At 41.1% G+C, this 144,179-nt stretch overlaps 7 protein-coding genes across 7 annotated transcripts; 5 read left to right on the plus strand and 2 right to left on the minus strand.

Annotated features, from left to right (window-relative positions):
* Positions 1-2,686: 2,686 nt before the first annotated feature.
* LOC139473220 (cysteine-rich venom protein-like) lies at positions 2,687-17,247 on the plus strand. Its single transcript, XM_071255746.1, has 12 exons — positions 2,687-2,807; positions 2,915-2,946; positions 3,506-3,670; positions 5,279-5,372; positions 7,293-7,447; positions 8,399-8,495; positions 9,186-9,281; positions 10,496-10,594; positions 11,602-11,706; positions 12,865-12,963; positions 14,089-14,160; positions 17,091-17,247. Exons 1-12 carry the CDS (start codon positions 2,687-2,689, stop codon positions 17,165-17,167), a joined length of 1,212 nt encoding a protein of 403 aa, XP_071111847.1. The 3' UTR covers positions 17,168-17,247.
* A 2,767-nt stretch (positions 17,248-20,014) lies between these two features.
* LOC139473271 (multiple epidermal growth factor-like domains protein 11) lies at positions 20,015-33,980 on the plus strand. The gene is made up of 10 exons (XM_071255808.1): positions 20,015-20,073; positions 22,078-22,173; positions 24,750-24,848; positions 25,894-25,986; positions 26,442-26,537; positions 28,585-28,680; positions 29,862-29,954; positions 30,632-30,709; positions 33,251-33,343; positions 33,910-33,980. Exons 2-10 carry the CDS (start codon positions 22,119-22,121, stop codon positions 33,978-33,980), a joined length of 774 nt encoding a protein of 257 aa, XP_071111909.1. The 5' UTR covers positions 20,015-20,073; positions 22,078-22,118.
* A 12,094-nt stretch (positions 33,981-46,074) lies between these two features.
* LOC139473230 (uncharacterized) lies at positions 46,075-58,854 on the plus strand. Its single transcript, XM_071255759.1, has 13 exons — positions 46,075-46,151; positions 47,199-47,221; positions 47,796-47,963; positions 48,920-49,019; positions 50,433-50,587; positions 51,344-51,441; positions 53,448-53,542; positions 53,817-53,915; positions 54,381-54,494; positions 55,084-55,182; positions 55,664-55,999; positions 56,603-57,055; positions 58,518-58,854. The coding sequence occupies exons 1-13, from the start codon at positions 46,076-46,078 to the stop codon at positions 58,814-58,816; spliced, it is 2,115 nt and encodes a 704-aa protein (XP_071111860.1). The 5' UTR covers position 46,075; the 3' UTR covers positions 58,817-58,854.
* Positions 58,855-59,512: 658 nt separating this feature from the next.
* LOC139473201 (arylsulfatase B-like) lies at positions 59,513-74,836 on the minus strand. The gene is made up of 14 exons (XM_071255724.1): positions 74,740-74,836; positions 74,055-74,166; positions 73,353-73,404; positions 72,077-72,180; positions 71,319-71,425; positions 69,948-70,012; positions 68,502-68,603; positions 68,060-68,123; positions 67,187-67,284; positions 66,610-66,746; positions 65,943-66,001; positions 63,858-63,981; positions 60,892-61,034; positions 59,513-59,937 (listed from the first exon to the last, which is right to left on the minus strand). Exons 1-14 carry the CDS (start codon positions 74,834-74,836, stop codon positions 59,759-59,761), a joined length of 1,443 nt encoding a protein of 480 aa, XP_071111825.1. The 3' UTR covers positions 59,513-59,758.
* A 5,448-nt stretch (positions 74,837-80,284) lies between these two features.
* Positions 80,285-91,409, minus strand: LOC139473211 (arylsulfatase B-like). Its single transcript, XM_071255733.1, has 14 exons — positions 91,313-91,409; positions 89,441-89,552; positions 89,155-89,206; positions 88,242-88,345; positions 87,561-87,667; positions 87,123-87,187; positions 86,485-86,586; positions 85,554-85,617; positions 84,573-84,670; positions 83,977-84,113; positions 82,821-82,879; positions 82,357-82,480; positions 81,473-81,615; positions 80,285-80,463 (listed from the first exon to the last, which is right to left on the minus strand). The coding sequence occupies exons 1-14, from the start codon at positions 91,407-91,409 to the stop codon at positions 80,285-80,287; spliced, it is 1,443 nt and encodes a 480-aa protein (XP_071111834.1).
* A 950-nt stretch (positions 91,410-92,359) lies between these two features.
* LOC139473212 (arylsulfatase B-like) lies at positions 92,360-104,341 on the plus strand. Its single transcript, XM_071255734.1, has 14 exons — positions 92,360-92,474; positions 94,327-94,438; positions 94,672-94,723; positions 96,121-96,224; positions 96,803-96,909; positions 97,283-97,347; positions 97,728-97,829; positions 99,346-99,409; positions 100,178-100,275; positions 100,762-100,898; positions 101,814-101,872; positions 102,213-102,336; positions 102,994-103,136; positions 104,163-104,341. The coding sequence occupies exons 1-14, from the start codon at positions 92,378-92,380 to the stop codon at positions 104,339-104,341; spliced, it is 1,443 nt and encodes a 480-aa protein (XP_071111835.1). The 5' UTR covers positions 92,360-92,377.
* An 18,786-nt stretch (positions 104,342-123,127) lies between these two features.
* Positions 123,128-134,844, plus strand: LOC139473204 (arylsulfatase B-like). Its single transcript, XM_071255727.1, has 14 exons — positions 123,128-123,224; positions 125,141-125,252; positions 125,482-125,533; positions 126,928-127,031; positions 127,615-127,721; positions 128,096-128,160; positions 128,748-128,849; positions 129,732-129,795; positions 130,710-130,807; positions 131,300-131,436; positions 132,062-132,120; positions 132,467-132,590; positions 133,256-133,398; positions 134,436-134,844. Exons 1-14 carry the CDS (start codon positions 123,128-123,130, stop codon positions 134,612-134,614), a joined length of 1,443 nt encoding a protein of 480 aa, XP_071111828.1. The 3' UTR covers positions 134,615-134,844.
* Positions 134,845-144,179: the final 9,335 nt, after the last annotated feature.

Below are 144,179 nucleotides of genomic sequence, written 5' to 3' on the forward strand. Positions count from 1 at the left end.
ATACCAAGCATTGTTTCTCAAGCAGGGACGCCAGCAGCAGCGGGATACGTGCACGGTGTCACGTACTACACGCAGGGACTACTTCACTCCGCCATCTATTCCCTCGACACCGTCATGTGTTTTCCGTCTCATAAACCATGCTTATCTAGTATACTAGAATTGTGTACTACGATTCTAGGGTAACGTGCCGAACGTGTTGCCGACTCAGCCTGCTTTGTGAGCTACCTATGAATGAATAGGTGATTTTGAAATCAGCAATAGATAATACAACTGATATCTTTGAAAAGTCTTCATTCAAAGTAGGTATTTTCAAACATGTTCCCACTTCGACACATGGGGTATTTCTTTTCAATTAGATATGGACGATTCAACCCTACTGGTGGTGAAATCAATGAAGACCGAGAGTACACATACACACAATCTGATACACTGATTACATCTTCAAAACATAGCACAGAGCACAGCGTCGTAATAGGGTGACAATCATATCAACTGCCTGGCAAAGGAAAACATACACCCATGTTTGATGGTGGCTAAACATGAAACAAATAAGGAATGGTTAGTCGATGGTGACACATTTGATACGGGTGTGTTTGGGGCCTTAAGTTTGTAATTATTTGGTCAAATCCAATTTCCACGTGTATACCCTTTTGTGCACAGTCATATACATAGGGCGACAGTTACATACAGTAGAGTGACGGGCAGACATATTGTACACACGCTCCCAAAGCAGATCATAAGATAAACCTGATCAGCGCGTGCTAGTGTTTGGGGCTGCTACTTTCTACATATATACAGTTACATATTGTCTCGTATCAGAATTTCAATGCTCTCTACATATATAAAGTTACATATTAACTCGTATCAGTATTTCAATGCTCTCTACATATATAAAGTTACATATTAACTCGTATCATTATTTCAATGCTCTCTACATATATAAAGTTACATATTAACTCGTATCATTATTTCAATGCTCTCTACATATATACAGTTACATATTAACTCGTATCATTATTTCAATGCTCTCTCAGATGTAAAATTACATATTAATTCGTATGAATAGTTCAATGCTCCCTACATATATGTGTTTTTATATCTGAATATGATTTCATGACGTATTTAGGTTTGACAACAAATTAGGGACACAAAGGTTATTAAGAAGATGAGATACAAACATGTGTCAGGTGTACAGCTGTGTCACCGCTGTGCGGGTTCCCTACAATGCATTGTCCGTGACGAGGAAGTATTTGTTCCTCTCGGCAAATATAAGCAAATCCATAACACCTGTAATCTGGATCTGTCAGTCGCAGGTGAAATGACGTATTGTGGATACTTGTGTGTCGACACAGTACTGATGTAGATGGCGGGTTGTACATCAGTTGCTGGTTACATGCACGGCTATCCATGCCGTTGGTACGTCAGCAAACATTTAACCAGGTCACACACTGTCATGTGCCATATGCAAAGGATTGTTTTCGTTTGTTTGTTGTTTAACGCCGCACTCAGCAATATTCCAGCTATATGACGGCTGTCTGTGGACCAGACAATCCAGTGATTGACATAATGAGCATCGATCCACGCAATGTGGGATTTCTAGACATGCATCAACAAAGTCAGCGAGCCTGACCACCCGATCCCGTTAGTCGCCTCTTACGACAAGCATATTCGCCTTTTACGGCAAACATGGGTTGCTGAAGACCTATTCTACCCCGGATCTTCACGGGTTGCAAAGGGTTGTACAACCCTATTAAGACGTATTAGATGACGTATAATTAGGGGACAGCCCTAAGTTGACTGGATGCTCGACTTTATTAAGAATGACTGTTCATGATAAAGTAATTCTGTCATCTGGACACTGGATATAATATCACGACAGTTATCCTAACAACCTTTGAACAAGAGACGCATGACGCCCGGACGTAAAACATTTGACATCGTAAAACGAAATAGATACTTAATACTCCTAATGCTTCAGACTCATGTGGCAGGTTCAGATTAAGATGTCTAGATATCTAAGTTCTTAATATCTGCTGCAAATGTTTGTGCAAATGATGAACAAATTCGATTGTTTTGTTGAGAAGTTTTGCTTAAAACGAAAACCCAATCCGAAAATCCAATGCCGGATCCCAGATTACCCCGATTATAATCTTTAGTTTGAAAACATCAACGTGCAAGTGCTCGTCATTTTAGCGTGCGTGGTAAACGTATACGACACTAACTGACCTGAAACTAAATTTTAATACCCCCCCCCCCCCCCCCCCCCCCCCAACTGTCTCGGATTAACGCGAGGCCCAGTTATATAAGGCCAGCCATCAAACGAGGATCCTGGGTTCAAATCCCAGATTCTCTTGATTTAGTTTCCTAGTTTCTCAGAACCATACCCAAAGGTTTCATCTGCATCGGACTTTGCTCCAACCTGAATCTGCAACTCATCGTGATATAACTGATGTACGGTTCAAAGAAGCGTTATACTAGCCCCCTCAATTTTGACATCACACAATGTCTATTCGAGAACGTTCAACTCAGTTTCAACTTATCAACCTCGAGCTTCCACCTGGATCATCTTCACCTTTTCCTGCAGCAGCTGATGGTGTTTGTCCTAGCGGCATATCTCGGTCATATTTTACCTCGGTGTCGTTAAACAAACACACGTGTATGACTTATCTGTGTATAAATACAGCAGATGCTCTCGTGTAGTTTTACAAAGACTAGGTCTACCTGCCGTACAAATACAGGAAAAATGCACCCAGTATTTGTATTTTGTGTCCTTAGTTTCATGTCATATGGATACGGATACACATTTGGTAAGATTCAATTCTTTTTCAGAATTTATATACATTTTTTCTAAAACATAATATTTCTGATTATTTTTATTAAAACATATGAATTGCATATATTTTTTCTTTTGTAGGCCAGAAGAACCATTACCGGTACAAAAGAGCGGTACGTTATTCATAATTGATCGTTGCAAATATGTTCATTTTTCAACAATTACATGTACTTATACATTATTTGTAGGTAAATATAAGCTATTTCCTTTCACCGACCTAAGGGTGATTTTGTAATGTAAATGAATATCTCAAAGCATAGTGTTGTACAAATGCATATACAGGTGCTTGGGTTTTGGTTTGTTTGTTGTTTAACGCCGCACTCAGCAATATTCCAGCTATATGACAGCGGTCTGTAAATAATCGAGTCTGGACCTGACAATCCAGTGATTGGCATCATGAGCATCGATCCACGCAAATGGGATACGATGACATGCATCAACCAATTCAGCGAACCTGACCACCCAATCCCGTTAGTCGCGTCTTACGACAAGCAGACATGTAGGAATCGCTCATTAACCAAGGATTGATATCCAAATGAAATGAGCATCATATTACCAAATATGCGCCTGATAGATAGATAGATAGATAGATAGATAGATAGATAGATAGATAGATAGATAGATAGATAGATAGATAGATAGATAGATAGATAGATATCACATTTAATCCAGACATGTGATCCCATCTACTCAACCATCACGCCCGACCACACTATGTGCCTGGACGACGCCCCGAACGCTACCCCCGCGCTGCTGACCGAGGAGGAACAACAGGACATGGTGGACCAGCACAACAACTTCAGGGCCCAGGAGGAGGCAGAGGGTATGATGAAAGTGGTAGGTCACTCTGAATGAACTTCCTTCTGTGTAATTCCTAGCTAGATGAACGTGGATGTGAACTATGTGAACTTCTTACTGTGTAACTCCTATGAACATACAATGCCATTTAGAAAGTGGTCAAATGTACCAAATGTTATATTTGGGATAACACTTTCTGAGTAAAGTACAGATTCTCGTACTTTTTTGGTTGAGTCCTATTTGGAATTGGACCCCACACTGCCAGAGTGAGGCAACTAATCGCCAGCACACAAAGTCAGCGATCTAACCCACTCAGCCACCGAGGCTTCCACAAAATGAAAGTTCGACAAATGGTAGTCTAGGTCACGTATTTTGTGTACCCCTCTGATAAATGTAAATTGGCACGGCTCCCATGACCGAAAGCTATGAACACACAATGCCATTTAGAAAGTGGTCAAATGTAACAAATGTGATATTTGGGATAATACTTTCTGAGTAAAGTAACATATTCTCCTACTCTGTAATTGCTGGTTAGATGAACGTGGATGGTCACACCATGTGAGCTTCCTACTGTGGAATTCCTGGTTAGATGAACGTGGATGGTCACACAATGTGAACATGTTACTGTATAATAATTACTGGTTAGATGAACGTGGATGGTCACACCATGTGAGCTTCCTACTGTGGAATTCCTGGTTAGATGAACGTGGATGGTCACACAATGTGAACATGTTAGTGTATAATTCCTGGTTAGATGAACGTGGGTGGTCACACCATGTGAGCTTCCTACTGTGGAATTCCTGGTTAGATGAACGTGGATGTCACACATTGTGAACATGTTAGTGTATAATTCCTGGTTAGATGAACGTGGATGGTCACACCATGTGAGCTTCCTACTGTGGAATTCCTGGTTAGATGAACGTGGATGGTCACTCCATGTGAACTTGTTACTGTATAATTCCTGGTTAGATGAACGTGGATGTCACACAATGTGAACATGTTACTGTATAATTCCTGGTTAGATGAACGTGGATGGTCACACCATGTGAACTTGTTACTGTATAATTCCTGGTTAGATGAACGTGGATGTCACACAATGTGAACATGTTACTGTGGAATTCCAGGTTAGATGAACGTGGATGGTCCTAACGCGTATAATACACGTTTCCCCTTTGCATCAAAATGTGTCAACTACAGACTACTGTATTCCATATATATAACACAAGATTTTACCTATAGAACACATTGTTCCACATACATGTATATGTCAATGTGTTTCATATAAATAACACAATGCTTCCCCTATACTACAAAATGCTTAACCTATAGATCAATGTGTTTCATATACTAGCATGTAACACAATGTTTTCCCTATAACACAAAATGTTTCATATATAGATCAATGTGTTTCGTGTATATAACACAATGCTCCCCTATACAACACCATGTTTCATTGTACAGTAAACTACGGTTATAACAAACTCAAAGGGACTAATAATTTTAGTTTGTTATAACCGTAGTTCGTTATAAGCATATATATAGCATAACTACAGCAAATAGTCGGGACCAAAAAAGTAAGTTCGTTATATCCGTCAGATCATTATAAGCGTGTTCGTTATAACCGTAGTTTACTGCGTTTTATTTCAGGTTTGGGATGAAAATATAGCTGTGGTGGCACAAAAGTGGGCTCAACAATGTTACGCGGGACACGAGGATGCATCTAAGAAGAGAGCAACACCTAGTATGTACATTGTACATGTCTAAAATTATAAATGTCATGTAGCTAAATAGGCTTTAACCAAATTTCAAAACAAACTAAGTACATGTTACAAATCATCGGAAATAGCAATGACTTTGACTCCTTTAGTGAACAACAACGACAGATAGAATATTTCTACTTTTAAATGAATATACTCTGTTGTAATGTTTTTTCCAGATTTCTATTATTTCTAGAATAAAACACTACAATGAACTGTTTTCTAGTAAAACATAAGATTGTGCATGTTGTGTCAATAGTCGACCAAGGTGGTATACACAAAAGAAACTTGGGAACATTTGAGATTGAACGAACGCTTCCTGCTAATGCTCATTTGACATATGGCAGACAGGGAAATCTCTAGTCGAACACTATCAAGACACTAGTAGCTATTTGTGCTTTGCTATATGTTAAATATTTATTACCAAATGAAGTATCAACACCCCACGTGTATCGTTATGCATTGGACACATGTTCTCTTGTCCAAGGAGTGTTAACGAGAATCCAGCTGTTAGCATGTCGACTGTAAGGTGGCGGGAAGTCATATGCAACCCCCTGGACGTTGTGACACGAGAACCACATGTATCCAAGACCACTGACCATTACTGACCAGCACCGTAGAGGTTGCTTCAGACAGAGTGACGCAGTGTTGACAAAGTAGAATCTAACTACTTACATGGAGACAATATTTTATCAATTAGACCAAAATCAATGATGTAAATAATTGTATTTACTAAATGTCTTGGTTTGTGACTCTAGGGAAACAACTTCTTTTTATATCAGGCTGTGTTAGGTCAGTAACACATGGCCAAGAATCGTCATGCACACAATGTCGTAAAACTGTCACTGGAAATACGTTTTTCGTCACACTTCACACCATCAAATAAAGATCGAAACCTAATATGACACTTTCCAATCCTATAATGAAGGTTTGTGGAAAAGTATTTTCATACAAAACTCCTTCTTGTGCCAACATTCTGTAACGGTGGATATTTCTTCTATTCGGGGCTCTATTGAATTTGAACAGATATTTTGCATCTAACCGGGTGGGATAATTTCGATTACGTATATTTACTCATAAGTTTCTTCCGGGAGTGATAATTAGGATTATGTACATTTACTCATACATTTCTGCCGGGTGTGATAATGAGGATTATGTATATTTACACATACGTTTCTGACGAGTGTGATAATAAGGATAATGTATATTTACACATAAGTTTCTGCCGGGTGTGATAATAAGGATTATGTATATTTACACATAAGTTTCTGCCGGGTGTGATAATGAGGATATTGTATATATATTTACACATAAGTTTCTGCCGGGTGTGATCATTAGGATTATGTATATTTACACATACGTTTCTTCCGGGTGTGATAATGAGGATTATGTATATTTACACATACGTTTCTGCCGGGTGTGATAATAAGGATCATGCATATTTACACATACGTTTCTGACGAGTGTGATAATAAGGATTATGTATATTACACATACGTTTCTGCCGGGTGTGATAATAAGGATTATGTATATTACACATACGTTTCTGCCGGGTGTGATAATAAGGATTATGTATATTTACACATACGTTTCTGCCGGATGTGATAATAAGGATTATGTATATTACACATACGTTTCTGCCGGGTGTGATAATAAGGATTATGTATATTTACACATACGTTTCTGCCGGGTGTTATCATTAGGATCATGTATATTTACACATACGTTTCTGCCGGGTGTGATCGTTAGGATTAAACATACATAAATCTCTGCTGGGTGTGGTTATGAAGATTATGCATATTTTCCAATAAAACTGTTCTTGGTATGTTGATTAGGATTACGTATAATTCCCCATATACATCTGCCGGGTGTGATAATATATTTATATATGTTTCTCCATCAAGCTCTGCCGGGTGTGATAATGGGCCAGAACGTGGCGAACTACTACGGAGCGAGCTACTCATACCTCAGTGCGACGACACTGTGGCATGGCGAGATCGTGGATTTTGAGTACAGCACTGGATCAAAGAATGGCGGTGTGATTGGCCACTACACGCAGGTACAGACTCTCTGACCAGTAGCAGCTTCGTGCTGCGGTAGCGATCACGTGACATGCAGGTGGCGTGTACTGCTCATTTAATAGTAGAGATCGAAATAATGCCAATAAGAAATAGTTTAACGCCAATTTACGTAAAAATGATATAGGATGTTTATGAGTCTGGTTTAGATACGTCACTCATGTAAACGTCTTTATATATTACATTGCTTTATTATAATCATGCGATTGGTTCGTTGGTTCGTTGGTTTATTGTTTAACGCCGCACTTAGCAATATTCCAGCTATATGACGTCCGTCTGTAAATAATCGAGTCTAGATCAGACAATCCAGTGACTAATATCATGAGCATCGATCCACGAAACTGGGATTGATGATGTGCATCAACCAAGTCAGCGAGCCTGACCATCCGATCCCGTTAGTCGACTCTTACGACAAGCATAGTCACCGTTTACGGCAAGCATGGGTTACTGAAGACCTATTCTATCCCGGATCGTCACAGGTCTCCAATCATACGAGGTCCAGAGGGGAGGCAGGGGTAGCCAACCATCCCTCCTTTTTGAAGCCACACTTTTTATTTACAGGTTCAGGTTATTATAGGCGATCAGATTTACAGAGTGTAAATGTATAACAACAACATAATTAATTCGTTTGTGATAAGTTTTCAACACTTAAAAACACCACCATACGAAAACTGCCGCTAGAATTGTTTGTATTCATCAATCGCTTACATCAAAAGCTTGATGCACCGACACACTCATTTTCTGATAACCTGTATTGGCGCTTGAGGATGCTTTCTGGCTGGTGATATTCTGAAAAGGACAAATTACATTTGTGGCTGTTCCGAGGAGAATGCACTACTAAAAAATCATCGGCCAATTAATGCTGGATGTAACATTACAAGATACATCAACGAACGACCATGGTGGTTTCATTGTTTTGTAATGATATTCAGGTTGTTCTGGAACGTGTGACACGCATAGGGTGTGGTCGGGCGAGATGTGTGGAGGGAGACGTAACAAAGGAGTACATTGTCTGCAACTACGCTGGAGGGGTGAGTCTATATATAACTGTGATGGGGTCGGGTAGAGGGATGAGGCTCAGTATGTGGCTTCAATATGATGGATGGAGTTTCTGCATGAAACATATGTTAATTGTAACAGTTTGCAGACATCAATCTGATAAATATTTTTAATACTTTGAATTTGATTTCTCGGCACTGTTGTTTATGCAATCTCTTCTTGTATCGACACAGACCGCCTCAGTGGTCTAGTGGTAGAGCGTGTGTCCGGAGAGCGGAAGGTTCGGGGTTTGATCCCGGCCGCGTCATACCAATAAGCGCTGAAAGATGGTACTTGTTGTTACCCTGCCTGGCGCTCTGCATTTAGGGACAAGGACTGGTCGGCTCGGAGTCAGTACACTGTGTCTGAGTGGGGCATTCATGTTCAACTACGGCATGGAATCTCAGATGGCCAGTACTATAAAATCGGCATCAGTCCGGACTAGTAGAATCAGACAAATATACCTCGCTATATAAGTGCAATAATCTTGGACGCCACGTGAAACCCCATTTCACCTCACCTCACCTTGCACGACACTCGACAATGCCATATGTGTCTCATTATCCTCAGCAATTCAAGTTATTGAGCTGAAGGGTTTTAGTAAAAATAAGTGTATTTTCAATTTCAATATCAGAGCAGGTGGCCATTTATATCGCTAAAATCTAAACAAAATGTTCTCCAGACAGACCTCGGACGACACGAAGACACCCTTTAAGCTGTGCACAACTTCCTCCTGTCAGACCCAGTGTGAGACTAGAGATGCAAGCGGTTTGTGCGGTAGGTACATGTATATCAGAGGTGAAACATTATTAAATACTGTAAATCGTGAAATTAACGCGAGCGTCAATTAAATGCGAAAATGTAAATAATGCGAAAAATAAGCGGTGCAATTTGGTGTGTGATTAGATTTATGTAAAGTTGGATTAAGGTGAGGTAAACCTGACAGAAGACATTTTATTTACATATATATCCACTGATGCTTGAGAGAAGTGGGGTGTCGCATTCATATTGAGTCGCATTTTTGGCTAGGGGCAAGTGGTCGCATTCTTTTGGAGACGCATTAATTTCACGATTTACAGTACTTTGTCTCTGGCTGGTGTGTTGTGTAGGAAATCAAAGCGATAAAATCATCTTAATAATCACGAGAGACCTCTGCTAAAAGCAGAATCCATTATTCAAATCCTACTATATCATAAGCATGTGTTTATGAATCACTATCAGATAGGGATAATAACAGGTGTTTGCGAAAAATGCGAGCGTATCCTGCTCCAGTGCACAAATACATACAACTGCTCGCCTGAAAAAAAGCATTGGTATGACGCGCTTTGAAATCTTCGAAGAAAGAACATGCTCGATTGTACCTCAGACGTAGTGAAAGGCTGGAGCTGCTGTAATATTGCTCGACACAAAAGGAAAGTGGACTATTGAAGCCATCCGTCTTGTCATCGTCTTGTGGAGAGGGTTTTTGTCACTCTGAATGTTTATGCATATATCTAAATATGAAAGCAATAAGGCGGTTTCACTGGTGTCTTTTATTTCTAGATCATGTGGGTAAATCTGTGGAAGGGAATTGACTATTTGACCATCATTTACGATAAAATAAACGTCTTGGCCAAATTCAGCTGTTGGATTTTGCCAATCCGTGCAGAACCTCCGATTCATGTGCATGAGGAAACAGCGAGGGGAGCACAATTGGTGCCCATGAGGACGCCAACTTCTTGCCCAAAGTCCTATCACCAAAGTTCACGAAGAAGTCATCAACGAGGAGTCCAGCATTTCACATACTGTTTTCCTAGTATATTTCTTCTGATGATATTTGCTTTTATTCAAGAATAATGCTACATTTAAAAGCCAACTGTTTGACAATTAACGATTCCTCGGTTTGCACGTAGATATGTCCGGATCCGAATTTGAGAACTGCGTGTGTTGGTTATAATTACAGCATGATGGCTTGCATGTTAGTTACAACATGGAATTTTGTATGACTTCAGATTGCGGAGGAAAGACGTGTTTAAACGGAGGGACGCTTGACAAGACAACCTGTACCTGCGACTGTCCTGTAATATTCACTGGAGATTCATGCGAAACACGTAACGTTTACATAGTTGTATATAACTCGATTTCATATGACGATATTCGTTATGCATTTCAACTAGGGTAATTGTAACAGATGTCGGTAAATGTTATGATATTCTGGCCAATTTAAGGGGGTGATGGTGCTGTAGTGTACTTGGAGTATTGATAAAAGATGTTGGTCTGTTCAAACAGATTCCACCTGGTAAAAACGCTGGTAAAAAATCATTGTTCGTAGGTTTAACCTCAGGAACTAGACCAGCATCAGTTGAGGCTTCGACCAGTGAAGATCGGGGAAGAGAATAGGTCTTCAGCAACCCATGCTTGCCATAAAAGGCGACTTTGCTTGTTGTAAAAGGCGACTAACGGGATCGGGTGGTCAGGCTCGCTGACTTGGTACATGTAGATGCATGTCATCGTATCCCAATTGCGTGGATCGATGCTCATGATATTAATCACTGGATTGTCTGGTCCAGACTCGATAATTTACAGACCGCCGTCATATAGCTGGAATATTGCTGAGTGCGGCGTTAAACAACAAACCAACCAACAGCCAACCTTGCTTGCTGTAAAAGGCGACTATGCTTGTCGTAAGAGGCGACTGACGGGATCGGGTGGTCAGGCTCGCTGACTTGGTTGATGAATGTTGATGATCGTGATCGTATCCCAATTGCTCATGATGTCACTTACTTGATTGTTTGTTCCAGACTCGATTATTTACAGACTGCCCTCATATAGCTGGAATATTGCTGGTTGCGGCGTTAAACAAACAAACAAACAAACAAACAAACAAACAAACAAACAAACAAACAAACAAGCAAACACTTGGAGCTGCCGCTCACGTTAAACTGATATGCTGGAATGTAACTGAAATGCTGTTCAAAGAGGCGTTCCCGACTATCAACTGTTCCTTTTACAGTCGGGAACCTAGATGTTTACAAATCCCATTGACATAATACATGCAGCAGCTCAGGGAAACGTCGATAATAATGTGATAATCAGTGCATTTATACTTGTCTTTCAGTGTCCTGCTCCACGCCTGACAAGACTTACTGTACAGACACCAATTACTGTAACTTTCAAAACCTAGTTATTGAATGTCCAACATTTTGCGGGATTTGTCCAAACCGTAAGTAGCTTAGCAAATGAATGCACAAATATAATTATTAATTTTAAATTTAATATCACATGCTCATGCACTGGGAGTTAGTGATGATACGTAAATGTCAACCAGAATGAGCTGGTCGTTGACCTACGTAAAGACAACGGGCAGTGCTTATGATATGGATTTTCTTTGTCCAAATGTTCTGAAACCTTGCGACCGCCTCCATGGTCTAGTGGTAGAGCGGAATACCAAAAGACGTTAAAACATGGTACTTGTTGTTACCCTGTCTGGCGCTCGGTATTAAGGGGCTAAAACAAGGACTGGTCGGCTCTGAGTAAGTATACTGTGTCTGAGTGGGGTATTCATGTTAAACTGCGGCATCAATCCGGACTAGAACAAGCAGACACACACACACACACGTGCATGTCTAAGAGTGAATATTATGAAGTGAATTTGAACCCATACCAGTGTGTTCAATCATATCCTATACTATACTCTATAGTCAGTGGTTGGAGAACCAGTAGTTATAGGTGATGTGATTGACCGCCGCCTTCTCTTGGCTATAGGGTTATCGCGTACGCGTGTATTTTACGGCCTCCTCACTCACTGCATATGATACATACGTACTTTAAAGTGACAGTGTTTTTATTGAAGCTATCTTCATACCCTGGATATAAAACACTTTTGTCCAAAACCTTCTCATCCTTAAGGTATATATTTCCAGGACAAGCGTCCTCTTTCTAAATTTAGGTTTATTTATATATATTGACGATTACAGACTGTATATGCCAAATCAATCCACAGTAATCATACCCAACCATCTTCAATCAAATGCAACATTATACAATCAATATATGGCGGTACTCGTAGTTATAGTTTCGTTAAGAGTCAATTGTCTTGAGGTCACTATTTAGATGTAAGTAGGACGTTCCTACCGATTGCTGAGGAGGGTCATCGCATCAGCGGCCAAACCTATTACAGGCAATGTGATGTTGCGATGAAATGCGCCAACAATGGGATGGAAAATGCGATGCTACTTTGGAAGATTCGCAGCATCGCTTGCTGGAGGGGATGATGATGAGGTGGCCCTCGTTGGCCATGATGGTTCAATCCATATTTTACCAAGCTGCAATAGAGAGCTTCCATTGTCTATTTATTATCCCTGTAATCTTTTGTGAATAGAATGTTCCAAGACGTGTGAGAACGGTGGAAGTCAGAACTCCATCCCCTGTCTGTGTAACTGTGCCCCTGGCTGGACGGGCGACCTCTGTGACACACCAGGTAAATCTGTAAAGTCAGAACTCCTTCCCAGGGACGGGCGACCTCTGTAACACACCAGGTAATCCATAAAATAAGAACTCCATCCCCTGCCTTTGTGGCTGTGCTTGGCTGGACGGACGACCTCTGTTACACACCAGGTAGTCCATATAATCAGAACTCCATCCCCTGTCTGTGTAACTGTGCCCCTGGCTGGACGGGCGACCTCTATTACACACCAGGTAATCTGTATAGTCAAAACTTCTTCCCAGGGACGGGCGACCTCTGTAACACACCAGGTAAATCTGTATAGTCAGGACTCCTTCCCAGGGACGGGCGACCTCTGTGACACACCAGGTAATCTGTGTAGTCAGAACTTCATCCCAGGGACGGGCGACCTCTGTGACACACCAGGTAATCTGTATAGTCAGAACTCCATCCCAGGACGGGCGGCCTCTGTTACACACCAGTAATCTGTATAGTCAGAACTCCATCCCAGGACGGGCGACCTCTGTTACACACCAGTAATCTGTATAGTCAGAACTCCATCCCAGGACGGGCGGCCTCTGTTACACACCAGAAATCTGTATAGTCAAAACTCCATCCCAGGACGGGCGGCCTCTGTTACACACCAGTAATCTGTATAGTCAAAACTCCATCCCAGGGACGGGCGACCTCTGTTACACACCAGTAATCTGTATGGACAGAACTCCATCCCAGGGACGGGCGACCTCTGTTACACACCAGGTAATCTGTATAGTCAAAACTCCAGCCCAGGGACGGGCGACCTCTGTTACACACTAGTAATCTGTATAGTCAGAACTCCATCCCCTGTCTGTGTAACTGTGCCTTTTAGCATTAACACACAGTGCAGTCATGTGCATAGCGATATCCGTTTTTCTATCGGACTTCTCTCTATGTGTCTGTCTTGCAACAAAACACTGTTTTACAGTCTGTTGTTGGCAGGGTATGTGCTGTGTAGCTTAAATTGTGTGTAGATATGCACCTTGTGTGAAGATCATTAACTACCTGTGGACAAAGAGACGCGGCAACACAGCTGCAGGTTCAGTTTATTTGTTCGCATCCACACCATAACATTCAGTGAACCTAATGTATCAAATTAATGAAGACACAATATGTTATTTACAGTCGGCCCATCGACGTGTGATCAGGTATGCGAACTTCCACTGATCCTGGACGAAGCCACCTGTCAGTGCAAAGGTATCAGTATGCTATACCACAACCACCACATACAGCCACAGGGATAAGTGTCAATATACTGTAGTAAAACCACCACATACAGTCACAGGGATAAGTGTCAATATACTGTAGTAGAACCACCATATACAGCCACAGAGATAAGTGTCAATATGCTGCAGTAGAACCACAACATACAGTCACAGGGATAAGTGTCAATATACTGTAGTAGAACCACAACATACAGTCACAGGGATAAGTGTCAATATACTGTAGTAGAACCACAACATAGAGTCACAGGGATAAGTGTCAATATACTGTAGTAGAACCACCACATACAGTCACAGGGATAAGTGTCAATATACTGCAGTAGAACCTCCATAAACAGTCACAGGGATAAGTGTCAATATACCGCAGTAGAACCACAACATACAGTCACAGGGATAAGTGTCAATATACTGTAGTAGAACCACCATACACAGCCGCAGGGATAAGTGTCAATATACTGCAGTAGAACCACCATAAACAGTCACAGGGATAAGTGTCAATATACCGCAGTAGAACCACCATAAACAGTCACAGGGATAAGTGTCAATATACCGCAGTAGAACCACAACATACCGTCACAGGGATAAGTGTCAATATACCGCAGTAGAACCACCATAAACAGTCACAGGGATAAGTGTCAATATACCGCAGTAGAACCACAACATACCGTCACAGGGATAAGTGTCAATATACCGCAGTAGAACCACCATAAACAGTCACAGGGATAAGTGTCAATATACTGTAGTAGAACCACAACATACAGTCACAGGGATACTTGTCAGTATACTGTAGTAGAACCACCATATACAGCCAAAGGGATAAGTGTCAATATACTGTAGTAGAACCACCATATACAGCCACAGGGATAAGTGTCAATATACTGTAGTAGAACCACCATACACAGCCACAGGGATAAGTATCCATTTACTGTAGTAGAACCACAACATACAGCCACAGGGATAAGTGTCAATATACTGTAGTAGAACCACCACATACAGCCAAAGGGATAAGTGTCAATATACTGCAGTAGAACCACCATAAACAGTCACAGGGATAAGTGTCAATATACCGCAGTAGAACCACAACATACAGTCACAGGGATAAGTGTCAATATACTGTAGTAGAACCACCATATACAGTCACAGGGATAAGTGTCAATATACTGTAGTAGAACCACCATACACAGCCACAGGGATAAGTATCCATTTACTGTAGTAGAACCACAACATACAGCCACAGGGATAAGTGTCAATATACTGTAGTAGAACCACCACATACAGCCAAAGGGATAAGTGTCAATATACTGCAGTAGAACCACCATAAACAGTCACAGGGATAAGTGTCAATATACCGCAGTAGAACCACCATACACAGCCGCAGGGATAAGTGTCAATATACCGCAGTAGAACCACAACATACAGTCACAGGGATAAGTGTCAATATACTGTAGTAGGACCACTATATACAGTCACAGGGATAAGTGTCAATATACTGCAGTAGAACCACTATATACAGTCACAGGGATAAGTGTCAATATACTGTAGTAGAACCACCATAAACAGTCACAGGGATAAGTGTCAATATACTGTAGTAGGACCACTATATACAGTCACAGGGATAAGTGTCAATATATTGCAGAAGAACCACTATATACAGTCACAGGGATAAGTGTCAATATACTGCAGTAGAACCACCATAAACAGTCACAGGGATAAGTGTCAATATACTGTAGTAGGACCACTATATACAGTCACAGGGATAAGTGTCAATATACTGTAGTAGAACCACTATATACAGTCACAGGGATAAGTGTCAATATACTGTAGTAGAACCACCATAAACAGTCACAGGGATAAGTGTCAATATACTGTAGTAGGACCACTATATACAGTCACAGGGATAAGTGTCAATATACTGTAGTAGGACCACTATATACAGTCACAGGGATAAGTGTCAATATATTGCAGAAGAACCACCATATACAGCCACAGGGATAAGTGTCAATATACTGCAGTAGAACCACCATACACAGCCGCAGGGATAAGTGTCAATATACTGTAGTAGAACCACCACATACAGTCACAGGGATAAGTGTCAATATACTGTAGTAGAACCTCCATAAACAGTCAAAGGGATAAGTGTCAATATACTGTAGTAGAACCACAACATACAGTCACAGGGATAAGTGTCAATATACTGCAGTAGAACTACTATATACAGTCACAGGGATAAGTGTCAATATACTGTAGTAGAACCACAACAAACAGCCACAGGGATAAGTGTCAATATACTGTAGTAGAACCAATATATACAGTCACAGGGATAAGTGTCAATATACTGCAGTAGAACCACCATATACAGCCACAGGGATAAGTGTCAATATACTGAAGTAGAACCACTATATACAGTCACAGGGAAAAGTGTCAATATACTGCAGTAGAACCAATATATACAGTCACAGGGATAAGTGTCAATATACTGCAGTAGAACCACCATAAACAGCCATAGTGTTAAGACTCAATATTCCCATCTTCCCGAGGCAAGAGAGGCAACTGACTATATTGGACTGGAAGTCAGTTAACTCTCTTGCCTCGGAAAGATGCAATATTCTGTGCAAGCACTTGGTATGACACTGCTGCAATGACGTTGTTATAACATCTCCTTGTCCAACTTTGTGTACCGTCAGCTGCTCTGTCGAAGATAGGGCACTTTACCGCAACCTCAGCAATTTAGGGTTTCATATTTACTCCGGAATGTCATTTGACGCTTTTGCGAAAGACATGACAAAGGAACAGGTCGTTGAAATATGTTAAGAACAACTGCATCAGGCAATGTGCGGAGGTTACAGTACGGAAGGTAACGTTATAAGTTCGCATTTGACAATACAATGTGTTATCAAATTTCAGAAAATCCAATTTGCACGTTCATAAGGAGCAACAACCTATGTGGTCTGGCGTACGGTCAGGCGTGCAAGTGTGCCTGACTCGGACACAGCTGGACCTGAGGAGTCTTGTTGATGTACATCTCGCTGTGAAGCAATAAATAACAACCACCTCCTCCAAACCTCGTTACTCTTTTGTGTGTGGTTTCATAAGTGAATGTGTACAGAGCTATTAGGTACTTCGTGGCTCCTGCCAGCGCGAACAGTAACAGAAGTTACCTCGTGACGCCTGTTAGTGTGTACAGTGACAGCAGTTACCTCGTGACTCCTGCTAGTGTGTACAGTGACAGAAGTTACCTCGTGACTCCTGCTATTGTGTACAGTGACAGCAGTTACCTCGTGACTCCTGCTAGTGTGTACATTGACAGTAGTTACCTCGTGACTCCTGCTAGTGTGTACATTGACAGAAGTTACCTCGTGACTCCTGCTAGTGTGTACAGTGACAGTAGTTTCCTCGTGAATCCTGCTAGTGTGTACATTGACAGTAGTTACCTCGTGACTCCTGCTAGTGTGTACATTGACAGTAGTTTCCTCGTGACTCCTGCTAGTGTGTACATTGACAGTAGTTACCTCGTGACTCCTGCTAGTGTGTACAGTGACAGTAGTTTCCTCGTGACTCCTGCTAGTGTGTACATTGACAGTAGTTACCTCGTGACTCCTGCTAGTGTGTACATTGACAGAAGTTACCTCGTGACTCCTGCTAGTGTGTACAGTGACAGTAGTTTCCTCGTGACTCCTGCTAGTGTGTACATTGACAGAAGTTACCTCGTGACTCCTGCTAGTGTGTACAGTGACAGTAGTTTCCTCGTGACTCCTGCTAGTGTGTACATTGACAGTAGTTACCTCGTGACTCCTGCTAGTGTGTACATTGACAGAAGTTACCTCGTGACTCCTGCCAGTGTGTACAGTGACAGAAGTTTCCTCGTGACTCCCGCTAGTGTGTACAGTGACAGAAGTTACCTCGTGACGCCTGCTAGTGTGTACTCATCTTATGGTCATTAAATGACTATAAAAATCAAGTTTCCACCTTTCCTAACTAGGCTGGTATTATGGATTTACATTTTGGTTGGACAAGTGGATAGTCCAATCAAAATCGAGTTACGAAATCGACATCCGGTTCGCAAACATCAGTGCAGATTTCGGACGATTGCCGAATTTGCACAGAATGTGTACCGTAAACTTGGCATTGACAGAAATTTTCAAAATCTTTTCATGTTTGTAATCAAGATGCGCAACTGGTGTGATACTTTTGACGAGGCAAGACCCGTTTTACTACAGTAAATACCATGATTATGACCGCCATTTTGTTTGAAGCAAACGCAAGTAATATGAGAGGTCGAAATTGATTTATAAGTAGGAGGGACATAGAAGGAATGTAACTCGTAATAGCCATTGGTGGCGCTTTGATCAAGTCGCGGAATTCCAGCCTAGCTCGGTAAGGGTGGAAACTGGACTTTTATATTCAGTTAACTCCCTTGCTTCGGGAAGATGGTAGTTACCTCGTGACGATTCAGTATTCACTCACTAACCATCTGGGACACCCCATCTCTGGTATACATGGCAGATTGGCCTCCTCCTCAAACCCTATACTTATACACGTTACCGAATTACTCGACAAATTTGGCGAAACATAGCCTGATATAACGGATTAGAATTTTATTTTAGGGACGATTCTAAAATCCTTAACAAGCCACCACGAAGTTTATAGATTAGGCTTGCTGTAGAATGTCGTATTGGAAGACTGAAGGTGAAGGTATGAAAAGGTTGCTGATGCAGGAAAGACCTATCCACGCAGCGGGGACCTGTCTGGGTTTGTTTGCCGGAGTCTATGTCCACGCAACTCGATCTTCCTGTTCAGAAACATGATGTACACGCAATTCACGTCTTGGCCTGTTTTGTAACCAGACATGTACGGTGGGGCGCGATGTAACGTGTTGATGCACGAACAAGCCCATTGCGTGTCCCCCAAGTGGGCAATGAGATTATGATGGTGATGGTGTCTTCCGACACATATACGGGGCTATGTAAAAAGTAAATGGGTGAGTGAGTTTTGATGCACAAACACAGCCCATGACATGTCATACTCAATGGGCAATGAGATTATAACGTTGACATGTGAAATTTACTTTCGACACATATACAGGCTTATGTAGTCCAAATGGGAGAGTGATCATGAGTGGTGATATAACATAGCTTTGAATGGTAATACAGTTGTTATGTTGCTTTGTCGTCCCGAGATCCGGGTTCAAATCGTGGATGCGTACTGAATTGACACTTAGCTGACACTCGTCATACTCAAAGAACCCCGGGGGAATACAGATGTAATTCTATGCTTTTTGATTGTTTGGTTGGTTGTTTGATTGTTTTACGCCGCCCTCAGAATTATTCCAGCTATATGACGGCGGTCTGTAAATAATCATGTCTTGACCAGACAAACCCTTGACGTGTGAACGCCCTAATGGGAAAATATCAGTATCGGCATGTGCCGTAATTAAATGAATATCATATACTTGTCATGAACTGATAACGCACATAGTAAATATGCATAGGTGATGGCAAACGTTAATAACCGCATCCAAATATTTGTCTTCGGCGGGAATCACGTCCAAATGTTGAAGACGTCACGCGCACCTGTACGATGCCTGGAGAGTATATTATTACACACAGTGTGTGTACACAATCGTACGTCTGTGATGAATGAGATGTAGAAATATAACTACACGTAACGTGATGAAAATATGAACTATGACTCCTCTGAATTTATATATGGTATTGGTAACGTAACGCATTATTTACAGAGTGCACTTCAAAGTGTCCAAGAGTGTCTTTAGCCTTTTTTGTAGTCTCTATTTTTTATTTCCTAAACTTTGAACAAAATGGGTTCACACTGTGAAAAGCAGCCATTTGCTTGCTGAAATCCAAACAGAAAAGCTTAGCACCATAAGCAGGTAAGGATACATCCTTGTCACGGCGTTAATCCTTGTAACAGTTGCACTGTATGAGCACGAGTGGCTCAACGTCTCAGGTGTCGCAATTCGCTGGGTTCGAATCCGATATTCGGCTCACACTGATCCTTACTTTTTCCTAGGTATACGTTCTGCGTCAGACAGACTTTCTTCCCGCTGACACTCCGTAATACAACCGATATACAGTGCATAACGCGGCGTTAAACCCATTTGTCCTCTTAAATGAAATGTTTTGACCAATGTTATAATTCAAATGGCTCATTAATGATCTTTTCATTTTACCTCGTGAATTACCAAGTGTTTTAGTCTAATCAAGGCATACAAATACACAGTTATATGCTTGTCCAAAACAAACCTAACCACTTTCAGTGGTGTAACAAATCATAAATAGCTGAAATATAAGTAATCACCTTTTGAAAATTGAGAAGATACTGAATTGTCCCTTCTGGTCACCTCCTGTGCATGGGGCAATGTAGCAGTCGACGTGAAAGACAGGCAACAGATCAGTTGAAAAGAAATTGTAAGCTTGACTTGCACCATATGTTTTCTGTTGTCATTAGTGTAATATTGTTATCTGTCATGTGCATTGATTCAACGGACTTCGTTTCTACCTACAACCCTGCCAATGTCAAATGCAGAGAGACGTGGGCTGACGAAGCGTGTCATTGGTGTTACACATGTACTAGGCAAACTATTCATTTATATGTTTTACATGACATTGTATATTTTTCAAAATGAGAATGATTTTGTAATTTAGGAGATTGTGTGTAATAAGAAGTGAAAATTTAAGTGGCATATATTTCTTGTCGTTTGAGTAACGGTTCTGGTCAATGGAATAACACTGATAGCATTAGTGTAACTCATACTAATTTATAAATTCTAATTTTCAGTGTGAGTGAGTTAAAACTTCGCGTCGGCATTATTCCAGCCATATAGCTAATGACTAATTTTCAGTATTGTCCTTTTTAAACACACCTGTACATAGCATGACATATTCAAGAATAATTATTATCAGAAAAATGAGTGTAAACGGTAGGGACTACATGAACTTTGGTTTTTGAAATAATGTATCGAGCAGAAACATCCTTTTTCTCAATTTTTTTTTATTTCACAAAAAACATTGCTGTTGTAGACAAGGCAAATTAATTAAATGACAATATCAAAAGTGTTACGCCACTGACGGCGTTTGGTAATATTTAAATATAAAAACTGTAGATTTCCAAAAATATTTTATTGATTTCCTGTTTGATTAATCTCTGCACGGGATACACAATGATATGACCTTATGTGTGAATTCTGTGAAATGGCGTCATATAAAACAGGACCCGTTTGAGAATGACCCATATAAGCCAACAAGCATGGATCATAATCACGGCGAACTCGGGCTTCATTGATAATAGCATCCTCCTATGACGCCTCACACGACTGATCCTTCCGTGCCCGCGCTACTCTTTAACACTACCGTATATGTTTGTATTTCAAATTTGATGAAGACATTCCATTAGGTACTTTATGTAATAAATGCTCTACATGTCGGTAGTCTTGTCATACAGATAGATAGATATGAGGGTTTTCAGATAAATATAATTATTGCATTTCTACATTACTGTATGGTGCCTTAAATTGCCAACGTGTATAATATAATTAATTCATAATCACATATAAAAACAGCAACATAGAGTTAACTTCATACGTTATCCGTCGTTCTGTCTTATAAAGAGTATTGGATATAAAACGACAGTCAGTGAGATCACATTATGAATAGAATATTTGTGTAAATTAATAAAAAAATAAATCGATATAAGACAAGTTATCCCTCTATTATTATGTTGACTAGCAACAGTAAACTTAACTACAACCATGCAGGTAGTGCCCATCCTTAAGTCACCTGTACACAGGGATGGACATGAAGCCATCTCCGGTATTTGTCCAACAGCTGACCATGTGGCCTAACACCTGTTTGTGTCTTCCTTCAACACTACATAGACTCGTCAAGCTAACGGGGCCTCATCCTTAGAACACAGAAGATGTGGCGATGCGGCCTACTCGTTGTCTTGGTCACCGCGGTTTCAGGCGCTGCAGGTGAGGGTAAGCCTATTCTCGACTTGGACCCTTTTTCGTTCAACGTGGAATAAATTTGAAAGTATGACAGTCATTGTTAATATTATGTTAATGCGTTTTTGTTTCTAAAAACATAATGCAAAGTGTTGCCGGCATCGTCGAGGGTCACTACTTTAATCATATGGTAGAGGGTACCTGTGTTATCATTAACATTATTGTTATCCGTGCGTAGAATCTGTTTCGGTGGATAATCGAGACTGGCTATTCTCTGGTGTAGACGTTTTACATTTACTGATTCTTTTTACCTTGACTCTTGGGAAGTTTTACCTTTGTAGTTGTGAAACTGGTAATGTATTCTATGTAAAACTGGAAATGTATTCTATGTAAATCTGGTAATATATTCTATGTAAAACTGGTAAGGTATTCTATGTAAAACTGGTCATGTATTCTATGTAAAACTGGTCATGTATTCTATGTGAAACTGGTAAGGTATTCTATGTAAAACTGGTCATGTATTCTATGTAAAACTGGTCATGTAATCTATTTAAAACTGGTCATGTATTCTATGTAAAACTGGTCATGTATTCCATGTAAAACTGGTCATGTATTCTATGTAAAACTGATAATATACTAGTATTCTATGTAAAACTGGTCATGTATTCTGTATAAAACTGGTAGTTTATTCCATGTAAAACTGGTAATATATTCTATGTAAAACTGGTAAGTTATTCTATGTAAAACTGGTCATGTACTAGTATTCTATGTAAATCTGGTAATATATTCTATGTAAAACTTGAAATGTATTCTATGTTAAACTGGAAATGTGTTCTATTTAAAACTGGAAATGTATTCTATTTAAACCTGGAAATGTATTGTATGTAAAACTGGTAGTTTATTCTATTAAAACTGGTGATTTTTTTTTTTAATCAATCGACTACAGAATGGCCAAATACTATTTTTGTACAATTTCCATTTTTGATTAGTTCGAACATTTTCTAAATTAAATGTCTGAACCAAGTACTGAAGAGGAAGCGTTTATGATTACTGCTATCGTTAACATTGTCATATTGTAATCTTTATAGCTTTGTCATTGCTTGAACACAGCTAAAGAAATATCCATTCACGTTTGCATTCTGGGTCACTGGATTTCGGGAAAATGCGATTTCACTTTTATGTTACCCATGTAACTTATGCATATCATATATATGCTAGTGATAACATGGGATGCTAGTTAAAATGATATCTTCGAGAGTTATGTTATAACTTGTAGTAGCCTGGTATACATACAGGTAAGCGTCAGGTTGAGGTTTAAACGTTCAAATCTATCCGACGTGATTCTATTTGAAGATACCTTTTAATGAATAATTCATTTGCATTAATTTAATTCCAACGCTGTGACGAAAATACCATCAAAATATCAAACTACCAGGTGATTAATGTTTGAGTAATTAAAGAAATGCCTTGTTCTATTTTCATAGCTCTGTGATGTGCTTTAACAGTTGCGATAAGGCAGGTGGCTCAATCGTATCGGCAGCAGTTGTTATGTCGCTTAGTCGTCCCGGGATCCGCTAATCCCGGGTTCAAATCGTGGATGCGTACTGTATTGACACTTACGTAGCTGACACTAATCATACTTAAAGAACCCCGGAGTATAGATGTAATTCTATTCTTTTTGATTGTGTGTTTGTTGTTTAACGCGGCACTATTCCAGCTATATGACGGCGGTCAGTAAATAATCGAGTCTGGATCAGACAATCCAGTGATTGATATCATGAGCATCGATCCACGCAATTTGGATCGATGACATGCTTGAGCCAAGTCAGCGAACCTGATCCCCGATCCCGGTAGTCGCCTCTTACGACAAGCATAGTCGCGTTTTACGGCAAGCATGGCTTGATGCATCTTCCCGAGGCAAAGGAGTTAACTGACTGTAAAAGTCCAGTTTTCACCCTTGCCGAACTAGGCTGGAATTCCTGGGCTCGATCGTAGCGCCACCAGTGGCTATTACCAGTTATGTCCCTTGTAAGCCTCTCCTATGGACCAACCAGATTCCACCTCTCGTATCACTTCACTTGCATTTGTTTCACACAAAATGGAGGCGCTAAGTCAAGACGATCTGATCGATAATCAAGATCTATACTGTGATAACACGGGCCTTACATCGCGAAGTGCATCAAATCACGTGAGCACCTCAATTAAAAACGTGAAATGACTTGGAAAATATCTGTTGACAACGAGTTGGCGGTGCTCATGCTTCGCAAATCCTGCAATCGACTGAAATCCATAATACCAGCGTAGTTCGGCAAGGGTGGAAACTGGACTTTTATAGTCAGTTAACTCCCTTGCCTTGGGAAGATGGTGTTGATGACGACCTATTCTAGCCCGGAATCTTCACGGGTCTTAATTTAATTTGAACACGTGGGGTCTCTGAATAAGTAGGTTCCTAAAAATCTCACGGGTCTAATTCTATGCAACCTCTTTGTCTCATGGCCAACAAGTATTATGACAAGTATAAGGATATCCAAGTCCTACTTCTACTGTTGAATGATTTCTGTCTTCATTTTATGCTTATTCTATATTTTTTTGTATGACGCCAGGTTGTGATAAGGTGTGTCAGAATGGCGGAACCCTTCGTGAAGACGTTTGTGAGTGTACGTGTCTTCGAGAAAACAAAGGAGAGTTGTGTGAAGAAACACGTAAGTTGGATCACATTTAAAAAATGTATTCATGGAGCAATGTAGATTAATGTACATTCGACACAGCTATGTTAAAATAGTTATTGTAAAATAAGTCAATCCAAATTAATATACACCCGTGCCTGATAGAAAACATGTTTGACAAATAAGGAATCTCAGCCACATGCACTTGTCATCGAGTGTTTTTTTGTTGCTGAACGCTAGACTCAGCAATATTCCAGCTATATGCTGTCTGTGGAGTCTTGACAGGATAATCCAGTAATTGACATCATGAGCATCGATTTAAGTAACTGAGATACGATGACATGCATCAATCAAGTAAGCAATCCGTTATCGCCCCTTACGACAAACATCATCTTCCCCAGGCAAGGGAGATGACTGTCGATAAAAGTCCAATTTCCACCCTTACCGAACGAGACAGGATTATCCAGGCTCGACCGTAGCGCCTGCAGTGGCTATTAAGAGTTATGCCCCTTCTATTGCCCTCCAACTGACCAATCAGATTCCACCTATGGTATCACTTGCATTTGCTACAAACAAAATGTCGACGCCCTGCTAAGACGATCTGATGGATGATGACAGGTCTTACCTCGCGAAGTGCATCAAATCACTTGAGCACCTTGATTAAAAACATGAAAATATTTGCAAAATATCTGTCGACACATTTGACGGTACACTTGCGTTACAAAAGCTGAAATCGACGGAAATCTCCACTTTGAAATCCATGTTGATTGCGAACCGGATATCTAGTTCGTCACTCGATTTGATTGGACTATACACAGACTCGTTAGTTCAGCCAAAATGTGACTCCAGAGTTCTAGCCCAGTCCTGCAAGGGTGGAAACTGGATTTTTATAGTCAGTTAACTCCCTTGCCTTGGGAGGATGGAAAATCATGGGTGTGTTGAAGACGGATACTTGGCATCATGACACAAGTAAAATACGACAAGACACTGTACACGTTGTATAATGTTCTCTTCAACATGTGTTTTGTCTATTAAATAATAAATATACCTCTTTGTCATGACCCCTATGCTGTGTTGCTAGTGTGTGGACCGCCCTGTGAGAATGGAGGAACGATGGACATGGTCACGTGCACCTGTTCCTGCCCTGACGGATGGCATGGGGCTCTCTGCGCAGGTAACTAAACTCACCTCGTTTGTCAATCCGATTAAAATCGAAGTTATTTGGGATCTAGGGCGGCAATTGTTTCCGAGTCGTTTCTGCTCTGTTTGGTCAGATTACGGGGGAGATGTGTTCACAGACGATGTATCATCGTAACCGAGGTTGTTAACACAATAACACGCCAGGGACACATTTCTTCTCATATTTAACACCAAAATAAAGTACTTAACAGTTTATATTTATACAGCGGAAACCCCCACTGTACAATTTCAGGAAAACTCTACTATTTTTGAAGCAATATATTAAATTCTCAATAGAAGAAATTATATTTGTACAATGAAAACTTAGTTTACTATTTTAGCAAACCTTTCATCAGCATAGTACATTGTATTTGTACAATGTTAACACCACTGATCTATACACGTCGCATTAACAGACCACCATCCTAACCAAAGCTTGATAACCTTCAGATGAATGTACGATCACCTGCGAGAACTTCGGCAGACGTAACGCAGCCTGTGGGTGCGACTGTCCCCCCGGCTTCACGGGGGATCGGTGCCAGACACGTGAGTAGGGCCTATCCTGGTCTCCCTAGATTTTCGTTAATATTGTAAGATGTACGTGAGTAGGATCAAGCCAAGGTCACCCTACAGTTACGTTAATATTGTAAAATACGTGAGTGGGGCTAGGCTAGGTCACCATACAGTTACCTTGATATTGTAAGATATACGTGAGTAGAACCTAGCCTAGGTCACCCTAGAGCTACATGTACGTAAATATTGTAAGATATACGTGAATCGGACTTAGCCTAAGTCACCCTACAGTTACGTTGATATTGTAAGATATACGTGAGTCGGACGAAGTCTAGGTCACAGTTACGTTAATATTGTAAGATATATTGTAAGATATACGTGAGTAGGACCACGCCTAGGTCACCCTAGATGTTAATATTGTGAAATATAGCCTAGGTCACCCTAGACGTTAATATTGTAAGTTAACGTGAGTAGGGCCTAGCTAGGTTATTGTAAGATATATGTATACAAACGTGTGGGTTTAATGTGTGTATCAGATACATGATATTCGTAAATCTAAACTTCAACGTGACCACCATCAGGAGGACATGTTTTCACATACTTGTGTTTACCACGATGATATGCACAGTCTCAACAGCAGCGACCAGTTCGTGCTATACTCACGGAGGATTATATATATATTATACAATTCCTAAAAGGCGATTCAGAGAATTTTTTAAAAATATTCCCAAATCCTCCAAGGGGACGAGGTTCGGACTAGCATTCCCAGCAAAGTCCTCATTAATTAGTCAGCTGCAAGTAAACTACGGTTATAACGAACTCAAAGGGACCACTAATTTCAGTTCGTTATAACCAAAACAAGGCTAAATCACAAAACCGTTGTGATCTTTTAAAACCTAAAGCTAAACCTAACGAGAGTGTTCTCCCTTTTGTTACAACCTTTAATCCCCAAAACCCGGAAATATTTGGAAGTATTCGGGGAACACTGTATTCCTTAAATAAGTGTAAAGAACTAAAACAAAAAAAAATCACAAAATAAGCTTATAAAAAGTAAAAGACACAGCCAAAATCTGAAACAGATTCTTACTTGGGCTTCTTTCTCAAATGGAAAACAAGAATGTAAAACAGTACAAAAGTGTAACAGACCAAATTGTGGTACTTGCCCTCATGTTTTACAATGTTGTTCTTTTACATTCAATGACGGAAAAACTTTCTATGTCCGTGAAAATATAGATTGTGCTTCAAAAAACTTGATTTATGTCATACAATGTGATGGATGCAAGGCCGAAATCATTGGACAGACAGGGGACACCCTAAGAGCGAGAGTGAGGGTCCACCGACAACAAATAAGGGACCCCTCTTGTCGGTGTAGCCCACTCAGTCAACACATTGATCAGTGTGCCGGGAATAAAACGCCGAATTTTGTAATATTCCCGTTTTACAAATGTGACAATGATGCACTGAGAAAGATAAAAGAAAGTTATTTTATTAATACTTTCAAACCAAAATTAAATGGCCTGAAAAAATTGAGTTAATTATTTTATACAATTACATGTACTAATTTATGTATGTTTCGTACGCCTGTCCTATCGTCTTACGCCTGTCTTATTGTGACGTCACAAAGTTAGATTGCACTATGACGTCGTACTATGTTAGAGTGCTCTGTGACGTCAAAACAGCGTAACGGTATAACTGTACTCTTGAAAATCACATGCGTGAAACCGGTTGGGTAAATTATACAGCTCATCTTTGGACTTTTATATATATAAGCGTGTTCGTTATAAACGTAGTTTACTGTACTTCCAATGTTATAATGTACATCAATGTAGTAGTTAATGAATGACTAACTTGCTGCAGCTATTCACACTGGTGTTAGCAGATGTCGAGTGGAAGGTTATCACGTTGAACTTATGTGAGAATGATAACAGTGGCTGCAGATATACACTTTGCTTATGCACACAATAAAACTTGGGATCGTTCAACCTCAGGTCCACAGACATTTACACAAGAAGGCTTCAACTGGTATTTCTATTATGCATACATGTATATGTTGATGATGTCAATGCCAAATGTACTCTAGCTCCGCCGTGCGGCATCCAGTGTGAGAACGGAGGGTTGAGGGTGGATGACAACTGTTCGTGTACCTGCCCCGACACCTGGACGGGTCATCAGTGTGGTAAGTGAGGTCACGCTAGACGGCTGTGGTACGCGGTTGATCTACTGCTGAACAAACTTTAGAAATATCGGTACATGTGTTCGATTTTTAAAATGTGAGTGAACTGAGTGAACCAAGGTTACCTACACTATGTCTGGCAATCAAGGTTGACTCAATTCAGCCTAAGTTAACCTGTGTTAGTACGACAGTATTCGACATATAACACATAAGATGAAACCTTAGATGACAGCAGCCATGAGTTTCTATAACAAAACTAGGAGAATGTAAAGCGTCTTTCTTTGCTCGGCAAGGCTATCATTGCACCATTTCTATTTAATGAATGTTAAACGTTCAAACAAAAGAACTTTCAAAATATGCATGAATCTAACCTCAGCACAATTGTAGTATTTCCCTGACAAATTAGTCCATGCTAACCGCATGACTATATCCAAGTTAATTATAAAGTCTTGTTTATATGTAAGTCTGTATTACAGTTATTCAATGGCCAGACTACTGGAATACACTGAAACGTTGTAATTATCACAGGATCTTACATTTGGGCTAACTAAATTAAAATAGTGTCAATAATATGGATACTATTATATAGATTTGTAGTACAAAATAGATGGCAACCAGAAGTCAGCGTGTTATTCGTCATTCATTCATCATCGTCATCCGTTATGGTTTGACGAAAGACGAATTATTTCGACATTTGTCATTCAACTAACACGATTACAATACATAGACTAACGAATGACAAATGACGAAGCAACTCTCCTTTCGATTTTATTTTAATATTGAAATTTGAATGACGAATGACGAAGCAACTCTACTTTCGATTTTATTTTAATATTGGAAGTTTAATGACAAATGGCGAAGAAACTCTCCTTTCGATTATATTTTGATATTGGAAGTTGAATGACGAATGACGAAGAAACTCTACTTTCGATTTTATTTTGATATTGGAAGTTGAATGACGAATGACGAATAATTGCGACTAAGAAATAGCATACCTAAACAGAACTGATTACAGAACATCAAAATGACATAGTTTTCGGGGTTTCAAAAAAATAATTCCGCAAATTAATGGAGTCATCCTGCTTAGTTTTGTGCCATGCTACACGTGAGGTTGATGCCACTATGCCAGGACTGACCATCTTCCATGTCTCCCCCACAGAGACCATGCAACATGTCTATTTCAGAGATCTGCAGCCGCCAGTGTGGGGCGAATGGTTTCCTGATTGACGCGCTCTGTCTCTGCAGCTGCAGGGACGGCTTCACTGGAGATTCCTGCGGTGAGCATCAGACCGATCTGCGTGATGACTGACCATTTAGTAGTTTTACTTTTATGGTTTTACCTTTATATATATTCCAGAATCCGCTGGAAAGTATAACCTAAGTCTGGAAGTGAATAGGTGTTGTTATTCACCCTGAAATGTTGTATTTGAAGGAGTAAAAAAGTTGTGTGTCGTATCACACACACTCATTTATTTCAAGGACATCCAGCAATTTCTGATTATAAAACTCAAGGGCCATGTGTATATACTTGTATGTGCGATCGTGCGTGCGATCGTGCGTGCGTGCGTGCGTACATGCGTGTATACATCCCCTCCCTCCCGCATATTAAAATACCTTAGTTTCATGTGACTTATTCACTGTAGGTTGTAATCCTATTGCTGTAGATACATCCATAAGCATTCATTCTCATATGAAAAGCTAACTTGTCATCACTATTTTGGTGGTTGTCTGTCAGACGTTTCGTACTTACTCAACGTTTATGTAACTATATTGTTTCTTCAGTTCAGGGTTTATCCGAAAATAATTGTCAAGCATGTTTTTGTTGACATTTATCCGACTTTGCTGATAAATGCCTTCAATGCTAGGTGATGGAACTACGTATCGGGGGAATATACGTGTGTAGTATTTATAAAGCCTTGGGGTAATCTATGTCTCCTGTGTGCTTTGAATTCAGAAATCCCGCCCCCTTGTGATCTGACCTGCACCTCCCCACAGACCCTGGACACGGCAACGTGCACCTGTACTTACCCAGGTAACAACACACATAGGGTTATTGCATGACCACTACATAACCACTACGTGACGACCACATGACACGACATGACCACTACATGACATGACCACTACATGACCACCACATGACACGACATGACCACTACATAACCACTACGTGACGACCACATGACACGACTTCGACATGACCACTACATAACCACTACGTGACCACCACGTGACACGACATGACCATTACATAACCACTACATAACCACTACGTGACGACCACATGACACGACATGACCACTACATGACATGACCACTACATGACCACCACATGACACGACATGACCACTACATAACCACTACGTGACGACCACATAACACGACGTCGACATGACCACTACGTGACCACCACGTGACACGACATGACCATTACATAACCACTACATAACCACTACGTGACGACCACGTGACACGACATGACCATTACATAACCACTACATAACCACTACGTGACGACCACATGACACGACATGACCATTACCTAACCAATACATGACCACCACGTGACACGACATGACCATTACATAACCACTTCATAACCACTACGTGACGACCACGTGACATGACATGACATGACCACCACATGACACGAAATGACCACAACATAACCGCGACGTGGCCACCACATAACACTACACGACCACAACATAACCACCACGTAACACTACATGACCACCACATAACACTACATAACCCCTACATGACCACAACATAAGCACTACATGGCAACCACATAACACTACATGGCCACCACATAACACTACAAGACCACTATATAAGACTACATAAGACTGCATAACTACTAGATGACCACCCCATAACACTACATGACAACTACATGATCACTGCAGACGACTACATTAGACTACATAGCACTACATGACCACTACATGACCACTACATGACCACTACATAACACTACATGACCACCGCAAAACACTAAACGACCACTACATGACCACCACATAACCACTACATGACCACTACATGACCACGACACGACCACTACATGACCACTACATAACTACTACATGACCACTACATGCCCACCACACGACCAATACATGATTACTACATAACACTACATGACCACTATATGGCCACTATATGACCATTATATGGCCACTATATGACCACTACATGACCACAACATAACCACTGCATGACCACTACATGGCACTACTTGACCATTACATAAGCACTACACGACCACTACATTACCACTACTCAACACTACCTGACCACTACATGGCACTACATGACCACTACATGACCACTAATTAACACTATATGACCACTACATGACACTACATGACATAACATCACCACTATATGACCACTAAATAACACTACATGACCACTACATGACCACTACATTACACTACATCACCACTACATGAAGCCAGCTCGTCATTTGAACGCGTTCTCGGCAGTCTCTATGATCAGGGACTCCTGTTCTTAAACGTAGATTTCCGACAACCGTGGCGCTCGTGTCGTTTTTTTAATGGGACCCTGTCAGCAGTGTATCATTTGAATATGACGCCATTCCGATGTTGGCGTTTTTTAGAATGTAGTTTTGCTTAATACATTGTTTACAGTCTTAACGCTTATTAAGAATTGATGTGCAAGAGAATAAAACGATGTTCTGAAATGTTCAAACCCATGCCAGTTGGCCGCTAAGTTTGTTTGTTTGTTTGTTTGTTTGTTTAACGCCGCACTCAGCAATATTCCAGCTATATGACGGCGGGCTGTATATAATCGAGTCTGGACTAGACAATCCAGTGATTGACATTATGAGCATCGATCCAAGCTATTGGGATACGATGACATGTTTTAACCAAGTCAGCTAGCCTGACCACCGACCCCGTTAGTCGCCTCTTACCACAAACACAGGAAAGAATCATTAGCAGGATATAAAGAGAGACGGGTTGGCAGCACCTTCATGTCTTGATAATGTCCTTCACGGGTTCTCTCCCTAAATATCACGTTTTGCATGAAACGTCTTTCACCGTAGCGTCTACAGCACATTTATCGGGATATACATGTACCCCAGAGGGCGATCTCTCATTAGCCAAATGCTTTCACTTTGAAAAGTGATATATAAAGAATCTCACCCGAGTGTCTTTTGATATAAAATATATCAACACGAGTTGCCGAGGATTTTTGCCACTTTTATCAATGAGTGTTGATATATTTGATATCAAAAGACACGAGGTTGGGATTTTATTTATCATCCAACATCATTCTTCCAATTTTTTCAATTTGTAGACAATAATTAGCAGTGTCTTCAGTGTAAAAAGTACTGCTAACAGCTTCAGTAGCAGAGCCATTAGTGATGTCATTTGATTGTGACGTCATGGTAACCAGTGACGTCACAATGGTCTGCAAAGCATTGTGATGTAATTTCATTGCATCGATATCTACAGTGTAGATATCGCTTGATCTCATCCAAGCGATATCTCCTGTGGGAGCCAGTTTTGGATGATAAAAAACGTTCTTCAACCTGTTTCAGAGCCGTGTGACAGGGTGTGTGAGAACGACGGCCTCCTGATGGAGTCTGTCTGTGCTTGCAGCTGCGCCTATGGCTTCACTGGGAAATCTTGCGGTATGTTGGGGCCGGAACTCCTGCTTTCTGGGGATGGGGGGTGGGGATGGGGGGTGGGGGGTTGGGGAGAGGGTGGTGGTGGTGGTGGGGAGGGGTCGTGGTATCACGTGAGGTTGATAATCCAGAGGCTACATCACAGGGAGCGGATCATTCCTTCACGTCGACTTGTTTCTGAAAAGTATCCTCCGATCGATATCTCTATCGTATCTACACCTTTGCTTACAACGAATGCTTTTTTAAGACATACAGGTGGTCTATGCTACCCATAATTAATGACGCCATTCATTAAAAGCTGCATCATTGCGCGAGTCAATGTCTTCTGTTTATATTAATTCATCTATTAAAGCGATGGAAGTTCACGAATGTCATTGTGTGTGAATGATGTCATTCATTATAGGATTCATTACAGCCTGAAGCAATGTCATCTATTACAGATGAGAACATTCGCGAATGTCATTGTGAATAAATTGTCTCCCATACATTATGTAATGTTTGAAAGTTCAATTTCATAGATGAACCTTCAAATGGTTCATACATTTTCATATACATATACTTTGAATTTACAGAGATATGTGACGTGACGTGTACCCTCCCGCAAATAATGATTGAAGGCAAATGTGAATGTACAGGTATGTAAACGTAAATTTGAAGGTATGTACATGCAAAGTTATAATTAATAAAACTAAATGTGAAAACATGTAAATGTAAACGCCAAAGTATGTACACGTGAAGATAACCATATGTAAATGTGATGCTAATTTCTGTAAAAGTAAAATTGAACTTATGAATGTATGTAAAATAATGTAAATGTGAATGTTTGTGTAAGAATGTTATTTTACTTATCCATACTCTCTTACTTTTGTTTACGAGACCAACTAGTGCATAATTCAACTGAAAGAATATTTTACTTTCTTTGTCGCATTACGATATGGAATTTGAATGACCGAGTGATGTGGTTTAACGCAATATATAACTGTATATCAGTTATATCACGTTATGTCTACTTGACGTGGGAGGAAAGCCCGAAGTGATGCCACTTTGGTGAAAGCCACGAACACGGACGTAGAAACATAATCAGGGAGAACCGGGATTCTTTCTCACGATCATAAGTGTCTGTCACGTCCAAGGGACGCAACTCTGCACGGGGCCACATGTGGCTAATGACCTTGAAGTGTGTGCACTCTCTTGTAGGTTTCACATGACGTATACATCCACATACATGTTTATGAATTTTTACTGCTCTTTGACCCTCATTGTTTTAGAGAACCCAATCTGTGCTTTAATCAGAAAGGAAAAGATGTGTAGTTTCCTGATCTATGGAAAGGTGTGCAAATGTGCTTAAGATGAATAGCGTAAGTGTGCAATTTATCATTTCAGATCTAAATAGCATATGCTAGCTCAGCTCCAGAAGCTACTGATTGATAATGTTACGTGCCGATTCCCAATTTGGATATTTTAATCCAGAAAATCACTTATTGTGAAACCAACAAACAAACAACAAGTGGTATACAATCAACAAATGCATAAATATTTTTACTAAGTTTACAAATCAATACAAATTACTGTACAGTAATTTCAATGACAGTACACAATAGAGTGGTAGTACAATATTCAATGGCAGTGTATAATTTGATGGCAGTGGTCAGTATCAAATACAAAACAACATGGTTGATAGCAGAAGTCAGTGATAATAATATATATTCACCCAGAAAGTTCACCTGCCTTGATCTCTGTTGTATTGTTAAATGTGACGTTGAGTTATTCTGTGTTTATGTTTCCAGTACCTGCATCCAATGAAGAACAGAGGCGTATTTAGCGTTCGTAGCAAATAAAGTATCACTGTCGCCTTTGTTTCTGTTTCTTTCATTTCTATACCAACGTTAACCCAGAATGTTAATAACTGTTTAAAAAAAGTTGTCATGATCAAATTCACAATGATGCACGCAGAGATGAGTAATTAGAGCTATGACATTTTCAATAGTCCGATCAGAATTTTATACTTCCCAAAAGAGACCCATGAAGATCCGGGGTAGAATAGGTCTTCAGCAACCCATGCTTGCTGTAAAAGGCGACTATGCTTGTCGTAAGAGGCGACTAACGGGATCGGGTGGTCAGGCTCGCTGACTTGGTTGATGCATGTCTAGAAATCCCAAATTGCGTGGATCAATGCTCACGATGTCAGTCACTGGAGTATCTGGTCCAGACTCTATTATTTACAGACCGCCGTCATATAGCTGGAATATTGCTGAGTGCGGCGTTAAACAACAAACCAAAACCAAACCAAACCAAAAGACGTTTAAGAACAACGTATTCCTTCCTATTACTATAGTAACTCTGTCATGCCAGGGCACACTATATGATTAGCATATAACGAACAATACTATGGACAATGTGCAACGTCATAATCTCACGTGAACTGAGCTCCATCAACTCTGACTTGAAAAGAGATGTGACTTCATTTGATTTAAGGAAGTTTTCAAGGTGAAAATACTATTTCAATTAAAACCGCATACTAATGTGTATATGCAGACTTACTTCATACACAATTAAAGATGACGTATGGAGTGCGTGCGTGCGTGCATGCGTGTAAATGAATGTGTTCACGTGACGTCGCTTGGAATTGTACGTCAGCTTCGCGTCAGGGAAATGGTTGGGTCTTTGACGTTTTTGGCACTGAACTCTACGAGCATATGACAGAACAAGTATATCGTCATCAGTCCTATCGTTTAAGAAATAAACGACTCCTGGTCGTTTTTTTCTCATATGAGATATCAACATTATGAACGGCCTCTTTAACGGTGATGATAACATGTACACGCTTCAAAAATGTTTACCCGTATTGTAATAGTGATGACTCCCTCCATAGAATCCGACCTTAGCAGCGTCGGACAAGTCCATTTTATGCACAGGTGGGTATTTCCCGCATATTCTCACAATCCTTACGTCGATTACCTGTACTTTTTCTCCCAATACATATCGCCAAATCTCTCGCTCTTTTGGAAGCGATCGTTCGGCCATTGCGTATATCTACGCTGCCCAGCTACATCTTCGGTGAACAACTCACTGGACACCTCCCTCTAAAAAATAAAGTCGTCCAATTCAAGACGTCATCAAGTTGCGAGCGCTTGTTCGAATATCCTGAAATGACGTCATGATAGAACTATGTTTTATCGAGAAATAAACCACGCTTCGTTCTTCATTGTTCTTTCCGATTTATCGCGTAGTTATCTTATACAATGTTATATTAGTTAACATATGCATCAAACTGATATAGCAATAATATGCAGAGTGTTTCAGTGATATAACGGCGTGTAAGTTTGATGCTGAAGTATTCAGTTATATCACAGTGTGTCAGCTTGATATGGGAGTATTTCAGTTATATCACAGTGTGTCAGCTTGATGTGGAAGTATTTCAGTTATATCACAGTGTGTCAGCTTGATATGGGAGTATTTCAGTTATATCACAGTGTGTCAGCTTGATATGGGAGTATTTCAGTTATATCACAGTGTGTCAGCTTGATGTGGAAGTATTTCAGTTATATCACAGTGTGTCAGCTTGATATGGGAGTATTTCAGTTATATCACAGTGTGTCAGCTTGATATGGGAGTATTTCAGTTATATCACAGTGTGTCAGCTTGATGTGGAAGTATTTCAGTTATATCACAGTGTGTCAGCTTGATATGGGAGTATTTCAGTTATATCACAGTGTGTCAGCTTGATATGGGAGTATTTCAGTTATATCACAGTGTGTCAGCTTGATGTGGAAGTATTTCAGTTATATCACAGTGTGTCAGCTTGATATGGGAGTATTTCAGTTATATCACAGTGTGTCAGCTTGATATGGGAGTATTTCAGTTATATCACAGTGTGTCAGCTTGATATGGGAGTATTTCAGTTATGTCACAGTGTGTCAGCTTGATGTGGAAGTATTTCAGTTATATCACAGTGTGTCAGCTTGATATGGGAGTATTTCAGTTATATCACAGTGTGTCAGCTTGATATGGGAGTATTTCAGTTATATCACAGTGTGTCAGCTTGATATGGGAGTATTTCAGTTATATCACAGTGTGTCAGCTTGATATGGGAGTATTTCAGTTATGTCACAGTGTGTCAGCTTGATGTGGAAGTATTTCAGTTATATCACAGTGTGTCAGCTTGATATGGGAGTATTTCAGTTATATCACAGTGTGTCAGCTTGATATGGGAGTATTTCAGTTATATCACAGTGTGTCAGCTTGATATGGGAGTATTTCAGTTATATCACAGTGTGTCAGCTTGATGTGGAAGTATTTCAGTTATATCACAGTGTGTCAGCTTGATATGGGAGTATTTCAGTTATATCACAGTGTGTCAGCTTGATATGGGAGTATTTCAGTTATATCACAGTGTGTCAGCTTGATATGGGAGTATTTCAGTTATATCACAGTGTGTCAGCTTGATATGGGAGTATTTCAGTTATATCACAGTGTGTCAGCTTGATATGGGAGTATTTCAGTTATGTCACAGTGTGTCAGCTTGATATGGGAGTGTTTCAGTTATATCACAGTGTGTCAGCTTGATATGGGAGTATTTCAGTTATGTCACAGTGTGTCAGCTTGATATGGGAGTGTTTCAGTTATATCACAGTGTGTCAGCTTGATATGGGAGTATTTCAGTTATGTCACATTGTGTCAGCTTGATATGAGAGTGTTTCAGTTATATCACAGTGTGTTTTGTGTGGATTGTGTTTGTACAAAAGAAACAACAGATTAACATTAAATTTACAACGTAAGACGTATCAGTCTAAAGATCACCAATAACCTGCAATCGACCTGAGAAGGAGTCCTCTGGCAGATGTCGAGCACAATGAGAATAGTCATAAGTAACTAAAGTGAATAAGTGAGATTGGTTTTACGCCACAATTGGCAATATTCCAACTATATTTCGGCGGGGAACACCAGATATGGGCTTCACACGTTTTACCCATGTGGAGAATCGAACCCATGCATTTGGTGTAGTGAGTCAAGGCTTTATCCACTTAACCACTATCCCTTCCCCTTTTAAGGAACTATGCACCTAATGTTAGACAATAACTCACTGTACGTCGCTGATTGTCTAATGTTAAATACAATTTAACGCATAATAATTTCAGAAGATGCTATTGATCTTATGTTAACTTTATTCATTTTTGATAATGATATTTCGCAATGTGCATATAACTATTTCAATTTAAAAATGGTCTGATAATGGCCCTTGAAAAAAAGGTTAAAAAGTCCAAGAATAGCACATTAAGTTTTATTGTGCAATAGCCTGATAATTGAGACAATGTTCCTTGTGGTATAGCCAAGCCAAGAGATTTTCATCTCATATAAAAGTTCACACAATGTACGAGGATTGTTACCAACAGGATTCTTTGGTAAACAAAAAGGCAACGTACATACATCATACTTATTACATGATCAAGTTTCAAAAATTACCAGTAAGGTACACAAATTCGAAAAAAATACAAATACAGGGAATGTATCACACATGTCCATGCGAACATGGCTGAACGAAATAGAATCTTGAAATCAAAGGAATATGGAATACCCTTACACACAATAAATCACAACTCATACACTTGCGGCTCCCAAGACGACGATACCAAGATGCCATATCAATAACAATTGTATTAAAATATTGTTCCAAATTGTGTTGTCATTGAATTAATTTTGATTTAGTTTTTGTGGTTATTTTCCAGACATACGATAAATGCAATTGTAATTATAACTGGAGTGTTTTCGCTGAATAAGTATACTTTGAGGGAGAATTTATTTTAATATATAACTCTTTACTATATTTTTAAAAAACAAAATGGGCATTATCTATAAGATCATTTGAACGTTCAAGTCTCGGATAATCATGTAAGTTTAAAGGAAACAATAAAAATATGAACAGGGTCAGAGTCAGATGTTAGAGTGGTGAGTGTGTGGAATATTTCAAAGAGCGTCATACGACTCACTTTGTGCGAGTGGGCCCTAGGCCACAAAGGTGTTTTTTCTCTACGACTAAGAAAGCATGAGAGTAAGGATCTTTAGAACCCGGGATATAGCCATAAGTAATTCCTTATATCATGTACAGCTAAGGTGCAGAGGTGCAGTTGGCATTTTCTGATGAGGATTTTGCTGGAAATCCATAGCAATAAATGGGATGGTTGAGAAACCTTTACACTAAAGGCATCTCATTAATATTTGTTTAAAAAACCAGAAGTTTTTTTCACAGCATTAAAGCTTGCAGGTACGATTCTTGCAGAAGCTGGTCATGGAAGTCAGGCGTCTTGTTAGTTTCGTATCCACTGCACTCTAATGAAAGGGTAGTCAACTAGAACTGATCTATATCTGTGTCGGTAAACATTCAGAAGATTTACCATCAATTGTATTGGAGTGGTTGACCACAGAAAAAGGAGTAAGCATATTCTCCTAAACGCTCTGTTCCTTATTCTAAGACGTTGACGTCCATAATTACTCTTCTTTATATATCTAATTATATTTAACAAATGGTAAGCAAGGAAAACAAACCTCTTTGTACGGGATAATTAATTCTTCTGACCAATGGTGGACAATGCAGTTGACCGTATAGTTTGTCAATAAATAAACTAGAACTAGAATAAGGCATCATCGTCTCCGCCGCTTGTTCTGTTGCACAGTGTCAGAATGTTTGTAGAAATATTGTGCGTATTATGAAAGGTAAATTGAAAAGAATTAGAATTGTCATTCAAGTTGTACTATACTAATGTGCTCCTTTACATCATTATTTATTGTGTCTCGCTGTACTTTTCTAAATGTTATTTGTTTGCATATATGGGAATGCTTTATTTTGTGGAACAATTATTCGTGTTAGAACGACACATTGTGTAAATTGTACTTCGAAATCAAACTTGATACAAAGTAAGCGTTGTTTGAGGGTTGTACAACAGGTCATATCAGGCCACTGTTTTCAGATGGATGGAGTCTGGCCACATGGCCGCAACTCGTGTATATGCGTGATGACAGAACAATGGAAACATTATATGGTGAGACGCGTCTGTTTTAATGTGACGTCATGAAGGAAAATATCTAAAGATAACGCTGGTTTTACTTTGTGTTTTTAATTCATGGCTTCATATTACATAGGTTAAACACGATCTGTTGGCGAAATACAGCTGTTCATATGAATTGACCATTGAATTGAATTTACTACTGTTCACAGATATTCATATGCTATGCCAAATGTATTTCAAATCATCTTCAAGTAATTAGTGAAATGGAATGCTACATGGATAAGTACGGTTGTTTGTGGTCTAGCAATCAAGACATTTCACATATTGACTGTTGGAACAAGGCAGTTAGATACTGAGTGAAACCAAGTGGAAATACTACCTGTATCACCTATCACGGCCAGAAGTAGTTCGGAATGTGCACAGAAAGATACGGTTGTTTACTTCATGTACTGAACAATTAGTCCGCTTTGCAAGAGGTAGTTCTCACGGAACAAAACCCAGAGTGATATTCTCTGTTCATGGAACCAAGAAGTCTCACATACAAAAAGCAATGTAAATCATCATTCATCAGCCTTTTCTCAAAATTGTCTCAATGAAATGTCAGACTCTCTCTCTCTCTCTCTCTCTCTCTCTCTCTCTGTGTCTCTCTGTCTCTCTCTTCCTCTCTCTGTGTGACTCCTCCCCTCTCTCTCTCTCCCCCCTCTCTCTCTCTCTCCCTCTCTCTCTCTCTCTCTCTCTCTCTCTCTCTGTCTCTCCCTCTCCCTCTCTGAAAGTGTTGAGTGATTAGACAATAAAAGTCTATTTCATGTGAAGCTGATAATCCCGCTGGCTCACCCATCCATTTCCATACCTGTTCACAGCATGTTTAGAACATTGCAAGTAATGTGTGTGCAGGGATGTTACTCTGAGTCGCTACGTGTAAAATATGTTTCACTAGAAAAGAATAGGTAGTATAAAGTACGATTTTCTTTAAGCGGACGTACAGATAAATACCATGCATTTTGATAGTAAGTCATCACCAAATCAATAAGCATTGGTTTGCTGTAGTACGATAACCATAAACGGTATACTTATGTGGCCAGATATATTCCTTGCACTGCCGCTGTGAATCAAGCCACACTTCAGTTCATGCGCAATCTTCCCCATACAGTGGATATACGTGTACGGAACAATTTGAAGTCGTTATGGCTACGTTTATAGAAGACAACAAAAAGTCTGCTCATTGTTACCTCGGCATGTGCTATCAACAAATGTCTATATGCAGATAGAAATATCCACATTGTATATGCTGATCGTGACAGAAGATAATGCCAAATTCTTAGGGACATCTGCGAGTAAAATTGTCATTTCAGTGACGTAGATGTCACTCTCTTGAATACACCGTATAAACTAGCGTCAGCAGTAATTGCAAGTAGAATTAAAGAAGTTTTAAGCATACATTTTAGTGAAGATCATAAAGGTTTTGTCCTTGGAAGATATATTGGGGAAGTTACAAGATTGATATATGACTTGATGGAATATACTGAATCATATCAAATACCTGGATTACTTATGCTGATTGACTTTGAAAAAGCTTTTGACTCTGTTGATAGACAATTTACCTTGAAATATATCTAAATTTTTCAACTTTGGTCCAAGCATAGTAAAATGGATATCAATATTTTTCAGCGATATTGAATCAAGTGTTTTAGTAAATGGGTTTGTTAGCCCTTTTTTAAGATAACAAAAGGCTGTCGTCAGGGGGATCCGGTATCGCCTAATATATTTATTATATGTGCAGAGATACTTGCAATAATGATCAGAAAAGCAAAAGTATGAGGAGAATAAAGACTGGCAGTATTGAACACTTACTTGCACAATTTGCAGATGATACAACTTTGATGTTAGATGGATCTGAAAAGGGCCTCTACAATGTGTTAACTTCAATACACTTAACGTTTTTGCTAGGTTTTCAGGATTAAAGTTAATACTGACAAAACCAAACTGATATGGATTGGTTCAAAAAGAGATCACGATATAAGCTCTGTAAAGAGTAGAATCTTGACTGGACTCCTATAACGTTTAAAGTATTGGGAATTAACTTTTCTATTGATTTGCAAGAAATTATTGACTTATACTATACAGATAAATTTGAAAAATTTTTTGAAAGGGAAATGAATGTATGGAAATCAAGATTATTGACTCCAATAGGTAGAAATACAGTTTTAAAATAACTTTTGTTATCAAAATTAAATCATCAATGTTTACATCTTTACCTAGCCCTAATGATGAAGTAATAGAGAACTTTAAAAAAAGGTTTTCTTTTGTGTGGAAAGGAAATCCAGACAAGGTTAAAAGAAATGTGATGACACAGCCATATCAGTTTGGGGGGATAAAAGTACCTTTTATTAAAGTAATGATAGATTCACAAAAAAATATTCTGGGCGAAAAAATACTTTGTAGTAACGCAAAATGAGTATTATTTTCATTGAATTCTATCCCAAACATAAACAGATAATGGATGGCAGATGCTAAATATGTCACTGATGATACTAGTCCTGCTGTAGACAACACACTTTTGGAAAGATGCATTACAAGCCTGGAACAGTTTCTAATCAAAGAGTAATGTCAGTGGTAGTATTGACATATTGGTTTTGTAAAAGATCTAGAGTTACATTTGTTGGCGATCTTTTGATGAAACAGGTGAAATATATTCCTATGAATCTTTTATTGATAGATATGGAATAACAACAAATTTCCTAACATATCAGGGCATAGTTCAATCAATAATGCAACTTGCCAGAAAAAGCAATGGTAACTTTAAGAGCTTGCCTAGAGTCTCTTTTCAACCAATTTTGCCATACAATGTTTCACTACTCACAAGGTGTAATAAAGGCAGTAAACTCTTCTCCAAAACACTCTTACAAGCAGCTTTTATAACATGTCAGGGAATGCTTAAGTGGGAAGAAACTTTACAGAAAGTATTTACCGATGAACTGTGAGTGGGATTTAATTTGATGGCAACAAGGTGTACCGAGAGCGTAGAACTGAGATGGTTTCAGTGTAGAATTATACACTACATATTACCTTTACATAAATATTTACATAGTATTGGTTATAAAGGTTCATCAAGTTGCAACTTCTGTGGTAAATATAGTGAATCGATTGTACATGCATTTTATGGTTGTGATCATGAATATGTTGCTCAGATGTGGGAGCTTGTTCTCAACTGGTTCACGGCATCTGTGGAAGGAAGAGTTGATTTCTGTAAAGAGAATATTTTATTTGGATTTAAGGGGAAGAATAACAACTCTCTCAATGTAGTTATATTACTTATCAACTTATTGTGTTTAAACAATCACGAACGGGTTTTCAGCTAAAGTTGAAATATATTCAACGTGAAGTTATAAGATACTACAATATGACCAAATTAATTGCATTCTCAAATTGCAAATATACAGCTTTCTTTCAGTTCTGGTCTTTCTTCCACCGACTTTTCAACCCTAGCAAAGAATAGTAGTATGATATATTTTATGATTGTCTATATCAGCAATATGTTTTGAAAGTAAGAGGGGTGGATTTTGAATAATGTATAACTGTTGAAATGTTACACATTGTATTTTATTGGAAATGAGAATAAAGTTTCAAAAAAGTAGAAGATATATTCCTTACACTGCCGCTGTGAATCAAGCCACACATCTGTTCATGCGCAATCTTCCCAATACAGTGGATACACGTGTACTGAACAAGTTGAAGTCGTTATGGCTAGAAGAAGACAACAAAAGATGCGTTATAAAAATCTGCTCATTATTATCTCGGCATGTGCTATCAACAAATGTCTATATGCAGATAGAAATATCCACATTGTATATACTGAGTGTGACAGAGGATAATGACAATTTCTTAGGGACATCTGTGAGTAAAATCGACAGTTGAGTGACATAGATGCCACATTGTTTTGTATGTATGCCAAGGCGTGAAACTCCACAGATAGCAATTCCATTGTCGTGGCACCCTCTTTGGACATGTGGACAAACCGTTCCACCGCGGGTCAGGGAGTCTTTGGTCTATACGTATTTCGGTCATTCGGCAATAACATTGAAAGGGCGAATCGTTGTAATCCCTGACAAATGTTCCAATTAACATGTTTGCGTTTACGTTCTAAACACATGAAAGCGATTAGGTCTAACTACACTACATCAATTTCCACAAAATCTGGAACATGTTTTTGAAAACATGAAAAAAGTGGTCAATGTATTTACAAGGGCCATTGCATATTTAATTCCCTTTAGGAAATGAACAGACGATGCGTGCGCTTCCACCAGATCCTCTGTAGTTCTGCTGTACGTCAACGCCAGAGAATAATCAGTCTCGATTATCCAACCAAACATTCCATCAGATAATGATGATAATTATATAAACAGATCACTGAAAATCAGTGATACACTCGGTGTTCATGAACACGGTATGTCCTGCTCTACCCTCAGTTCCCACCGCTCACATAGTTTACATGAATAAGTAATTGTTTGTTTGTTTCCTAACGACGGACGACAGTTTTTCTGTCAAACAATCAATTTGCCTCGATATGGGGAATTAGCTATTGGGAGCTAGCCTTCAAACAAGAGAGGACAGAGCTGTGAGGTCCTTAAGGTTTATTCCAGCAAGTGTGCCTAGGACCAACACCCAAGGAGTTATATACCCCCACAGCTATACTCGTATCACATTAACAATTACTTTGAAGTTGTAATTTCCGTCTTTGTTATCTGCCATAGGCTGTCAAAGTTGGCTTCACAAAGCAGGTGGTAATAGAAGAGTATCAGTATTGCCTGACAAGTGTTGATTTTAATTGCAGTATTTAGACGATGGTCAAAACCTGCGAACTCTGAGATAAAAGCGACACAACACTGTCCATATTCATAAGAAATTTACATGGGTACAATGTGTGAAGCCCATTTCTGGTGTCCCCCGCCGTGATGTTGCTAAAAGCGGCGTAAAACCATACTCGGTCACTCACTCATAAGACATTTCTGTAAAACACAGAGTCGATTAACAAATTCCACTGTGTCATAATCATGTGTTAATTGGTGAATCATTATCAAATAGTGATGACACCAGGTGTTCGCGAAAAGGGTAAGCTTGCCCTGTCCTACCAATGGCACCACCACTTACAGAATTTGCATAAAAGGTATGTGTTTGTTGCCTGACGCCGCAAAACAGCAGCATCCCTGCATTATCTCTCTAAACCTTACATGCAGTGTATAATCTGCGAAATATTATTGATTAACTGACTAAAACAAGATACATTTAAACAAAATTTTGGAACACCACGTACTCCATATTTGACAGAAAGACAAACACATGCATTCAATAATAAGCCTTAAGCTCAAAATACATCCATGTGCAGGTATAATTCATGTTCTGATACTCTTGGAGCTGGATTGGCATCTGCTCTGTTCTAGTGCTGTCTTGACAATAAACTTTAAAATCACCAGAGTATTTGAAACGGGAATTCTTAATTCAATGACATCATAGTTATCTTATGTCGGTCAGTTAGCCATCTCGTCATATGATGTGACCAACGTAGTCAATACCAGCTGGCCTTGGTGTACGTGTAAATATCACGTCAATGTTCGTCAATTGTTCTCTTTGTTACCTATACAGTTGGCCACATGTTATTTACCTAAATTTAACACCTGTCAGCTTTTATAAATACCGGTAGAATGAAAAAAAAGTACAGCATTTTCTGAAGACGAACATGAGTTCTCCGAAGCACTTGTCCGCCATATCACTGTTTGTGGTACTTCTCTGTGTTCCGCTCTCTCACTGCCGAGGTAAGTTGAACCCTACCTTTCCCTTCACTTAAAGGGGGGGCTAGACTCGATTTATTGTCTGCCCCAGCAAATTTTGGTGACGTTACTTCTTCAAAACTTCTTTGTGTGATGAAATATTATTATGTATTATGTATACCAATTTATCGTACATGAAAACGATAACCTTGATTACAAACGTTTCATATATGTTATTGAGTACAATGTCTGGACACAGGTAGCCTGTGGTTATCAGGGCATCTCCCGTTGACGCTTGCCTTTGATTAAGCTGTTATACATTTAAGTTTTTTTCCTAAGTATTTTCTCGGAGCACGTGGTCACGGTGATGACAAATACGGCTACATAATCTGTTTTTTGTTTCTTACACTGTCTGAAAACTTTTTTCTGTATTTCGTATGACAAATCACGTGTGTTAACAGGGCTACTTTATTTTATTTCCGTTATATTACACACAACGCTTTGCACGCTTCCACTACATAATATAATGTATTATGGTATACTCCCCTGGGAGCTGAGAATGAATTCAAAGAAAACCGAGTGTATGCAGCAAAGAGTGTTTGGTTGATCCTGGCACGGTCAGGCTGGTTAGGCCCTTCATCAGCTAAGGGCTCCTGCCCCCTCTAAACGCAGCTCAGACAGCGAATGGAACTTCTCCCAGGAAGCGCTGCTTAGCCGAACCCACCGAAAACCTTTGGGAAATGTGAAGACCCCCCATCACTGCAGCCTTCTGCATTACCCAGATTGTCAGAGGGGCTGTATTTCTGGCATCAAATTCGGGAACTCTCCCAGTGTCAGGCAACAGATTGGGAGGCACCGAGAACAATGGGGAGTAGGACAACTTGGTATTTGGGATGCAAGCTCCACAATTTGAAAGCAGGTCCGCTTGTTTGCCAGGTTTTTCCTGAATCTTGTCAATCATATTAGGGTCAAAAGGGACAGAGAATACAATTATGTATTATCAATATTCTTATTATTTAATGCTACATTTGGGGTGTACGAAAGTTAGGTTTCAAGTCTAAATGAAAGCAACATGTATCTTCTATCTTTCAGGGCTATCAAGGAATAAACGAGCGGTAAGTATTTTATATGTTTTTGCATAAGGAAAGTAAACTATTGCATAGCAAAGTAAGAACCAGACAACAACAAAAAATTAATGTATTTGATCCTGCATGATGCGTATGATGGTTATAATGCATATGATGTCTATGATGCGTAAGATGCGTATGGTGCGTATGGTGCGTAAAATGGTTATAATGCGTATGCTGCCTATGATGCGTATGATGCCTATGGTGGTTATAATGCGTATGATGCCTATGATGCGTAAGATGCGTAAGATGCGTATGATGCTCATGGTGTGTATGGTGCGTATGATCATTCGGGTATAACCTTTGAAGATAAAATTACAATTTCTATTACCTTTTCTAAACCACGATGAAGACGAGCCAGATTGAACATACGGCAGCCATTTCACCCATCCCAAAAGCAATGGTCGGAGGGGATAGATTATCCAGTATCGTCACAAACTGATAGTGATTAATAACGCATGCCTGTAATATACATGAACTGTAAGTCGGAATCGTGCAGTGGACTCTCTCTGCAGCCATTTCATATGATTATGGAAAGGGTTTTTCGATCTAATTTACACAGGCATGTGACCCTGTCTACACGGCTCTTGTCGCCGACCACAGCATGTGCCTTGACGATGCTGCCAAATCCAACCCAGCTCCATTCAGCGCTGCGGAGGCGCAGGTTCTCGTTGATCAACACAACGCTTTCAGGGCTCAGGAACCAAACGCTGCAGGGATGATGAAATTGGTGAGTCAGCAGTTTAGATGATCGTGTAGACACGTGGAGTCACAAGGAAGTAATATTTCATCACTGTCGTGTTGAATCAATGCCGATGTGACAAACTGTCTCAGTATTAGTAGGGTAAGTGTTCAAGGTAAAGAGATCAGTTGACATGAAATTGAGGTTGTCAGTGGTATGGTGGCAGGGGTGGGGGAGGATGTCAGTCATCTCAGGCTTTGTGATAGAGTTGTGTCCCTTAGAAACACCAGAAACCTATGATCGGGAGTGAGAAACCCATGTTCTCCTACTCTTGGCATCCCTCGCAGTGATGTTGCTGAAATAGTGCTATCACAGAATACGTGACGTACCACTTCTCTTCATCAGCGTAGAACTGCTGTCAAAGATACATATCACATTTCTGAAGTAGGTTTAACTACAGCTGTGTTAATGCATCTGTTTAACATCAGAAGAGTGATTGAGTATGGTTTTACGCCCAGCAATATCACTGCAGGGGGCACCAGAAAGTGCTCTTCACACATTGTACCCTTGTCGGGAATCGAACCCGGGTCTTCAGCGTGACAAGCGAAACCTTTAACCACTAGCCTACCTGACCAACCCCAATATCAAAGAGCCAGCAACAGGGAACTGTCGAAGGGGACTTTTGAAGCCCACACGTATCATTGTTGTACGGTACCTGATGTCACGTCAATCAGATAGCGTCGTTCTTGAGTGTGAAGTTTTAAAACAGATACGTGTTTCTTATTGGCCATTTCAACCATTGTTGTATGCTATTTATAATGCATCCCATTCAGACATCGTCCTAAAGGATTACGACTTGAAAACCAATTCCCAGCGCCAATTGTGCTATCCTCTGTTTCTTCTCACCTGGTATCATCACTATCTGATAGACATATTTATGATCTACATGTAGTCGGAATCGTAGATTGGAAAGCGATTGTTCACTTATGTTTTCTACTTTGCAGATATGGGACGCTGACATTGCCGCCGTTGCCCAGAAATGGGCTCAGCAGTGTGGACAGATAGGAGCTCATGAATCTGCCTCAAACAAGCGATCTGTACCAAGTAGGTTCCTAAGCTTATCTTCTTTACAATTAGGAGCGGTGGGGTAGCCAAGTGGTTACAACATTCATTCGTCACGCCGAAGACATGGGTTCGATTCCCCAGCATGAGTAAAATGAGTGAAGTCAATTTCTGGTTTCCCCCGCTGTGTTATTGCAGGAATATTGCTAAAAGCGGCGTAAAACCACATTCACTCACCCACTCATTACAATCATTTCCACTATGGCTAAATCATTTCCCCCTTAAATGCATATCATAAAAATATATTTGTCACATGTCTAGATCTAGTTATTAGGATATTAATTACAAAGACATGAGCGGTTCGTATTACCAAAAGAAGTTTTTAAATTAGGAGAGCGTTAACACAATGTTCTCTGCCGCTTACGTCGAAAGGCACCAAACCAAAGGACGCATATACCTTTTAGTCAAATATAAAACTCTGATGGTAGCACTGTAATAGGAATACTTGCCTTGACTGTCTCAGAAGTTACTTTCATGGAATGTTTCGGTCAGTAGTTCAAATGTTTATATATGGATAGCAAGGATAAACAACATATCATAAAATTGCTGTTGGATGCTTGAACTCACGACTCAGTATGTATTGTCTATGGTTGGGGTTCGCTTATTATAAACACTCACATCTTGTTCGAATCCCAGAAATGGAGGACTAGTTGAATCATCTGTCTTGTAATGTCTTCAAAGTCTAACTGACGTACTCGACAAAACGATGTTCACTAATGCTCTCAGTGTATCGCTAGTCAAGCCCTGTTCACTAGCTGTCACTGTGTCACCAAGTACCTGTTCACTAGCTGTCACTGTGTCACTAAGTACCTGCTCACTAGCTGTCACTGTGTCACCAAGTACCTGTTCACTAGCTGTCACTGTGTCACTAAGTACCTGTTCACTAGCTGTCACTGTGTCACTAAGTACCTGTTCACTAGCTGTCACTGTGTCACTAAGTACCTGTTCACTAGCTGTCACTGTGTCACAAAGTACTTGTTCACTAGCTGTCACTGTGTCACTAAGTACCTGTTCACTAGCTGTCACTGTGTCACTAAGTACCTGTTCACTAGCTGTCACTGTGTCACAAAGTACTTGTTCACTAGCTGTCACTGTGTCACTAAGTACCTGTTCACTAGCTGTCACTGTGTCACCAAGTACCTGTTCACTAGCTGTCACTGTGTCACCAAGTACCTGTTCACTAAATGTAACTCTCTCTGTATCACTGTGTCCTTGGGAACAAACCGCCGTCTTATAGCTGGAATATTACTGAATGCGGCGTTAAACAACCAACCAACCAACCTTGGAAACAGAAACTCACTGTTTGACAAATGCCCTTAAACCTTTCCCCACATCACTAAATCCCTGTTCACTGACTCCCTCGCCGTATACAGCAGCCTATAACCTTATTTCCAGGTCTGCATGGTATTATTATTGGTCAGAATGTTGCTACGCTGCCACAACCCTGGTATTCGTATGAGGACGCTGTAGGCCTCTGGCACGATGAAATTAAGGACTTCGAGTATGGAACCGGATCTGTCAATGGAGGCGTCATTGGTCATTACACACAGGTGAGTAAACAACAGTGAATCTTAAGGACTTAGTAGACTGAGATTTTATTTTCGTATGCGATTTGTGCGAGTGGCGGGCGCTACCGGTAGAGAAGGACATGCTAATCCTTTTCGGTGTTATTCTTATTGTCAGTGAGTCATTCATATAGTTTACGCCACCATTTTGCCTTTTACACCCAATGGAATCTGTTTCGACAGATAATCAATCGAGACTGGTTATTCTCTGGCGTTGCCGTTTTATTGAATAACGAAGATCACTGACTGGTTAGGGACTGAAGCAAACATTAGGAAACGTCCGTGAAGTGTCAACGTATACGTAATAACTAATGTGTGTGAAGTACGTACGTATACGTAATAACAAAGGTGTGTGAAATATGCACGTATACGTACAAACAAATGTGTGTGAAGTACGTACGTATACGTAATAACAAATGTGTGTGAAGTATGTACGTATACGTAAAAACAAATGTGTGTGAAGTACGTACGTATACGTAATAACAAATGTGTGTGAAGTATGCACGTATACGTAATAACAAATGTGTGTGAAGTATGTACGTATACGTACAAACAAATGTGTGTGAAGTACGTACGTATACGTAATAACAAATGTGTGTGAAGTATGTACGTATACGTAAAAACAAATGCGTGTGAAATACGTACGTATACGTAATAACAAATGTTTTTTTAAGTACGTACGTCTACGTAATAACAAACGTATGCCCTTTTCACTAGACGTGACCCATGCTGTCTTATTAGGTGGTGCTTAGTGATGTCGCGCGCATAGGATGTGGCAGAGCAGAATGCAGCGAGGCCAGTGGTATCCAGGAAAAGATCGTTTGTAACTATGCAAGAGGGTATGTATTAGATCTGTGCAAGAACACTGACATCGACGACTCGTAACTCCACGTATTAGTACTTCAAGACTTTGTTTGAAAGGTGAACCCCATATTTTGATTTAAACAATATTTATTTCCAAAAAAGGGAATGGAATGGTGAACAGGCAAAGCCTTTTTAAACACCTCTCCATACAAAGGACATTTAACAATTAATAAGAGTAAATTGTACATGAAATTATAAAATGAGATTAATTGTACCTACTGTTGCAAATATTTTGATGCAAATATATACTTCACACACAAATACATAAATACACAAATACATAAATACACATATACATATATCGGGACATGCACATGTACGTATGTACACATATATGCTTGACCAGCTATACCTCTACATACATGCATGTCACACATACAAACAACTATTTGATTGATGTAATCGTAAAGTAGACACATGTTCAAACTTTATATCTTTTAGATTTTGCAATGAACAAATGAACGGATCAGTAGATATTGTGGCATTTCCATATAATACTGAATCCAAGTCATATCCTTTCTATAGTAGTACATATTGTTCCGAAGATTGCAGTAGTTGCGACATAAAAAGACGTAATGTGTAGGATCCTCGAACTCATAATGGTTTCCACAGGAGCAGGTCGTAGAATCATGAATATTTGTGTGCATTTAAATCACTGCATCCTAACCTGAATGGATAATTTGACAGAAACGGGTAATAAAGTCTAAGTTAAAGCCAAATAGTTTAGGATTTTCTGTTGTTTTGATACTTTTAGTGAAGACAAATACAGGACAGTTTCATTGAACATTATCCAGTAATTCATTCCAGATTCGCACTGTATCGGGTAAAATGATTTGTAGTAGTTAACTGTTCAAGCATTTACAGCCTGTATCTGTGAAGAAGTTCTTTAATTTTACCGTGCGCACGCTAAGACATTAAGAGGGAAAGGATTACATAGATATTCAGGGACCAACTTGTTAACCATTTTGTAAAATGTTTTTAATTTATGTGATTTAAAATTGATAGCTCGTGGAATTGCCTGGTATAAAACCTTACTGAGATTTCTAAATATTCCTGACATATATTGCGACGCCACCACTTCCAGTTTTGCTATCAAGCCTGAACGGTAAAAGATAGCAAGGAATAGAGTGTTGACTGTCCGAAATGCCAGGTTGTAACCACGTTTGTGTAATATGGACAATGTCATAACATTAAAACTCAATAGATATGGGGACTGTCTTATCCTTGACACTGCGTAGTTGAACTATGTTAAAATCTGATAGTTTATAAGGGCCTGGATTTATGTAGATATCTACACAGCAGAGTAACATAATCATTTGTAGGGTAACGTGGTAAAGAAGGAATGTTCCATATACAATACCTGCATTACACAAATGTAAACAATTTTGGAATGTATGCGTGTCCTTTGAGTATATTGCCATTGGAAATATGCCCATCGACTGCATGTAATGTACAATATCAATCCCCATCATCTGAGTTCATGGCCCGTGAAGATCCGGAGTAGGATAGGTCTTCAGCAACCCATACTTGTCGTAAAAGGCGACTATATATAGCGGGAATATTGCTGAGTGCGGTATTAAACAACAAACAAACGAACCAACCAAAATGCCGAACATTTTCTGTGACCCCCCAAACAGAATCCTTTTAGGACATCAACACTTTTTGTTTTAGTAAAACAGGAGGGAAATTATGTTTGCCAGTATGTCTGTAACTTATTATATTGTAAAAGATGACCCTGGCCCTCACAGAACATTACAAGATCGGCTGCAATGACGTTGGTTCCCTCTGGGAAATATGCCATATAATCTAATAGCAACACTTGCTTGTCTCGAACTGTGGGTGAATATCTATGTATTTGATGCTCCCGTAGCCATCGAGTTGGCGAGGTTCACAACACGCCATCACCTGATTTAAAACAATATTAACATAATAAAATAAATCCTTGTTGATACCGATGGTAAAATTTGTATCGCATTGGCAGACAACTGACGTCGGACAAGCCACAACCGTTTACCTATTGTGCAGATGCCTCCTGTAAGACTGACTGTTTGGCGAGAGATGCAGCCGGCCTTTGTGGTAAGGGAAAAACAATTCTGGTTCTTATAATTAAACTTTGTGAAAACGAATGCTTTATGCTACTGCCTAAACGTGCATTCACTACAAACGCGCTGAGAAACCATGACCCACAAAGTCGTCATCACTTACCCCAGTCGAGATTCCCGGTTAGAATTGGTCCTTAGCAGCCTATGCTGATCAATGTGGGTACAATGTGTGAAGCCCATTGCTGGTGTCCCCGATTTCATCTACGTTTGACTTTGTGTATTGATATGTGAGTATATCTCGTCCGCAGACTGTGGTGGCAAGGTGTGCCTGAATGGAGGAACTCTGGACAAGGCGACCTGCACCTGCTCCTGCCCGGCGTTCATGTCCGGAGACTCCTGCGAGACAGGTGAGTTAATAAGACAATCTCCTAATATCTTCTACTTCTGCCCATCAAGAATTCCCTCTGTAGAGCCAACTGCGCAGCTCAGAGTTTCAATGGGGTTCTTTACGACTTTACTTAGTCTGGTGAACGCCTTCTGGAATATAGCACATGTATTACTGGCTAGGACTTACTAGTTGGTAATGTAGCCATTGCTTAGACTCCTGGTCGTGTGAAGCATATACTATCAACTAGTGGTCTTTTTGTCAAGTGAATCAAGTTCGCACACAATAATGTTACGTACATATATTCACTGGCCTACACCAACATTCATTCGCTGTCTATCTCATACGTAGCTGAACTGTAGCAAGCTTGGCGTAAACCAAAATTAATTCGCAGACGCGCTAATACGTACCTGAACTGCAGCTTGTCTTTGACTCTGATTTCAGCAATTGTAATTAAGGTATTTGTATAAACGCTTGTTGATTGCAGTTGCCTGTGGATCACTAACAGACAAGAGCTACTGCACCGACAACACGAAGTGCAAATATTCATTCTACATCACCAACTGTCCAGACATGTGCACATGTAGTCTACGGACATCAGGTATGTTGTGTGTTTCACCTGTACATATAGTCTACAGAAACCAGGTATGTTGTGTGTTTCACCTGCACATTTAGTCTACAAAAACTGGTATGTTGTGTGTTTCACCTGTACATGTAGTCTACAGACATCAGGTATGTTGTGTGTTTCACCTGTACGTGTAGTCTACAGACACCAGGTATGTTGTGTGTTTCACCTGTACATGTAGTCTACAGCCATGAGGTAAGTTGTGTGTTTCACCTGTTCATGTAGTCTACAGCCATCAGGCATGTTGTGTGTTTCACGAGTACATGTACTCTACAGCCATCAGGTATGTTGTGTGTTTCACCTGTTCATGTAGTCTACAGCCATCAGGTATGTTGTGTGTTTCACCTGTACATGTAGTCTACAGACACCAGGTATGTTGTGTGTTTCACCTGTACATGTAGTCTACAGGAGCCAGGTATGTTGTGTGTTTCACCTGTACATGTAGTCTACAGCCATCAGGTATGTTGTGTGCTTCACCTGTACACACACTGTGCATATCGGGCTGTAACACAATACAGTAGGTATTGCCATGGAGATGTGTTTGACATACAGTTTCTCTCTACAGCCTGTTCCAAGGTGTGTCAAAACGGAGGTACACAGAACACTCTCCCTTGCACCTGCAACTGCCCCGACGGCTGGAGCGGCGACGTTTGTGATGTTTCAGGTACGGTCAGCCACTTAAACCTCCAGTTGTTTAACTCTGCTGTTAAAATGGCAAGATTCTGTATTCGTTTCTCTATACTCCATGACGTATCTTTGTTTTATTGTGACGTCACTTCTTTGTATGTACGCCATCTGTTCCCTAAATCTCCGTGCAACGATGGGTATCTCCTGTCGAGAATGTGTCATTTCACGTGTGTTCTTTTTAACCAGTATGATTCCTGCCTGTCTTTGCGTAGCGTCACTTTCAGGATGTATGGTGACACATTGTTATTGCGATCATTGCTGATTATTAAATGACGGTCATTAACATGGTACCCAGATAAGAGCAGATTAGTCCTTTAGTGTTGTGTGGCCGATAGTGGGCTCCCTTGTGTGTAATACAACATCATACGTCGTGCTATGACTGCAGCGTGTTTATGAGTGGATAAATCAGACTCACTCTGATCTGAAATATGTAACTTTATATTAAATTTTCATTTCAGGTGCAACAACATCTATCACCACTACGACGACAACTACTACTACCACGACCACAACACCAACCACGACCAGTACAACTACTACAACAACAACACCTACTACCACAAGTACGAGTACTACTACGACTACTACTACTACTACTACTACTACTACTACTAAAACCCCTACAACCAGCGAAACTACAGCTACAACTCCAACAACTCCAACAGAGACCAGTACAACTACCGATACGACTACCACCACTCCTACAACAAGTACGCCTACAACAACTACTACAACAACAACTACCACAACTACGACTACGACTACAACGACTACAACAACTACAACACCATCTGGTATGATACATTCTATGATATATTCTATTCTATTCCATTAAAAGCAACGGCAGTGTCACAAAGTTCTGAATTTCGATTAAACAACAATGAAAATGGTACCATTCCTGGAACGAAATATGCTTTCGTTTTAAAAGTCATCGCTTACTTGAAGGGAGTGAGTGAGTATGGTTTTACGCCGCCCTTAGCAATAATCCAGCAATATCACGGCGGACATCACCAGAAATGGGTTTCACACATTATACCCGTGTCGGGAATCGAACCAGGGTCTACGGTGGTACGAGCAAACGCTTCAACCACTAGGCTACCCGTCCGCCCCTGCCGGAAGGGAAGGGCTGGGGATATCAGGGAACGGAAAGTTATTTAAGATGACGCCATTCACCTTACAGATTGCGTACTTTATTTGAGGCAGAAACCTATGACCGTGGGTTCGAATCCTAGTTTTACTTCTATTATGTTTCTTGGTTTGCCAGGGTCAGACAACTGCATCACTTCCCTCTCACATCAAGCTGGCCCCAGTGATATAACTGGAATACTGTTCAGGGGTGTAAACCCAAGCTGACGCTTCCAGAACATTTAATAACATGTTAATTTTCTCCCTGACAGCCTCAGACTGCCACACCAAGGTGGGCGGAACAGCCGTGTACAGTGGAACAAAGTCCACCACCAAGAACGGCCACACATGCCAAGCCTGGAGCAGCCAGACCCCCAACAGACACAGCTACGTTGACGCCTACTTCAGCGTAGCGTCCGGCGGCGCGACAACAAACCAGGAGGAATCCGGCAACTACTGCAGAGACCCTTCAGGGGGTCGAGTCCAGCCAACGGGAAGACCCTGGTGCTATGTCGCTGATCCAAGTGGTCCACGATGGGACTATTGTGATGTTCCCGAGTGCCCTTGTGAGGCGCCCCCAACGGTGCCTAACACGGACGTGACAGTGTCTGGCACCAGCGCCACCTACACCTGCAAGGAAGGCATGGCAAGCACTGGGGGCTATGTCCGTGTGTCAAACTGCCAGGGAGGCCTGTGGTCTGCAACCAACATTAAATGCACTGACGGTGAGACATAGGGATACACGTCTCCAGAGATTACATTTAACTTTCGTATCATATTGATATGATAGGGGGCACGGGTGGCCCAGTACTCTAAATCGCTGCAATTTGCCGTGCAGAGTTGCGTCCCTTGGGCACGTCAGAAACCTATGCTTGTGGGTTCGAATCCCGGTTCGCCCCGATTATGTTTCTAGGATTGTCAGCACCATACCCGTGCTCGTGGGTTTCACCGAAGTGGTAAACGTCTGAGACCTGCATCACTTCGATCTTTCCTCCCACATTAAGCTAGTGATGTAACTGAAATGCTGTTCAAAGCGGCGTTAAACCTCGGTCACTCACACAGTGATATAATCTGAACATCTGATTAGTGCAGTTTCAACACATTATGACTGACAATCTGTCACTTAAACGAGCACGTATTTTAAAGGTGATCTTTGAGCAGTATCTTCTTGTTTTATCTAAACTTACTAAAATTTAAAGAATACGGAGTAGGGCAAAAAAGGGATGTGACATTAGTTACTCGGAAATATATTTATCTGTTTATTGTTTGTGAGAGAACTGGCGACACTACAGAAAGATAATGTCCAAACCCACGATCACAGTCAGCGTTAGAAACTAACAGGTGTGATCCACTAGTCATTATAATGATAACATGTAGCAAAACCCTTAAAAGGCAAATGTCTACTAGTCCTTATGATCTCTTAACTATTGGGCAGTTTGGCAAGGACTACAGGACAAGTACCAATTTCCAACGCTGACAATACGTCTTAATCAAATGGAAAAAAACCACTTCTTCCTACTTGAAATAATACAGAAACTTTATTTTTTTTAAATCAGTACCCCAGAAAGAAAGATAAAAATGTAATTTATACCGATTTTCTTCTTTTCTATTTGTAAAACATATTTTCACTCAAGGTGTATTAGATTTGTTCCTCCTTTCTAAATCAGAAAATGTCAGAAAAATAGTATTCGAATTCCAGATTCGCCCCATTCATGTATCGGGGGCACGGGTGGCCCAGTCGTCTAAGGCGCCGCGATTCGCTGAACAGAATTGTGTCCCATGGGCACGCCAGAAACCTATGATTGTGGGTTCGAATCCCGGTTCGCCCCAATTATGTTTCTAGGTTTGTCAGCACCATACCCGTGCTCGTGGGTTTCACCGAAGTGGTAAACGTCTGAGACCTGCATCACTTTGGGCTTTCCTCCCACATTAAGCTGACACGCCGTGATATAACTGTAATACTGTTAAAAGCGGCGTTACACATAACTCACTCACTCACTCAATATTCATGTATCGTGTTTGTTAGCCCCATACCAGGGCCCATGGGCTTCGACCGAGTGGTAAGCACCTAAGATCTGCAACAATTCTGGATTTCCCCCCCTATACAGCTGACACACAATGATGTATCTGAAATATTGTTCAAAACAGCGTTAAACCCAACTCACTCACTCACTAATACCGTTCCAGCGTCTACCTGTTACGCAAGGCAAGGCGGCACCGCCGTATACACTGGCACTCACTCAACCACCACGAGGGGCTACACATGCCAAGCCTGGTCCTGCAACACCCCCAACACACACAGCTACGGCGATGCCTACTTCGGCATCGCAAACGGAAATGACGCCACACCGACCCAAGCAGAGAACGGCAACTATTGCCGAGATCCTGCGTTTGGAAGAACCCGCCCTGCTGGGCGACTCTGGTGCTATGTTGGCGACAGAGCCACCCCGAGATGGGATTATTGTGATGATGTACCCGCTTGTTAAGAAACTGAGCTTTCACTGGGATTTTGAAAATAAATTAATGTAGCAAGAATATCAGCTTATTGTTGTCTCGTAATTCAATGCTATACTAATTCCAATTTACCTGATGGCCAGGTACCTGATGCACCTATCGACCTGATATACAGGGCCTTTAGTATGTCTTCATTGCCAAGCCCACCTGTTATAGAAATATACACGTTATACAGTCAGTAATGCTTCTGATGAACTACCAACAAACATATCGTCCCACATACATCTACACTCTTGGTTGCTCGCTGTATTTCCCATTCGATTCAAGTTTATGCTTAAAGTGAAATTGTTTTTGAACATAATTTTTGAAAATCAGATTTCAGCTCAATATTTGGAAAATAACCCCTTTGAACGTGTCAGATGCTAACATCAATCAATCGATCCATCTATCCATCTATTCATCCGCGATTCGCTGTGCAGAGTTGCGTCTGAGACCTGCATCACTTCGGACATTAAGCTGACACGCCGCGATATGAAACTGCATTGAATACTGTTAAAAGCGGCGTTAAACTAAACTCACTCACTCACTCACTCACTCGAGTGAAAATATTACGATGACATTAATATAGAACGAACACACTATACATAAAAAACAACAACAATAACAAACACAATTGTACGTATATATATTTATATTTACATACACCGTAATACAGAGTTTACCAGAGAGAAGCAGTTGGCGGTGAGATTGTCAACATAATAAACATCTCACATGCAAGGACCTATCCTGGAACTCACCAAGTTGGACAACGCACTGAATTTATATGGTTGCGTGAAAACATAGTTCCGAAGGCGAAATTAATAATAACTTCAGTAAACGTATGATATCCATGCTTTTAGCAACCTTTTTAGGGTTTAACTTCAGACCCGCATCTGATTTTCCAACGTGACATCTATCGGGTAACGTCATGCGGGTCAGAGTTTGCACCAGCCAGGCGTCCACGCGTTGCCGTATTTTGTGGGGTCGCTGTTGGGGTTAGTGTCGGGGTAGTTGGGAGGGACCATCTGACTCTTGTATTCCAAAAGGCGAGTCTTCAGCTTGGCGACAACGTCTGGTAAGTCTTCGGACAGGTCATTTCTCTCTGTGGGGTCCGCTAAAGGAGAACAGAGCGGGCGTCAGACCATGGTTAGTGTATCAGCTGTTCAACGCCGCACACAGCACTATTACAGTAATTTGACCCTCTCAAGTAAACCATCGAGGCTAGGCTAGACAAAGTCTCCTCTGTATCTGGACCAATATACCAATATTCTTGTTCGCAATACAGTTATATGAGCACATCAGGGAAGCCGTCGACGCTGGCCCAAACAAACCAGTGTTTGATATAATGAGCAACGTCCCACGCCGACGGGATACGATGTCGCCAATTTGGCTAAGTCACCCAGCGTGACAACCCAAGCCATTGCTCGGAACCTCCTCTGTCTCGGAATCCCCAAGGTGTCACGGTTATTACAGCAATATCATGGCCAGTGACAGACAGAAACTGCCAGTCGGACCATGTATAAAAAAACTCATTTCAATGGTAAGGAGTGTGTGACTGAATGAAGTTTATCACCGCAGTTTAAAATACCCCAACTATGTCAAGGTGCATGTAAATATTCGGGCCATTGCCTGGCAGACCAGTGACTAAAAACATGAACAGCGATTTACGTCACGATGAGAAGCAAAGACCTGTCACAGAGTCTAACGCGCGGATCTAATGAATCACGTCTTGTTACCAGACATTGGGTTTGTGTGATCTGTACGATGACAAGGCCCAACCTGGATTTGGTTGATTTTCAATTTGACTAAACTGGTGATTTCAACTGTCTTTAATTTAATTTAACACGTGGGGTCTCTGAATAAGTAGGTTCCTAAAAATCTAGCCTCGTAATTATAAGTGGGGGCTAAATGGACCGGGTGGTTGCTTGGTTACTTGGTATTGTGTGTCAACGTACCCCGACGACGTGGATCGTTGCTCATAACATCAATCACTGGTTTATCTGACTCGACTTTTTCCTGAACGCCGTTACAGTGACTTTCCTGCAGTTTGACCAAACTCAATACATACCCATCACATCAAACAGTTGTAGTTTATCTGGGTTAAGATCATATATAGTTTCCTCGTAAATATCATCCTCAGTCTTGTTCATAGGGCGGTGCCAGCCATCTTGACTTCCGGGGTAACCCATCAGCAGTTTGTAATCGCCCATCCTTAAAAAAACAGAAATTGCTTTTTTTTCTTCATGGATTTAGTTATGAAACTTGAATAACTATGTTTCCCCTGCTATTGGGTCTGGTAAGTGATTATAATAACCAGTGACACAGACCCAGCGAGACACCTTCAGTGTCGTACATAGTTAAAAGCCAAGCCAAGAAGGAGTTCGTGACAGGTAGAACTCTGATTGTCTGATTGAAGAGTGAGAGAATGAGTGAGTTAGGTTTTAGAATTTAGAACGATATTTCCGCTATATCGTCAAGTGTCAGCTTAACTTGAGAGGAAAGCCCGAGGTGATGCAGGTCTGAGACGGTTACCGCTTTGGGGAAACCAAAACACGCGTATGGTGCTGACATACCCAGAAACATAAGCAGGACGAACCGGGATTCGAACCAAAGATCACAGGACACCGTGACCTGATTGAAAAGAAACTATGGTAATTTTAGATTAGTTCGATGATATACCGAAACACAAATCTCATTGCCATGCTTCTTTTGTTTGAACTGTACAAGTGGGTGTATTTGTCAATGTACCTATCCTTTCAGTTGACACAGATGGATAACACTCAGACACTAGCCTGCCACGTGGAGAGCACCTGCGTCATTATTTTATTACAGCTTCAGACAGCAATTAAAATTAGCAAAATATGTAAATATTAAACCTTTGAGTCAAACAAGGATCTGATTGCAAGGCTAGTTGAACACCGCTCCACCAGTACGGACAGTAGAAGACAAACATGACATTGTGGGAAGTAATGAAATCTCCTCTTTATCTCGACCAATATACCAGCAGTTTTATTCTGAGATCTCCTCTGTATCTCGACCAATACAGCAACAGTTTTGTTCGCTGAGATCCCCTCTGTATCTCGACCAATATACCAGCAGGTGTATTCTGAGATCTCCTCTGTATCTCGACCAATACAGCAACAGTTTTGTTCGCTGAGATCCCCTCTGTATCTCGACCAATATACCAGCAGGTGTATTCTGAGGTCTCCTCTGTATCTCGACCAATACAGCAACCGTTGTGTTCGCTGAGATCTCCTCTGTATCTCGACCAACATACAAACAGTTTTGTTCGCCAAAATCTCCTCTGTATGTCGTCTAGTATACCAGCAGGTGTATTCTGAGATCTCCTCTGTATCTCGACCAATACAGCAACAGTTTTGTTCGCTGAGATCCCCTCTGTATCTCGACCAATATACCAGCAGGTGTATTCTGAGGTCTCCTCTGTATCTCGACCAATACAGCAACCGTTGTGTTCGCTGAGATCTCCTCTGTATCTCGACCAACATACAAACAGTTTTGTTCGCCAAAATCTCCTCTGTATGTCGTCTAGTATACCAGCAGGTGTATTCTGAGATCTCCTCTGTATCTCGACCAATACAGCAACAGTTTTGTTCGCTGAGATCCCCTCTGTATCTCGACCAATATACCAGCAGGTGTATTCTGAGATCGCCTCTGTAACTCGACCAATACAGCAACCGTTGCGTTCGCTGAGATCTCCTCTGTATCTCGACCAACATACAAACAGTTTTGTTCGCCAAAATCTCCTCTGTATGTCGTCTAGTATACCAGCAGGTTTGTTCGCTGAGATCTCCTCTGTATCTCGACAAATATAGCAACCGTTTTGTTCGCTGAGATCCCCTCTGTATCTCGACCAATATACCAGCAGGTGTATTCTGAGATCGCCTCTGTAACTCGACCAATACAGCAACCGTTGCGTTCGCTGAGATCTCCTCTGTATCTCGACCAACATACAAACAGTTTTGTACGCCAAGATCTCCTCTGTATGTCGTCTAGTATACCAGCAGGTTTGTTCGCTGAGATCGTCTCTGTATCTCGACCAACATACAAACAGTTTTGTACGCCAAGATCTCCTCTGTATGTCGTCTAGTATACCAGCAGGTTTGTTCGCTGAGATCGCCTCTGTGCCTCGTCCAATATGTCAACAGTTTTGTTCGCTGAGATCGCCTCTGTATCTCGACCAATATGTCAACAGTTTTGTTCGCTGAGATCGTCTCTGTATCTCGACCAACATACAAACAGTTTTGTACGCCAAGATCTCCTCTGTATGTCGTCTAGTATACCAGCAGGTTTTTTCGCTGAGATCGCCTCTGTATCTCGACCAATATGTCAACAGTTTTGTTCGCTGAGATCTCCTCTGTATCTCGACCAACATACAAACAGTTTTGTACGCCAAGATCTCCTCTGTATGTCGTCTAGTATACCAGCAGGTTTGTTCGCTGAGATCGCCTCTGTGCCTCGTCCAATATGTCAACAGTTTTGTTCGCTGAGATCTCCTCTGTATCTCGACCAATATGTCAACAGTTTTGTTCGCTGAGATCGTCTCTGTATCTCGTCCAATACAGCAACAGTCTTGTTCGCTGAGATCTCCTCTGTATCTCGTCCAATATGTCAACAGTTTTGTTCGCTGAGATCTCATCTGTATCTCGTCCAATATGTCAACAGTTTTGTTCGCTGAGATCTCATCTGTATCTCGACCTACATACCAACAGTTTTGTTCGACCACAATAGCAACAGTTTGGTTCGCTTGGATCTCCTCTGTATCTCGACCACTTAGCAACAGTTTCGTTCGCTGAGACATCCTCTTCGCCCGACGCTGAAAGTGTACTGACCTGGACACCTGGGATACGTATTTACCACACTCATGATTCCCGGTGAGCAATTGACTTGCCTTTGCATGTGTTTGTGACGGATGACATTGATTGGGCCGGACACCTTCACCTTTTCACGAACACCTGATAGTATCCCTATTTGAAAATATTATGGATTTCTTATCGTATTGTGGGTTTGATTTACCTTATGCCAGCCTGGCCTTCTTTCGGTATGACAAGGTAGTCCAGATTGTAGATGAACTCGGTTCTCTTGGACGGGAGGCCATTGCGGATAGAGTCCCACTGATCTACCCCGTCTCTGTCGGTCACTGCATCATAAAAACACACAATACATTAATCACAACAAGAAGGCTCGTCATGGGGACAGGTCAGTGGTGTTGAATAATAGCTGATATATAACTACCGTACGTTCTACAGAAGATTCACACGGATACGATATATCATTATAGGCGTATAAGTGTAATATATATTTAGATAATTAACAAATAATAAAAGTAATTACTAAAGCATTAAGATACATACTGATTATATAAAAGATCAAGAGGGAGAGTTGGGGTCGGTAAGTCATATATGTATAATACAGGCAACTCTGGTTAGTTGAAGACTAGGGGAGCATGTGGCCATGAGCATCCAGGGATGAGGGCAGTAGGTCGAGGGCTATAGCATCCAGGGATGAGGGCAGTAGGTCGAGGGCTATAGCATCCAGGGATGAGGGCAGTAGGTCGAGGGCTATAGCATCCAGGGATGAGGGCAGTAGGTCGAGGGCTATAGCATCCAGGGATGAGGGCAGTAGGTCGAGGGCTACAGCATCCAGGGGTGTGGGCAGTAGGTCGAGGGCTATAGCATCCAGGGATGAGGGCAGTAGGTCGAGGGCTATAGCATCCAGGGATGAGGGCAGTAGGTCGAGGGCTATAGCATCCAGGGATGAGGGCAGTAGGTCGAGGGCTATAGCATCCAGGGATGAGGGCAGTAGGTCGAGGGCTATAGCATCCAGGGATGAGGGCAGTAGGTCGAGGGCTACAGCATCCAGGGATGAGGGCAGTAGGTCGAGGGCTATAGCATCCAGGGATGAGGGCAGTAGGTCGAGGGCTACAGCATCCAGGGATGAGGGCAGTAGGTCGAGGGCTATAGCATCCAGGGATGAGGGCAGTAGGTCGAGGGCTATACATTAATGAAAAATGATTAACAGATGAGGAAATAGATAAAAAGGTGGAACAGAGATGAGAGGGACGGAAACGTCATTGACTGGAGACATATATGGTATGGGGGAGAATAGTCCGAATTCCGAAGGGTGAGGAGCTACATTATGGCAAGTCCGAATAAGGTTCTGGTTATTAGAGAAGAGTGGGGAAGAACGACCTAAGGTAAGGGGGGAAAGGTGTTTGACCAATGGAATAGGAAGAAATGGGTAAAACCTTGACGTAAGCTGGGGGGTAAAAAGACGGGGAGACCCAAGGTTCGGGGAGACTGGAGGATCCCAATTGAGCACCACGATCTCGACCTTACTCTGAAAAACACCTTTACACCTCCAGTATTTCGGCCAGGGCTGAAGCTTCGCGGCTAAAGTCCATAAACCATCGTGACTAGAAGTTGGTGATCAATCTTATGTGATTGAATAAACAGTCATCAACGAAAGAAAACTCTTTGTGCTCATTGGGAGAACTACGGTAATATATCCAAGGCCCTCGGGTACTGACCTTGTACCTCTCGCAACATCCCAGTCTGTCAGCACCAAGAACGAGGGGACTACCGTGGTTCAGGTGAGGAGGTAACGACTGTTACACTCCGGCTAATTAACACCAATTAACACCTATAATTAAGGTGTTAAAAGTACCTTGGATAATATGACATACATCACATGTATATTAATGCCCATGTCGTATTATATTAACGATTCTTTCGTTCAGGTTTCCATCAACAGAATATTCTTTTGGCCACGCCCACTAAAAGGACTACTGTTTCTTGATCAGGTGATACAAGAGTGGGCGGGGCTTATGTCGCGTTATTGCATTGATTGATGTCACTGTTTTCGTACCGTTGTCTACAGCTTTTTGCGTTAATGATTGAAAAAGCAGTCTGTGAAGTTATTTTTGTTGACTTTGTTGAATATGTTTTTGCTTCTATGGGGTTGTAAACGTAAACACCGGGGTGTACTATTTGCGTAATTAAATGCTGTGTAGTATCATGACCGGTTGATACGTACATACGTCAATAAGAGCAACAAATCCATCGAAGTAATTCCTTAAATACATTAATTAAACAGGCCTACCCGGCGTTCCTCCTGCCGCGGAAACTAAAGTTGGTAGCCAGTCTACAGCGTGGATCATCCTGGACAGAGAGTCATGTGGATAAAGAATGACAGTTGCAGTAAGCAGCGGGTATATGTAGTTTCGTTAGGGTTAATCACGAATTCGAAACCTCGGTTTCTTTTTGGTTCGTATCTACAGATACAGAGAACATTTATTGAACATTCAATGTCCATCATTGGTGTAGTGGTTAACTGTACTCCTTTCCTGGAATGTTTACATCTCTAGTGTTCACGTGCATCAACCAAGTCAGCAAGCCAGATCACCCGATCCCGTTACTCGCCTCTTACGATAAGCATAGTCGCCTTTTACGGCAAGCATGGGTTGCTGAAGACCTATTCTCTACCCGGCTCTTCACGGGACGGATGTTATACAAATGAGCTGGGCGTACACTGGGAAAGTCAGTGTTGGCCATCACCATCGTAATGATGTAGATGTACTTCATGTCAGATATAACTCTCGTCATAACTGCATCAACATAATTATTACAGAGGAGTGTTTTTATGTGTTCTTGTCGAGTATTAACACGACTTTATAAATATCTTCGTATTTCCAAATTAGAATTTGTGCTACTCGGCGGGATTTACAACGTTTGTAAAGACCAGTTTCTATATTGCGCTACTGTCTTACCCATCATACGTGTAGCCCGTCTTCTGGAGTCCCGCCCCAGACATGAACGCCGTCACCCTCGTACCCCCCTCCCACAGAGAGTGCTTGCCTCCTCTCAGGGGCCAGTTGTTGCCGTGACTGAAAATCTCCCCTCCGTTCTGCAACAACACGCTTTCAAGGTACATGTCAACAAATATATATCTACATGAAGGAAAGACCAACAGTTTCATTCGTGAAAACAACAACATCATGCTTGTTTATTTGTTTGTTGTTAAACGCCATACTCAGTAATATTCCAGCTGTATGGCGGCGGTCTGTAAGGCATCAAATCTCGATCAGATAATCAAATGATTGGCATCATGAGCATCGTGCTACGCAATTGTGATACGATAACATGCATCAACCAAGTAAGCGAGTCTGACCACCCGGTCCCGTTAGTCGCCTCTAAAGACAAGCATGGGCTACTGATCATAGAGACCAGTTTTATCCCGGATCTTGACGAGGGAAGAAGTGCATGGGTTGGTGAATATCAGTTCTCACCCGCATCTTCACTGAGATATCTGCATGTAAACAACAACAAACAAAGGGAGTCACGTACATCAGCTGTGAGCAGGAACAGCGTGTTGTCATACAGCCCTCTCTCCTTCAAGGCGTCAGTCACGTTCCCTATAGCTTCATCAAGGGCATTCACCATCCCTGCAATGTAGTCATTATTGATATAATGCATCATCGTGAGTCAGTGATACTTATGTCTGATCAGCACGAAACACTACATATAGTTGAAAATCAATATTTTGAAATGTGAACGTTCCTCATCGTGCGTCAAGGCTAGGGTGTATAACTGACTATAAAAGTCCAGTTTCCACCCTTGCCGAACTAGGCTTGAAATTTCAGACTCTATCGCAGAGCGACCAGTGGATATTAATTTTACGAGGTATGTCCCTTCTACATCCATCCTATTGACCAATAATATTCCACCGCTCATATCGCTTGCATTTGCTTCAAACAAAATGTCAGCGCCCAGTTAAGATCTATATCGTTATAAAACAGGTCTTACTCCGCGAAGCACATCAAATCTCTTGAGCACTTTGATTAAAAACATGAAAAGATTTGCAAATTATCTGTCGACGCCCAGTTGACGGTACACATGCTTTGCAAATCCTGCAGTCGACGGACATCTGTACGCTGAAATCCATGTTGTTTACGAACCAGATGTTGAGTTCGTTACGCGATTTTGATTGGACTATGCATAGACTCGTTAGTCCAGCCAAACTGTAACTCCGGACTTCCAGCCTAGTTCGGCAAGGGTGGAAACTGGACTGTTATAGTCAGTTAACACATTTGCCTCGGGAAGATGCTGATCATGGTTGTGTGGTAGGAACACTCAAATGAAGTTTTCTGATTATTTCTGATTGTGTTCTGATTATAACATGTATTTTTACTTCCTGCGAATATAGTCACAGTTCCTCACCGTCATATATACGCCTTCCGCTGTTCACAACATTTGGAAACCTGTCTTCATATACCTTGGGCACCTGCATCATAACCCATCACACATGCAATCAGGTTCATATCACAGTTCGGTGTTTACCAATTATTAAATACCCGTTTGATATATTAACATCTTCATATATTTTACTTGTATGTGTTATATGTACAAGTAACACGGACTCAAACAGTTACAAGGAAATAAGTTCTATACTTGACTTGCCTTCGCATGTATTTGTGAAGGGACCAACCGGTGGACAGGGATTTCAGCAGAGATTTCTTATAAAGGTTTTGTCGAGTGTATGTATTTGATATAGATTCATCTCTGTTGCAATAGCATTTTTTTCGATTTCTCACTGGTGCACGGTAATCGTGTGATAAGAAATGTACCGATGTATGCAACCACGGAAGAATACATCACTCACCTCTGTAGGGAAGTGGACGTTCTGGAAGGGTAGATACAGGAACAGTGGCTGGTTCTTGTCATGGGTGTTGATGACATCTACGATCTTCTGTGTGAACACCCACTGGGGAAGAACATTTAACAATTTGTACCTCGAAATGACAGATGTCAACGTCCTGATGTTTATGATTAGGTGTCTCTGGAGGTAACACAGTGATTTATACTTACATTTCATTTTATATGCTGTTTTTATACTATTCAGTATATACATATCTATATAATGGACAGATACAATCAATATGATCAACGTATTCAGCGTTGTTTTCTGTTAAAGTATATATATATATCGAGTTGCAAGCACCTTTGATTATTTAAGAAACGACTACGATATATTTTGCGTTTATGGAGCTATGTGTGTGTGGTGTGGTTTGATGTGGTGTGGTGGGGTGGTGTGTGTGTGTGCGTGAGTGCGTGCGTGAGTGAGTGTATGCGTTCGTGTGTGTGCGTGTGTGTTTGTGTATATGCCATTTATATTTGCCACAAAATGCGTTATTTGAAAATTGACTTTCACTTTGTGTGAGTTCATTGGACTATAAACATCCATAGAGTGAGGGCCAAACTGTATGAACGTCGGAGCTTGCCAATGTTTGGCCCTTATTTATTTTAGATCACTATGTTTTACCTCGAAGGATGTAGTTCTAGATCTACACTCAGTTTTATTCAGTATCTAGTGTGACTTCATGTTTACACTTACAGCCATACAACAACCAGCTGTGTAGCGGATTAAAATAGTTTCTTTAATAGAGAGGTGACGTAAGCGTATGCATTTTCAACTCGTTCTATAGGGACATCAGTTTGTTAACAACAAATGTATTAAAACAATGTCATCATTAGATGAGAAAGGTGTGTTATAAACTACCTCAGTAAATCAGTCAGTAATGGGGACGTAGTCCGTCTGTGTTAACGTCATCTCAAGAACACGGTCTTATGAAAAACGTATGAACGTCAAATTGTGACGTGTGATTGTAAAATTCGCGGTCATGTGACCGACCCTCGTCGAATGGAAAAGCCGTATGCCGTGTACACTTCACATTAAAAAATCATAAGGTATTGACATCTCGAGTCAAACTATGAATACCAACCTTATTATACCTTCAAATAAACTGCACATGCATGCATGTCGCAACCGCTAAGTGGGGGCACGGGTGGCCCAGTCGTCTGAGGCGCTGCGATTCGGTGTGCAGAGTTAAAACCTATGATTCTGGGTTCGAATCCCGATTCGCCCCGATTATGTTTCTAGGTTTGTCAGTACCATACCCGTGCTCGTGGGTTTCACCGAAGTGGTAAACGTCTGAGACCTGCATCACTTCGGGCTTTCCTCCCACATTAAGCTGACACAGCGTGATATAACTGTAATACTGTTAAAAGCGGCGTTAAACCCAACTCACCCAGTCACTCACTCACTCACCGCTGAGTACTGCCCTTGGTAATCCCATTCCGCTTCTTTATTGTTCCTGAAGTCTAAAAACCCGGCTGAAACAAACACGAGGAAAATGCAGGTCGGTGACTATGTGAATATTGCTGAATATAAAATATAAGCAAAGATGCAGCTGTTCGCGGCGAGTACGGCGATAAGTAACGTGTTTGAATTATTATTTACAATAATTATGCCGCTCACAATGTTGGGTCAGGAGATGGTCCTTCTGATATGGAAGGACGTTTTGGTTACATTTAAAAAAAAGAAGTTCTATGTTAAATAAATTAAAATGCAGTTAGTGATATAATAATTTTGAATGTAATAGTTATAAATATGCTACACAAAACAAGTTTCAGAACACCCATAATTAGAAGGCTATGTGTTGCAATGCCCACCAGAAATGACAGCCAAGTTAACTGTAGTCATGTGAAAACATCTGGTGCTTTTTAACATCTTTTGAGTAGTATATTGTTGATGATATGTATATTACAGGTACGAACCGTGGGTGTGTATCCCGCTATGTATAACGCTGCTATAAATAAAATGTCAGTAATATGAGGTGAGGTAAAATGGGGTTTAACGTCGCGTCCGAGATTTTTGCACTTATATAGCGACGTGCATGTACATGCGAATGTTTGTGTGGCTGCTTGTACTAGACCGGACTGATGCCGATTTATAGTAATAGCTCACTGAGATACCATGCCGAAGTTTAACATGCATACCCCACTCAGACACAGTATACTGACTCCGAGCCGACCAGTCCTTGTTTTAGCCCCTTAATGCCCAGCGCCAGACAGGGTAACAACAAGTAACATCTTTTACCGTCTTTTAGTATGACGCTCTCCGAGCGGACGCAGTACCACTAGATCACGGAGGCGGTCGTCAGTAATATGACGACGCGACAGCTTCATGCGAGAGGAAAACCCGAAATAAAGTTTGTGCACGTTTGCATCTTTTGCGAAAACTGAGAAAAACGGTGCTGACAGAATAAGGTGCATTTGGGGCCAATCTGGATTCGAACCCATGATCACCTGGGAGCAACTAAGAATAGCACGTCGAACAACTAAGCTACCCACGTGGTTTTTGTACATGGTTGTGAAAACGTGGAATCATTACATTTTAAAAAAAATAACGATATTCCTACTTGTACTTTTTCGTGTACTCGGGTGATTGAGTAAGTGAGTATGGTTTAACACCGCTTTTATTAATATTCAAGCAATATCACGGCGGGGGACACCAGAAATAGGCTTCACACATTGTACCCAAGTCGGGAATCGAACCCCGGTCTTCGGCGTGAGGAGCGAACGCTTTAACCACTAGGCTACCCGACCGCCCCTGTACGCGGGTGAGCTCTGTACTTACACATGTTGTGCAAATAATAGTCTTCCATTGAATTATAGTAGCCGAAGAAAGTGTCGAATCCCCGGAACGTCGGCGTGCACTCCCACTCACAGAAACCCAGGTGCCACCTGAAGGTACATGGTTATCAGAGCAACTATACACGCGAATGTAGTTGAAGTTGAGTTGAACATACGTCCAGGGTGCCGTTGTACAAAACAACCTTATCGGTACGATCGTCGAAAGTCTATGTTAAGGTATGGGAGTTACGACCACCTTAGCGCGAAGATCGCTTTGTACAAGAGCACCCTGGTCTTAAACTAAAGAGTAAAAATATTTGATTGAGTCGTGATAGATTCACTGAGTCATTCAGCTGTTCATATATACATGGATGAGTGAGTAATAAACCAACCAAACCAACCACACGTTTAGAAATATTCTAGAGCGTTAACGGTCACATCGAAATCATTTTTCCGGGGCAAGGGAGTTACATGACTTACAAGTCCAGTTTTCACGCATGGCGAACTAGGCTGGAATTTCGTGGATAGTCCAGCCAAAACATAACTCCATAATTCCAGCCTAGTTCGTCAAGGGTGGAAGCTGGACCTTTACAGTCAGTTACTCCCTTGAGTCGGGAAGATGGGCTTCACACATGAACGCGGGTTGTCGTTGCGACGAGCGATTGCTTTAACCACTGGGCTACCCCGCCACCCCGTGTGAAGGGTAACGTACACATCACAAAGACTAGTTTGAACGTGCTATCGTTGTGTTGACGTACGTACTTGCCCACCATGTGTGTGGCGTATCCTAACTTCTTCAGCTCCTGTGGTATGATGGTGTAGTTGAGGGGGAGGCACACGGACTGGCGGGCTTGTATGACGTCATGCTGAAAACAGAGATTAGTCAATACCATGTGTTTCATTCGGCTCCTCTTAGTCCCACAGATTATCTCGGGCACAAATGAGAGGAATCCATATTGGAACTACCTTCATTCGTTCACAAGCCTCACATTATTCAACACAATATGGCAGGGGCTCTACACCTTATTTCTATTATACGAGAGACGTTTTGTTTAAAAAACATATCGACATATTGGCACATCTAAAATATATGCGTTAGTATGCGTGGGAATTCTTGGTAAGAAGAGTTGATCGATGCTCATGTTGTCAATTACTGGATTGTCTGGTTCAGACTCGATTATTTACAGAACGAAGTAAAAAAGCTGGAAAATTGCTGAGTGTGGCGTTAAACAGCAAAATGTAAACAAACAAAAATAATTATGCTGTTAACGCTGAAATCATGTTATATATTACTGCCCAACCGCTGCTCGAAATAGGTTACGGAAACAGTCGAGTGGACCCGAATGATTATGTTTGCCAAAGAGGGAATTAAGTGCATGCACAGGAATGGCGATCGCGGATGGCCTGCATTCAAACAGGAGAAAATAGTTCTATAATATTTAGCACCTCAGTTCATACCAGTTGAGATGTTGGAAACATATAATATTTATTGCTATGCTTACTCGGTGTATATATTCCTGGAGGAATGGTTTCGTGAATATCCGCAATATCGCATTGCATCGCAAGACACGTGGATAAGGTATATGCCCATTACTTATTCCGGTTTGCAGTCGAATAGACCACCAGTTCCATTCTTGTAAACAATAGCAGTAAGTTTGTTTGTTGTTTAACGTCGCATTCAGCTTTATGACGTCAGTTTGTAAATAATCGAGTCTGGACCAGACAATCCAGTGAATGATATCATGAGCATCGATATCCGCATTTGGGATACGATGACATAACTCAACCAAATTAGCGAGTGTGACCACCCAACCCCGCTACTCGCGTCTTTAGAAAAGCATGGTTTGCTGAAGACCAATTCTAACCCTGATCTTTGCAGGGCTATATTGTCCGATACATCTTGAAAGGTATGGATAACATCATTGTTCGTTTATCTCTCTAGGAGCACGGTCAGATATGGACACAGTCGAGATAACGAGATGACGACGGAATATGTTGTACCGTTATTCCCCAAACGAATCCCGACTCGAGTACCTACCTGAAGGCCAGATTTGAAGGGAAAGACACCAGACATAAATGCACTCCGGGATCTGAAATGTATAGACATAAACACACATGAGTTGTGGGTTTCTTCAAGAGTTATTAAAAGTCTGAAATAACGGTTTTGTGCATTTGTGAAAGGTGCAATGACAAAAAAAAACATTCTGAAGGAAATGAATTAATTTTGTTTATAGATCATATAACATTGACTGTAGGATATAAGATTGATTGGTGGATATAACATTAACTGTAGAATATAACATTGGCTAACGGTATAACTTTGACTAAGGTTATAAAATTGACTTAGTATATAACACTGACTCAGGATATAACATTGACTGTAGGATATAACATTGACTTAGTATATAACACTGACTTAGGATATAACATTGACTTAGGATATACCATTGACTTAGTATATAACACTGACTTAGGATATAACATTGACTGTAGGGTATAACGTAGACCTAGGATATAACATTGACTTGTATATAACAGACTTAGGATATAACACTGACTTAGGATATAACATTGACTGTATGGTATAACATTGACCTAGGATATAACATTGACCTAGGATATAACATTGACTTAGGATATAACATTTACTGTAGGACATAGCATTGACTGTAAATGTAACATTTACTGTAAAATACAACACTGAATGTATGAGTAAAAGTAAGACGCAAATTTCACTCACGGACTGCACAGCGGCTGTACGTAATGTCTGTCCAGTATCACACCATCTCGCGCCATTTTGTCCATATTAGGGGTCAACATTTCGTTGTTCCGAAAGCCAACATCATTCCAGCCTTAAAATAACAATCACATGTTGAGTGAGTGAATGAGTTAATATTAAGCGTCACGTCGGCAATATTTCAGCCATTTTGTGACCCATCACACGATGGACATTGCGTCAGTAGATACATGCACAAGAACAACTGCTTTATTATATACACATATCTAAGCAGGGAAACCTCACAGAATGGCAAATCTCTTTAGGTGGAAACATGGCCTTATGTCTGGGATTTAAACCTACCATCATTGGTTTTTGGCAGGCCAAAGGGACGCAACTCTGAACAGCGACTTCCGGTTACCTTGGATGATTTGGTCCCCTGTGAGCTCTCCATACAACGTGACATAGACATGTATAGGGACAACGTGACAACGTGACAACCTTTTCTCCATACATTTATACAAAAATATATATTTGGGTGCGGGAAATACGTCTGTACATTTTGATAATAACAAATATCAGCAGTGGCTGACAGGAGGTATCAACGCCTTCACCTATACGTAGCTGGCAAAACACTGTTGTATTCCCAGCAGCAACAATATTCAACCCTATAGTTCAACAAGCCTTCCGAGTTAGATATGGATATTACCTAGGTCATCCGCGACGATGAATACAATATTGGGACGCTGTGAGAGGGCGCCGCCGATGAAAGAGACGAGGAGAAGGATCGTCGCAGTTGTCGCCATGTTAGTGTATGTTCAAGCGCTTCCAGTACCGACTACAATCTGTCTTGAAAATCGTATATATAGATACACGTATTATCAGATACCTAAGCCTTGACCGTGTTTCTGTGATAACACGAAGTTAACACGCTTTAGGCTGACGGTGACACTGATAATCAAATCGGATTAAGATATAGGGCGCATTATATCAATTAGGTATTTTCCATCTTGGTTAAATTTAAACCTCTGGTCGTTTTGAGTGATTGGGCTTTGGACCTCTCTCAACATGTTTCCCAAAACAAGTGTATGTGCTTGTTGCTATTTTACAGATATAAGCGTGTTATGTTTAAGCTGCTTTAAATAAAAAAGTATGTCCGTTATATCACGAACATGTCAGTTTAGCCCTGAAGCCTAAAGTATAGCAGGCGGTAGACGTTCATCACTTTGCTGAAATTTACGAGTGTGTTGTTGACAGACAGGAATATAATGGGTTCTTGGATTCGAACCCAGGACACGCGGTACCATGGCAACAGGGCGATGAGAGTTGCAGTGTTTCATAACACAAAGCCCCTAGTGCCGCCGTGTTGATTGTGAATTAAATATGAACTTGTCGGTTTTATTCAAGGAAGGGATATGTACATTAAGGCGACTCTCCTTCTATGTTTTGGTCTAAGGATTCGACAGAGCGAAATACACTTCGTGGATATTTGCGCGACCCCTCAACATTTGGTGTATTTGAAACTAAAAAGAAGAAACTCAAACAAACAAAAACCATACAAGTAACTATTACAACTTTTGAAATGAAAATTTATCAAACGCAGTGTATGTAGTTTTGTAAAGAGAACAAGATCTTCAGAAGTCAATACCAATGTTTAATTTAATCGACACTGCGCGCGGTTGGGAACCACGCACTGTCGCAAATACTTTTTAGATATTGAGATACTGAAATCTGTTTCGGCTAACAAGCCATATGGTTAGAAAAATTCCTTAAACCATCACAAGAATGTTTGGCGTAAGAAGCTTCACACGGGCGTACCGAGTAGTTGGCAGACTTTCCAGTGCCAGATTAACTGGTGGGTAAGGTGAAATGGGGTTTAACGTCGTGTCCAGTACAATTGCATTCATATAGCAATGTGTGTGTGTGTACGTGTAGGTGTGCGTATAGGTGTGCGTGTGCGGACTGAGGTATCATGCCGCATTGTTAACAATGATACCCCACAAAGACATCGTATGCCAACTCCGAGCCGAGCAGTCCTTTCATTATCTGCTTAATGCCGAACACCAGGCAGGGTAACAACAAGTACCATCCATTAACGTCTTTTGGTATGACGCGACCGGTGATCGAACCGCCGACCTTCCACTCTCCAGGTAGACGCTCTATCTACTACACCACGGAGACGGTCCCAGATAACCTGACGATGGGCTCAAAGTGTACAGTATAGGATGTCAAGGCTGTACAGGCCGTACATTCCATGTGATAACACATGCACATGATGCGTGATACAAGCGTTGTGAGAACCTGGCCACCAGACGCCAATATAGTCAGCATTTACAGGTGAGGTGAGGTGAAATGGGGTTTAACGTCGCGCCCAAGATTATTGCACTTATATAGCGACGTGCATGTACGTGTGTGTGTTTGTGTGGCTGCTTGTACTTGTCGGGACTGATGCTGATTTATAGTGCTAGCTCACTGAGATACCATGCCGCAGTTTAACATGAATACCCCACTCAGACACACTTTACTGACTCCGAGCCGACCAGTCCTTGTTTTAGCCCCTTAATGCCGAGCGCCAGACAGGGTAACAGCAAGTACCATATTTTGACGTATTTTGGTATGACGCGATGGGGGATCGAACCCCGGACCTTCCGCTCTCCGGGCGGACGCTCTACCACAAGACCACGGAGGCGGTCCAGCATTTATAGATTTATGATACAACATTCATGATGTTCTTTAAACATTATCATGATAAGAATACATTTGTAACTATACTATACAACAAAGGTTCCTGTCTCATTGAACAAGATTTAATGCAAAGATATGTTTTTTACCAAATCTGAAACATTTTCGGTTTGATACAGATTAAAGACTCCTGTAAGTGTTCAAATGGTTTAATTTGCCATACTGACTTCAGAAAATGCGTGATTTCATCATCATGAACATGCCTAAATGTCAATTTACAAATCAATAGCGTCAATCTTCGTCTCATGGAATGGACCAGGCGTCACACAAAGTCCTGCTGGAGCATGTTTCGAAGTTCCTCCAGGAGTGTCTGTGGAACACGTGGTTGACGTCGAAGGCGCCGATCCATCTCATCCCACATGTGCTCGATTGGTAAGAGATCAGGGGATGACATTCAAGTTGTTTTGTTGAAGAGAATCCGGAACAAGCAATATGAGGCCGGGCGTTGTCATGTTGAAAGGTAATGCCTGGGCCATGACGACACAAAAACGGTAGAACAACAGGGCCGATGATCTCGTCTCGGTAGCGCTGTCCATTGAGATTTCCCTCTAACACTATCAAACTGGTCTACTGTCTTGCTTTAATCCCACCCCATACCATAACGCTGACGCCCCCGAACCGATCTTCTTCCATGACACAATGATTGACGTAACGTTCACCTCCACGTCGGTACACTCGAATCCGTCCATCGCTGTGGCTGAGGTGAAAACGATTGGCATGATTGAGATTAATTTAGACAGGGACTTATCCACTTGGTTCATGATGCCGTGAACAGAACCTGCCAGCCAGTCAACTAAAAAACCAGTAAGCCAGTCAACTAGAAAGCAGGTCAGCCAGTCAGTCAGCCACCCACCCAACCACCCAGCCAGTCAACCAGCCAGTAAGCCATCCAGTAAGCCAGTCAGCCAGTCATCCACCCAGCCAGCAAGCAAGCCAGTAAGCCATCCAGTAAGACAGGCAGCCAGCAAGCAAACCAGCATGCCTGCCAGTAAGCCAGAAAGCCAGCCCGGCAGCCATTATACCAAGGAATTCCGTGCGCCAGTCCTTCAGAGGACATTTTTTGTGCGAAGATTCTTTACAAACGCGGTGAGCACTTCCTATACCAATAGGAGTGGTGGAGCGCAAAGTTTGATTTTAAAATATATGGACTAAAAAAAATACATCTATTCTTTTCAGTTTTTTAGTTTTTTACTTAAATATTTGTGCGACCTATAACTTGGAAACTATTGCATGGATTCTTTTCAAATTACATGAACTATTTCTATACTGTTAGGAGAGCTGCAGTGCAAATACGATAAGTGTATTTTCTGAAAACTATAACATATGGACTAATATCTATACATCTATTCTTTTCAGTTTTTTAGTTTTTTACTTCAACATTTGTACAACCTATTACTTGAAAACTTCTTTATGGACTCAAATTGGAGTACATCTTCTATACCAATAGGCGAGGTACAGTGCATAGTTTGATTTTGACTTCCTGAAGAAAATATTGCTTTCTTCACGTTTTGAATAGGGGGTGTTAGTGAGCCCTGTTCACCTTTTGCCTTGATTTGATTGACATTGTCCTTCATGTTTCCCCAAATAGTTTCAGTCGGGTTCAGGCCTGGACTGTAGCTGAGCCATTCCAAAAGTTTTAAATCAAGCTCGTTATACCATTCCCGAGAATGCTTCGCTCTGATTGGGATCATTGGTTTTCTGGAATACCCACCCTTTGCATTGCTGTTGGAAGGGTGACGTGACCTGACAACTCAGTGACGCGACAGAGCGTTTACTGAATTTGTTGATTCAAAAACCAATATGTTAATTTTGAATTACATTTCTTCGGCTGCTATGTATAAGTGCTGAGAAACGCATGAGAAATATACGATCCTAAGTCTATGAGAGTTGCATCTAAATTGTGCTAAACCTTTTAAAGTTGATCAATTTCAATATTAATTTTAAAACTCATAATGTGGATTTAGCTTTCGTAGAGTTGTCCAAAATTCTTTCGACGACTTAATGTTATCATCCAAATATTGTTTTTTTCTTTTCAAGAAATATAAACTTTTTTTCCCTGCGCGTGGTTTTGTAAAGAATTCTTATTCTTGTATATTCCCTTAACGGCTGCTAATCTTTATCTCTTCTGAATATGTTTAGTAACTGACATTCCCAATCAAACCATTGTTGTGCTTTCTCATCCATGTGAACCACTTTCTTCATTTCGTTCCCAGCATAGGAAAGTACCTCTCTAATAAACTCGATACTTTCATCAATATTTGTGAATGCGTCATCAACTGTTTTTTCAACCAGTGATAAAAAACTTGTCTGAAGCTAAGTTACAAAGAAATATCTCTTTTTTATCAATTCTCCACATAAATCTAAATATATTTGCATAATTGATATCATAATGATATATTTTTTCAGCTGTTTTCTAACCATAACTATGATGCCGCCAGAGAGTCTCCCTGCTTTTGCTAACTTATCACCTGGTCTTTTATAACATAAATAATCAGCCAACTTGTTCTGGAAGTCTTACTTCTGAATCCACGTCTCTGTGAGGCCTATAATGTCAAATCAATATAAATATGAAACAAAGTCACAGTCATCTAATTTAGATTTCAATCCAGATATATTCCAATATAAGAGTTTTATTGTTTTATTGTAGGAGAGTCATCACTTTTTAAATCCTTTGAGTCTTGGTATGGGCCCCGGCCACACCCCTAGGTAGTGCGGTCCTGCTGGCTGCACCTAGAGCTGGTAGCCTGACTGCGGGTAGTGGGGCGCGAACTCCCCTCATTCCTGGGTGAATTGTTGATTCTGCCAGGGACGCCACCTCTTCTCCCATCCGAGACATTGATTGAAGCATCCGTAACCTGTTTGGGGTTTGATTTTCTCTATCTGTCTGTGTCCTCGGGGCGGTACAAAACATCCGATCCTTGCTCTCCAGACATCTATAGAGACCCCAATTATGTCCCAAAGTGCTTGATTAAGTTGGCCTAGGCTCCGATGTCAATATTTTTCTCTTTTTTCATGAGAGACAAAGCGAAATGCAACCACTCCCCAAGGGAGCTAGCTACCAGTTACCTATTCAGTTCGTTTATTTCCCACTCAATTTAAGCCAGTAACTAAATTATAGATCCAAAGACGATAACTGAAATCACTGCTGTTATGTATTGCTACAGTCGCATATAACGGCACTCCGTTCGTACATTGAACATTTAAAGCAACCCACACTGATTTATGATCACGCAAACATGCGTGTACATTAAACTGCGTTTATAACGAACATGGTGATAACGAACTGACGGATATGACGAACTTATTTGTTTGTCCTGACCATTTGCTGTACATATTCTGTATATGCTAATAACGAACTACGGTTATAACGAACTAAAATTAGTGGTCTCTTTCAGTTCGTTATAACCGTAGATTACTGTATGTAAATTCAAATTGCAAACAATTTCGATGATGAAGGCTTGTACGTCTTGTTCAAGCTCGTTACGCGACATGAAGAAATATGAAGAGAGTTCTTAGATTTTGCACCAGCCAGGCGTCCAAGCGTTGCCATAATTCCTGGGGTTGGACTGTGGATCGGGGTCGGGGAAGTTGGGAGGTACCATCTGCTTTCGGTACTCCAGAAGGCGAGACTTCAGCTTTGCAACAACGTCTGGTAGTTGGGAGGACAGGTCATGTCTCTCTGTAGGGTCCGCTGAAACGGATACAATCATTGGTGAGAGCTTGACTGGGTCAAGTGATCGACATCGTGAACATCTAGCTACGCGAAGTAGGATGACATCGTTATATGTATGTTATTGTGCAACAATGAATGTAACTGTGTTACATTGTTTCTGTTAAGATTCGGTAGACGTTCCTTGCATTGTATTTGGACAATGATTATTCTCCGGGAAGTTCCATATTTAGATGCTTGTGACATCTGTAAACTTCCGGATTTACCGTGGACTTGTATGGAATAATTTGTAATGTTCTTATGCCGCTAGACTGATGATGGCAATGTGTAGAAATTTCCATCAGTTAGTTAGACTGTATATAAGGGGACAAGAGCATGCCTCTCGCATCTCTCAAACATTTCATCACATCAAGGCCGGTTTTCGTGTGAGGATCGCTCATTACACCTGATTCCCTGCCTGGGCCCGTCTCGGAAGCTTGACGGCTGTCGCCGCTGAGTGAATATTACCGCCGATTTTTGCAATCACCACTGTATTTTCGTATTTGATACTGACCACTGCCATCATATTATACACTGCCATTGAATATTGTACTACCACTCTATTGTGTACTGTCATTGTAATTGCTGTGCAGTAATTTGTATTGATTTGTAAACCTAGTTAATTTTGTAACACATTTTTTGATTTAATATCACTTGTTGTTTGTTTGTTGGCTTCGAAATTCAGGCCCCTAGTACATATCACATTAGGTCACGTGTCCAGAGTGTTACATCTCTGTCGATATCATTTTTTAAATAATATATATATATATATAAAGCTACCCACCGTAGTACATTAATATCACTGGATTTAAAATAATTTGCAAACGATGTATTACCCCTATAATATTTCTGTAATGAGGTAAAAAAACAGTACGTATTTCTCAAGTGAATATATTTCTTACATACAATAAAGACATGGTATTCATCAATAACATATAGATCTGTATGAAGTATATTAATTTGGGTGATGATGTGATAATAAAACACGCACCTGTTACATCAAATAACTGTACTTTATCAGGGTCCAGGTCATATATTATTTTTTCGTATTTATCATCTTCAGTGTTGTTCATGGGACGGTGCCAGCCATCTTGTTGTCCAGGGTAACCAAGCAGCAGTTTGTAATTGCCCATCCTTAATAAAAAACACACAAAACATACAAACATACTGCAATACTGCATACATTTAGCAAAGTTGCAGAGATGGGAGCTTAATTAATTGAAAAGGTGCATGCCTTACGTTGCAGTGCTGTGGGTGGTTTTACGGCATTTTTGATCCCACTTATTTTAACGCGTATTGTGGGGTCAAGTGACTTGATGAAGGTAGTATCCTGATTACGGACGACAAGTTTACAACATTGAGGAGCAGTTGACTTTATCATTTGCTTAATTTGCAATTGAAAGCATATTAAGTTATCTTAAAATATCATATTTCTATATAACAATGAATTGTACCGGAGCTTAGTCAGCACTAGAATTCTTCTGTATGGTTATATTTTTTAAAAATAATTCGAGTTCTAACTTTGTCAAATAAAAAAAAAATGTTTTCGCATAATACACAACTGTTCACGGCTATGTCAGATATCTTATCTTTGAAAATCACCAACTTGCTCTTTTCAGCGTAAATTTTCATTTGAAACATGGTAGGGATCATTTGGTTGCAGATTCATTTTTTACCCTAGCTTTGTACCAATTTATATTTACACAAAACTACCCTGCCATAATTTTTTTTACAAACTGCTACAGGAATTAGTGCTGCTTAAATAGACATAACCGAATATAGTTCTTTCAATTTTCAATTACACAAAACACAAACTCGGTATACTTACCTTTGCCCTGATCTACTTACGTCATGTGATATATTTCAGTCTCTTACCTGATGCCAGCCTGGCCTTCTGTCGGTATGACAAGGTAGTCCAGATTGTAGATGAACTCGGTTCTCTTGGACGGGAGGCCATTCCGGATAGAGTCCCACTGATCTATCCCGTCTCTGTCGGTAACTGCATCATATAAACACACAATACCTTTACTGTGACAAGAGGGATCATCGTGGGAACATGGGTGGATGTTTCAGTGGAAGGGAACTAAACAAGGGGCAATACTCATCATTGGTGGTCAATTTAATATGGACCATTGGATTGGAACGGTTCCGTCTGGATCTGGGGAAGTAACATGTATACATGTGAACTGACGCGAGATTCATGGCAGGACAGCATGTTGAAGCAGACACTGCACATACCAACCTGTAAGCCCTGTTTAGAACTTGAATACTTACTAGCAAGACTATTTTGTTTCATTAAGTATACACATAAATTTTACACAGTATGTTATAACAATTACCCGGCGTTCCTCCGGCGGCGGAAACCAAAGTCGGTAGCCAGTCTACAGCGTGGATCATTCTAAACAGAAAGTAAAAGAGGCGTGGGTGAAAGTCACACTACACTTTCATTTGAAGTATGACCTCAGAATCATGTAACGTATTAAACTGACTGCATATTTATATTTTAATATTTGACTCTCTGTTGGTATACGTGGACGCCATTACACATCATAGTATGACACAAACCATTGTACAACACTCACACCGACCAGCAACATACATGACATCAACCAGCAACATACGTGACATCAACCAGCAAAATTCATGACATTAATGAGCAACATACATGAAATCAACCAGCAACATGCATGACATCAACCAGCAACATACGTGACATCAGCCAGCAACTTACATGACGTCAACCAGCAACTTACATGACATCAACCAGAAACATACATGACATCAACCAGCAACATACATGACATCAACCAGCAAAATACATGACATCAACCAGCAATATACATGACATCAACCAGCAACATGCATGACGTCAACCAGCAACTTACATGACATCAACCAGCAACTTACATGACATCAACCAGCAACATACATGACATCAAAAAGCAACATACATGACGTCAACCAGCAACATACATGACATCAACCAGCAACATACATGACATCAACCAGCAACATACATGACATCAACCAGCAACATACATAACTTCAACCAGCAACATGCATGACATCAACCAGCAACATACATGACATCAACCAGCAACATACATGACGTCAACCAGCAACATACATGACATCAACCAGCAAAATACATGACATCAACCAGCAACATAAATGACATCAACCAGCAACAAACGTCACATCAACCAGCAAAATACATGACATCAACCAACAACATACATGACATCAACCAGCAACATGCATGACACCAACCAGCAACATACATGACATCAACCAGCAACATACGTGACGTCAACCAGCAACATACATGACACCAACTGGCAGCTTGCATGGGCAAAACCAGAGACTGTCTTCAAGCATTGTACTAACTACCATTGATTGTAACTAGGGTTTTCAGCGTGACGATCGAATGCAGTAACTACCAGGCTGTTTTCACAATTCAAGCTATGAAATGGTATTCGTGAGAGGTTATCTTACCCATCATACGTGTAGCCCGTCTTCTGGAGTCCCGCCCCCGACATGAACGCCGTCACCCTCGTACCCCCCTCCCACAGAGAGTGCTTGCCTCCTCTCAGGGGCCAGTTGTTGCCGTAGTTGAATATCTGTCCTCCGTTCTGCAACAACACGCTTTCAAGATACATGATGTCAACCCGACAACTTAAAGTTTTTTTACAATATGCCAACTGCAAATAATATGATATATATACTCTGGTATATGGGGTATAAAGGGCTCGGGATCATTGACTTGGTATCGTATCCCAATTGCGTAGATCGATTTTCAATATGTTAATCACTGGAGTGTCTGGTCCAGGCTCGATTATTTACAGACCGTCGTCATAAATACTGCTCAGTGAGGCGTTAAACAACAATCTATGCTGGTCGTAAAGGATCCTCTAAATGGATCGACGGGTCAAGCTCGGTGACTTGGTCATGTCATCGTACATGAGGTTGTGGGACGTTGCTCATGATATCAATCACTGTTTTGTCTGGTCTATGATAATGTAAAGGCCACCATCATATAGCTGTTATATTCAGGGTTCGGCGTTGAACAAAAAACAATGGTAGTCACGTACATCAGCTGTGAGCAGGAACAGCGTGTTGTCATACAGCCCTCTCTCCTTTAAGGCGTCAGTAACGTTCCCTATAGCTTCATCAAGGGCATTCACCATCCCTGCAATGTTGTAAATATCCTCATAATGATGACGTACGCTAACAATATACATGTACAATGGCATTTGTCGTATCAACCTGAATCACTGCACACGGTTTGAACAAATATGAAATCTGAACGTCCATGATACACGGTCATGTTAAATGAGTAGGTATATGCAAGTCATTATATATGTTTGGTTCAAGAGTATGTACAGTACAGTAAACTACGGTTATAACGAACTCAAAGGGACTACTAATTTAAGTTCGCTATAACCGTAATTCGTTTTAAGCATATATACAGTATAACTAGAGCAAATAGTCGGGACTAAAAAGTTAGTTCGTTATATCCGTTAGTTCGTTATAAGCGTGTTCGTTATAACCGTAGTTTACTGTATATGCAAATCACCTCCAACATGTGCTTTCACTTTATAAGTGTTTTCACTTTAACGGAACTGACTTCCAATCTTGTCTGTTCGACTGTATGTAATGCATGCCTCGTTATCCTGGTCGTCATATCGAATCAGTTAAACTAATTGCGTACTACCATATCAGTATGTCTACTCAAAGTGTGTGTTGGACTTAAACGCCGCCTGAACATTATCTGTTGTTCATATCAAACTGCGCTAGTTTTAATCAATGGCAAAAAATGTCAAGGTCACGCGGGTAGTCGGCGTCAACGTGATTGGTGAAACCTATCAGCTCGGGTATAGTGCTGTCACCAAGGGTCATAATCGTTTTGAATCTGAGATTGGAATTAAACCATGATCAGAGAATCCTGGTACGTGTAGGGGACGTAACTGTACACAGCAAGATGCTGTATATCACAAGGCAACTCCAGAAGGCTTTTTTCAAGGTCATCATGCATTGGCTGGTCACATGTCTCAAGGACGGTTAATACTCACCACTGAACACACGCCTTCCCTTATTCACAACATGTGGGAACCTATCTTCATATATCTTGGGGACCTACAACATAGTGGCGTTCAGATTATACTGATTGTGAACAGACTATGCATGCAAGTGATAACATCTATTCATATAAAAGGTGAATTACATCTACTGTAACATAATATGACAGGCGAATAACATCTATATGATATAGCATGTGAATATCATCTACGTACATATATCATATAACAGGTGAATAACATATGTATCATATAGCATTTGAAAAATGCCAATCAATATTATCATTTAGCAGCTAATTAACACCAGAATAAGAACATATGTGAACAACAATATCACATGACACATCCTTATCATATACATTTCCCCAGAAACATATTTTGTACAAATAAAAAAGACTTGTATGAACAAATATCTAAATAAAGGAATGTATACAGTTGAAATTTGGATCTGCCAAAATCACATTAGGCTGAAAACATTCGTCGAAACACAACTATGATTCCTGTATCAAAGACATCACCGAATAACCATTTTGGTTTGTTATATTTGTAGCCGCCATCAAATATTGGTTTATAGTTTATTTTGCCCGCAAGTGTATATAGGCACCATATATTAAACTAGCTATGTTTATATGCAACGTGATCTGTATAAGCTGGTTGTTGGTACTATCGGTGTACTTTGTTCCACAGGACAGAGAATTTCCAGTTTGGGTAAACGTTGTAACTAGTATGGCTCTTAGTAATAGGATATTCAACTATGGACAGTTAAATGGACCTACATCACAAAGTGGAGCTAGCAGCCAAGTAAATTGTGATCAATCGACTTGAATCTTGCTATGTGTGTTGATAGGGTAGATGGAATGTCACGTGACAAGATGTTCCTGAACTGTTTCCTCTTCAACTGGTGTTGTACCAAGCAATGTCTCACCTCTGTCGGGGCGTGAACGTTCTGGAAGGGCAGATACAGGAACAGTGGTTGGTTCTTGTCATGGGTGTTGATGACGTCAACGATCTTCTCCGTGAACACCCACTGGATCGGGAGAGGAAGCAGAAACAAGTGGTAGAGTTAGTACAGATCGAAACCCCACTGACAGCAACATTTCAGTGTTTCTGTTGACAATACAAGGGGCCTGATATTGATCGGTAGAGGCCCCTTGTCTAGTACCAAACACTTCTAGGTCAGGAGGAAAACAAAGTGACAGAAGCGATGGACCCGTGAAGATCCGGGGTAGAACAGGTCTTCAGCAACCCATGCTTGCCGTAAAAGGCTCCGGATGGTCAGGCTCGTTGACTTGGTTGATGCATGCCATCGTATCCTAAATTGCGTGTATCGATGCTCATGATGTCAATCACTGGATTGTCTGGTCCAGACTCGATTATTTACAGAGTGCGGCGTTAAACAGCACACAAACAAATAAAAGCAGCGCGGTGTGACGTGCCACGTTGATAGATCCGATTAAGCACATGACTAACATTAGGCTGAAGATAGATTTCACCGAGAATGACGTTAAGGTATCCTTGTATTTAACTATTAAACTTAATGTAACATATGTAAACCAGTCTTACCGCTGAATATGTCCCTTGGTAGTCCCATTCCGCTTCCTTATTGTTCCTGAAGTCTAAAAACCCGGCTGAAACAGACAGGTGACGATATGTGTAAACATGTCAATCTTTTGACTTGTACATTTGTTTCTCGAGCTAAGTGGATGGAAATAAACGTTTATTTTATTTTTCCCAGTTGGTTTGATAATTAATTTGATCGTCTAAAAGACTTAAGTGCAATATCTACCGTATAGTGAAAGAAATAATAGGCTACACCAATGACTAGACAGACAAGTCAAGTGTGTATCCGGATCAAGTGGGATTCAGGCGGTTCAAGCCCCGCCCCCTTTTCAGACACATAATGTGTCGACCTGTGTCAGTATCTCACGTGGTTTTTGGTTTACTTCCTGACATGGGTAGAACACATACCCCCATTGTGGATGAGTTTAGTGTTGTACTTACAAATATTATGCAAGTAATAGTCCTCCAATGCATTATAGTAGCCGAAGAAAGTATCGAAGCCCCGGTATGTTGGTGTGCATCCCCACTCACAGAAACCCAGGTGCCATCTGGAGTGGACAATGTGTCACTTGTCAGACTGTTGGATATTACATGGAACCTATTCCAAACATCTCTGTATTAACATTTCGATGGATCTTCGAAGTATTTTGAATGATGTGGTTGGAAATTCTTGTGAGTATTCTTACTAAAGAAAACGAAGCAGTTTCAAAGTATACGATTAATCAGTGTTATGTTAACCTTTGCTTTGTTCATGATAATAAGTTTGGTTTGTCCCTTATTAACAGAATTCATTATGAGTGAGAGCCAATTTAAACAGTAATATTACAGCCTGTTAGAGGAAGACATTTACCACTTTTTCGTAACTGACAGACCAAGGGTTATAATCGGAGTGAAACTGGGTTCGAGCCCACGATCCTGGCACGGTAAAGAACAATACCACCCCCCACCCCCCACCCCCCACCCCCCACCCCCACCCCAATGGGGGTAAAGAGTGAGATATATGGATACATGTCTTCAATATAAGATTCAGGAAAAGTTTAGCATTCCTTGTCATTCCTTGCCAAAGTCATTCCGTACTTGTTTGACGTGATTGTTGGGGAGGTGTTAAGATTGTGAACTCACTTGCCAACCATGTGTGTGGCGTAGCCGAGTTTCTTCAGCTCTTGTGGGAGGATGGTGTAGTTGAGGGGCAGGCAGACTGATTGTTTAGCTCCAATGACTTGATGCTGGAAAGAGAGGTTTCTCTTAGACATATGCCCAAAGGGTAGTGTCAACTGTCCCGTATATTCTCTTCCGTTTCGTTCGTTTGCCATCAGTGACAGTAAATCTAGCCGAAACCTTAGTTGTGTGTCTCGTCGGGATAGGGATGAGGGTTGGAAGGGGCAGAGTCAGGGATGGGTGTGACACCATGTGTATCGTGTTATATGATCTGGACTAACGTGAGGAGGCTCATGTCAACTATCACGTCAACTATCATAGTTTCGTTCGTGCTAAATCTGCCCCAAACCTTGGTTGTGTCTCGTAGGGATAGGGACTGGTACTGGGTAGAGTTAGGGGATCGCTGTGTATCATGTCACAGGATCTGTACTCACCTGCCGTGAATCACGTACACTATCACAGCTCAGAAGAGATCCTGTATACTACATGAAAACAGGGTCATGGTGTCTGCCACAACTTACTTTCCCACCATATGAGTTGCGTATCTTCAGCTCCTTTTTAACTTTCCTCAAATGTTATGCTGGCACGCCGTGTTATAGCAAACATACTGTTCAAAGAAACTTAACACATAACTCACTCACTCACTCACTCCATTGTAATCACCAAAGTGATAAACGTCTAGGACCTGCCCTGCATCACTTCAGAGAAGGTCGTGTAGCCTAGTGGTTAAAACATTTGCTCGTGACGCCGTAGACCCGGGTTTGATTCCCCACATGGGCACAATGTGTGAAGCCCACTTCTGGTGTCCCCCGCCGTGATATTACTTGAATATTGCTAAAAGCAGCGTAAAACCATACTCACTCACGCACACACTAACCTGAAGACCAGATTTGAAGGGGAAAACCGCAGACATAAATGCACTTCGGGAGCTGAAACATACGGTCACTCGTCATGTGCAGTGAGTTTGTTATGAATGGCTGTTTTTCTGTGTGCTGTGAATCGAAGTAAGAGTTTAGGCTTTGAAATTCACCATCAGCGTTTGTAAAGAATCCTTTGAACATTATCTGACTTACTTTTGCCCGCCAGTATATGTGGAGTTAAACATGTTACATTGAATGAACTGTTTGATTATTCTTGTGAAATAGACGTTGAATGACACTCACGGACTGCACAGCGGCTGTACATAGTTCCTGTCCAGTATCACACCATCTCGCGCCATTTTGTCCATATTAGGGGTCAGCATGTCACGGTTCCGGAAGCCAACATCGTTCCAGCCTGCAACAACCAACATCTTCTGACGGACCTCTGTGTTTGATAGCTCTATATGTATGTTAAAACGACAGTTGCTTTTTGATACTCTGGTTTGTAAAAACAACAAGATGAAAACTGAGACTTGGATAGTTAAAATATTATATTTTGTCATATTATATGTCTTCCGAAACAGATTCGACTGGGCATTTAAGACACAATAGCAGTGAAAATTATATACATGGATCACTGAAAATATGTGATGACACTAGGTGTTCACGCAAAGGGGTAAGGATGTCCTGCCCGACTGGCAGCACCCGCCACCAACAATGGCTGAAGAAAATAGAAGCTTTCATTGCTTGAAGCTATACAACAGTCATCCTGTTTTATGAGGGACAAGGGTGGTCCAGTCGTCTTGGGCGCCGCAATTCACTGTAGAGTCCCTTGGACACCCCAGACACCTATGACTGTAGGTTCGAATCCCTGTTTGTCCCGATTATGTTTCTAGTTTTGTCAGCACCATACCCATGCTGGTTGGTTTCACTAAAGTGGTAAACGCCTGAGACATGCATCACTTCGTGCTTTCCTCCCACTTGAAGCTGACACGCTAAAGGTAATACGCCTCAAAGCGGAGTTAATTCCCTTACTCACTCCTGTTAGACGGCTTAAGGTTACAAAATAATCTTATCCTATGATGATGTCAGCAACCCATGCTTGCCGTCAAAGGCGACTACGCTTGTCATAAGAGGCGACTAACGGGATCGGGTGGTCAGGCTCGCTGACTTGGTTGATGCATGTCATCGTATCCCAATTGCGTGGATCGATGCTCATGATGTCAATCACTGGTTTGTCTGGTCCAGACTCGATAAATTACAGACCGTCATCATATAGCTGGAATATTGGTGAGTGCGGCGTTAAACAACAAGGAAATAAACAAACAAACATCAATGAGGTGAATCAGGATGGTTTCCCAGGACATTCGCCCTCTAAAGACCTACAGGTGGAGATAGCACCATGACGTCACAAACAGATTATACGGGTGACGAAATAGGACATATCACCAACAGTGTACTTAAACAATCAGACACTGGCGAAGGTTATCGAACCTGTGCACTTTAAATCTACCAACAGGCAAACGCAACCTCTGTCCGCAACGTGCCGTCCTAACACAGGTCAGTGTCACGACCTCTGTCCTCTGTCCTCATGGTCCGACAAACACTGTAGGCATGTTTCTCATTGTTTACTTCGAGCGCTGCATCAGTCTCATTTGAGGGTTAATACTGACTGGGGTATTTTCAGAACGGCAATATATCCTGTAGTATTAACAATTCCTCCAAGATCTGGATACGGCCATGCCACACCTGCGTAGGTGCAATGGGCTCCGAATAATTAAAATGCTGCCCACAACGGTGTAAATCACAACTCATTTACCAAATTCCCCCAATCAAGCCACTGGTTCGGCCGTTAAGACTGTTAACTGACTAAATCTATTAGCTATTACGTCGTGCAGAACTACGTCAATCGGATAACTCAACATACACTGCAGGGAAAATTAAAGAATACACTTGAACATTGGATATCACCAAAAGATTCCAAACATTAACAAACGTTTAACGGTCCAAAATACCCGTATCAAATACATCAACATTTGCTTCATTCTTATCCACCAACAAAGACGGATGTAGACTTTCGTTTGCCGGGCAGTTTATCTTGTGTTTCGAGATATTCGAAGATAAAGTTACAACTAATAACCCATTAGAAAATGGTTTATCTTTTATAGACATTACCTAGATCATCCGCGACGATGAATACAATATTGGGTCGCTGTGCGAGAACACCGCCGATGAAGGCGAAGAGTAGGGCTGCTACTGTTGTCGACATCATAGTAACTTCGCCTTCAGCATCCCGTCTCAACTACAATATGTCTGGAAACTTGTTCACAACATCTCGGGACATGATATGGTGTTATCGGGGCAGACAGTCATATTATCAAGTGCAAGTACAGGCTACAAATCACCTGATATAGGGACGGTGACAACCTTGACACGTGTGACATATATGTGACATATATGTTTATAACGAACTACGGTTATAACGAACTAACATTAGTGGCCCCTTTGAGTTCGTTATAACCGTAATATACTGTATTTATCTCTATTTTGCCATTTTGGCCTAAAGGTCAATTGATCTTGTTGCAGAAATCGTGATTCAATATTGCAACATCACCACAACATGTCTGTCGTTCATGTCGTCACGTCTTAAATTACCCAATTTAATATATTCATATACCCGTGAAGATCCGGGATAGATTAGGTCTTCAGCAACCCATGCTTACCGTAAAAGGCGACAATGCGTGTCGTAAAAGGCGACTAACGGGATCGGGTGGTCAGTCTCGCTGACTTGATGCATGTCATCCTATCCCAATTGCGCGGATCGATGCTCATGATAATAATCACCAGATTGTCTGGTCCAGACTCGATTATTTACAGACCGCCTTCATATAGCTTAAATATATTGCTGAGTGCGGCGTAAAACAACACACCAAACCAAGCCCTTATATATTGATATATTAGATTGGGTAATTGTAGAAGAGTTGCTGCATATGACATGAGAGATAACAAGTAACACCGACCTAAATACCCCCTTTGAACCATGTTAATATGGCGTGTTATCTCTGCCGATTTCACACGTGTCAAGGTTGTCACCGTCCCTATATCAGGCGATTTGTAGCCTGCAATTGCACTTGATAATATCACTGTCTGCCACGATAACACCATATCAAGTCCCGAGATATTGTGAAAACGTTTCCAGACATATTGTAGTTGAGACGGGATGCTGAAGGCGAAGTCACTATGATGTCCACAATAGTAGCAGCCCTACTCTTCGCCTTCATCGGCGGTGTTCTCGCACAGCGACCCAATATTGTATTCATCGTCGCGGATGATCTAGGTAAAGTCTATGAAAGATAAACCTTTTTCTAATGGGTTAGTTGTAATTGTATCTTCGACTATCTCGAAACACAAGCTGAACTACCAGGCAAACAAAGTATACATCCATCTTTGTTGGTGGCTAAAAATGAAGCAAATGTGGATGTATTTGATACTGGTATTTTGGAACCCTCACGTTTGAAGTATTTCGGCTACTGTTTTCAGCCTAAACGTTTGTTAATGTTTGGAATCTTTTGGTGATATCCAATGTTATACTTTAATTTGCACTACAGTGTATGTTGAGTTTTCAGACTGACGTAGTTCTACACGACGTAATAGCTAATAGATTTGGTTAGTTAACAGTCATTACGGCCGAACCAGTGGCTTGATTGGGGGAATTTGGTAAATGAGTTGTGATTTACACCGTTGTGGGCAGCATTTTAATTATTCGGAGCCCATTGCAGCCACGCAGGTGTGGCATGGCCGTATCCAGATCTTGGAGCAATTGTCAATACTACAGGATATATTGCCCTTCTGAAAAAAACCCAGACAGTAGTAACCTCGAAATGAGACTGATGCAGCGCTCGAAGTAAACAATGAGAAACACGGCTACAGTGTTTGTCGGACCATGAGGACAGAGGGCAGAGGTCGTGACGATTTAAAGTGCACCGGTTCAGTAACCTTCGCCAGTGTCCGATTGTTTAAGTACACTGTTGGTGATATCTCCTATTTCGTCACCCGTATAATCTGTTTGTGACGTCATGGTGCTATCTCCACCTGTAGGTCTTTAGAGGGCGAATGTCCTGGGAAACCATCCTGATTCACCTCATTGATGTTTGTTTCTTTGTTTATTTGTTCTTTAACGCCGCACTCACCAATATTCCAGCTATATGATGACGGTCTGTAAATTATCGAGTCTGGACCAGACAATCGAGCGATTGACATCATGAACATCGATCCACGCAATTGGGATACGATGACATGCATCAACCAAGTCAGCGAGCCTGACCACCCGATCCCGTTAGTCGCCTCTTACGCCAAGCATAGACGCCTTTGACGGCAAGCATGGTTTGCTGTAGACCTAATCTACTCCAGATCTCCACGGGTCCCTCATTGATGTAGGACCCAATGCTGTCATTGATTGTGGAATTCACTAAGGGGTCCAATATGTTTTCCTATTTATATTTTATACCCAGGACACCATGATAGGAGAAGATTATTTGTTAAACCTTAAGCCATCCTCGTATAACAGGAGTGAGTAAGGGAATTAACTCCGCTTTAGGCCGTATTACCTTTATATCAGCGTGTCAGCTTAATGTGGGAGGAAAGCACGAAGTGATGCATGTCTCAGGCGTTTACCACTTTGTTGAAACCCACGAGCATGGGTATGGTGCTGAAAAAACTAAAAAAATAATCGGGGCAAACAGGGATTCGAACCCACACTCAAAGGTATTTGGGGTGTCCAAGGGACTCTACAGTGAATTGCGGCGCCCAAGACGACTGGACCACCCTCGTCCCTCATATGACAGGATGACTCTTGTGCAGCTTCAAGCAAAAAAACCTTCTATTTTCTTCAGCCAGTGTTAGTGGCGGGTTCTGCCCGTCGAACAGGACATCCTTATCGCTTTGCGCGAATACCTAGTGTCATCAGAGACTTTCAGTGATCCATTCATATAATTTTCACTGCTATTGTGTCTTAAAGGCCCCGTGGAATCTGTTTCGGTAGACATATAATATGACAAAATATAATATGACAACTATCCAAGTCTCAATTTATTTCTTGTTGTTTTTACAAACCAGAGTAACTAACATAAAAGCAACTGTCGTTTTAACATACATATATAGCTATCAAACACAGAGGTTGGTTGTTGCAGGCTGGAACGATGTTGGCTTCCGGAACCGTGACATGCTGACCCCTAATATGGACAAAATGGCGCGAGATGGTGTGATACTGGACAGGAACTATGTACAGCCGCTGTGCAGTCCGTGAGTGTCATTCAACGTCTATTTCACAAGAATATTCAAACAGTTCATTCAATGTAACATGTTTAACTCCACATATACTGGCGGGCAAAAGTAAGTGGAATACTGTTGAATCGATGCTTTACAAACGCTGATGGTGAATTTCAAAGCCAAAACTCTTACTTCGATTCACAGCACACAGAAAACAGCCATTCATAACAAACTCACTGCACATGACGAGTGTCCGTATGTTTCAGCTCCCGAAGTGCATTTATGTCTGCGGTTTTCCCTTTCAAATCTGGTCTTCAGGTAAGTGAGTGAGTGAACGAGTGAGTGCATAGTTTCATGCCCCTTTTAGCAATATTCCAGAAATATCACGGCGGGGGACACCAGAAATGGGCTTCCCACATTGTACCCATGTCGGGAATCAAACCCGGGTCTTTGGCGTCACGAGCAAACGCTTTAACCACTAGGCTACCCGACCGTCCCCTGAAGTGATCACTTTGGTGATAACAATGGAGTGAGTGAATGAGTTATAAGCTAAGTTTCGTTGAACAGTATGTTTGTTATAACACGGCGCGCCAGCATAATATTGGAAGAAAGCTGAAAAGGATTTAAAATACTTACATCCTCCTTGGCATGTATGTGTAATTCGAACCACTGACTAGATGATCATGTCACAACTAAGGGAGGCAACTTGACCATCCGAGCCAGGATACAGTTGAAACTGACCTATTAGAGGGATCTTAACACTATTAAATGCAGGCACTTATAATTATCGTTAAATAGTTCTCTGTAGTATAAAGTTATACAATATTTTATTATGTATCAATAATATTATTTAAATATTATATACAAGCAGAAGAAAGAACCGTGCTTCATATGAAGTGCTGTAAATGTTATAAGAATTGATAATCCGTATGATAATATGCACGTGCAAAATGTGAATCACGACCATGGAGTCGAGATGATGTCTTCATGAATATGTGTTGAAAGTTAATTTAATTTCAGAATAAATTATTGAATTTTAAATGAAGCACAGTCACTGTTTTTTGTAAGTATATCATGAATGTAATCTTTTATAATATTTTTTTCTAGTTACATTTGTTATGCATTATAGGATAAAACAAGAATCGTTAGACTCCAGTAGCTATTATGAATAGATAAATATAGATATGAGCTTTACCAAAAAAACGGTATAAAACGTCACACACGAGACGTCATCTGACCTGGTCGACTGAGAGTTATCTCCCATTGCAGCACGAAGTGATAGGTCATAACCAGGCTGTGTGTTTCCCACTAAACTACACACTTCTACCCCAAGAGCTGAAGAAGTTAGGATACGCAACTCATATGGTGGGAAAGTAAGTTGTGGCAGACACCATGACCGTGTTGTCATGTGGTAGACCTACGAGACACAACCAAGGTTTGGGCTGGATTTAGCGCGAACGAAACTAGGATAGTTGACGTGATAGTTGACATGAGCCTCCTCACGTTAGTCCAGATCATATAACACGATACACATGGTGTCACACCCATCCCTGACTCTGCCCCTTCCAATCCTCATCCCTATCCCGACGAGACACACAACTAAGGTTTGGGCTAGATTTACTGTCACTGATGGCAAACGAACGAAACGGAAGAGAATGTACGGGACAGTTCACGCTATCCAATGGGCATATGGTAAGAGTAACCTCCCTTTCCAGTATCAAGTCATTGGAGCTAAACAATCAGTCTGCCTGCCCCTCAACTACACCATCCTCCCACAAGAGCTGAAGAAACTCGGCTACGCCACACACATGGTTGGCAAGTGAGTACACAATCTTAACATCTCCTCAACAATCACGTCAAACAAGTACGAATGACATTGGCTAAGATGACAAGGAATGCTAAACTTTTCCTGAATCTTATATTGAAGAAATGTATCCATATGTCTCCTTCTTTACTCATTAAGCAATGAGTGATAATTGGGGGTGGGGTGGGGGGGTGGGGGGGTGGGGGGGTGTTCTTTACCGTGCCAGGATCGTGGGCTCGAACCCAGTTTCACTCCGATTATAACCCTTGGTCTGTCAGTTACGAACAAGTGGTAAATGTCTTCCTCTAACAGGCTCTAATATTACTGTTTAAATTGGCTCTCACTCATAATGAATTCTGTTAATAAGGGACAAACCAAACTTAATATCTTGAACACAGCAATTGTTAACATAACACTGATTAATCGTATACTTTGAAACTGCTTCGTTTTCTTTAGTAAGAATACTCACAAGAATTTCCAACCACATCATTCAAAATACTTCGAAGATCCATCGAAATGTTAATACAGAGATGTTTGGAATAGGTTCCATGTAATATCCAACAGTCTGACAAGTGACACATTGTCCACTCCAGATGGCACCTGGGTTTCTGTGAGTGGGGATGCACACCAACATACCGGGGCTTCGATACTTTCTTCGGCTACTATAATGCAATGGAGGACTATTACTTGCATAATATTTGTAAGTACAACACTAAACGCATCCACAATGGGGATATGCGTTCTACCCATGTCAGGAAGTAAACCAAACCACATGACAGACTGACACAGGTCGACACATAATGTGTCTGAAAAGGGGGCGGGCCTTGTACCACCTGAACCCCACTTGATCCGGATACACATTTGACTTGTCTGTCCAATCATTGGTGTGGTCTTCTATTTCTTTCAGTATAGGTAGATATTGCACTTTAGACTTTTAGACGATCAAAAAAAATATCCAACCAACTGGTAAAACTAAAATAAACGTTTATTTCTATCCACTTAGCTCGAGAAACAAATGTACAAGTCAAAAGATTCACATGTTTACATATATCGTCACGTGTCATGTGTTTCAGCCGGGTTTTTAGACTTCAGGAACAATAAGGAAGCGGAATGGGATTACCAAGGGACATATTCAGCGGTAAGACTGGTTTACATATGTTGCATTAAGTTTACAAGTTAAATACAAGGATACCTAAACGTTATTCTGGGTGAAATCTATCTTTAGTCTAATGTTAGTCATGTGCTTTATCGGGTCTATCAACGTGGCGGGTCACATCGCGCTGGTTTTATTTGTTCTTTTGTGTGTTGTTTAACGCCGCACTCAGCAATATTCCAGCTATATAACGGCGGTCTGTAAATAATCGAGTCTGGACCAGACAATCCAGCGATTGAGATCATGAGCATCGATCCACGCAATTGGGATACGATGGTATGCATCAACCAAGTCAACGAGTCTGCCCACCCGATCCCGTTAGTCGCCTTTTACGACAAGCATCGTCGCTTTCTCTCTCGATCCAGTGGGTGTTCACAGAGAAGATCGTTGACGTCATCAACACCCATGACAAGAACCAACCACTGTTCCTGTATCTGCCCTTCCAGAACGTTCACTCCCCGACAGAGGTGAGTCATTGCCTGGTACAACATCAGTTGATGAGGAAACAGTTCAGGAACATCTTGTCACGTGACACTCCACCTGCCCAACTAACAGTCATCGCAAGATTCAAGTCGATTGATCACAATTTACTTGCTGTTAGCTCCGCTTTTGTGATGTAGTTCCATCTAGCAGTCGATATTTGATTATCCTATTACTAAGAGACAGAATAGTTACAACGTTTACCCAAACTGGAAATTCTCTGTCCTGTGGAACAAAGTATCCCGATAGTACCAACAACCAGCTTATACAGATCACGTTGCATATAGTAAATCGGGGGTATATAGCGTTCCGTCTGTCCCTCTTTCCTTCCTTCCGTCCGAGCTTTAAATTTGTACGGCCCATAACTTTTTAACCATGCACCCTAGCTTCACCAAACTTGCTACACACATTTACCACAATGAGTATTTTTGCTTTTTGCTATTTTGAAGATTCTGAATTTTTAAATTGTTTCCGTTTCCATGGAAACATGGTGAAAGATAGATTTTGGGTAGAATTTTTGTACGATCCATGTTTACAATATTATGTATCCTAGCTTCAGCAAACTTGCTACATTAACCACTATGATTGTTTTTATCTTTTATAAGATTCTGAAAGTTTTCTCTTTTGATCTTTTTCATTTAATGTATGATAAGTATGCGTCATGTTTTGTAGTTAATTTCCGGTGTCATAGGATTTAAAGAATGGATGTTGTGCTAAGCATTGATTATATCCCACACTAGATTAAAATTTATTTGCAAAAACATGTGTTCATTTCAAACATAATGCATCCTCATGGGGTTACAAAGGAAAGGGCAGTTCCTCTGACGTAAAGCAACAGGTTTATTTCATTAATTATCAAACTATTTACTATTTGTTGTTGACCAGCGGGGATAACGGGGGTATGTGAGCTTTGCTCACTTCTTTCTTTTTTTATATCTGGTGCCTATATAAACTACCGGCCAAAAGAAACTATAAAACAACCTGTTTGGTGGAAGCTACAAATATAACAAACACAAATGGTTATTCGGTGATGTCTTTGATACAGGTATTATAGTTGTGTTTCAACGAATGTTTTCAGCCTAATGTGGTTTTGATGACGTTTGTAATTATTTTGGCAGATCCAAATTTCAAGTGTATACTTTCCTTTGTTTAGATGTTTGTTCATAAACGTCTTTTATATTTGTACAAAATATGTTTCTTGGGGAATGTATATAAATAAGGATGTGTCATGTGATATTGATGTTCACATATTTTCTGATACTGGTGTTAATCAGCTGCTAAATGATAATATTCATTGGCATTTTCCAAATGCTATATGATACATATGTTATTCACCTCTTATAAGATATACGTACGTAGATGATATTCACAAGCTATATTATATAGATGTTATTCGCCTGTCATATTTTGTAGATGTAATTCACCTTTTATATGAATAGATGTTATCACCTGCATGCATAGTTTGTTTGTTCAGTATAATCTGAACGGCAATATATGTTACAGGTCCCCAAGATATATGAAGATAGGTTCCCACATGTTGTGAATAAGGGAAGGCGTGTGTTCAGTGGTGAGTATTAACCGTCGTTAAGAGATGTGACCAACCAATACATGATAACCTAGATATAAGCCTTCCGTGGTCGCCCTTTGAGATACAGCATCTCCCTGTGTACAGTTACGTCCCCTACACGTACCAGGATTCCCTGGTCATGGTTTAATTCCGATCTCAGATTCATAACGATTATGACCCTTGGTGACAGTATTATACCCGAGCTGATAGGTTTCACCAATCACGTTGACGCCGACTACCCGCGTGACCTTGAGCTTTCCTGCCGTTGATTGGCGCACTATGATATGAACAAAAAATAATGTTCAGGTGGCGTTTAAATCCAACACACTTTGAGTAGACATACTGATATGATAGTACGCAATTAGTTTAACTGATTCGAGATGACGACCAGGATAACGAGGCATGCATTACATACAGTAGAACAGACAGGATAGGAAGTCTTGAACCAATCAGGTGTAATGACTTGCATATACCTACTCATGAACTAATCAGATGGGATGACTTGCATATACCTACTCATGATCCAATCAGATGTAATGACTTGCACATACCTACTCATGGACCAATCAGATTGGATGACTTGCTCATGAACCAATCAGATGTTGATTTGCATATACCTACTCATTTAACATGACCGTGTATCATGGACGTTCAGATTTCATATTAGTTCAAACCGTGTGCAGTGATTCAGGTTGATACGACAAATGCCATTGTACATGTATAGTGTTAGCGTTCGTCATCTTTATGGGGATATTTACAACATTGCAGGGATGGTGAATGCCCTTGATGAAGCTATAGGGAACGTGACTGACGCCTTGAAGGAGAGAGGGCTGTATGACAACACACTGTTCCTGCTCACAGCTGATGTACGTGACTCCCTTTGTTTGTTGTTCAACACCGAACCCTGAATATCCAGCTATATGATGGCGGCCTGTGCATTATCATAGATCAGAAAAAAACAGTGGTTGATATCATGAGCAACGTCCCACAACCTCATGTACGATGACATGACAACGTCACCGAGCTTGACCCGTCGATCCATTTAGTAGATCCTTTACGACCAACATAGATTGTTGTTTAACGCCTCACTGAGCAGTATTTATGACGACAGTTTGTAAATAATCGAGCCTGGACCAGACACTCCAGTGATATTGACATCATGAAAATCGATCTACGCAATTGGGATACGATACCAAGTCAACGACCCCGAGCCCTTTATACCCCATATTCCAGAGTAGAGTATATATATGATATTATTTGCAGTTGGTATATTGTAAAAACTGTATGACATATTGTACCTTGTGTTTTAAGTTGTAAGTGTTGACATGTACCTTGGATGTGTGTTGTTGCAGAACGGAGGGGAGATATTCAGTCACGGCAACAACTGGCCCCTGAGAGGAGGCAAGCACTCTCTGTGGGAGGGGGGTACGAGGGTGACGGCGTTCATGTCGGGGGCGGGACTCCAGAAGACGGGCTACACGTATGATGGGTAAGATAACCTCTCACGAATACTATTGCATAGCTTGAATTGTGAAAACAGCCTGTTAGTTACTGCATTCGCTCGTCACGCCAAAGACCCTGGTTAGAATCTTAATTACATTAGTACAATGCTTGAAGACAGTCTCTGGTGTTGCCCATGCATGTTGCTGGTTGATATGTCATGCATGTTGCTGGTTGGTGTCGTGTGTGTTGCTGGTTGATGTCATGTATGTTGCTCGTTGATGTCATGCATGTTGCTGGTTGATGTCATGTATGTTGCTGGTTGATGTCATGTATTTTGCTGGTTGATGTCATGTGTGTTGCTTGTTGATGTCATGTATGTTGCTGGTTGATTTCATGCATGTTGCTGGTTGCCGTCATGTGTGTTGCTGGTTGATGTCATGTATGTTGCTGGTTGATGTCATGTATGTTGATGGTTGACGTCATGTATGTTGCTGGTTGATGTCATGCATGTTGCTGGTTGATGTCATGCATGTTGCTGGTTGATGTCATGCATGTTGCTGGTTGATGTCATGCATGTTGCTGGTTGATGTCATGTATGTTGCTGGTTGACGTCATGTATGTTTCTGGTTGATGTCATGTATGTTGCTGGTTGATGTCATGCATGTTGCTGGTTGATGTCATGTATGTTGCTGGTTGATGTCATGCATGTTGCTGGTTGATGTCATGTATGTTGCTGTTTGGCGTCATGTATGTTGCTGTTCGGTGTGAGTGTTGTACAATGGTCTATGCCATATTGAGATGTGTAATGGCGTCCATTTAAAGCAACAGAGAGTCAAATAGTTATATAAATACGCATTTACTTTAATACGTTACATGATTCTGAAGTCATGCTTTAAACGAGAATGTAGTGTGACTTTCCCTCGCGCCTCTTTTTAAATAATCAGCGTTACTTTCTGTTTAGAATGATCCACGCTGTAGACTGGCTACCGACTTTGGTTTCCGCCGCCGGAGGAACGCCGGGTAATTGTGATAACATACTGTGTAAAATGTATGTGTATACTTAATGAAACAAAATAGTCTTGCCAGTAAGTATTCAAGTTCTGAACAGGGCTTACAGGTTGGTTTGTGCAGTGTCTGTTTTAACATGATGTCCTGCCATGAATCTCGCGTCAGTTCACCTGTCTATATGTTACTTCCCTAGATCCAGACGGAACGGTCCCAATCCAATTGTCCATATTAAATTGACCACCAATGATGAGTATTGCCCCTTGTTTAGTTCCCAGCCACTGAAACATCCACCCATGTTCCCACGATGATCCGTCTAGTCACAGTAAAGGTATTGTGTGTTTATATGCTGCAGTGACCGACAGAGACGGGATAGATCAGTGGGACTCTATCCGGAATGGCCTCCCGTCCAAGAGAACCGAGTTCATCTACAATCTGGACTACCTTGTCATACCGAAAGAAGGCCAGGCTGGCATCAGGTAAGATACTGAAATATATCACAGGAAGTAAGTAGATCAGGGCAAAAGTAAGTATACCGAGTTTGTGTTTTCTGTAATTGAAAATTGAAAGAACTATATTCGGTTATGTCTATTTAACCAGCACTAATTCCTGTAGCAGTTTGTAAAAAAAATATATGGCAGGGTAGTTTTGTGTAAATATAAATTGGTACAAAGCTAGGGTAAAAAAATGAATTTGCAAGCAAATGATCCCTACCATGTTTGAAATGAAAATTTGCGCCGAAAAGATAAGATAAGATGTCTGACATAGCCATGAACAGTTGTTTGTTATGCGAAAACATTTTTTTCATTTGACAAAGTTAGAACTCGAATTATTTTTTAGAAATATAGAAGTATTCTAGTGCTAACTAAGCTCCGGTACAATTCATTGTTTTATATAAGTATGATATATTAAGATAACTTAAGATGCTTTCAATTGAAAATTAAGCATATGATAAAGTAAACTGCTCCTCAATTTTTTAAACCTGTCGTCCGCAATCAGGATACTACCTTCGTCAAGTCAGTTGACCCCACAATAGACGTAAGGCATGCGCCTTTTCAATTAATTAAGCTCCCAACTCTGCAACTTTGCGAAATATCTTGCAGTATGTTTGTATGTTTTGTGTTGGCTTTTTTAAGGATGGGCAATTACAAACTGCTGCTTGGTTACCCTGGACAACAAGATGGCTGGCACCGTCCCATGAACAACACTGAAGATGATATATACGAAGAAATAATATATGACCTTGACCCTGATAAAGAACAGTTATTTGATGTAATAGGTGCGTGTTTAATTATCACATCATCACCCAAATGAATATATTTCATACAGATCTATATATAAAGAATGTTACCTTCATTTAGTAGAGGATGAATGCCATGTCATATTGTATGTAAGAAATATATTCACTTGAGAAATACTTTTTTTTACCTCATTACAGAAATAGTATAAAGGTAATACTACGTTTGCACATTTATTTAATTCCTGTGATATTAATGTACTACGGTGGATAGCTTTATATATATATGTAAATTATTTAAAATGAAAATGATATCGACAGAGATGTAATACTCTGGACACGTGACCTAATGTACTATGTACTATGTGGCCTGAATTACGAAGCCAACAAACAAACAACAAGTGATATACAAATCAACAAATGTGTTACAAAATTAACTAGGTTTACAAATCAATACAAATTACTGCACAGCAATTACAATGACACAATAGAGTGGTAGTACAATATTCAGTGGCAGTGTATAATATGATGGCAGTGGTCAGTATCAAATACGAAAATACAGTGGTGATAGCAAAAATCGGTGATAATATTCGCCCAGCGGCGACAGCCGTCAAGCTTCCGAGACGGGCCCAGGCGGGGAATCAGGTGTGATGAGCGATCCTCACACTATAACCGGCCTTGATGTGATGATATGTGTGAGAGATGCGAGAGGCATGCCCTTGTCCCCTTATATACAGTCTAACTAACTAATGGAATTTTCTACACATTGCCATCATCAGTCTAGCGGCATTAGAACATTACAAAATATTCCATACAAGTCCACGGTATTCCAGTAGTTTACATATGTCACAAGCATATAAATATAGAACTTCCTGGAGAATAATCATTGTCCAAATACAATGCAAGGAACGTCTACCGAATCTTAACAGAAACAATGTAACACATTTACATTCATTGTTGAACAATAACATACACTTAACGATGTCATCCTACTTCGCGTAGCTAGATGTTCACGATGTCGATCACTTGACCCAGTCAAGCTCTCACCAATGATTGTATCCGTTTCAGCGGACCCCACAGAGAAACATGACCTGTCCTCCCAACTACCAGACGTTGTTGCAAAGCTGAAGTCTCGCCTCCTGGAGTACCGAAAGCAGATGGTACCTCCCAACTTCCCCGACTCCGACCCACAGTCCAACCCCAGGAAGTATGGCAACGCTTGGACGCCTGGCTGGTGCAAACTCTAAGAATGTGTCTCTTCATAATTCTTCATGTCGCGTTACGAGCTTGAACAAGACGTACAAGCCTTCATCATCAAAACATGTTTGCAGTCTGAATATACATACAGTAAACTACGGTTATAAGGAACTCACAGGGACCACTAATTTTAGTTCGTTATAACCGTAGTTCGTTATAAGCATATACAGAATATGTACAGCAAATGGTCAGGACAAACAAATAAGTTCGTCATATCCGTCAGTTCGTTATCAGCATGTTCGTTATAAACGCAGTTTAATGTACAAGCATGTTTGCTTGGTCATAAATCAGTGTGGGTTGCTTTAAATGTTCAATGTACTAACGGAGTGCCGTTATATGCGACTGTAGCAATACATAACAGCAGTGATTTCAGTAATCGTCTGTGCATCTATAATTTAGTTACTGGCTAAAATTGAGTGTAAAATAAACGAACTGAATAGAATTGTAAAAGCGGTAGTCTTTTCATTATTCTCTGGCGTCTCACACACACACAGACACAGACAAACAGACACACACACACACACAGAGACACACACACACAGACAGACACATACAGTGTTGTAAAACAAAAATATTTCTTATGCGTTTCTCTGCACTTATACACAGCAGACGAAGAAATGTAATTCAAAATTAACATATTGGTTTTTGAATCAACAAATTCAGTAAAAGCTCTGTCGCGTCACTGGTCACTGGTCACTGGTAACGACTCCATTGTCTACAGGCTGCCGTCGTACTGCAGGAGTAACGTTGAGCAACAAACTAATTAATACTAATTAATACTAACTGTGCGAGTGGTGGGTGACACCGGAAGGGCAGCACGTGCTAACACTTTTAGCGAACACCCGGTGTCATCCTTCATGTTCGGTGAACCATGTCACATTCACCTTTCACCACTATTTTGTCTTTTACTCCCAATGGAATCTGTGTCGGTGGACAATTACGGAAATATTGACAATTTATTCTCTGGTTTGACCAGAAATTATTGAGAATTGTTCATAACACTCAGGGTCTCACTATTTACTTCAAGGGAGACAACTCCGCCTGTCATATTTGTAAAATACAACCAGAGTTGTCTCCCCCCTAAACAAGCCAGTGCAACGAACACTGATATTCTAAAGGACATCTCCTTCCAATAGCAATGCGAAGGGTGGGTATTCCAGAAAACCAATGATCCCAAACAAAACAGAGCGAAGCATTCTCGGGAATGGTATAACGAGCTGGATGTAACACTCCTGGAATGGCTCAGCTAAGGTCCGGGCCTGAACCCGACTGAAAATATTTGGGGAAACATGAAGGACAATGTCAGTCAAAACAAGGCAAAAGGTGAACAGGGCTCATTAACACCTATTCAAAACGTGAAGAAAGCAATATTTTCTATGGAAATCTACTTATCAAAGTGAAACTATGCACTGTATCTCTCCTTTGAAAAAGAGTCCATTAAGTAGTTTTCAAGTAATAGGTCGTAACGAATGTTGAAGTAAAAAGATTCTATGTCCAAAACACAAAGAAATTATAGTTTTCAGAAAATAGACTTATCATATTTGCACTGCACCTCTCCTAATAGTATAGAAATAGTTCCTGTAATCTGAAAAGATCAATGAAATAGTTTTCAAGTTATAGGTCGCACAAATAGTTAAGTAAAAACATTCTTACTCAAAAACTGAAAAGTATAGATGTAGTTTTTTCTGAGAGTCCAAATATACACATGCACAAAAGTTAAGCGCCATCATTTTCATAGTCTATTGATTTGACGTGTGGGAATCAGAAATACGAAATATGATGATGTATGACTGAATTAGGCTTCCAAAGTTTCATGAACCCAAATCTGTCCAGATACCACAAGGAAAGCGTGCTTTACGTGTTGCTGCTGTTCCCCTACTCCATAAATAGTGAAATTCAAGTTTCAGACACGTGGTTGCATTTTGCTCCTGTGTGAGATTCCCCTTCCAATAGAGGTAGAAATTCAGCCATGGTGAGGAGAAAGTTAACGAACGCTGAAAGATGGCAAGTGATAGGCATGAAAAATGCTGGCATGTCGTGCAGGGCCATTGCAAGACAAATATGTCACCATCACAGTGTTTTCACTCGTTTGATTGTCAACATAGTCAAGCCAATGATGTCAATGACAGGCATAGGTCTGGTAGGCCAAGAAAGACCTCCAACAGAGAGGATAGACGTCTTTTCAGGATAGTCAGACTAAATCCATTTGCCACTTCAACAGATTTAAGACTGCAGTGGATTACCCATCGGAGACTCTCGACGATGACCGTAAGGCGTCGCCTCAGAGCGACTGGTTATAACGACCAGTAAAACGTCCTCAACTGACTGAGAGGCACATGCGGAATCGTCTGATATGATGTCGTGCCCGTAGTCGATGGAACTTGGCCAACTGGAGAAGGATCCATTGGTCTGACGAGTGTGGAATGCTGCTACGAATTATTCATGGTCGAATACGTGTTTGGAGGAAACGTGACACTCGTTTTGCACCAAGGAACATCCAGAAGACCTTGGCATGTGACGGGGGTCTGTCATGATATGGGGTTGTGTTTCCTTCGGCTGCAAAATTCCGCTGGTGACAATTCGTGGAAACATGACTGGCCAACAATATCAAGATGCCATTCTTCGTCCAGTGGTTGTCTCTCATTTTGACAACCATCCTCTTCAGACAAGACCTGTTTACATGGACGACATTGCTAGACCACACAGATCTCGGCAGTTTTGACTTATTTGCGTCAAGAAGCTATTGCCACTCTTCCTTGGTCGGCCTGTAGTCCGGATCTTAATCCGATTGAGCATCTCTGTGACATTCTTGGCCGGAAAATCAGACATCGTGATGCCCAAGTTCAAAATCTCGCTGGACTTGAAGCCGCACTTCATGAAGAATAGATCCGTTTGCCTCAGAGAAGCATTCAACAACTTGTAATGAGTATGTGGCGTAGGGTTGAAGCTGTGGTCAATGTCCGTGGATCATACACACGTTACTGACGTTTCTGTCTTGCAATAGACTCTGCACTCCCTAGGGTGTCTATGTGACACCTGATATGGGCTGCTAATATCATGACAGTTACATGACAAAAAAAGTTTTTCAATGTTTTCTAATCCTTCAATTTCTGGTCGTCTTCGGTAAAATTCCATTCTGCCCATATTCTTTTGGAACACAAGATAAACATGTTTTGGGACAACTTTTGCATCACCTGAAGTTTACATATACGGTTTAAAACAATCGTGCATCTCGTTATAATAGTCATCATTAAGTGCCAAAAGTAACAGCTCACAAATATGGTGGGTGGCGCTTATATAACTTTTGTGCATGTGTATATTTAAAATCAAACTTTGCACTGCACCACTCCTATTGGTATAGAAAGTGATTACCACGTTTGAAAAGAATCTTTGCACTAGTTTTCAAGTTATTGATCGCACAAAAAATGTCCTCTGAAGGTCTAGCGCACGGAATTCCTTGGTATAATTATATACTCGCGCTTCCTTGGTATCATTATATACTACACGCGAGGTTCGAGGTATAACAATCGAATGGTATGGGGTGGGATTACAGCAAAACAGAGGACCCGTTTCATAGTGGTAGAGGGAAATCTCAATGGACAGCGCTACCGCGACGAGATCATCGGCCCTGTTGTTATACCGTTTTTGCGTCGTCATGGCCCAGGCATTACCTTTCAACATGACAACGCCCGGCCTCATATTGCTCTCTTCAACAAAACAACGTGAATGTCATCCCCTGGCCGGCTCGCTCCCCTGATCTCTCACCAATCGAACACATGTGGGATGAGATGGATCGGCGCCTTCGACGTCAACCACGTGTTCCACAGACACTCCAGGAACTTCGAAACATGCTCCAGCAGGACTCTTTTCGACGCCTGGTCCATTACATGAGATGAAGATGTGTTGCTTGCATCGAAACCAGAGGTGGACACACAGGCTATTGATTTGTAAATTGACATTTTGGCATGTTCATGTTTTTTTTATGAAATCGCGCATTTTCTGAAGTCAGTATGGCAAATTAAACCATTTGAACACTTACAGGAGTCTTTTAACTGTTGCAAACCGAAATTGTTTCAGAATTGGTAAAAAACATAACTTTGCATTAAATCTTATTCAATGTCACAGGAACTTTTGTTGTTCAGTATATTTACAAAATGTCCAGGGCAATATAGTTCAGATATCAGAGATCTTACTTGGTTTTCGGTGAATGCCTTTACATCATGATCATGTGTCGCAAAGCGCTTTCGCGAATAAAAGTGATAATTGTAAAATGATTTTTTTCTGTGATCTTTTGGGGAAATTGTAAACGTTGAAAAAATATCGGCGGTCTGCAGTAGGAAACGGAACCGGAATTGTTTGTGTCACGTGTACTGTGATCGCGACCATGAAGGGCGAGATGAACAAGGGGTAGGTCTTTAGCCAAATATCAGGCTAACATTGGTACATTTAGTCCAGTGGCCTTAAAACCTGTAGTTATTATGTGAAAATGTTCTTGGTAGTGTCAAAGAAAAGCACGGAGCCGTTTCGGAAGCATGGACTACAGACAACAAACTCTCAGTTGACGAGGAAGGTTCTCTACAAGGTTACTTTAACACTTTGACAAAAACATAAAATCGATATACAAACATGAACAACAATACATCCGATGTTTAGTCATAGATTGTAGTAATATGATCAGAAACGATAAACTCAAACTCAGACGATAAGTTGGATAATCCTGACACTAGAAGTCACAGAATTAATTATCTCTTTTGGGGATTCTGCTGCCAAACCATCTCCTCTGAAGTACTCAAAATAACCGTCTTCAAATTTCGCGCTAATTTGTTTAATTGGAGCACTTCTTATTTTCAGCCAATCAGAGGACTCGTTCGATTCTGACCGCGGCTGAACATCTAGTTCCGCTCGCCTTTCGTGACAATTATCCAAGCTCGCTGCATACACTATCGATATTTCCATATGTGAGTGGCTTAAATCGAGTGTACATGACTTGTACAGGTAGAGGAAGTAGTTATCTATCGATTTACGGCTAGTGTGTTTGTCAATAAGCGAATGAGGTGCCTTTCAATACTTATATATGTTGGGGGATATGTATTCATATTTACTGACCAGTAACGAGTTCCTGTGGCGTCGAACTGTTAACTGCGTGATACAATCCAGGCCACGTATAAGTCAGTAAGTATGAGAACATAGGCATGTCTCTCATAACGCAAAGTGATACAGGTTAAAGGATCATGCATTGTGTGGAAGAAAGTCCATCTGTTTAGCGGCTACAGTGTTGTGATAGCTGTATTTTTTAAAAAAAGAATATCAAAGGGCACTAAACCCATGTCACTCCCTCACTATATAAATCAACAATAGAGGTAATATTTTCCACTCTGAGAACTGTAATTCTGCGTTTCCGCACGTCCTGCCCTGTTCGGGCTGTTGTCAGTATTCTCATATGTCCATATAATCATCACCAGAGATGTCTGCTATTGATACAGATGCTGATGTTGACGGCACATCAGCACTTGAAGAATATTTATGTATTCCTTTAGAGTGATCATGACAATGCCAAGATGAAATATTCTCGGGTTATATCACTAATCATGATGCGCTGAAAGTATTTTGATCCGGATTCCTTGTTTGTTGTTTAACGCCGCACTCAGCAATATTCCAGCTATATGACGGGGTCTGAATAATCCAGTCTGGACCAGTCATATCCAGTGATTGACATCATGAGCATCGATTCACGCAATTGGGACACGATGACATGTACCAACCAAGTCAACGAGCCTGATCATTTGCTGAAGACCTATTCTTGTGTCTCTGGAATGTCTGTACATTTCAGATCCCGAAGTACATGCATGTCTGGTGTGCGTCCCTTTAAATCTGGCCTTCATGCAAGCACTCTAATCTGAGTTTGTATGGAAAATAACGATACATCATATACCCTCAAACCTCGTCATGTCGAGGTAAATATCACAGTGGGTACTGTCCAGCGAGAAAAGGGTAGTCGCTACCAGTCCTACCAACTTCCGGTTTGGCATGGATACACTCTGTTGGTTATATGCCGGCGGTAGGTAATCGAGACTATCCCGGGATAGACGGCCGTCATATAGCTGGAATATTGCTGAGTGCGGTGTTAAACAACAAACAAACAAACAAACAAACAAACTGTAAATCATGTCTGGCCAGACAACCCAGTGGTTTATAGCATAAGCAACGTGCCACAATAGGACGGTCTCATTCTCTGAGAAGCACTCATAGCTGGGGAATCCCCCACAGTTCGCATGGGGTTAGCAGAAACAAGGATTCGATAAGCGTACATCAACAGGTTGCATCCTTACTCAAACAGCGACATGATAACCGCAGCAGAATCTGTGGAGGCTTGCAAGACAGCGTGCAGTTCCCTGCCAACAGAATACAGCATTAAACGTGGGATCGAAGTGGGTGAGTGAGTGAGTTGGGTTTAACGCCGTGTTGGACAGTAATCTTGTTATGTCACGGCGTGTCAGTTTAATCTGGGAGGTCTTAGACGTTTACCACTTTGGTGAAAATGACGAGCACGAGTATGGTGTTGACAAACCTGGGGACATAATCGAGGCGAACCAGGGTTCGATCATAGGTTTCTGGCGTCCCAAGGAACTATAGCGTATATATGAACCAACCCAATATACCTTATATATCTGCATATATATAACTAGATGTCAATGTGAATTTGCGTCAGTCATGTCAGTTACCAAGTAAATCTCTCAGAGAAATGACCCATCTGAGATCCGCTCGCCTTCATTTTGACTGGGGGGATGGGCACGAATGGCCCAGTCATCTTAGGTGACGCGATTCGCTGTGCAGAGTTGCGTCCCTTGGGCACACCATAAATCTATGAGTGTGGGTTCGAATCCCGGTTCGCCCCGATTATGTTTCTAGGTTTGTCAGCACCATATCCTGGCTCGTGGGCTTCCACGAAGTGGTAAGCGTCCGAGACCTGCATCACTTCGGACTTTCCTCCCACAGTAAGCTAACACGCCATGATATAGCTGGAATAATGTTATAAGCGGCGTTTAATGTTAAAAATCCAACTCACTCATTTTGACAGACGCGTGGACACACTGTAACGTCAGTTCCGGCTTCGATAGCATTAATTTCAAAGGTCATTGACCCTGTACACATAACTTCGTCTTTTACTTCAAGGTTTGACAAGGAGAGATTCTTATTGCAACAAGATCAACACAGAAAAGTTGTCAAATACAAATGATGAACGATATTGAGCGACTTCCTTCAGTTAACGCCGCTTCAACGGTATTCAGTCTTATGACGGATTGTCAGTTTGTCATGGGAAAATATTGATGCTGGTCTTGGACATTTATCACATTGGTTAATCTGCGAGCAAAGGTATGACAAACCAAGAAACATCTTGGCAAACCGGGAATTGACCCCACAACCGTGTTTTTTGCATTCATGTTTAAGGTAGCAGCAGGCGACGCGCAACGCCTTGGATGAATTGCGCAACGCCTTGGATGAATTGGCCAACGGGTGTAAATCGAATCAGCAAGGTCACGGCCGTGGTCACCTATGATGAAATGGTAAGTAACCCGGACCAAACACTCAAATTAAGAAAATTCGAGGTCAAATTCGAGGTCAAATTCAAGGTCAAATTCGAGGTCAAATTCAAGGTCACATTCAAGGTCAAATTCAATGACATGTGACGAGACACAAAAATCTGCTATCTACTATATGAAATACTGTTTGCGGTATGCTGGATAGTGGAAAACGGTCTCCGCTCCTAGTTTTCTATCTAGACAAGATGAAGAAAGCTCTACTTGTCCCTGAGACTCGGAAGTTATGGCAAGCGCGTGTATATTGTGCTCTGCCTACCGATTTCGTAGTATGACGTCACAGCAGGCAGCAGGGCAAGGAGCAAGCCAAGCACCACGGCGAAGGACATCGTTCGTGTCATCTTCCGCCCGACAAGGCTGGAACAAACCACATAAATAAACGAGATCCGTGGCTCGGAAACAATTTAGGAAAACGAAAGGATATTTCCTGCATGACGTTCGCTGTTGAAAAGCTGTTTAAACAAGCTTAGTACTAATATAAGGCTTTGTCATATAATGGGTGTTTCTCGGACGGATAAAGCCGACGGATAAAAACGATATCCGTTGGGGTCATATGCGGACAGAGATGCAAATATCAAAGGTCAAGTAGGAACTACTTTCAGTATTTACAATCAAACATGGCGTCGCCCTTGTCATGCCGCGATCGAGTCAGGATCAACCATCGGGAATTTGGAGAAAGTACTCGGATAATTGCTATCATTATCAAACGATGAGTCTTATATGCTCAAAATCAGTGTCTAACTGTGACGTAGCTAAGGCTTTTTACAAAATTGTGCAATTTAGAAGATGTAAATTGCGAAATAATTTATTGAGGACAAGAGCCTAGCAGGATCAGTTTCCATATCTGTGACCTCGCCGGCTTTGAACCTTTTCCCAAAACGAAAACAGAATGGATTTGGCCCAGATTTGTGCGAATTGTTGCCTTGTTTCGTTTTGTTGCTGCGTGTACATCTGACTGCATTTCGTAACGTTATGACAGGAGAAGCAGACTCTGAACAGACGTCTCAGACTAGGGTTGGAGTAACTTCCCTTTGATAAAGGGCAGTTACTCTAGCGTACAGATGGCAGGATTGCCGCGAAAGGCAAGTAGACGATTTTTGTAGGCAGTTGTTTTGCCTATATGTAGTTACGCCACTGTATAAGAAACAGGTTACAGTTGAAGCTATATTGACTGTTGTCACTCTCCGACTGACATCAGTCACCTTCTGACGTAATATATACTAATGCGCACATTCCAGGAAAACTCGCAATGTTTAGGTAAAGTTTTTTTTAGAGATGAGATCATGATATGATAAAGAAGTTATCATGCGAGTGTGTTTGTGGATAGTAAATATCCTGTATTTTACCGAGCCTTGGCGGGCTAATACATAGAGAATACTACACTCATTCTCGTTAGATACCATTTTTACGAAATGAGTGGACTTTCTATGGTATCTGACCGAGCGAAAGTGAGTTCACAACTGTACAAAGGTTTGTGGGTGAGTGACTATGGTGTTATGCCGCTGTAAGCAATATTCCAGCGATATCATGGCGGGGGACACCAGAAATGGGCTTCACACATTGTACCCAAGTGGTGAATCGAAACCGGGTCTTCGGCGTGACGACCGAGGGCTTTATTCACGAGGCTACACCACAGCCCCTATATAAATGGACCAAAATGGATGAAACATTGAAAAATGTAACTTACAGAAACATTTACAATTATGTACGAACAATAGTGGCGGCCCGTCTTGAGTACAAGGGTAAAATCTTTTAATATAGTTCATGGTAACGATAATAACAAAAAACAGTTAATTAAAATTAATCATCGTATACGAAACAGTAAGTCTCACTGACCATCACCGGCTCATGGTACTTGCAGAGGAAAATACCTTTCTTCTTTCTTTTTTCACAGAATCCATGCACGCAATTTACTCAAAACAAAGTAAACACCCCTTGGGTCAGAATATGACCAACAGTACCCGGATTTTTTTGTTGTTTCTCGTGAGCTGAGTATGTGTGATGGTAAATATCGGTGTTCCCAAAATCGGCTTATAACAGTGTCGAATATGAATTCAGTATTTAAAAATATGACGGCAAAAACACATTCTCACCTACCTCAGCGATCAGTCGAAAATCTAACTGCACACAGAAAGCATGTGATTTCCTTTCAGAATGAGATTCGGATGAGCCAACACGGTTGCGTTTGTGTGCGTGTATTTTTCATGTGAACGACAGAAACGAATAGTGAGTGAGTTTGATTTTACGCCGCTTTTAGCAATATTCAAGCAATATCACGGCGGGGGACACCAGGAATGGGCTTCACACATTGTACCCATGTCTGGAATCGAACCCGGGTCTTCGGCGTGACGAGCGAACGCTTTAACCACTAGGCTACCCGACCGCCCCCAGAAACGAATAACGTTTTTCACTGATCGGTCTGGGGGAATCTCAAACCTTTTCGCAACGGAAATGTAACCTTTGTTGTTGTGAACGCCTCTCGAGCTCTGTTGGTATATAAGTTGTAGGGGTATCACTCGGGGTGTATGTGGTTTTATGCGCCCCGAGACTCGTTGTATAAAACTGACAGACGGATAGAACAACATGTACCCCAAGAGATACTGATACAACGAATTATCTTTCCCACATGTTTTAGTTTGACATAAACCAAATTAAAAATTAAAAGAAAACAGCTGTTCAATTGAGCTGAGGTTGACTGGTGCTATATCACGTGACTTTCTTTTTTAACACGAAGAAACGTGCGACTTTTTGCTTCGAAGCGGGGTATAATGGATTTATTCTCCCTCTCAGAAATCCACGTGGAGCCTGTTCGTGGCGGGGTATAAGGGATTTATGCTACCCCCTGGCGGGATTCGTGGTATTTTATCAAGATCACGTGAACCAATCAGTTCTCATTATTCTGGCATGGGAACCGTGAAGATCCGGGGTAGAATAGGTCTTCAGCAACCCATGCTTGCCACAAAAAGGCGACTATGCTTGTCATAAGAGGTGACTAACTGGATCGTGTGGTCAGGCTCGTTGACTTGGTTGATACATTTCATCGATCCCAATTGCGTGGATCGATGCTCATGATATTAATCACTGGATTGTGTTGTCCAGACTCGATTATTTACAGACCGCCATCATTCAGCTGGAATTTTGCTGAGTGCGGCGTTCAACAAACCAACAACATCTATTTTTGTAGAGTATATATCTTAATAAAATGGGTCTTTCTTCGCGGAGTACATCCGATTACTTTAGCAACTTGATTAAAAACATGAAAAGATTGGTAAAACATCTGTCGAAGCCAGGTTGACACCTGCTTTGCAATCCTGCAGTCGACCGAAATCTGCACATTGAAATCCATGTTTTTTACGAACCGGATGTCTTGTTCGTTATGCGATTTTGACTGAACTATGCACAGACTCGTTGCTAAAGCCAAACTATAACTCCGGACTTCCAGTCTAGTTCGACAAGTGTGAAAGAATAGTCAGTTACCTCCCTTGCCTCCCCAAGCGGCGTTAAACCCAACTCACTCACTCACACTCATGGGTGGAGGCCAGAAACGCCTGGTAAATGTGGTCACGTTAACGTCAGGGACTGGACGAGCATAACGTCCATTTCACGTACGAATCGAATGAAATCTGATTGTGAAAGTCACTGAGTGTTGACTCAGAGAAAAAAGATAACGGTTCCACGAGAACCACTTGCATTGCTGGCGGGCACGGGTGGCCCAGTCGTCTAAGGCGCCGCGATTCGCTATGCAGAGTTGCGTCCCTTGGACACGCCAGAAACCTATGATTGTGGGTTCGAATCCCGGTTCGCCCCGATTATGTTTCTAGGTTTGTCAGCACCATACCCGTGCTCGTGGGTTTCATCGAAGTGGTCAACGTCTGAGACCTGCATACTTCGGGCTTTCCTCCCACATTAAGCTGACACGCCGCGATATAACCGGAATACTGTTAATAGCGGCGTTAAACCAACTCACCCACACACTCACTTGCATTGCTGCGTTATAGCATCGTTGATGTAAGTCAGAGGGCTGGATTGTTTGGTTGGTTTGTTCTTTAACGCCGCACTCAGTAATATCCCAGCTCTATGACGGCTGTCTGTAAATAATCGAGTCTGGACCAGACAATCCAGTGATTGATATCATGAGCATCGATCCACGCAATTGGGATCGATGACATGCATCAACCAAGTCAGCGGGCCTTACCAAACGATCCCTTTAGTCGCCTTTACGACAAGCATAATCGCCTTTTACGGCAGGTATGGGTTGTTGAAGACCTAATCTAACAGAAACACCTGAACACGCACTATTACTCTGCACACACCACCAACACCGAACAACCCACATCGATTCCACAATGAACTGCAACAATCAAATGTCCCTGGCAACGTTTCGATACCCACTAAACGACCTACAATACTTCAAAGCATGAGGCACTTTCCTAAATAATACAGGCCTACTAGGCCGCATCTAATCAGCTACAAAATCATGCTATCACCAATTCAAAACCCTATAAAACAAACCCTTTAAAAAACAAAAACAAAATAACACACAACCACACAAACTCCCTTTGTTCCCCCACCTACAGCACGGCATTCTTCAAAATTACAAATTTCCCCAAAATTAAGTAAACAGCCCTAAAGTCCCCCCGGTTGCCCTTCCATTTCGGACATACCCTCCTCGGCAAAACCACTAAATGGCCTGGCGATAAAACGCACGATAAAACCCAAAATACTTTTAAAAACAAGACTTCAACATCCTCGCCCTGGGCTAGAATAGATGGTCCTGATGTAAGAACAGTGTTTGACTTTAGATCCAGTTACAGTTTTACTGTGTTATGCCTGTCCACTGTTTAACTCCACAGTCGGCAATATTCTTGAGACTGACCATCCAATTGCAACGTCCCGCGTCGTTGGTGTACGATGACATGCAATCAACCGAAACCACTTAACCAGTCAAATTCAGTCGTGTATTTACAGCAATCTCAGCTAACTCGGGATCTAATCTAAGCACCGTCTGTAGCATCATCGCCCTGGGCTAGAACATATGATGCTGGTTTAAGAGCAGTGTTTAAATTTAGGTCCAGTTATAGTAACAGTTTAATAATGTTGTAACTGTCCCCTGTTTAACTCAACAATTGTCCAGAGATAGCCCAGAGACCCGATCAGCCTGGACTAGCCAAACCAGTGGTTGATATTTAGCTTAATGGGGGATCTGCGTCCTCACGGGGTCACAGATTATGAATGACTTATGACAAGGTGACTGCATGTCTGCGATACAGACACAGACACCTTAAAATGACTTTTACAGTAGGAAATAGCCAATAACTTATCCTAACAACTTCTTACAGTCGTATGGATAGTGTCTCCAAATTGAAGTATCATAAAACGTATTAATAGTCTCTTTTTTCACGTTGATTCAAATAGTGTGAATATCAGTTTTTTAGGTTATGCCTCCCATAATGCAAAACCATATTGTAGACTAGTGAATTCTACTGAACAAATCAACGCTTATAATTTTCATTTTTTAACACAAAACATGTTGACTGCAATACGTCGTTTCGCGCGATAATTCAATCCAAGCCCCACTTAATCTATTATCAGCCAATCAGGAAACTGTACAGAGCTTTGGTACGTTGCCTGTTTTCGTTTTATGATTAGTCAATATTACAGCTTGGCAACGGACTGTCGTTGGTTCACATTCAATGTCTATTTTCCATATTGTGATAATAATGCCATTTATATTGCGCTATATTTCCCAAACACAGAGGACATGCTCAAAGCACTATATTATTATTACCCCAGTCATATATGTATCATATAGCATTTGAAAACAACCCATCAGTATTATCATTTAGCAGCTGATTAACACCAGTATCAGAAAATATGTGAACATCAATATCACATGACACATCCTTATTCATATACATTCCTCCAGAAACTTATTTTGTACAAATAAATAAGACTTGTATGAACAAATATCTAAACAAAGGAAAGTATACACTTGAAATTTGGATCTGCCAAAATAATTACAAACGTCAACAAAAACCACATTAGGCTGAAAACATTCGTCGAAACACAACGATAATACCTGTATCAAAGACATCACCGAATAACCATTTTGGTTTGTTATATTTGTAGCCGCCATCAAACATCGGTTTATAGTTTATTTTGCCCGCCAGTTTATATAGGCACCAGATATTAAACTAGCTATGTTTATATGCAACGTGATCTGTATAAGCTGGTTGTTGGTACTATCGGTGTACTTTGTTCCACAGTACAGAGAATTTCCAGTTTGGGTAAACGTTGTAACTATTATGGCTCTTAGTAATAGGATATTCAACTATCGACTGTTAAATCACCTACATCACAAAAGTGGAGCTAGAACCCAAGTAAATTGTGATCAATCGACATGAATCATGCTATGAGTGTTGATTGGGTAGGTGGAGTGTCACGTGACAAGATGTTCCTGAACTGTTTCCTCTTCAACTGGTGTTGTACCAAGCAATGTCTCACCTCTGTCGGGGAGTGAACGTCCTGGAAGGGCAGATACAGGAACAGTGGTTGGTTCTTGTCATGGGTGTTGATGACGTCAACGAACTTCTCTGTGAACACCCACCCGATTAAGCACATGACTTACATTAGACTAAAGATAGATTTCACCGAGAATGACTTTAAGGTATCCTTGTTTTGAACTTTTAAACTTAATGCAACATATGTAACCAGTCTTACCGCTGTAAACATATCAATCTTTTGACTGGTACATTTGTTTTTCGAGCTAAGTGAATGGAAATAAACGTTTATTTTAGTTTCACAAGTTGGTTTGATAATTGATTTGATCGTCCAAAAGACTTAAGTGCAATATCTACCCTACAGTGAAAGAAATAGTAGACTACACCAATGACTAGACAAAAATAATAATGCCTCATAGTGTTGAAACAAAAAGAATTTGCCTGCCACAAAAAGTACATTGTTGCAATGTATTTTTCTTAAAATAAACTTCAGAATCATAGGTTTAAATACAAAATACCTGGTAGTTGAAAAATATATTATCACGATTCTAAATCCCTCCTCCCTCCAGATACTGTAACATGATACACAGTGATTCCCTAACTCTACCCAGTACCAGTCCCTATCCCTACGAGACACAACCAAGGTTTGGGCTAGATTTAGCACGAACGAAACTAGGATAGTTGACGTGATAGTTGACAAGAGCCTCCTCAAGTTAGTCCAGATCATTTAACACGATACACATGGTGACACACCCATCCCTGACTCTGCCCCTTCCAATCCTCATCCCTATCCCGACGACAAACAACCAAGGTTTGGGCTAGATTTACTGTCACTGATGGCAAACGAACGAAACGGAAGAGAATATACGGGACAGTTGACACTACGCAATGGGCATATGGTAAGAGTACGCCTTGTTGTGGCATACATACTGTTCAAAGAAACTTTACACATAACTCACTCACTCACTCCATTGTTATCACCAAAGTGATAAAAGTCTAAGACCTGCATCACTTCAGGGGACGGTCGGGTAGCCTTGTGGTTAAAGCGTTCGCTCGTCACCCCGAAGACCCGGGTTCGATTCCCCACATTTCGGTTGTTCCCCCGCCGTAATATCGCTGGAATATTGCTATAAGCAGCGTAAAACCATACTCTCTCACTCACTTACCTGAAGACCAGATTTGAAGGGAAAAACCGCAGACATAAATGCACTTCGGGAGCTGAAACATACGGACACTCGTCATGTGCAGTGAGTTTGTTATGAATGGCTGTTTTTTTGTGTGCTGTGAATCGAAGTAAGAGTTTTGTCTTTGAAATTCACCATCAGCGTTTGTAAAGCATCGTTTGAACAGTATTCCACTTACTTTTGACCGCCAGTATATGTGGAGTTAAACATGTTACATTGAATGAACTGTTTCAATATTCTTGTGAAATAGACGTTGAATGACACTCACGGACTGCACAGCGGCTGTACATAGTTCCTGTCCAGTATCACACCATCTCGCGCCATTCTGTCCATATTAGGGGTCAGCATGTCACGGTTCCGGAAGCCAACATCGTTCCAGCCTGCAACAACCAACATCTTCTGACGGACCTCTGTGTTTGATAGCTCTATATGTATATTAACACGACAGTTGCTTTTATGATACTCTGGTTTGTAAAAACAACAAGTTGAAAACTGAGACTTGGATGGTTAAAATATTATATTTTGTCATATTATATGTCTACCGAAAGAGATTCCACTGGGCCTTTAAGACACAATAGCAGTAAAAATTAAATACATGGATCACTGAAAATCTGTGATGACACTAGTGTTCACGCAAAGCGTTAAGCATGTTCCGCCCGACTGGCAGCACCCGCCACTAACACTGGCTGAAGAAAGTAGAAGTTTCTTTTGCTTGAAGCAGCACAACAGTCATCCTGTTTTATGAGGGACACGGGTGGTGCAATCGTCTTGGGCGCCGCAATTCACTGTAGAGTCCCTTGGACACCCCAGACACCTATGACTGTAGGTTCGAATCCCTGTTTGTCCCGATTACGTTTCTAGTTTTGTCAGCACCATACCCATGCTGGTTGGTTTCACTAAAGTGGTAAACGCCTGAGACATGCATCACTTCGTGCTTTCCTCCCACTTGAAGCTGACACGCTGAAGGTAATACGCCTCAAAGCGGAGTTAATTCCCTTACTCACTCCTGTTAGACGGCTTAAGGTTACAAAATAATCTTATCCTATCAGGATGTCCTGGGTATAAAATATAAATAGGAAAACATATTGGACCCCTTAGTGAATTCCACAATCAATGACAGCATTGGGTCCTACATGTACATCAATGAGGGACCCGTGAAGATCCGGGCTAGAATGGGTCTTCAGCAACCCATGCTTGCCGTAAAAGGCGACTAAGCTTGTCGTAAGAGGCGACTAATGGGATTGGGTGGTCAGGCTCGCTGACTTGGTGGATGCATGTCATCGTATCCCAATTGCGTGGATCGATGTTCATGATGTCAATCACTGGTTTGTCTGGTCCAGACTCGATAAATTACAGACCGTCATCATATAGCTGGAATATTGGTTAGTGCGGCGTTAAACAACAAACAAATAAACAAACAAACATCAATGAGGTGAATCAGGATGGTTTCCCAGGACATTCGCCCTCTAAAGACCTACAGGTGGAGATAGCACCATGACGTCACAAACAGATTAAACGGGTGACGACATAGGACATATCACCAAAAGTGTACTTAAACAATTGGACACTGGCGAAGGTTACTGAACCGGTGCACTTTAAGACTGCCAACAGACAAACGCAACCTCTGTCCGCAACGTGCCGTCTTAACACGACCTCTGTCCTCTGTCCTCATGGTCCGACAAACACTGTAGGCGTGTTTCTCATTCCTTCTTCGAGCGCTGCATCAGTCTCATTTTAAGGTTAATACTGGCTGGGGTATTTTCAGAAGGGCAATACATCCTGTAGTTTTGATAATTGCTCCAAGATCTGGATACGGCCATGCCACACATGCGTGGCTGCAATGGGCTCCGAATAATTAAAATGCTGACCACAACGGTGTAAATAACTCATCAACTCATTTACCCAATTCCCCCAATCAAGCCACTGGTTCAGCCGTTAAGACTGTTAACTAACCAAATCTATCAGCTATTACGTCGTGCAGAACTACGTCAATCGGATAACTCAACATACACTGTAGGGCAAAATAAGTATACACTTGAACTTTGGATATCACCAAAAGATTCCAAACATTAACAAACGTTTAGGCTGAAAACAGTAGCCGAAATACTTCAAACGTGAGGTCCAAAATATCCGTATCAAATACATCAACATTTGATTCATTCTTAGCCACCAACAAAGATGGATGTATACTTTCGTTTGCCTGACAGTTTATCTTGTGTTTCGAGATATTCGAAGATACAGTTACAACTAACCCATTAGAAAAAGGTTTATCTTTCATAGACTTTACCTAGATCATCCGCGACGATGAATACAATATTGGGTCGCTGTGCGAGAACACCGCCGATGAAGGCGAAGAGTAGGGCTGCTACTATTGTCGACATCATAGTAACTTCGCCTTCAGCATCCCGTCTCAACTACAATATGTCTGGAAACGTTTACACAATATCTCGGGACTTGATATGGTGTTATCGGGGCAGACAGTCATATTATCAAGTGCAATTACAGGCTACAAATCACCTGATATAGGGACGGTGACAACCTTGACACGTGTGACATATATGTGACATATATGTTTATAACGAACTACGGTTATAACCGTAGTATACTGTATTTATCTCTATTTTGCCATTTTGGCCTAAAGGTCAATTGATCTTGTTGCAGAAATCATGTTTCAATATTGCAACATCACCACAACATGTCTGTCGTTCATGTCGTAACGTCTTGAATTACCCAATTTAATATATTAATATACCCGTGAAGATCCGGGGTAGATTGGGGCGGTCGGGTAGCCTAGTGGTTAAAACGTTCGCTCGTCACGCCGAAGACCCGGGTTCGATTATCCACATGGGTACAATGTGTGAAGCCCATTTTCTGGTGTCCCCCGCTGTGATTTTGCTGGAATATTGCTAAAAGCGGCGTAAAACCATACTCACTCACTCACTCCGGGGTAGATTAGATCTTCAGCAACCCATGCTTACCGTAAAAGGCGACAATGCTTGTCGTAAAAGGCGACTAACGGGATCGGGTGGTCAGTCTCGCAGACTTGATGCATGTCATCGTATCCCAATTGCGTGGATCGATGCTCATGATATTAATCCCTAGATTGTCTGGTCCAGACTCGATTATTTACAGACAGCCGTCATATAGCTGGAATATTGATGAGTGCGGCGTAAAGAAACACACCAAACCAAGCCCTTATAAATTAATATATTAAATTGGGTAATTGTCGAAGAGTTGCTGCATACGACAGGAAAAATAAACGTGTAGCACCGACCTAAATACCCCCTTTGAACCATGTTAATATGGCGTGTTATCTCTGCCGATTTCACACATGTCAAGGTTGTCACCGTCCCTATATCAGGTGATTTGTAGCCTGTAATTGCACTTGATAATATGACTGTCTGCCCCGATAACACCATATCAAGTCCCGAGATATTGTGAAAACGTTTCCAGACATATTGTAGTTGAGACGGGATGCTGAAGGCGAAGTTACTATGATGTCGACAACAGTAGCAGCCCTACTCTTCGCCTTCATCGGCGGTGTTCTCGCACAGCGACCCAATATTGTATTCATCGTCGCGGATGATCTAGGTAAAGTCTATGAAAGATAAACCTTTTTCTAATGGGTTAGTTGTAACTGTTTCTTCGACTATCTCGAAACACAAGACAAACTGTCAGGCAAACAAAGTATACATCGATCTTGTTGGTGGCTAAAAATGAATCAAATGTTGATGTATTTGATACGGGTATTTTGGACCTCACGTTTGAAGTATTTCGGTTACTGTTTTCAGCCTAAACGTTTGTTAATGTTTGGAATCTTTTGGTGATATCCAATGTTATACTTTAATTTGCCCTACAGTGTATGTTGAGTTTTCAGACTGACGTAGTTCTGCACGACATAATAGCTAATAGATTTGGTTAGTTAACAGTCATTACGGCCGAACCAGTGGCTTGATTGAGTGAATTGGGTAAATGAGTTGTCATTAACACCGTAGTGGGCAGCATTTTAATTATTCGGAGCCCATTGCAGCCACGCAGGTGTGGCATGGCCGTATCCAGATCTTGGAGGAATTGTCAATACTACAGGATATATTGCCCTTCTGAAAATACCCCAGCCAGTATTAACCTCGAAATGAGACTGATGCAGCGCTCGAAGTAAGCAATGAGAAACATGGCTACAGTGTTTGTCGGACCATGAGGACAGAGGACAGAGGTCGTGACACTGACCTGTGTTAGGACGGCACGTTGCGGACAGAGGTTGCGTTTGCCTGTTGGCAGATTTAAAGTGCACCGGTTCAGTAACCTTCGCCAGTGTCCGATTGTTTCAGTACACTGTTGGTGATATGTCCTATGTCGTCACCCGTATAATCAGTTTTTGACGTCATGGTGCTATCTCCACCTGTAGGTCTTTAGAGGGCGAATGTCCTGGGAAACCATCCTGATTCACCTCATTGATGTCAGTTTGTTTGTTTGTTTGTTTGTTTGTTCTTTAACGCCGCACTAACTAATATTGCAGCTATATGAAGGCGGTCTGTACATTATCGAGTCTGGACCAGACAATCGAGCGATTGACATCATGAACATCGATCCACGCAATTGGGATACGATGACATGCATCAACCAAGTCAGCGAGCCTGACCCCCCGATCCCGTTGGTCGCCTCTTACGCCAAGCATAGTCGCCTTTTACGGCAAGCATGGTTTGCTGAACACCTAATCTACCTCCACGGGTCCCTCATTGATGTAGGACCCAATGCTGTCATTGATTGTGGAATTCACTAAGGGGTCCAATATGTTTTCCTATTTATATTTTATACCCAGGACATCATGATAGGAGAAGATTATTTTGTAACCTTAAGCCATCCTCGTATACCAGGAGTGAGTAAGGGAATTAACTCCGCTTTGGGCCGTATTACCTTTATATCAGCGTGTCAGCTTCATGTGGGAGGACACCATGAAGCGATGTATGGCTCAGGCGTTTACCACTTAGGTGAAACCCACGAGCATAGGTTTGGTGCTGACAAAACTAAAAACATAATCGGGGCAAACAGGGATTTGAACCCACAGTCATAGGTGTTTGGGGTGTCCAAGGGACTCTACAGTGAATTGCGGCGCCCCAGACGACTGGACCACCCTTGTCCCTCATAAAACAGGATGACTGTTGTGCAGGTTCAAGCAATGAAAGCTTCTATTTTCTTCAGCCATTGTTAGTGGCGGGTGCTGCCAGTCGGGCAGGACATCCTTACCCCTTTGCGTGAACACCTAGTGTCATCACAGATTTTCAGTGATCCATTCATATAATTATCACTGCTATTGTGTCTTAAAGGCCCAGTGGAATCTCTTTCGGTAGACATATAATATGACAAAATATAATATTTTAACTATCCAAGTCTACAATTTTCATCTTGTTGTTTTTACAAACCAGGGTAACATAAAAGCAACTGTCGTGTTAATATACATATAGAGCTATCAAACACAGAGGTCCGTCAGCAGATGTTTGTTGTTGCAGGCTGGAACGATGTTGGCTTCCGGAACGGTGACATGCTTACCCCTAATATGGACAAAATGGCGCGAGATGGTGTGATACTGGACAGGAACTATGTACAGCCGCTGTGCAGTCCGTGAGTGTCATTCAACGTCTATTTCTCAAGAATATTCAAACAGTTCATCCAATGTAACATGTTGAACTCAGCATATACTGTCGGGCAAAAGTAAGTCAGATACTGTTCAAACGATTCTTTACAAACGCTGATGGTGAATTTCAAAACTCTTACTTCGATTCACAGCACACAGAAAAAACAGTAATTCATAATAAACTCACTGCACATGACGAGTGTCTGTATGTTTCAGCTCCCGAAGTGCATTTATGTCTGCGGTTTTCCCTTTCAAATCTGGTCTTCAGGTAAGTGAGTGAGTGAATGAGTGAGTGCATAGTTTTATGCCCCTTTTAGCAATATTCCAGAAATATCACGGCGGGGGACACCAGAAATGGGCTTCCCACATTGTACCCATGTGGGGAATGAAATCCGGGTCTTCGGCGTCACGAGCAAACGCTTTAACCACTAGGCTACCCGACCGTCCCCTGAAGTGATGCAGGTCCTAGACGTTTATCACTTTGGTGATAACAATGGAGTGAGTGAATGAGTTATATGCTAAGTTTCGTTGAACAGTATGTATGTTGTAACATGGCGCGCCAGCATAATATTGGAGGAAAGCTGAAAAGGATTTAAAATACTTACATCCTCCTTGGCATGTATGTGTAATTCGAACCACTGACTAGATGATCATGTCACAACTAAGGGAGGCAACTTGACCATCCGAGCCAGACTGACGTATTTGAGGGATCTTAAAACTATTTAATGCAGGCACTTATAATTATCGTTAAAGAGTTATCTGTAGTATAAAGTTATACAATATTTTATTATGTATCAATAATATTATTTAAATATTATATACAAGCAGCAGAAGAAAGGGACCGTGCTTCATATGAAGTGCTGTAAATGTTATAAGAATTGATAATCCGTATGATTATATGCACGTGCAAAATGTGAATCACTACCTTGGAGTCAAGAAGATGTCTTCATGAATATGTGTTGAAAGTTAATTTAATTTCAGAATACATTATTGAATTTTAAATGAAGCACAGTCACTGTTTTTTGTAAGTATATCATGAATGTATTCTTTTATAATATTTTTTTCTAGTTACATTTGTTATGCATTATATGATAATACAAGAATCGTTAGACTCCAGTAGCTATTATGAATAGATAAATATAGATATGAGCTTTACCAAAAAACGGTATAAAACGTCACACACGAGACGTCATCTGACCTGGTCGACTGAGAGTTATCTCACATTGCAGCACGAAGTGATAGGTCATAACCAGGCTGTGTGTTTCCAACTAAACTACACACTTCTACCCCAAGAGCTGAAGAAGTTAGGATACGCAACTCACATGGTGGGAAAGTAAGTTGTGGCAGACACCATGACCGTGTTGTCATGTGGTATACCTACGAGACACAACCAAGGTTTTGGCTGGATTTAGCACGAACGAAACTAGGATAGTTGACGTGATAGTTGACATGAGCCTCCTCACGTTAGTCCAGATCATATAACACGATACACATGGTGTCACACCCATCCCTGGCTCTGCCCATCCCTCATCCCTATCCCCACGAGATACAACTAAGGTTTGGGCTAGATTTACTGATGGCAAACGAACGAAACGGAAGAGAATGTACGGGACAGTTGACACTATCCAATGGGCATATGGTAAGAGTAACCTCCCTTTCCAGCATCAAGTCATTGGAGCTAAACAATCAGTCTGCCTGCCCCTCAACTACACCATCATCCCACAAGAGCTGAAGAAACTCGGCTACGCCACACACATGGTTGGCAAGTGAGTACATAATCTTAACACCTCCCCAACAATCACGTCAAACAAGTACGAAATGACTTTGGCTAAGATGATAAGGAATGATTGACTTTTCCCGAATCTTATATTGAAGACATCTATATCCATATGTCTCATTCTTTACTCATTAAGCAATCAGTGAGAATTGGGTGGGGTGGTGGTGGGGGGTGGGGGTGGGGGGGTATTGTTCTTTACCGTGCCAAGATCGTGGGCTCGAACCCAGTTTCACTCCGATTATAATCCTTGGTAAAGTGGTAAATGTCTACCTCTCACAGGCTCTAATATTTCTGTTTACTGTTTAAATTGGCTCTCACTCATAATGAATTCTGTTAATAAGGGACAAACCAAACTCATTATCATGAACATAGCAAAATTTACGTTAACGTGACACTGATTAATCGTATACTTTGAAAATGCTTCGTTTTCTTTAGTAAGAATACTCACAAGAATTTCCAACCACATCATTCAAAATACTTCGAAGATCCATCGAAATGTTAATACAGAGATGTTTGGAATAGGTTCCATGTAATATCCAACAGTCTGACAAGTGACACATTGTCCACTCCAGATGGCACCTGGGTTTCTGTGAGTGGGGATGCACACCAACATACCGGGGCTTCGATACTTTCTTCGGCTACTATAATGCATTGGAGGACTATTACTTGCATAATATTTGTAAGTACAACACTAAACTCATCCACAATGGGGGTATGTGTTCTACCCATGTCAGGAAGTAAACCAAACCACATGACAGACTGACACAGGTCGACACACAAAGTGTCTGAAAAGGGGGCGGGGCTTGTACCACCTGAATCCCACTTGATCCGGATACACACTTGACTTGTCTGTCTAGTCATTGGTGTGGTCTACTATTTCTTTCACTACGCGGTATATATTGCACTTTTGTCTTTTGGAGGATCAAATTAATTATCAAACCAACTGAGAAAACTAAAATAAACGTTTATTTCCATCCACTTAGCACGGGAAACAAATGTACAAGTCAAAAGATTCACATGTTTACATATATCGTCACGTGTCACGTGTTTCAGCCGGGTTTTTAGACTTCAGGAACAATAAGGAAGCGGAATGGGATTACCAAGGGACATATTCAGCGGTAAGACTGGTTTACATATGTTGCATTAAGTTTAAGAGTTAAATACAAGGATATCTAAACGTCATTCTGGGTGATATCTATCTTCAGTCTAATATCAGTAATGTGCTTAATCGGGTCTATCAACGTGGCAAGTCACATCGCGCTGGTTTTATTTGTTCTTTTGTGTGTCGTTTTTACGCCGCACTCAGCAATATTCCAGCAATAAAACGGCGGTCTGTAAATAATCGAGTCTGGACCAGACAATCCAGCCTTTGACATCATGAGCATCGATCCACGCAATTGGGATACGATGGCATGCATCAACCACGTCAACGAGCCTGACCACCCGATCTCTTTAGTCGCCTTTTACGGCAAGCATGGATTGCTGAAGACCTATTCTACCCCGGATCTTCACGGGTCCATCGCTTCTGTCACTTTGTTTTCCTTCTGACCTAGAAGTGTTTGGTGCTAGACAAGTAGACAAGGGGCCTCTACCGATCAAAATCAGGCCCATTGTATTGTCCACAGAAAGACTGGCATGTTGCTGTCAGTGGGGGTTCGATCTGTACTAATGCTACCACTTGTTTCTGCTTCCTCTCCCGATCCAGTGGGTGTTCACAGAGAAGATCGTTGACGTCATCAACACCCATGACAAGAGCCAACCACTGTTCCTGTATCTGCCCTTCCAGAACGTTCACTCCCCGACAGAGGTGAGACATTGCTTGGTACAACGCCAGCTGAAGAGGAAACAGTTCAGGAACATCTTGTCATGTGACACTCCACCTGCCCAACTAACAGTCATGGCAAGATTCATGTCGATTGGTCACAATTTACTGATAGCTCCGCTTTTGTGATGTAGTTCGATCTAGCAGTCGATATTTGATTATCCTATTACTAAGAGACATAATAGTTACAACGTTTACCCAAACTGGAAATTCTCTGTCCTGTGGAACAAAGTACACCGATAGTACCAACAACCACCTTATACAGATTACGTTGCATATAAACAAAGCTAGTTTAATATCTGGTGCCTATATAAACTGGCGGGCAAAATAAACTATAAAAACATGTTAGGTAGGAGCTATAAATATAACAAACGAAAATGGTTATTCGGTGATGTCTTTGATACAGGTATCATAGTTGTGTTTCGACGAATGTTTTCAGCCTAATGTGGTTTTGATGACGTTTGTAATTATTTGGGCAGATTTAAATTTCAAGTGTATACTTTCCTTTGTTTAGATGAAACGTGTTCATACATGTATTTTATATTTGTACAAAATATGTTTCTGGGGGAATGTATATGAATATGGATGTGTCATGTGATATTGATGTTCACATATTTTCTGATACTGGTGTTAATCAGCTGCTGAATGATAATATTGATGGGTTGTTTTCAAATGCTATATGACACATATGTTATTCACCTGTTATATAATATACGTACGTAGATGATATTCACATGCTATATTATATAGATGTTATTCGCCTGTCATATTTTGTAGATGTAATTCACCTGTTATATGAATAGATGTTTTCACCTGCATGCATATTTTGTTCACAATCAGTATAATCTGAACGCCACTATGTTGCAGGTCCCCAAGATATATGAAGATAGGTTCCCACATGTTGTGAATAAGGGAAGGCGTGTGTTCAGTGGTGAGTATTAACCGTCCTTGAGACATATGACCAGCCAATACATGATAACCTTGATGTAAGCCTTCTTGGGTCGCCCTGTGATCTTCCATGTTGCATCTCCCTGTGTACAGTTACGTCCCTTACACGTACCAGGATTCTCTGGTCATGGTTTAATTCCAATCTCAGATTCATAACGATTATGATCCTTGGTGACAGCACTATACCCGAGCTGATCGGTTTCACCAATCACGTTGACGCCGACTACCCGCTTCCTGCCATTGATTAAAACTAGCGCATTATCATATGAACAAAAAATAATGTTCAGGCGGCGTTTAAATCTAACACACTACTTCTTTGAGTAGACATACTGATATGATAGTACGCAATTAGTTTAACTGATTCGAGATGACGACCAAACAGAGGATAACGAGGTATGCATTACATACAGTGGAACAGACAGGACAGGAAGCCAGATCCTTTATCAAGTGAAAACACATGTTGGAGGTGATTTGCATATACCGTACATACTCTTGAACCAATCAGATGTAATGACTTGCATATACCTCCTCATGAACCAATCAGATGGGATGACTTCCTCATGAGCCAATCAGATGGGATGACTTGCTCATGAACCAATCAGATGGGATGGCTTGCTCATGATCCAATCAGATGGGATGGCTTGCTCATGATCCAATCAGATGGGATGACTTGCATATACCTGCTCATGAACCAATCAGATGGGATGACTTGCTCATGAACCAATCAGATGTTGATTTGCATATACCTACTCATTTAACATGACCGTGTATCATGGACGTTCAGATTTCATATTTGTTCAAACCGTGTGCAGTGATTCAGGTTGATACGACAAATGCCATTGTACATGTATATTGTTAGCGTTTGTCATCTTTATGAGGATATTTACAACATTGCAGGCATGGTGAATGCCCTTGATGAAGCTATAGGGAACGTGACTGACGCCTTGAAGGAGAGAGGGCTGTATGACAACACGCTGTTCCTGCTCACAGCTGATGTACGTGACTCCCTTTGTTTGTTGTTCAACGCCGAACCCTGAATATTCTAGCTATATGATAGTGGCCTGTACATTATCATAGACCAGACAAAACAGTGATTGATATCATGAGCAACGTCCCACAACCTCATGTACGATGACATGACCAAGTCACCGAGCTTGACCCGTCGATCCATTTAGTAGATCCTTTACGACCAGCATAGATTGTTGTTTAACGCCTCACACAGCAGTTTATATGACGACGGTCTGTAAATAATCGAGTCTGGACCAGACACTCCAGTGATTGACATCATGAAAATCGATCTACGCAATTCGGATAAGATACCATGTCAAAGATCCCGAGCCCTTTATACTCCATATTCCATATATATTATTTGTTATATTATTATGATATTATTTGTTGTTGGCATTTTGCAAAAACTGAATGACATGTTGTACATTGTGGTTTGAGTTGTAAGTGTTGACATGTACCTTGGATGTGTGTTGTTGCAGAACGGAGGGGAGATATTCAGTCACGGCAACAACTGGCCCCTGAGAGGAGGCAAGCACTCTCTGTGGGAGGGGGGTACGAGGGTGACGGCGTTCATGTCTGGGGCGGGACTCCAGAAGACGGGCTACACGTATGATGGGTAAGATAACCTCTAAAGAATACAATTACATAGCTTGAATTGTGAAAACAGCCTGTCATGTATGTTGCTGGTTGATGTCATGTATGTTGCTGGTTGATGTCATGTATGTTGCTGGTTGATGTCAAGTATGTTGCTGGTTGACGACATGTATATTGCTGGTTGATGTCATGTATGTTGCTGGTTGATGTCATGTATGTTGCTGGTTGATGTCATGCATGTTGCTGGTTGATGTCACGTATGTTGCTAGTTGATGGCATGCATGTTGCTGGTTGATGTCACGTATGTTGCTGGTTGATGTCATGCATGTTGCTGGTTGATGTCACGTATGTTGCTGGTTGGCGTCATGTATGTTGCTGGTTGACGTCATGTATGCTGCTGGTTGATGTCACGTATGTTGCTGGTTGGTGTCATGTATGTTGCTGGTCGGTGTGAGTGTTGTACAATGGTCTATGTCATCCTGAGATGTGTAATGGCGTCCACTTAAACCAACATAGAGTCAAATAGTTATATAAATACGCATTTACTTTAATACGTTACATGATTCTGAAGTCATGTTTTAAACGAGAATGTAGTTAGACTTTCCCTCACGTCTCTTTTTAAATAATCAGCGTTACTTTCTGTTTAGAATGATCCACGCTGTAGACTGGCTACCGACTTTGGTTTCCGCCGCCGGAGGAACGCCGGGTAATTGTGATAACATACTGTGTAAAATGTATGTGTATACTTAATGAAACAAAATAGTCTTGCCAGTAAGTATTCAAGTTCTGAACAGGGCTTACAGGTTGGTTTGTGCAGTGTCTATTTTAACATGCTGTCCTGCCATGAATCTCGCGTCAGTTCAAATGTCTACAATGTCATGTTACTTCCCCAGATCCAAATGGAACCGTTCCAATCCAATCGTCAATATTAAATTGACCACCAATGATGATTATTGCCCCTTGTTTAGTTCCCATCCACTGAAACATCCAGCCATGTACCCACGATGATCCGTCTTGTCACAGTAAAGCTACTGTGTGTTTATATGATGCAGTGACCGACAGAGACGGGATAGATCAGTGGGACTCTATCCGGAATGGCCTCCCGTCCAAGAGAACCGAGTTCATCTACAATCTGGACTACCTTGTCATACCGAAAGAAGGCCAGGCTGGCATCAGGTAAGATACTGAAATATATCACAGGAAGTAAGTAGATCAAGGCAAAAGTAAGTATACCGAGTTCGTGTTTTGTGTCATAGAAAATTGAAAGAACTATATTCGGTTATGTCTATTTAACCAGCACTAATTCCTGTAGCAGTTTGTAAAAAAAATATATGGCAGGGTAGTTTTGTGTAAATATAAATTGGTACAAAGCTAGGGTAAAAAAATGAATTTGCAAGCAAATGATCCCTACCATGTTTGAAATGAAAATTTGCGCCGAAAAGATAAGATAAGATGTCTGACATAGCCATGAACAGTTGTTTGTTATGCGAAAACATTTTTTTTATTTGACAAAGTTAGAACTCGAATTATTTTTTAGAAATATAAACGTACAGAAGTATTCTAGTGCTAACTAAGCTCCGGTACAATTCATTGTTTTATATAAGTATGATATATTAAGATAACTTAAGATGCTTTCAATTGAAAATTAAGCATATGATAAAGTAAACTGCTCCTCAATTTTTTAAACCTGTCGTCCGCAATCAGGATACTACCTTCGTCAAGTCAGTTGACCCCACAATAGACGTAAGGCGTGCGCCTTTTCAATTAATTAAGCTCCCAACTCTGCAACTTTGCGAAATATCTTGCAGTATGTTTGTATGTTTTGTGTTGGGTTTTTTAAGGATGGGCAATTACAAACTGCTGCTTGGTTACCCTGGACAGCAAGATGGCTGGCACCGTCCCATGAACAACACTGAAGATGATAAATACGAAGAAATAATATATGACCTTGACCCTGATAAAGAACAGTTATTTGATGTAATAGGTGCGTGTTTAATTATCACATCATCACCCAAATGAATATATTTCATACAGATCTATATATAAAGAATAATACCTCCATTTAGTAGAGGATGAATGCCATGTCATATTGTATGTAAGAAATATATTCACTTGAGAAATACTTTTTTTTACCTCATTACAGAAATAGTATAAAGGTAATACTACGTTTGCACATTTATTTAATTCCTGTGATATTAATGTACTACGGTGGATAGCTTTATTTATATATGTAAATTATTTAAAATGAAAATGATATCGACAGAGATGTAATACTCTGGACACGTGACCTAATGTACTATGTACTAGGGGCCATGTGGCCTGAATTACGAAGCCAACAAACAAACAACAAGTGATATACAAATCAACAAATGTGTTACAAAATTAACTAGGTTTACAAATCAATACAAATTACTGCACAGCAATTACAATGACAGTACACAATAGAGTGGTAGTACAATATTCGGTGGCAGTGTATAATATGATGGCATTGGTCAGTATCAAATACGAAAATACAGTGGTGATTGCAAAAATCGGTGATAATATTCGCCCAGCGGCGACAGCCGTCAAGCTTCCGAGACGGGCCCAGGCAGGGAATCAGGTGTGATGAGCGATCCTCACACGAAAACCGGCCTTGATGTGATGATATGTGTGAGAGATGCGAGAGGCATGCCCTTGTCCCCTTATATACAGTCTAACTAACTAATGGAATTTTCTACACATTGCCATCATCAGTCTAGCGGCATTAGAACATTACAAAATATTCCATACAAGTCCACGGTATTCCAGGAGTTTACTGATGTCACAAGCATCTAAATATAGAACTTCCTGGAGAATAATCATTGTCCAAATACAATTCAAGGAACGTCTACCGAATCATAACAGAAACAATGTAACACAGTTACATTCATTGTTGAACAATAACATACTAGAACGATGTCATCCTACTTCGCGTAGCTAGATGCTCACGATATCGATCACTTGACCCAGTCAAGCTCTCACCAATGATTGTATCCGTTCCAGCGGACCCTACAGAGAGACATGACCTGTCCTCCCAACTACCAGACGTTGTTGCAAAGCTGAAGTCTCGCCTTCTGGAGTACCGAAAGCAGATGGTACCTCCCAACTTCCCCGACCCCGATCCACAGTCCAACCCCAGTAATTATGGCAACGCTTGGACGCCTGGCTGGTGCAAACTCTAAGAATGTGTCTCTTCATAATTCTTCATGTCGCGTAACAAGCTTGAACAAGACGTACAAGCCTTCATCATCAAAACATGTTTGCAATCTGAATATACATACAGTAAACTACGGTTATAAGGAACTCACAGGGACCACTAATTTTAGTTGGTTATAACCGTAGTTCGTTATAAGCATATACAGAATATGTACAGCAAATGGTCAGGACAAACAAATAAGTTCGTCATATCCGTCAGTAATCGTGGGCGTTATAAACGTAGTTTTCTGTACACGCATGTTTGCTTTATCATTAATCAGTGTGGGTTGCTTTAAATGTTCAATGTACTAACGGAGTGCCGTTATATGCGACTGTAGCAATACATAACAGCAGTGATTTCAGTTATCGTCTGTGCATCTATAATTTAGTTACTGGCTAAAATTGAGCGTGAAATGAACGAACTCTCACACACACACAGACACAGACACACACACACACACACACAGTGTTGTTAAACAAAAATATTTCTTATGCGTTTCTCTGCACTTATACACAGCAGACGAAGAAATGTAATTCAAAATTAACATATTGGTTTTTGAATCAACAAATTCAGTAAAAGCTATGTCGCGTCACTGGTCACTGGTCACTGGTAACGACTCCATTGTCTACAGGCTGCCGTCGTACTGCAGGAGTAACGTTGAGCAACAAACTAATAAATACTTACTTTTTCTATACAAACTGTGCGAGTGGTGGGTGACACCGGAAGGGCAGCACGTGCTTACACTTTTAGCGAACACCCGGTGTCATCCTTCATGTTCAGTGAACCATGTCACATACACCTTTCACCACTATTTTGTCTTTTACTCCCAATGGAATCTGTGTCGGTGGACAATTACGGAAATATTGACAATTTATTCTCTGGTTTGACCAGAAATTATTGAGAATTGTTCATAACACTCAGGGTCTCACTATTTACCATATCAAAAGTGTATGTAGAACTTAGTCTGACGTTGCTTCAAGGGAGACAACTCCGCCTGTCATATTTGTAAAATACAACCAGAGTTGTCTCCCTTGGTAAACAAGCCAGTGCAACGAACACTGATATTCTAAAGGACATCTCCTTCCAATAGCAATGCGAAGGGTGGGTATTCCAGAAAACCAATGATCCCAAACAAAACAGAGCGAAGCATTCTCGGGAATGGTATAACGAGCTGGATGTAACACTCCTGGAATGGCTCAGCTAAGGTCCGGGCCTGAACCCGACTGAAAATATTTGGGGAAACATGAAGGACAATGTCAGTCAAAACAAGGCAAAAGGTGAACAGGGCTCACGTGAAGAAAGCAATATTTTCTATGGAAATCTACTTATCAAAGTCAAACTATGCACTGTATCTCTCCTTTGAAAAAGAGTCCATTAAGTAGTTTTCAAGTAATAGGTCGTAACAAATGTTGAAGTAAAAAGATTCTATGTCCATAACACAATGAAATTATAGTTTTCAGAAAATAGACTTATCATATTTGCACTGCACCTCTCCTAATAGTATAGAAATAGTTCCTGTAATCTGAAAAGATCAATGAAATAGTTTTCAAGTTATAGGTCGCACAAATAGTTAAGTAAAAACATTTTTACTCAAAAACTGAAAAGTATAGATGTATTTTTTTCTGAGAGTCCAAATATACACATGCACAAAAGTTAAGCGCCATCATTTTCATAGTCTCTTGATTTGACGTGTGGGAATCAGAAATACGAAATATGATGATGTATGACTGAATTAGGCTTCCATAGTTTCATGAACCCAAATCTGTCCAGATACCACAAGGAAAGCGTGCTTTACGTGTTGCTGCTGTTCCCCTACTCCATAAATAGTGAAATTCAAGTTTCAGACACGTGGTTGCATTTTGGTCCTGTGTGAGATTCCCCTTCCAATAGAGGTAGAAATTCAGGCATGGTGAGGAGAAAGTTAACGAACGCTGAAAGATGGCAAGTGATAGGCATGAAAAATGCTGGCATGTCATGCAGGGCCATTGCAAGACAAATATGTCACCATCACAGTGTTTTCACTCGTTTGATTGTCAACATAGTCAAGCCAATGATGTCAATGACAGGCATAGGTCTGGTAGGCCAAGAAAGACCTCTAACAGAGTGGATAGACGTCTTTTCAGGATAGTCAGACGAAATCCATTTGCCACTTCAACAGATTTAAGACTGCAGTGGATTACCCATCGGAGACTCTCGACGATGACCGTAAGGCGTCGCCTCAGAGCGACTGGTTATAACGACCAGTAAAACGTCCTCAACTGACTGAGAGGCACATGCGGAATCGTCTGATATGATGTCGTGCCCGTAGTCGATGGATTTTGGCCAACTGGAGAAGGATCCATTGGTCTGACGAGTGTGGAATGCTGCTACGAATTATTGATGGTCGAATACGTGTTTGGAGGAAACGTGACACTCGTTTTGCACCAAGGAACATCCAGAAGACCTTGGCATGTGACGGGGGTCTATCATGATATGGGGTTGTGTTTCCTTCGACTGCAAAATTCCGCTGGTGACAATTCGTGGAAACATGACTGGCCAACAATATCAAGATGCCATTCTTCGTCCAGTGGTTGTCTCTCATTTTGACAACCATCCTCTTCAGACAAGACCTGTTTACATGGACGACATTGCTAGACCACACAGATCTCGGCAGTTTTGACTTATTTGCGTCAAGAAGCTATTGCCACTCTTCCTTGGTCGGCCTGTAGTCCGGATCTTAATCCGATTGAGCATCTCTGTGACATTCTTGGCCGGAAAATCAGACATCGTGATGCCCAAGTTCAAAATTTCGCTGGACTTGAAGCCGTACTTCATGAAGAATAGATCCGTTTGCCTCAGAGAAGCATTCAACAACTTGTAATGAGTATGAGGCGTAGGGTTGAAGCTGTGGTCAATGTCCGTGGATCATACACACGTTACTGACGTTTCTGTCTTGCAATAGACTCTGCACTCCCTAGGGTGTCTATGTGACACCTGATATGGGCTGCTAATATCATGACAGTTACATGACAAAAATAGTTTTTCAATGTTTTCTAATCCTTCAATTTCTGGTCTTCGGTAAAATTCCATTCTGCCCATATTCTTTTGGAACACAAGATCAACATGTTTTGGGACAACTTTTGCATCACCTGAAGTTTACATATACGGTTTAAAACAATCGTGCATCTCGTTATAATAGTCATCATTAAGTGCTGAAAGTAACAGCTCACAAATATGGTGGGTGGCGCTTATATAACTGTTGTGCATGTGTATATTTAAAATCAAACTTTGCACTGCACCACTCCTATTGGTATAGAAAGTGTTCACCACGTTTGAAAAGAATCTTTGCACTAGTTTTCAAGTTATTGATCGCACAAAAAATGTCCTCTGAAGGACTAGCGCACGGAATTCCTTGGTATAATTATATACTCGCGCTTCCTTGGTATCATTATATACTACACTCGAGGTTCGAGGTATAACAATCGAATGGTGTGGGGTGGGATTACAGCAAGACAGAGGACCCGTTTCATAGTGGTTGAGGGAAATCTCAATGGACAGCGCTACCGCGACGAGATCATCGGCCCTGTTGTTATACCGTTTTTGCATCGTCATGGCCCAGGCATTACCTTTCAACATGACAACGCCCGGCCTCATATTGCTCGACTTGTTCAGAATTCTCTTCAACAAAACAACGTGAATGTCATCCCCTGGCCGGCTCGCTCCCCTGATCTCTCACCAATCGAGCACATGTGGGATGAGATGGATCGGCGCCTTCGACGTCAACCACGTGTTCCACAGACACTCCAGGAACTTCGAAACATGCTCCAGCAGGACTTTGTGCGACGCCTGGTCCATTACATGAGATGAAGATGTGTTGCTTGCATCGAAACCAGAGGTGGACACACAGGCTATTGATTTGTAAATTGACATTTTGGCAGGTTCATGTTTTGTTTTTTATGAAATCGCGCATTTTCTGAAGTCAGTATGGCAAATTAAACCATTTGAACACTTACAGGAGTCTTTTAACTGTTGCAAACCGAAATTGTTTCAGAATTGGTAAAAAACATGACTTTGCATTAAATCTTATTCAATGTCACAGGAACTTTTGTTGTTCAGTATATTTACAAAATGTCCAGGGCAATATAGTTCAGATATCAGAGATCTTACTTGGTTTTCGGTGAATGCCTTTACATCATGATCATGTGTCGCAAAGCGCTTTCGCGAATAAAAGTGATAATTGTAAAATGATTTTTTTCCGTGATCTTTTGGGGAAATTGTAAACGTTGAAAAAATATCGGCGGTCTGCAGTAGGACACGGAACCGGAATTGTTTGTGTCACGTGTACTGTGATCGCGACCATGAAGGGCGAGATGAACAAGGGGTAGGTCTTTAGCCAAATATCAGGCTAACATCGGTACATTTAGTCCACCAAGCAAGTCACAAAGCTCAGTCAGTGGCCTTAAAACCTGTAGTTATTATGTGAAAATGTTCTTGGTAGTGTCAAAGAAAAGCACGGAGCCGTTTCGGAAGCATGGACTACAGACAACAAACTCTCAATTGACGAGGAAGGTTCTCTACAAGGTTACTTTAACACTTTGACAAAAACTTAAAATCGATATACAAACATGAACAACAATACATCCGATGTTTAGTCACAGATTGTAGTAATATGATCAGAAACGATAAACTCAAACTCAGACGATAAGTTGGATAATCCTGACACTAGAAGTCACAGAATTAATTATCTCTTTTGGGGATTCTGCTGCCAAACCATCTCCTCTGAAGTACTCAAAATAACCGTCTCCAAATTTCGCGCTAATTTGTTTAATTGGAGCACTTCTTATTTTCAGCCAATCAGAGGACTCGTTCGATTCTGACCGCGGCTGAACATCTAGTTCCGCTCGCCTTTCGTGACAATTATCCAAGCTCGCTGCATAGACTATCGATATTTCCATATGTGAGTGGCTTAAATCGAGTGTACATGACTTGTACAGGTAGAGGAAGTAGTTATCTATCGATTTACGGCTAGTGTGTCTGTCAATAAGCGAATGAGGTGCCTTTCAATACTTATATATGTTGGGGGATATGTATTCATATTTACTGACCAGTAACGAGTTCCTGTGGCGTCGAACTGTTAACTGCGTGATACAATCCAGGCCACGTATAAGTCAGTAAGTATGAGAACATAGGCATGTCTCTCATAACGCAAAGTGATACAGGTTAAAGGATCATGCATTGTGTGGAAGAAAGTCCATCTGTTTAGCGGCTACAGTGTTGTGATAGCTGTATTTTTAAAAAAAAGAATATCAAAGGGCACTAAACCCATGTCACTCCCTCACTATATAAATCAACAATAGAGGTAATATTTTCCACTCTGAGAACTGTAATTCTGCGTTTCCGCACGTCCTGTCATGTTCGGGCTGTTGTCAGTATTCTCATATGTCCATATAATCATCACCAGAGATGTCTGCTATTGATACAGATGCTGATGTTGACGGCACATCAGCACTTGAAGAATATTTATGTATTCCTTTAGAGTGATCATGACAATGCCAAGATGAAACATTCTCGGGTTATATCACTAATCATGATGCGCTGAAAGTATTTTGATCCGGATTCCTTATTTGTTGTTTAACGCCGCACTCAGCAATATTCCAGCTATATGACGGGGTCTGAATAATCCAGTCTGAACCAGTCATATCCAGTGATTGACATCATGAGCATTGATTCACGCAATTGGGACACGATGACATGTACCAACCAAGTCAACGAGCCTGATCATTTGCTGAAGACCTATTCTTGTGTCTCTGGAGTGTCTGTACATTTCAGATCCCGAAGTGCATGCATGTCTGGTGTGCGTCCCTTTAAATCTGGCCTTCATGCAAGTACTCTAATCTGAGTTTGTATGGAAAATAACGATACATCATATACCCTCAAACCTCGTCATGTCGAGGTAAATATCACAGTGGGTACTGTCCAGCGAGAAAAAGGTAGTCGCTACCCGTCCTACCAACTTCCGGTTTGGCATGGATACCCTCTGTTGGTTATATGCCGGCGGTAGGTAATCGAGACTATCCCGGGATTGACAACATGAGTATCGATGTACTATCCTCACCCGGTATTCCCACTGCACAAGAACACCGGTTTGCCTGTATTTCAGATATGCCAATATGACGGAAGATATTTTCAGAAAAAAATCTTTTTATTAGACATTAGGTTTACAACCACCATCTTAATATGTTGTGTATTCACCGGGAGAGCTGTCGGCCTCGGTGCTTGTTTCCCGGGTGTTGTCGGGCGTCGTTTCCCGCTTGTCAGGGTTTGGCGCCGTTTGCCCGATTTTCAGGGATTTGCTGTCGTCTATCTGCTCTCCCCCGTCATCCGGGTCGTCGTGCTTTTCGTGATGAACATCTCCAGATTCACTAATCGGATCTGATGAAAAACAATTACAATGTAACCTGTTCCACTCGAAGTTGTCCGGATATTCCAATGTCCGGATTAACAAGTCTGGAAACGTACACTACCCAATATTGCTGAGTCAAACTATTTGGATATATAAACCTGTCAAACATTTCAGTCCATCGTCCATACGAAGATCATACGAAGATCATACGAAGATCAAACGATTTCGAACCATTACTGCATATTTTTCAAAAATGATGAAATATCGTTCGACTCATCTTTTGTTTGGATAGTAGAATATGTCAACATTTTAAAAGTCAAGATAGCAGGGATTCCGAACTCGAGGTTTCCCTGTATATCTGGGTATACACAATGTCTTCGTCTGGTCCAGACTCAATTATTTACAGACGGCCGTCATATAGCTGGAATATTGCTGAGTGCGGCGTTAAACAACAAACAAACAAACTGTAAATCATTTCTGGCCAGACAACCCAGTGGTTGATAGCATAAGCAACGTGCCACAATAGGACAGTCACATGTCACAGTCTCATTCTCTGAGAAGCACCCATAGCTGGGGAATCCCCCACAGTTCGCATGGGGTTAGCAGAAACAAGGATTCGCTAAGCGTACATCAACAGGTTGCATCCTTACTCAAACAGCGACATGATAACCGCAGCAGAATCTGTGGAGGCTGGCAGGACAGCGTGCAGTTCCCTGCCAACAGAATACAGCATTAAACGTGGGATCGAAGTGAGTGAGTGAGTGAGTGAGTGAGTTGGGTTTAACGCCGTGTTGGACAGTAATCTTGTTATGTCACGGCGTGTCAGTTTAATCTGGGAGGTCTTAGACGTTTACCTCTTTGGTGAAAACCACGAGCACGAGTATGGTGTTGACAAACCTGAGGATGGATGGATGGTTTATTGTTTAACGCCGCACTCAGCAATATTCCAGCTATATGACGGCGGTCTGTAAATAATCGAGGATGGACCAGACAATTCAGTGATTGAAATCATGAGCATCGATCCAGGCAGTTGGGATCGATGACATGCATCAACAAAGTCAGCGAGCCTGACCGCCTGACCACCCGATCCCGTTAGTCGCCTTTTAAGGCAAGCATGGGTTGCTGAAGACCTATTCTACCCCGGAATCTTCACGGTTCGACAAACCTAGGGACATAATCGAGGCGAACCAGGATTCGATCATAAGTTTCTAACGTCCCTAGGAACTATAGGATATATGTGAACCAACCCAATATACCTTATATATATGCAGATATATAACTAGATACTAATGTGATTTTTTATCAGTCATGTCAATTACCAAGTAAATCTTTCAGAGGAATGCCCCATCTGAGATTATTTTGACTGGGGGGCACAGGTGACCTAGTCGCCTTAGGTGCAGCGATTCGCTGTGCAGAGTTCCCTTGGTCACACCATAAACCTATGAGTGTGGGTTCGAATCCCGGTTCGCCCCGATTATGTGTCTAGGTTTGTCAGCACCATATCCGTGCTCGTGGGTTTCCCCGAAGTGGTAAGCGTCCGAGACCTGCATCACTTCGGACTTTCCTCCCACATTAAGCTAACACGCCATGATATAGCTGGAATAATGTTAAAAGCGGCGTTTAATGTTAAAAATCCAACTCACTCATTTTGACAGACGCGTGGACACACTGTAACGTGAGTTCGGGCTTCGATAGCATTAATTTCAAAGGTCATTGACGCTGTAAAAAAACTTCGTCTTTTACTTCAAGGTTCGACAAGGAGAGATTCTTATTGCAACAAGATCAACACAGAAAAGTTGTCTAATACAAATTAACGATTAACGATATTGAGCGACTTCCTTCAGTTAACGCCGCTTCAAATGGTATTCAGTCTTATCACGGATTGTCAGTTTGTTGTGGGGAAATATTGATGCAGGTCTTGGAAATTTATCACATTGGTTAATCTGTGAGCAAAGGTATGACTGAAACCAATAACCATCTCGGCAAACCGGGAATCGACCCCACAACCGTGTTTTTTGCAGGCATGTTCAAGGTAGCAGCAGGCGACGTGCAACGCCTTGGATGAATTGACCAACGGGTGTAAATTGAATCAGCAAGGTCACGGCCGTGGTCACCTATGATGAAATGGTAAGTAACCCGGACCAAACACTCAAATTAAGAAAATTCGAGGTCAAATTCGAGGTCAAATTCGATATCAATTTCAAGGTCAATGTCAAGGTCATTGTCAAGGTCAAATTCAAGGTCAAATTCAATGATATATGACGAGACACAAAAATCTGTTATCTACTTTATGAAATACTGTTTGCGGTATGCGGGATAGTGGAACACGGTCTCCGCTCCTAGTTTTCTATCTAGACAAGATGAAGAAATCTCTACTTGTCCCTGAGACTCGGAAGTTATGGCAAGCGCGTGTATATTGTGCTCTGCCTACCGATTTCGTAGTATGACGTCACAGCAGGCAGCACGGCAAGGAGCAAGCCAAGCACCACGGCGAAGGACATCGTTCGTGTCATCTTCCGCCCGACAAGGCTGGGACAAACCACACAAAGAAACGAGATCCGTGCTTCTGAAACAATTTAGGAAAACGAAATGATATTTCCTGCATGACGTTCGGTGTTTAAAAGCTGTTTAAACAAGCCTAATAATACAAGGCTTTGTCATATAACGGGTGTTTCTTGGCAGTATAAAGCCGACGGACAAAAACGATATCCGTTGGGGTCATAGTCGCCTTTTACGACAAGCATAGGTTGCTGAAGATCTATTCTACCCCGGATCTTGACGCGTCCGACAGTATGCAAATGTGGCATGTTCGCATTTGCCTTGGTCAAACAATACTGTCTTGTAGATAATTCCAACAAGAGCGAAATATTATATTTGAAACGTTGGTCGAAGCCAAACGAGCAAGATGTACTTGCCGAGATGGTGGAGGTTGTACGGAAAGCTACCATATACAGAGTGGAATGTTGCGACAAGAATTGCCATACATGTTTCCAGATGGACAAAAACAAACCAACACTGACTGGAATACTACATACGTTCAGCCTCAGCAATGCATGATGTTTATATTTAATGTAAATATCGACGATGCTAACTCCGTGCGCAAGGTTTTGAGTGAGTGAGTGAGTGAGTTGGGTTTAACGCCGCTTTTAACAGTATTCCAGTTATATCA

This window comes from Haliotis cracherodii, unplaced genomic scaffold (genome assembly GCF_022045235.1).
Source record: "Haliotis cracherodii isolate W230 unplaced genomic scaffold, xgHalCrac1.p SCAF_27, whole genome shotgun sequence".
Taxonomy (NCBI): domain Eukaryota; kingdom Metazoa; phylum Mollusca; class Gastropoda; order Lepetellida; family Haliotidae; genus Haliotis; species Haliotis cracherodii.

Bases quoted from the DNA above. Each gene is read 5' to 3' on its own strand.
- LOC139473212 (XM_071255734.1), top strand. From the start codon at position 92,378: ATGATGTCCACAATAGTAGCAGCCCTACTCTTCGCCTTCATCGGCGGT. The intron at 94,724-96,120 runs GTAAGTGAGTGA...CTCCCTTTCCAG, and splicing joins CTTTCAAATCTGGTCTTCAG to TATCAAGTCATTGGAGCTAA. The intron at 103,137-104,162 runs GTGCGTGTTTAA...TATCCGTTTCAG, and splicing joins ACAGTTATTTGATGTAATAG to CGGACCCCACAGAGAAACAT.
- LOC139473201 (XM_071255724.1), bottom strand. From the start codon at position 74,836: ATGGCGACAACTGCGACGATCCTTCTCCTCGTCTCTTTCATCGGCGGC. The intron at 71,426-72,076 runs GTACGTACGTCA...ATGTACCTTCAG, and splicing joins GCCACACACATGGTGGGCAA to GTGGCACCTGGGTTTCTGTG. The intron at 61,035-63,857 runs GTAAATCAAACC...TGTTTTTTTAAG, and splicing joins GAAGGCCAGGCTGGCATAAG to GATGGGCGATTACAAACTGC.
- LOC139473204 (XM_071255727.1), top strand. From the start codon at position 123,128: ATGATGTCGACAACAGTAGCAGCCCTACTCTTCGCCTTCATCGGCGGT. The intron at 123,225-125,140 runs GTAAAGTCTATG...TTGTTGTTGCAG, and splicing joins CATCGTCGCGGATGATCTAG to GCTGGAACGATGTTGGCTTC. The intron at 125,534-126,927 runs GTAAGTGAGTGA...CTCCCTTTCCAG, and splicing joins CTTTCAAATCTGGTCTTCAG to CATCAAGTCATTGGAGCTAA.
- LOC139473271 (XM_071255808.1), top strand. From the start codon at position 22,119: ATGTGGCGATGCGGCCTACTCGTTGTCTTGGTCACCGCGGTTTCAGGC. The intron at 26,538-28,584 runs GTGAGTAGGGCC...AATGTACTCTAG, and splicing joins GGGGGATCGGTGCCAGACAC to CTCCGCCGTGCGGCATCCAG. The intron at 28,681-29,861 runs GTAAGTGAGGTC...TGTCTATTTCAG, and splicing joins CTGGACGGGTCATCAGTGTG to AGATCTGCAGCCGCCAGTGT.
- LOC139473211 (XM_071255733.1), bottom strand. From the start codon at position 91,409: ATGATGTCGACAACAGTAGCAGCCCTACTCTTCGCCTTCATCGGCGGT. The intron at 87,668-88,241 runs GTGAGTTCACAA...TGTCCACTCCAG, and splicing joins GCCACACACATGGTTGGCAA to ATGGCACCTGGGTTTCTGTG. The intron at 80,464-81,472 runs GTGCGTGTTTTA...TATCCGTTTCAG, and splicing joins ACAGTTATTTGATGTAACAG to CGGACCCTACAGAGAGACAT.
- LOC139473220 (XM_071255746.1), top strand. From the start codon at position 2,687: ATGCTCTCGTGTAGTTTTACAAAGACTAGGTCTACCTGCCGTACAAAT. The intron at 2,808-2,914 runs GTAAGATTCAAT...TTTCTTTTGTAG, and splicing joins TGGATACGGATACACATTTG to GCCAGAAGAACCATTACCGG. The intron at 14,161-17,090 runs GTATCAGTATGC...ATCAAATTTCAG, and splicing joins AGCCACCTGTCAGTGCAAAG to AAAATCCAATTTGCACGTTC.
- LOC139473230 (XM_071255759.1), top strand. From the start codon at position 46,076: ATGAGTTCTCCGAAGCACTTGTCCGCCATATCACTGTTTGTGGTACTT. The intron at 47,964-48,919 runs GTGAGTCAGCAG...TCTACTTTGCAG, and splicing joins CTGCAGGGATGATGAAATTG to ATATGGGACGCTGACATTGC. The intron at 49,020-50,432 runs GTAGGTTCCTAA...CCTTATTTCCAG, and splicing joins AAACAAGCGATCTGTACCAA to GTCTGCATGGTATTATTATT.